General features: G+C 38.7%; 1 protein-coding gene across 1 annotated transcript; it reads left to right on the forward strand.

Moving 5' to 3' along the window:
- The first annotated feature begins 42963 nt into the window (after positions 1-42963).
- MTPN (myotrophin) lies at positions 42964-77659 on the forward strand. Its single transcript, XM_061372025.1, has 4 exons — positions 42964-43166; positions 66477-66590; positions 68616-68699; positions 76883-77659. The coding sequence occupies exons 1-4, from the start codon at positions 43095-43097 to the stop codon at positions 76967-76969; spliced, it is 357 nt and encodes a 118-aa protein (XP_061228009.1). The 5' UTR covers positions 42964-43094; the 3' UTR covers positions 76970-77659.
- Positions 77660-144179: the final 66520 nt, after the last annotated feature.

Consider the following 144179-nt stretch of genomic DNA (forward strand, 5'->3'; position numbering starts at 1 on the left):
TTTGAGAAAGACAATTTTCATTTGTTTTATTTAAATAAACAGACCTGGGGTGGGGGATATCCCTACGTGTGTGGGAATGCACAGATCTGAGAAAACGTGAGAGACTGCAAGGGCTACTTGATTCTAGATTATATGATGTGGAATAAAGGGTGAGGGAAAGAAGAGATGTTCAAATTAAAAAATCTGAAATTAAGCAATGCTTGGCTTTGAGAGTTGGGAGAAGTAGCATATTTTGAGGATGAAAGTAGAAAAGTTATTTACAAATTTATGTCTTTGAGAATTTTAATAAGGTAGCTCTTTTGAAAACACCATGGATCCTCTAGCCACAGAAGAAAAGGACCATAGACTGATTTGCAGGCCTAAAACAGTGCCCCCTACACTCCCAGGTCACACACAGCAGAGTGGATTATTGATCCCTAAAATGGTATTGAATCTAGCACACTTTTCTTGGAGGTTCTTGTCCAAGCCCTGATCCGTGGCTGCTTAACCTTTGAGCCTTGATCGGTTTGCAGCACAGGGCACGACAACTTGCAAGCCATCTTACTAAGTTCTATCACTTTGTTGTGTGTTTTGTTTGTTTGTTTATTGGGTTTTCTTAGTGTGCTTATACAGAAGTCTCTGCTGCTGAAATGAGGTAAAACACAATGTACCTGGGAAGTCCTATGTTCAAACTGACTTACCAAGATGCATGTGCTCAGGGAGGCTGGAGATGTCATCACTCTGGCTTTAAAATGTTAAGCAGTGACTAAGACAAAAATCAGCCATTCAAAACCACAGAAAATTCCTTGGAACCAGTTTATGAATTACACTCACAACCACCTTAAATCCCAAGTCACTACGTTACTAAATGTGAATGATGTTTACTGCAAACAGAGCCTGTGAGAAATCATACTCAGTCTTCCAAAGCAATTTTCCAGCCTCTGGTTTTTGGTATAAAACCATTATGTGTTTCTTCTTCTCATGTATGCAGTAATTTGAATGGAGCTTGGCTGCTGCAGGGAATTAATCAGAGGAGGTAGCTGAACTTCACTTCCAAATCATTAGTCAAGACTGATAGAATTGGTCACAGGGATCAGTGTAGTCAATAAGCCACAGCTGTTAAGACAAAAGGATAGGAATACACCTTCAAATTTTCTGTTCTTTTGTTTTTAAAGGGCTGAAAATAGATTCAGAGGGTTTCAAAATCCTGGCTTGCTGTCTAATACCTACAGGCTCTATTAGCATAAATCTTCCCTGTGCTTTATCACTGACTATATTGCAGATGATCTCAGGAGTAAAGAACTTTCCATCCCCTGCTAATATTAGCCTGGCGGCCTGAACTCTATTTTCTCTGACTCATGCAATATTCAGAGAAAAGATACTTCACCACTCTATCACCTGTCTTACTCCTGCCTCTGAATGATGGGGCTGCAATATACATATGCGCACATGCAGACCTACATCATGGAAGAGCCTGCTAACAAACCATAAGTATTGGAAAAGCTTCTTTTCTGAGCTGCAGCCAAAGGAACTAAACTGAAAATTCAAAAGTAGACTTGAAGATGAAGATTACTTGATTTTTTTTCTATTTCTCCAGTCAAACCACAGTCATTCATATGCCATCTTCTGAACAGCCTCTTTCCCAGAGGCCATGTCATATAACACAAATCAAAGAAGATTATAGTTTTTGAGAACTTTCATCAGCAGCTTTTAAATTTATGTATTGAAATCAGCATACATAGAGCAATTATATCAGTGAAACTGTCAGGTCAATGCTGCAGGAAATCTTGCTGATGAGATGCACTTTAAATACTTGAAACTTCCTAATTTATAAACAAAATAAGATTCTATGTTTGAAGTTTCATCGGAACAAAATTCTTTTTGCCATACTAGAAAAAGTGTTGCAACCTTTTTATCTATTGAACTACTTCATATATTTTCCACAAACTGGCTTTTCTTTTTGAAGTCTTCCATATCTTGCTTGCTTCATTTTGGATATGTTTCTGACGTTACCAAACTCAGGTGTTCCTTGTCCACTACCTTTCAAGTAAAAAGAACACTTGGTAGCATACATCTCCTTTCTGATATATAAGGGTATCTTCAGATGTTAACCAACAGTGCATTTGATGACTGTACTAAATGACCCATTTTAAATGCTACCTATCATTGACCCTGTTTTTAATTTTCTGCTACAATACAATCTATAAAGTGATGATACTTGCAAAATATGTGGAATTGTTCCTCTGCAAGTAGCAGGTATTTAAATATCAAAAGGATTTGTACCTCTGTTTAGCTAAATAATATTAAATAGACATAAAGCAAGTCAAAAGTATCTTTATGCTCTGGATTTGATATATTTTCTATACCTATGGGAAGGAATTTTTTTTTCCTGTTTTCATTTTACTTTGGGGAAGGACAGGGGAAGAATTGTTTTTTTTTTCCAGAGCACGGTGCAGAGAAGTTGCTGCTGTTGAAATTTAGTATACTCTTTCTGCAATACCAGGAAAAGCTGGTTTTGTTTGGGGTTATTTTTTCCCCAATCCTTATGCAACACTGTGGTTCACATATTGTTAGTAAAACTAATCTTAACATTTTTTACAGATCACTGCACAATGACAAATTTAGTCTTACACCCAATCTGGCTTGGTCATTCAGCCCGACCTCTTGAAAATAAACATGTCCTGGTCAGCCATATGGGTTTGTCTTATGTTGCCATTACCAAAAGAAAATGAATTAAGACCTAAGCTTGAAGCCCAAATAAAAGATGGTGGCTTTCATTCAGCCAGCAAAAGAAAGAACCACAAGAAAGAATTATATACACTAGAGTTCAATAACAATAGTTTGAGCCAGAAAATTGAGTTGGAAAAAACAGTAAGGAGAAACAGAATCATACGACAATATGGGTGGAATTCAGTGAATAGTTTTGATTTAAACAGGAAAGAATATACCTTTTATGAACATATTTCTATTCCTAAAGAAAATTCTTATTTTGAAGAAGCCTTTGTTATTTAAAAACCTCAGGCAAATAGGAAAGGGGGAAAAGACTTAGAAACAAATGGGCATTATTCAAGGACTGTTAGCCTGTAGTACATGGAGTAAAATCTTAGTTGGGGTTTTGGTGAAGAAAGTAGTATATGATAGCAATTCTTGTGTGGAAATAAGGTAAGGTAGACAAGTAGGTGTTACTGAGGTCTTTGGAATGCTGTCCACTGTGACAACACTCATGAACGTAATTATGAAATCTCCTTAGAGGGAAAGCTGAACTTGTGTCATTGACTTAGTTATAATTAAGGCAACAGGGAGGGGTTTATCACTTACCTATGTAAATGTAAATGATCACTATGAACTTCCTCATATCTATTTTTCTTATTTTTATAGTTGATATGGTTGGCAGGTAAATGTTGACATCTTTGTAATATAAACATACAATAACACTTTTCTATGCTTCAATGTAAATCTTGTACATTGGCTTATCTGGAAATTTTCTCAGACAACTTTGAAAATGCACTCTAATTGCTGAGGGTCAGCAACAACAGATTGCCAAAGTGGTCTGAAAGTAAAACCAGCACAGATTATAGTGATTTATAGTGTAGCTGCCACTTGTACCTGTCATGAATGAAAATGTAATGCTTCTATCACCAGTCTCTCCTGGGACACACAAAGGCAGTTCAGTGTTAGCTACAGAAGAACAGGTTGCAAAACAGGCAGAGGGAGAAACAGATTGGGGTTCTTCTTATGACCACCTATTCACACATACATTAGTTGATGTGATAAATATCATAGCTCAAGCAACCAAATCTTTACAAGGGAAGCCAGTGTCTTCTTTATTTTTTTGTTTGTTTGTTTGTCTTCATTCCAATGTCCAGTTAAAATGGTAAAAGCTTCTATGGATCTGAGAGCCAATTACAAATTAAATTTCCTAAACTTTTGAGCAAAACAGGCAAATAAGCTTAAAAGGATTGTGAACTGTTCACTTGTTCACCCCAAAAGCTCTCATAAATACCTATTGTTAACAAGACATGAGACAACTTGGCTCTTCCGGGTCATACTACCTTTACTTAGGTACAACTGTTTGATGATGGAAGGTTCTCTGACATTCAAGTAATTTTTTTCAGCTTCATAATGCTCTAAGATCTCCAAACCCTTCCTCTTATTTCCTAATCTTCTTTTGCTTTAGGACATATCACATACTTGAACAGTGCAAATCAGAGAGAAGCCTTATGGAAGGAGCTAAGTGTTCGGGCAATAAGAGGCTCCCCATGCTTGTAGGAACCAAGATGTCTAGTCCTACTTTACAAGGAAAGACCTGACTGCAGCTGGACCTAGTTATTGCAAAAGCTTAGGAAAGAAAAAGCAAAATTTACTGCTGCTAATTATGAAAGCATGTAGAGCATTCTAAAAAGATGTATTCCAGAGATGATGGCTACTCTCTCTTTTCTATATTTTTCCCATTCAATGTATGCGAATGTTTTTTGTATCATGGAGTGGAAACACAAATGTATGGCAAAGAATCAAACTACTGAAGCCTTGACGTTGCTGTGAAGTCATTTCAGGGCTTTATGGAAGACAGCTGAAGCCACTAGGTAGGAAAAAAATATCAGATCCTTCACAGATTAAGGCTATGATTATTTGTTTTCACTTGTTTTTACCTACCTGGTGAAAGCTCTTCGAGAAGAGAACTGGCTTTTTTCCTCAATTAAATTTTTACTCTTACTACATTTATGTGATGCTAGGAAACACTTGGGGAATGTGATTTGCTTTGCAGACCCAAGTACATAATTGTTTTCTCATTGCAAGGAATAATGTTTATTGCCACAAAATAAGTCACATTGACAACTCATGAAAATACAAAAGAAAACATTTTGTGAGTCAGAGCCTCTTCTTGTGTTACTGGGCTCAATGCCCAGTGATGACAGCTTGTACCAGTGGAGGACAGCATCAGTTTCTGGTGAATACCAGACAATTACATTTCTACACAACCAGTAGTCCACCATCCTGCTACCCTCTGCATACACATTTATGCCAGGAAAGATGAATGCACATTGTTTTCCATATTGGTTGTATCTGCTCCTGTTTATTGAAAAGATGACACAGGTTACATAGTCATGGTAAATCTAAATCACTGCCTTTAAAGTTAACTTTTGAGTTCTTAATTTATTCAAGATGGCAAGAAACCAATCCCTAATCACTTTTCAGTTGCTACTCCCAAACCTCCTATTTTATCTTTTATCTAAACCTGAAATTTGGCTTCCTGATAACTAGTAGGTTATGACAAATAAGTTAAAAGCATCATGCTCTTCATGTGCAATATGTCTGAAAAAGGTATTCATACTCTCTTGGGTTATATATTTTAGAATCTCAATTTAAATGCAGATTTTTAAGTCCAGAGTAAAGTATTCATAAGGGATGTAACTCACTTGATTAAAATACCAATAGTGAAAATATTTTGAATTCAACATTTTCTTCCACAGAGTGAACATAGTTAATAGGGAATCCCCAAAAGGATAAAGTTTAATGGATTATTTTTTTCAGGTAATGCAGTGATTCTTCAAGTAAGCTTATTTCAGTATAACAGAATTCCAGTGCACTTACTCAGAAAGGAGCTAATATATCTCAGCTAATGCCAAAGTAATTTTTCCTTTTGTCATTTAAATTAATATTTATCTGTACAATAACTCTTAACTAACAAGAGTTTCTACTGGAGATGAAAAGCCCAAAATTGCAATTGCCATATTGCACCTTGACTATTGGTTCATACAGCCCTGGAGCTAAAGAAGGTGTTTCCATTGTCTAAGTTGAGACATATTATTTGGCTGGCTAAGTATAAATGCTAGGCTTTTGCATTACGACCTAAGCATTTCGGGAACTATAGAAATGCATCTCAGAATAGGAAGGCTTCCTTCCCCTTCCATTTAGTTGTCCTCAGTCTCAGAATAGCTGACTGAAGAAATGCTGCCCTTGTACAGGAAAAAGGAGCAGAAGTGATAGATCCAGATCACTGTGCAAAGCCGGTTATTCAAACAACATGAATTTGCTCCTGGCCCCAAAGAAACAAATATAAGGCAAGATAGGAGAAATGAATGCTGACAGACATGGGTGCATAGCAACATATGAAGAAATGTCATTCAGCATGATGATCAAAAGGGAGGGCATGACAGCAACCAAACATTCCTCTAGTCTTCCTGAGACCAGTAGCATTTCAGTGAGGAGGCTGAGGAAGATAAGGAGCCACTCATATAAAGAGCTCCTCCTGAATTTGATGTTTGGTTCTGCTAGTCCTCTTAGAACATCGCATTAGCTCAGTGCAGTTCCCAAGTTTGGGGGGTTTTGTGTCTTAAGTGAGTGTTGTTTAAATTCTATTGTTTTAGAAAAAATAGAAACCTCCTTAGATGACTCTTCAGCAATGGAAGTCCTCATTGACATTAATTATAAGATGCCCTGGCCATCCTACTTCTATCTCCCACTGTCATTAGCTCTATTTCTGCCCATCTGGAGCAGCTACCTAATACATTCAACCTCTTACCTCTGTGGCAGAAAATGTTTTTTTTGTTTAGGTTTTAACCATGATGAAGTGACCAACAATGTCATAAACATCACATAAATGCAACAGCAGTCAGGTGCAGCCATCCTATCTCATTTCAGCTTCTCCCACTTCTTAAATATCTCTTGATGTAGCATGCACTTTTTTCAGAAGTGTTCTGGAATACTTTTTTTTCCTTCTCATATGGTGATTCATTTCCCTCTACATTGGTCAGGCTTATTCTTTCACACATCCACATTATTTAATCACTAGGCTTGTTGGTATTTTTTCTTGTAAGCTCTAGCCCATTTTTCAAAATTGCTTTCAATTTCCAGATTTAATCTGGCAGCATTGTAGTTTGCCTAAAAAGAAAAAAAAAATCCTGTATTATTCTGCATATCAACTCCTGACACAAAACTTAGAATTATGCTAAAGAGATTTTGTTTTTTTTAATCCTAACTTTACCTAAACTTCACTCTCAAATGTTTCACAGTTTTGCCTCAGTATCATACTACCTGAAAGATGGGGTTGCTTCCCGCACAAGCCATCCTTGTAACATTAGCCTTGTTTCATCTTGTTTGCTGTAGTGTGAACTAATCCTCAGGAGATACCAAGCACATTTGGATTCCACTGCAGTCGCCCACAAATGCAGGTGCCCTGCAGCTACTCTAGTTTTTAGGATCAGATTCTGTTGTAGTATCAATGCTTCCTCAATGCTTGTAGTATCAATGCTTGAGACTGGGGAAAAGGATGTTTCCAAATCCTGCTCTAAAATGTCATGCCTGCTCAGGTGTTTGCCTGTGATTTGTTTATGCCTGTTACCATTAATCTTTCTCTATTTTCCAACTTCATCTGAAACATCTAATGATTTTAATTTAAACCACCTTGTACAGTGGATTTGGATGATTAGAAAGTCTTAATGATGCAGTACTTTAATCTTCTTTGATAATAGCAACTGGGGCTCCATGCAAGTATGAAGTTGTGAAAAACAAATAAGGAAAGAGGAGTTTAATCATACTGCAGAGAAGTATTTTACAGTGCAGCATGTTGTGTTTAAACTACAACATTACAAATGTGTGATAGTGAAGATCAATTTTTTCCCCTCAGTTGTGTCAACTTTATTAGATTTTCTTTATCAATAACTGTGGGTTGTTGGGGGAGGAGCATTCGAGGGCTGGGGAGAAGGTGTGGTTTTTATTCTGAGACTAACAAGAGTCTTCACCTTCTTCTTAGCCCAGAAACTCCACAGAAACCAGCTGACACACACAACTGTATGGCATATGTTTGTGTAGGCATATGTTTGTGTAGGCATAGATAATCAAAACATAAATCTGACCGGATCATGCTCCAAACTCTGTTTTAAAGTCCTTTTTGTATTTTTCTTCAGGGTAGAAGGCTGGATAGCAGAATGAATTCTTCAGATGCTGGGAAAAAATATCAGCAATACTGTATTGACACTGCTTACACATCTTTCAGCTTAGTGCTACTCATCTTGCTAAACCTTTGGTGTGGTCAGCAAGGCCAGGTTAACAACCTTCAGTAGCTAGAGAACAGGGAGAAAAGTAACTCACACCACCTCAGCTCCTTGTTACATCCATTCCCTGAATGATTGATTGAGCAATTTTTAAACAGTTTCATTGCTGTTCTTATGAGACCAAGGGATTATTTTATTGAGGCTATTTTTCTGTGCAAGATCCTCTTTTCAACTACAAGTATTCAAGCTCTTCCAGCTGCCTAAGGTCCACTGAACTCTTTCTTGCTGACTGAAAGGATCTCTACATGGCTTATAGAACTGGACAAGAAGGTAGTCCTTTCTCCTTTTCTTTATTATGACTTTCCTAGTATTTTGTATTACTGTAGCACACAAGTTCTAACACAAACTAGGAGATGTGTACATCTTCTGTGTGGTTTCTGGTATTCCAATGTTACTTTACTCTGTCCTGTCATCCGAGTTACTGGAGCTTGCTGCCAAGGGCAAAGATGAAATGTATGGCAAACACAGTGTTCCCAGAAGCCTTCTGGATTTTCCAGACAGCCTGCCAAGCACAGCTGCTTGTATAAACTGACTTTGTACTGGATTCTAACTACAATAAAAATCTTCAAGTTTCAGAACCCCCTGGAAAGTGGGACTGTAACACTTCTCTGGAATGCTCCCTTCCAAGACTTTTTAAAACAAAAGCCAAGACCTTCATATAATCATAAAAGCCATCTTCATTTCCAGTAAGTCACAAGCCCATCATTTGTCATTGGCTCAGAAAATGGTGAAAGTGCAGGTCCTTATGGTGCCAAAAGGGGAACCGCAAATGTACTCAAGAGATATTTACTTACTAGAAAAGCTCCAGGAGTATGGATACCTTAGATACTTTAATCATTCATAATTTGTAATTGTTCAGGCTGTAAACATGAGATTTCCCCTTCTGGTTCTTTTTACATCAGCCACTCCATCATTGTTCAGTGATTAGGTGACCCAGCTGGAATTCAGGAGAGCTGGTATTACTTTTTTGCTCTCATACATCCATGGTTTCTGAGCAAGCCATTTAGTTTTACATTCAAAAGTATGTAAGCACCTGAATTTGGCATAACTCCTTCTGTCAGTACTCCTTTCCAGCATAAGGATTTCCAAAGCTCCTTCAGCTTCCACCTTAATCAGGAATTATCTAAATCGTTATGCTTTTTACCAGAAAACATACCAGAGGTATCTGAACAGCTTTTTGCATACTTCATGCTTCTTGCTCTTCCCTTAGTTTTCTGAGGCGGTCAAATGCTCAAAATCATAGCCGTGCCCACAGCCCATGCACCGGATTGTCCCCCAAGCAGTACCAACAGCAGGTGGCAGCAGGGAGACGTTCTCTCCCCATCGACAACCTCCCTTCCACCTTCCTTGGCATATGAGTGATTGCTCTGCCGCTCCTAGAGACAGGTCTGCTTTGATCTGTGGACAGTCCACAGGTTCCATGCCATCAACCATCAGGTGACCTGAGGTTGGGCTTTATCCCTTTTGAAAATGTTACAGATGGAAGAACATTGGAACATTTTGCGGCATATGAAAGCAAACCAAAGGCCCTGTAGCCTCCTAAGAGATCCTCAAGTACAGTAAGAAGAGTAGCATGAAGTGACCCTGTGAAAGCATTGAGGCATTACTCAGTAGAATGTTAATGTTCAAAAAAGTCAAAAAGGCAAGCATCATGAGTTTGAGCTGACTTGGATTTCATTTGGGATAAAAAAGAAAAATCACCAAAAATACATGGATGGCTGGGAATTTGCCAGGAACTCAGAGAACTTGGTTCTTAGGACTTCCATAGAAAGCAGTTTTTCTGCATTGCAACACATGCTATAGCTTTGATAAGAAGAATGTCTACTCAAAAAGTGGCTGCTATGCAGAGAGCAGCTGAGGTAGGAAGAGACTGAGATCACCTAGTCTCACCTTGCTACTCCATCAGGCCATCTACAGCATGCTGCCTGGGGTCACATTCAGTCAAATTTTTTAATGCCTGGTTTGCTGAGCTAACAGGGAAAAATCTGGTTTGGTTTGTGTTTTGTTTTCACAGTAGCTTGGGCCCTTCTCTGAATCACAGAAAAACTCTTTACATGATTGATAAGCAGGCTTAAAGAAAACTGCTAGTCTCAGTGGTTTGTGTTAGCCTATGACCACTCACCCCCACCCCCCTCCCAGGCACCTTGCTGGCACTTTGAATCTTGTTCTTGGTCAGCTCTTCTTTGAGACAAACCTGCAACTGAAATGGCATATGGAGTTTAATAAACCTATGTGCGTGTGTATCCTTATTTATATACTGATCAATTTGATAGCAAAAGGCTCATAATGTCATTGGAAAAAAAAAAAAAAAGTAATTATATTTTCTAAGTGTTCCATGAACAAAACACAAAAGATGCTTGATATAAATATATGTCATTACACAGCTGAGAAATCAGAAATAGTAAGAAGTGCTGAAAGAAGGGTATTCTGTTTTATTTTAAGCATCAATATATGCTGGAGCATTATACAACAGATGGCAGATAGCAAGAAATAGAGCAAAGAAAATGTCCTTTAGAGATTGCTAAATCTGTGGCAAAATCAATCACAGTAAGCACAGAATTTGATCCCACAGTTAAAATGAGATTTGGTATTGTGGTCTGCTGGATTGCCTATTGCATGATCCAGAACCACCAACATGCTTTCATTGATTTCAGTTTGATCTCAAAATAAACAGTTCTGTTGAGCAGTCCAGAAGTGAAATAAGCACAAAATATTATCTGAAACTTGTGAAACAGAGAACATAAAAACATGTTCAAAAAGTAAAAAGCAATAGCTTTGTCCATACGGGGCACATTCGCTACTGGAAAGTTGGAAGAGTTATTCAACTATAGTAAAATGACTTCCACTCTCAGTTATAAAGTATAATTTTGAACTAATTGGGCTGGAGCCATCCTTTTGTTATTCATGCATCCAATGCCAGCATCTCCCAATTTCGTTTATAAGTAGACTGCAATTGTGCTATCTGTTGGAGGTGTGGTATGGTCTCTGCTATCGCTCACTGAGTCAGTAAAATAACATGGTTTTACATTTTTACTCTCCAAGTATTTTATGTGGTTTGAAACAGTGTAAATGAATACTTAAAGCCAGAGCTATATTTATTCCTCAGCATACTGTGACTGAATTCCATTACAATTAAAACCTCATGTCAGCATGGGTGTAACTCATGAGACCTTCATTGTGCTTGAGGGTGTAGTCACTAGGAACTGACACTGAAAAGGTTAAGTGACTAATAACAGAGTGAATAGAAAGGCAGGTAGCAGGGATAAAAAGGATAATTGAGTGGCACTATATTTTATTTTTTAACCAGCAGGAAAAATTGCAAATGAAGCAGCTGTGCTGTGAAGTAAACACAAGCTGGAGAACAGCAGAGAAAGAAAAATAATGGATGCGGATCAAAATATTTTGGTTTCATAAAAGAGAAGTTTTGTTGTGTTATCCTGGTGTAATGCCTTTTATGTAGAACATCTATGTATTTTATTTCCAAACTTTTCTTTGGATTAAAAAGCCACAAATATTCCAATAGCATGAAAACAAAAAATTACATTACTAGAGTGTATAATTTGGAAAGAGACGAGGTTCCAATTGAAATGTCAGCAAAACTGACAGTTTCTAGACAAGTTTCAACAACAAAGAAGAAAATCACTTCTGGTATACCCACTAGCAATAAAAGAAAAAAAAAAACAACAAAAAACCTGACAGTGTACAGTTTGGCTTAAGTTTTCCTCTGCATGGGATATTTATTAGTACCAAAGTGTTTAGAACAAAAGCAGAGAAATTCAAAACATCTGAAGTTGAAAAAAGGTCTACACAATTCCACTTGGGTTTTGCATTTAAATTCTTAAAACTGGGCTGAAAGCGTTGCTGTGTGTGTTCTGCATGAGGCAGTAATAAGATTTGATGTTCAGTTATCTCTTCTCATTATGTGCCCTGCCTGGCAGCTGCAGTTCACAAGAATCTATAAACCTGTCAAACTATGATCCAGATTTTTAAAGACATTTCTACATACTACACTCAGGAAATTGGAATGAGGCATCTAAAAGCCTTTGAAATTGATCCCGTATTATTTCATAACTACATAGTCCAGGCTTGCTTCATAAGCCAGTGCTCCATTACAGCTAGAGTGTGTTCAAGTTTTGCCTATGAATAAACACCATGTTTGTCAACATAATCCTACAGGATTCATCAGAAATGCCAGCATTGAACTCATATGTTAGAAACATCTCATACTGATTTAAAAAAGGTAGGGGGAGAGGGAGCCCCTCATGAATGTCAAAGCAACAATACACCTGTGTATGCACAGATTTCTCCAGGGATTTGTAGACCAGAATCCAGAGTTTGATTTCCAACTACACTGCTTTCCCCTCTCACAAATCCTGCCTGCACCAAAAGGGGGAAAGTGTGGCTTATCTACTGAAAGAAACTGCAAAGGTCCCCATCCTTCAAATAGTCAGGCAAGTCTTGGTTTTATTCTCCAGCACACAGACAGAGGCAGCTGAGGGCTGTGTAAGCGTGGGACTGGCAGGAAGAGCCCCCTGAAGGCTGAACCTCTTTCATGTGGCTGAGCAACATTGACCTTTGGAAATGCTAACTAACAAGGAAAACTTTAACAGGAAAATTTTAAAGGCTGTTCTAGAATAGGATGGTAATTGTAATATTAAATAGGTAAAATGGAATAGCAAAATCCTGGCCCAGTGGGAGCAGTGAGCAACACCAAAGTAGTTGTTCGTATAACAGGTAAAAATAGAGTTAGCTTACAGGAGAGTGCCTCCCAGGACACAGGGAAGCAGTGTAGGGCCCCAGCTGCCAGTGCTGCAGCCAAGGATGGAGCTTGCCAGGATGCTTAATCACACAGCCACTGCTGTCAGCTGGAGGCTAAAACCACAGTGAGTCTTTAACATAACAAAGAGTAGGTTAACATAAATGTTAGAGAAGGAGAAAGTTATTTTGGTCTTTTTCAATACCCAGGTCCAACTGGTCTGGAGCAAAATCTTGAGGGGAATTGCATTTTAGGCCAGACCTCACAAAGTTCTGGTTATCCTCTTACTTCAGCAAAAGATAAAGAGGAACCCAGGAAGATGCCGGGTTTATTGTAAAGTTGGGCATTGGACTAGATGACCTTGAATGATCCCTTCAACCTCAAATTATTCTAGGATTCTATGACTGTGGTATTTGTTACCTTCCATAGGTTGGCCTATACGTGCCATGTTCTGTGTACTGTTTCCCTGCACTCACATCCTTTTGGATGATCCGTTACACAGTCACTCCTCTACTTCCCCTTTTCTCCCTATTTTTTTTTTTCTATCTCATTGCTCTACCTCCTATGCCCATGCTTAGGTATCACATGATAAATGTTCTGTTGCTGCCCCCTGACGTATGCTTGCCTTTTCTCCAGCATGGCCAAGAAGCTGTCTTCACTAATACAGAAGTGCTCCCCTTAATGCTTCTCATCACAAGGGCTCTCAGAGTCTGCAAAATATATACAAGCAAGATAGGGAGAGCAATGATGCTTCTCCTAGCCCACCAAGAAAATAATTCAGCCAAGTTTGTGTTCTGTTTTTCTTTAATTATGGCAAAACATGAATTATTTCAGTCCTTGTTCTCATCAAGGCCCAGGTGTGTGGAAAAGGATGTTATTGTGAGAAAATACAGTATTAGGAAAGAATGGGGCACATCCATAGTCACGATTGTAATTAAAGCATACCTCAAGCTGAGTATGTATTTAAGGGCTTTTATAGCATTTGGGACTGAGACGTGATGGTGGATGTGCTTAGATATAAACTCATCATAGAGAAAAGGTCCTCTTTTAATTAAGTGTACCTACTTAAAGCAAACAGCAAATTTTGGTCTGTAGAGTTTATGTCATTTGCTGCACCAAGTCAAAAACAACCAAAGCCTTGCCACACGGACTGTAAAGATCCCAGGTCAGCTGCTCCAACATTCTTCCAGACATATTCAGAATTTGATTTCTGTGTGTACCTAGTAGGGGTCAGGTTTGGAGAGAAATGGGAGTATGTCAAAGTAGGCAACAGGAAAGAGGCATAGTCTATTTCTTTGCAAGGAGCAGACAGTCTGCATTAAACAAAGGGGAAATCAATTCTGCTACAACATGGCTTGTGACATTTCCTTTTCCTGTGGGAAATGAAAAAGTAATAAACGCTGTAGTACCAGTAAAAACTATTTCACCTACTAAACCATGTATCGTGTCTTCAGAGAATTGGACATTTCTCTTATTCTGATGTTACAACATTTTTTTGGGCAACATCTAGAAAGAGAATGAGAAAAGCACTGGCAGAAAGTAAGCACGAGGCTCCAAAAACACTTATAACCTTTCTCCTACTTTTTCAAATCTTTCCAGTATTAGGGAATGTTTTAAACATGCTGGTATCAGGACATTAGGTTATTGAAATAGGAGGTAAGCAGTAGTAGGACTTCTAATGAAGGGCTGTCTAGCACACTTGGGAAGGGCCTTGCTCACTTCATTGCCTTCCACTGCTATTGCACAGGCAACAGCTTGAGAACCACTCTACAGCAGCAGCTATAACCTGAGAAAGCTGTGAAGGAAAAGGCAAGCATATGGGTCTTAAAATACTGTTGCCTACTTTCCATTCCTTCCCACACTCCTTAATGTGCCACGTAACCACCTACATTTGTCCCTTGGGCAACTTATCTCTTGCCTCAGCCTTCAAATATTTCCCTGGTGACAGAAAGGGCTAAGCTGGGGCCTGTGGGCAGCCTGCGGAGGTTGCAAAGAGCAGGTGGAGAAAACCTCCAAGGATAGAAACATGCAGCAAAAGTGCCAAAGAGTGTCATTTCAGCCATCCCTTAGATGAATTAATTACCAAGTGGTTTAACCTCTCCACCTCAGTTCCAGACGCATAAGATGTGCATAATAAATGTTCCTCAACTCTGAGATGTTACACAACCAAATCTATGAAGGAATATAAAGACTTAAGTGAACGGAGTGAGGGCATCATAAAAATGCCCCAAGGAAATGAATAAACCTGTTTACACTGGAGTAAAGAAGGGAACAACTCGAAGTACCCCATGTGCCATCCCACCCATCAGGTAGAGGTGATCTTTTACAACACTGCACCATTCACAGAGAAACCACAGGTCCCCCAGACACTGAAAAATTAAACTATTAATTTCACTGTAAACCTCCCTAAAATTGTCTCAGGAGGAGCAGAAGTCTTGGCAGGCTCTTATTCTCATAAGAGATACCAAGGAGAAAGAAAGAAAGAAAGAAAATAGAAATAGGCTCACCACCCATGGATCTAGCAACACCTTTTCGGTCAGAGAATGGAAATTCTTTCAGTTGTTGTAGCCGTTGTGATCAGTGATCCCACTGTGGTCCACAGCAGAGAAGCACACACTGCGTAACTGAAGGACAGTGTCCTTTTATAGGGTCTGGCTCTCCTGGAAGCCTCTCACCGTGAGATTCATCAGCAGGGGAACCGGTGAGCCCCAGACCCAGTTCACGTTGTGACCCGGTAGGCACCGCAGTGTTTGTCGCTGTCTTCGGGCAGTTTATAGCTTCACAACCCCAGGGCAGACATCAAAGAGAAGCATCCCCACCTTGGTGTAGCAGGACTCCCGCTCTGCCCCCTGCCGTCTGCCCAAGCAATAACGAGCTGTCTTCTGAGCTGTTTTGAGACAAACACAAAAAGGTGTCTTGACCACCAGACCCCACCAGACAAAACCTACAAAAAAGTGAAAACTGAATTAGTATTAGGTGCAGTCACTGCCTAAGCAATTTTCTTCTTCTTTGGGGTTTCCCATGGAAACAAGTCTTACTGCAAGTACTAAAACTGATGAAGCCTTTTTTTCTTCCGGATTTCTCTTTTTTGATTGATTTTTCTAACTGAATTACAGCAATGTTTTCCTTTATCTCCATATATAACTGGATTATAAAGCTGACGTAACCAGTTTTCCCTTTTCTCTCCCACTCCCAATTGTCCTCCAGCAAAGTAGGAACAAAATAACCACCTCTTTGTCTACTCAAGCACCTCAAGTATTAGTCTAAAGTAATCTATTTCCACTACATTATCTCCCACTACCTGTGTGTAAATGAGCAGTGACAGCCATGTGAATGGAAGCATTCAGGACAAGGTTGCAAGTGTTTCTTATCCTCTGCTGTCCATTCTCCAGCAAATCCAGCAGAACATGCTTGCTTTTAAAACCTCTGTATCTGGAAACTGATTGAAATTCATCGCTGGATATGGAAGTTTTTAGGAGATGATGTCACACGGTCCTAGAGCTTTGTTTCCATCGAAATTAGCATAAAAATACTGAATGATTACATAAGAAGGCATGATGTAATAATGCATGTACAAAGGAAAAAACCTCAATCAAGTTCTCTTTGGCATTTAAATATCTAAGTCTTTGCAACCTTAATATTTACTTATTATAATTTTGAATATCTCTTTAAGTATATTTAGGATATATATAACGATTATTTAAGTGTATATTCTTACTGTAAATGTATACTTACAGGCAAGGTAATATGCTCATTTATATTTTTACATGCAGTTATATACCACTGATTTATAATATTTGACTTTATTGTTATTTATGCAGCTGGACTATGATCTATAATATTTCTCCAAGAAAAACTACAGTGGAAAAAAAATGAGGCTTAAGCTTTACTATTGTGGTGTGCTGTAAGAGAAGTCCTGCTAATTGCAAACTGGGGATTCCACTATTAAAATTTCAATAATTATCATATCGCTTGGGAAGTAAGTAATAAATCTGCTTTGTAAAAGTAGCTTAAGTGACAGTTGTTCATCTTTGCATATAGAAAAGATATCTGCATGACATGAAGTACTGTACAATTTCCTTTAAAAAGCCTTCTGCAGAAAGTTTATGGGGTTTTAGCCTAAGAAGAAAGCACCAGTAGGGGACTACAATGATCAACATTCGTTATTTAAGTGGCTTAGGTGCAAGCTGCACTGCTCAGACATTTACAAAAATAAAACTTATTTTGCTGTAGAGAATATACAATAATTAGTCTTAACTGAAAGTGATGAAAAGGTTCTGACGGATACTGGACCAGGATGCATAAGCAGGAAATGGCAGAACTGGGTTAAAAGTTCCATGCAGCTATAAGGATATGCAGCAGCAATTTAACATTGTAAAAGTAGAACTGGACAAAAGCAGAATTTGTCAATGCGAACTAACTTTGTCTTCTTTTCTGCTTAGCTGGCTGGTGACTTTTTTATTGCCTCATTGAAGTGGACAAAAAAAAAAAAAAAACCTGTTTCCAGATATTTGAAACAAAAGCCAAGGAAACAAAACTGCCAGGAGAGCTTATATTTGGATGTCTAAATTTACATACATCTTGCCAATTATATAACAGGGTAGGTAGAATCCTATGCACCACTGAACTCTTGTTCAAATTCTCTTTTGAGGGCTTCACTGTAATTAACACACAGAGGCATTTTGCTTCACTCTCCTCCAAGGAAATTTTCTCAATGGTGATAAAAAGATTAATTTCTTCACAGCAATCTTCTTCTATATCCGTGAAATGTTTGTATTCCTTTCAGGGGTCAAGGGTAGGAAAGGGGGGAAACCCTAATAAAATAAACATAATGGGCCAAATTTCTACAGGTTACTTACTGAATGTAATGCAGATTTTGTCTTGATGGCATGTAATGACTTCTTAGTATTTCCAACAAGAAGGTTAATTCCAAATTTTAGATTTATTTTAATCTTATTACAACATGGGAAAGGTATCATAAGTCAGAATAGTGATTACAATTACAAATTTTAAGAGACATCTCCTATAGCACAATGTAGTTCTGGCTGCACTGGGGGTTCTGGGGACAAAAACAAACCTGTCAACCAGACCAGTTCCAAGCTGGGAGGATAGGTAAGTGTCTCAAAGTCTCTGACATCCCTTTTTCCATGTGTGCTTCTATATGAGAAATGCTGACAGATTTCTTCAGTACAACTTCATACAGACTATCTGCTGTGTAGACACTGGTTATCCTAAATTACATATTTATTTTTAGGCTTCAGTTAAACTTCTCTTTTCAATTAACCAAACATGTGAGATGATTCAGGCTTGCATTTAAAGTAAACCATATTTTTGTTTTCTCCAAATGTACTGTTTAAGAACGACTAATAATTCCTAGGAAAATGGAAGGACTTTCATTCCTTCAAGAGAAATAATATACATTAAGACACTGGAGACCAGATCCAGAGAGGTGTCTATGCAACAAACGAACAGAATAGTTGGGCACTTATAACTTTTCATGAGTCTAGGACTTAAGAGTCTGAGTTATTATCTGCCCCCAAATGAAATTCACCAAACTGAGTATCTTAAGCCACTGTTAAATCAGTATTTTGGGGATAATTGTTGGGCATTTTAAGATTACATGCAGCTAAACCAAAGCTGATAGGCTGAATGATAAACTCGTTTGTTTGTTTTCTTCTAAACACAACAGAAAAGTACATTTAACAAAGCAGGCACATCCATCTTCCATTATTATATATAAAGCTTTTTCTTTCAGCTATAAAGAGTTAAAACGAATTTCTGATTGCCCTTTGTCATTACATTCTTATAAGAACTTACCACTGTGTGCACTATTATTTATACATGAAAGTAAAAAAAGGAAAAGTCATCAGATTAATACAAGGCAGCATTTCTGATGCTGAAGCTAAAGGGATGCTATTCAGTTGATTAGGTCCAAAAATTGATTTACCTTTAAAGATGTTTCATGTTATAGCTCTTTACTTCCAGACTCCCAAACGTGGTTCTTTTGAAAATCAGTCTTCATTGACAAATGTTTATGACAAAGCAATAACAAATGGGGCAGGGAACTGTTCCAAGGGGTATGTTTATTGCTATCTTCTCAGAACACCCAAAGGCACTCTTAACACCTGCTTCATTGTCTTTGCTGAGAGTGAACTCACAAGCTAAAATCCCTACTGCAGTTTGAAAAGCACCTTCTGGAGCACTCGGGACCTATATTTAAAACCATAATAGCTGGTTTAGTGAAGCTTCTGGAAACATAAAATCCTGCCAAGCATTGCTGGTCAGGCCACCCGTGAGGTAACCATTTGCATGGGAAGTTACTGGAGGCTCCTGGAATCTCTTTTTAACAATATGGTAGTTTTGACCAATTTATGAGGACTAGTAACAGCATGAAAGATATTCAAAAGCATGAATAACAACTGTGTATCATCTCACTCCTATTTACTTTCTATAGAAATTAGGCATTTAAATGACATTTGAGGCTTTGAAAAGCTTCACCTGCTAATTTTAAAGCATGGGACGGCAGTATGTTGTAATAAATTGGAAAGTGTCTTATTCTGAACAAAAGACACCTTGAACTACTAATCTGCTGCAGGCTTATCAAATAAAAATGTCACTGGAAATGCATTCATTAAGTTAGTGAATACATTTAATTCCATTGTGGTGTAAAAGCTGTGGTTTCTGCTGATTGTTAAAAAAAAAGAAGAAATAGATCCCCTAAAACTATAGAAAAAAACATTAGACAAGATTTTTTATATGCATAAAAGCATAATTTACAGCTGCAGTGTGAGACATCTGGGCATTTTAGAGTTTCTATAACAGACTATTGCATTTTACAACACAGCAAAGATTTTCCCCATGATCACAGGCTTGCTTACCTCACTCTTCATCCCTATAAAGCAAGGGTGACTTGTTCTAACCATTGTAAAGCCACCTGTGACGGTTAGCATATTGCATCAGAGTGTGTTCTCTCTGCATAATCTGATGTGTGCTGGAAGAATTACAAGACAGTATGATGAATTAGGACCACCTATACTAAGAACTAGAATATATGTACTCATGGAAACCTTCAAATGAAGCTTAAATGGCAGCTGGGATCCTGCTCATATTGACACTTACAAACCCATACTTCACCCATTTTAAAAAGGAAGGCAGCTGTAAAAGCTGAAGCTCTATACACAGTAATACTGAAGGCGAAATTTAAGCTCCAAAGGATAACAAAGCTGAGAGTATAGTCTGGCACATGGCCCTTAGCTCAAAGATGTTATGCTTAGTTTTCAAGGTATTACATGTCAGGGCAATTAGCGTGACATTACACAGGCATGGTTTGATTTTCTTTGGCTGCGTGGAAAGAAGTGAGTATTAGTTGCTGTTGTGCTGAGTTTTCTAGCAATTATGTTAAATCTGAGGCCATGTTTTTGAGGCCCTGCACAAGCCCATAGCCTTGAAAAGACATGACATATGTGTCTTCCCATCTGCTCTTCCATTTCTGCGGCCAGTAAGAAAATGCGGGGTTTATGTGCGACCTGGGAAGACACTTTTTTCTGGTAGAGTCCTGCATGCTGTTTCCAGAGATTCACAAGTGGTCAAATGACATGTCAATAGTGCAGAACTCCTAAAGGACTTCATAAAATAGTGAGGGCATAGAAGAATATTCTGCAGGAGTGCAGATACGTGTTTTGTAACAAACATAAGGCAATGAACCTAGGAAAAGAATAATCTGAATCATGGTTACAAGTTACCAAATTCAGAACTGCCAGACAGAGTTCAGCAAAAAGACCTCAGAGACATCCGAGACCACTGTCATCAAATTAAAAAAAATAAATAAATGCTTGACATCATTTAGAAAGGTACTGAGAACAAGACAGGGGTTTTGGTTTATTGCTGTTTAGAACCTTTGTTTGCCCACATCTTGAGCGCTGTGTGAGGTTCTGGTCCCTGCAGTTCAAGAAGGATGTAGTAGAGTTAGAGAAGGTACAGTGAAGTGAGGCTGAGATGATGAGGGTGATGGAGCAGCTACTTTATGAGAAGACACTAAAAAGTCTAAAAGTCTTCAGAGAATGGCTGATAGAAACTGAGATACAGATCTATGAAATAATTGAAGCAGTGCATAAAGCAAACGAAGAACTGTTATTTACTATGCCACAATATGGGAGCTAGAGGATACTCATCAAAACTATTCAGAAATCAATTTAAAATGGATAAAATAAAGGAATTCTTAACACAAAGGGTAATGAAACTCCAGAATTTATCTTCAAAGGAAGTTGTGGATGTAGATAGTGTATCAGCAGCTTAAAAAATGGTTAGAAAAAGTCATGGACAATAGGTCTCAAAACAGATACCTCTGACAACCCTATTACTAGAATCCTGGGTGGGTGGAGTATAAGGGGAATGTACAGAAGAAAGCATCAAGACTGACATACACTGTCTAAAAAACATCTCCTAGTAAAGCATCAAGACTGACATACACTGTCTAAAAAACATCTCCTAGTGCCACTGTGTGGAACACAACACCAGGCTTTATGGACCATCAGTCTGAGTTAGTAGGGCATTTCTCACATACTTATAGTCTCATATATGGAACTTCTGGGTGACAGTGTGAAGCTGCTTTTTTATAGACATGGCATAAATATTGCAGGTCACAGTAGGAATATTGTCTGGGTGGTTAGTCACTATATACTTACAGTGAGGTTTCACTGTGCCTTACAGGAACTTACTGATTTGGGGTTTTGGGAATGCAAGCAAAAAAGCTATATAATGTATCTAGAGGAGACCAAGGGACACACAGAACACTCTTCAGTGAGAATGTGACGTACAGCCACAGCTTCAAGCAACCTATCTCTGGCAGACAGCTATCACTTTCCTAACAAAGCCAGCAGGCTGCAGATCAGAACTGTAACATCTTTTAAAGCACTTCTGAAGAAGCAAAGGAAGGTCATTTACCAGAACTGCCACCAGGCTAACAGGCAGAGTCTTTGGAGGGAGCATATGGATATTCAGTCTTCTTGGATCCAGGAAACGGTAAGGAAAAGAGCAAGTATACACATATAATTGGGGTTACTGGTTTTGTGATACATTTTTCTTGAACACATTTTATTTTAAGTAAATATTATGTGGCTTTTAGAAGACAGATTGATCACTGTATGAGTTATTGTTACTGCCCCAGATGTGTGCTAAGTGCAAGGATCTCTGCTTGATGAGAAACAGTGTGTAAGGGGGAGGGAAGGCTAGGTCTGATTTGAGGGTAGGAGCTAAACATGATCCCATGCAGAACCAGGTGATGATGAGAAGCCAGAGACAGTAGGGTTGGGAAGCTTGTGCCCTTCTTGAATTGAAGGTGGATAAGGGTGGTTTTCAGCTGGCACTGCTGACAGCCAGGCTTTGAATATAAGGCCTGATGTTTGCCACTAAGTTTTTAACTTTACCCACAACTCTGACTGTTAAAACAATCAGCTTATGCTAGTCATAGTTTCTACCCATGAGGAATGCAGACAAAATAGGCATGACATGATGTAAGAAGGAGATAAATACACAGAACACAAAGAGAAGACAAACATGGGATGATAAAATACTTGCCTAGAACAGCACAGGTGTCTCAGCCAGAACTAGGGACTGAGGCCTAGATTTCTGAATCCTTATTTGAACCTTCAAGCCCAGGACCTCTTTCCTGTTAAGAGTAATGGTGTCATAGTAGTCAGGCACATACCCAGCTGGACAAGTTAATATGTTGCATTGGAATGACTCTATATAATCAATCAGCTGCAAGTGAGCATCTGGCATAATAATCTTCTTACTTTCCTATCCTCCTGCTCCTTTTCTTGTTTTTCTACCTAGTGATTTCTTCTTTTTTGTAGAAAAGCTTCATCATTCTATCTCCAAGGATTAGCTGACACGGAAAACTACAACAGGAGCTTGCTAGCGCTGTGATGGAATATCGTTTTACAGAAAATGCTTTTAATAAGCTAGTATCTTTCTGTGCCTTCCTCAGCTGATGCATTTATACAGCTTTTTTATGTTACCACAAGAACCAAACAAATGAGTGAAAGAAAAGTATACACTAATGTTCATTCACAGTTTTAATGAAATTCAGTTCAGTAGCACTTCTGCCTTTTCTTGTTTTTGTGTTACAGAAGGACTTTAGCCAGCCAGCCTACTGGCGTTGATGATGTGGGAGAGAGGGAATGAGAAGAAAAAGGGGGGAAATGAGAGAGGCTGACAGAAAGAAAAGATATCTTCAAAGCAGGACAATTAAATATAATTTTATATTTAAAATATAGTTAGGTTCATAGAATACCCCAAAACTCAAATAACTTCTCTCAACAATTATCTCACCCATCCCTCTGGTAATTTTCCTGCCCACAATATTTCTCTTCATGCTTTTTCCAGGATTTTGGAGTGGGGTTTTTTCACTATTAGGGAGCAGTACTCACATTTAGTCTATTTAGTTTAAAAAGGCAGAGGATGGAAGAGGAATTGTGGGGGAGAAATCCCAAAGCTCTAGGCACACTGAGTCCCCATCACGTTTAGAATGAGACAATGGAGGCAAAAGAGCATCCCAAAGAGTCAGAAAACACAACAATGTCTGACTTATATGACCAATTACAACAAGTCTGTATTTAAAGCACTTCTGTCAATCACAAACTGGAAAAATTGAAAAATGCACTCATCAAAAGAAAAAATGGGCACATGTAAGGAAGCTACAATTTGCTCATGGATATTTCATGATCTAAGAAAAATGCCAAACTCATCAGATAAATTGTTTCCTGTGAATTATGCACTTGAGTCTAAATTGCTACTCTTTCAGACAAATACAATGGAAACCTGTGACTCCTTTTCATCAGTTTTTTCTCTTCTGGAGCTGCATCACATTCACTCAGCATAAAGGGCTTTGTATGACAGTTATCAATATAATAGTAACAAAAGGATTTTATTACCTTTTCCTCCTGTTTTTATGTTACCTTCCTTCATATTCATCTTAAAACTTTACCTTTCACAGACAGTCCCCGATTCCACACAAGATTTCAACTTCCTTGCCTGCAGTTAAGCAAGGCTGAAGAAAGAACTTAAAATAACAGAAGAAAGAACTCATGGTGAAGGACGTGCTTATTTCCCCTGCTGAACTGACACACTGGCATGTTTTTTAGCAGGTCTGAACTTTACATCCCAAAGGCAAATATTCTTCTCAGTTAATCTAAGCATAGTCAGAGTCTGACATAGTCACCGTTATTGCCGACCTTTAAACTGCAGTAACTCATCAGCCCACTAGAGTGCAGTCCTTTCTCCTTGCATATAAGTAAATATTGCTTAGTGCATAAAGAAATTATTAAGAAGCTTCAAAGGACTATTGCAGGCAAGTAAAACAAAAGACTGAAGAAAATAATATCATTGCTGGAAAGAAAATGTAGAGACGTGGTAAAAAAAAAAATTACATTAAATGCCCACAGTACATTCACTCAAAAAGCTTAGATCCAAAATTTGAATGTTCTTCTCTGCTTGACCCATCCAGAAACAAATGGCTTACTGTTTTCAGTTTAACAAGTCTGGCTTCCTCTCCTTCCTCTTACATCTCCATACACTCACACAAGACAGATTTTTTTCCCTTCCCAGCTTACTCTATTATGGTGAATAATGAACTTATATTTCATCGCCATATCCTTGCCAATCTCCTTCAGCATTTTTGAAAAGGGGTTACTTAAGTTGAAGAGTACTTAGAATAGTACTTGTATTTTTATTTTGTCCTGCTTCCATCCTTTGGCTTGAGATGGATGACTCAAACATAAACAAGTACCATAAAACAGTGTACAGATGATGGGCTATAAATCTGCACATCTAGCTGTGATTAATAAAGATAGGTGTTTTAGCCAGTGATTGTATGAGAGCTGTTGATGAAAAGGAAAGAAGAAAAAGGGATCCAAGAAACCACAGTGAAAAATAAATTCTGCTGACAAAAGTTGCAACATACATATATAAATTTTAATTATCTGCATAAGATAAATGGGGGGTGGATGTTAAAAAATGCCATTTGTAATAGTGAAAAACAGGACAATCTATTCTTACCAGGTAGCAAAAAAACAGTGTCTGGCTGAAGCAGAAGTACAGAAAGTTCCCAAAAGCAGAACTTTTTTGGACTGTTTCCCCAGTAATTGCCTTGCTTTTCCAAGCCCTCTGTCTCCTGCAGGGAGTAGGCTGAAGGAGTAAAAGCACTTAAGAAGCAAGAGTGTTCTCGTATAAATAAATTGACAGATATAAGTCTCTGGATACCTCAAGATGTAGCTAGGGTCATATTCTGCACATGGGATCTACTCAGATTGTTACCTCCCAAGTTGCATGGAAGACTACCACTGATACATGGGCCTTTGGCTCTGGTCATACAGCATGAGTCTGCAGCTGCTGGAGTCCACGGGAAAGTCCTCACTGGGTACAGTGAGGAAGAGTCCCATGGAGAGACTGTCCTTTAGCTGGCTTCCCCTTCCTAGCTCAGCACTGGCCCTGCAACATCTTGTCATCTCTGGTGTAAGTCCTCTGTGGTAGCTGGTTCTCTAATAAATATAAATAAGGAGACTGAAAAACCTTCACTGAATCACTTTATAATATCAGATTCAACAAATTATTCTGCTGAGCTAGTGATCCAGTATAAAGGAACATTTCTTACCTAAGTTAAGAAGATTATTGTTTTTAAAAACCCTGAAGTACACCATGTAATAAGCAAAGCAGCAAGCATGTAAGTTTATCTTTTTTTGAGAAATTCAGCTCAAGACAAAATTGAATGTCATGGATCACCTCAAATTTAAGGAAAAAAAATCAGGGTGGTTTTTAGAGGTCTGGAGAGGGGATTTACATGAGTGACCTCCACATGCCAGTGAAGAGAGTACTAGATTATTTCAATTATTATTGACACAAAGTGAAACAGTTGCTGCCTCTCACATGTCCTCTCAACTATATCCAGAAAAAAGAGAAAGCTGTCACTACCCTAGAGTACCAAAGTATTCCTTCAGAAAGTTATGAAACAACATCTTAGCAAAGCATGCAATGGTAACTTAAAGAAGCTACCATAAAACTAGATAATGTTTCAAATCCATTTATCAAAAGTGGTTATATTTCTCATTTCAAGGCAAGTGGCAGATAATAAATATAGATCAAAGGAAGCTAGTCAGTATATAAAAAGTATAAATTGAAAAATTGGTTCACAAAATAGCATTAAATATTTTATAGCCTTTTCACAGCTCTTCTTATTTATAAACTGATCTTTGTTTTCTATGCTGAACTTCAACAGCTATCATGTCATATAGCTATAGAATCATAGAATAGTTAGGGTTGGAAAGGACCTTAAGATAGATCATCAATTTCCAACCCCCCTGCCATGGGCAGGGACACCTCGCTCTAAACCATATCACTCAAGGCCTCGTCCAACCTGGCCTTGAACGCTGCCAGGGATGGAGCATTCACAGCTTACCTGGGCAACCCATTCCATAATAATAAGATCATTTCGGTTTTGTAATACCCTTACCAGCAATTACAACTGCATCCAACCCCTGGGGATTAAAGATCTGTATAATCCCCACAGATTAAAGGTCTATAGAGACTAGACATGGTTCTAACCACAGTCCAGAAGTGAGATGTGAATCCTTTCAGGTTCTGAGGACATCTGAAATGAGATCCCACCTTGGAAGCACAAACCAATGCTTTTATAAAGCAAATTCATGCTAGAAACCAGGTTTATCAAAAGCCTTCAGCCACTCTGCTGCTGAGCTCATGAAGACCTCTCAGATTTACATTCCTGTGACACCCTGCAGGACAGTGTAACATGTCACATCTGACATCACACTGGCTCTTGGGACAGGATAAACACTGGTGTCTATAACCCTTTATACCCATCCTGCGTGTCAACTCTTTGCAATCCACAAGTGACGGTGACAACACAAAGTCTTATTTTCATCTTCCCAAGCTAGTTTTAGCTAATCTGAAATCTGTTCCCATCACGCACAAAAGTCCTTCTTTTGAACCTGACAGCAGATACGCATTTTTCTAGAGTAGAAGCCTGCATTTTAACAAAACTTTGCCCATTATTGTGGGCTTCATGATGTCTCTTGTCATTGCTGGCTATTTGATCTCTTTCTATTCCTACAGTAAGAATTGAAATGTTACCTTGAAATTGTGGCAACTGTAGGAGGGATGTTGCACCCCGTAACAGCTTGGGGATGCTCAACTGTCAAATTTGCACACAGTGTATTTTATAAACTGGCATTATTTTAATAGACTTTTTTAAATATCAGATGTCACTTTTTCACTTAATTTTTCAGGTTAATTAACTCCTTGGGCATGTGTATATTACAGAGAAAACTTTGAATATTCTATCTTTTCAAAAGCTTATGCCTGAAGTTTTGTTAGAGTTTATTTATAATGCATGGAGTGAAATTCTAGCCTTTGATCTGGAAATGACAAATATCAAAACTGTATACAAAACTGCATGAAAATCCTATAGCTTGTCAGATCTAAAGGGCTTAATGCAAATGCATCATTTCTACAGATCCTGTCACTGTCTCATGAAAAATGACAGAGTTTGCATAGAAAATACTAATAAAGTAAAGCCAGGCAACAGGAGAAAACATGCATTTATTTACATGTGAAGTAAATGGAAATCTGCTTACTGGAACGCCAGGAGAAAAACAGGCAAAGAAAAGAGAATCCTTTGGGAGAACTCAGTCCTTGTTCTAGCAAAACTCTTCATAAAGCCATGTTAATTTGTCTGTTGTTCCTGCAGAGGGGTACAAGTTAGAAGGTATGGTGCCTAGTTATTCAACCTACTTTTTTGCCTTTTTCTGTATTGATCCTGACCAATAAACCACTTCATATTTAGGAGTCAGTGATCCACATGACAGCTAACCTGCACAAGCTCAAGCCTGTGCTGTGCTTCAAGTCCAGTGTGTCCCTCAGGCCTGTGTTGTGCTGCACAGCATCCTTGGCTGCAGGATAATCTCAGTCAGATCATAGCAACTGAGAGGCTGCAGGCAGGTCCCACTTGGTACTGGTGCTGGCACCATCTGCCTGGCCTTGCCTTTATCTAAAAGTGCAGCTAGAAGTTCTCATGAGAACACCCTGTAGGAACAGAGTCGTTTTCTTGTAAGGAAATTATATGTTAGCTTGAATGACCAAAAGAAAGAGCTTTTCTCTACAGGTAGGATTTGCTCTGCCTTGTGCAGTGCGCTGTGGGAAAATCCATCCAGGCTCCATCCAACGCTCTGTGAACACAGTGTGCCTAGCACCTGAAGGGGTGTAAGGTTTACTCACTATCTATATTCTTATTACTATTCTCTTACTAAAGCAATCCTCTTAATAAGCACTTCGTTGTTACATCTTTCTCACTGTGTTTCAGACAGGAGACTGCACAGTCTCTCTCTTCACTTACCCTCCCACCCTCGTGCAGAACAACTTCCAGCTAAACTCAGTATAACATCACCTTATTTAAAAAGGTACTAAATCACTATTTAAGTGATTTAAGATCTCCAAGCATTTCTCCTAGTGGTGGCTCATCCAAAATTAATACTCCAACCTTGCATTAAGCTTGGGAATATGAGCTAACTAGTGCCTCCAACCACTCTGACAGGAAGGCAATACTGACTACCTGTTTGAAGAAGGCACAGGCAGGGTACCAGCACAAACTCTACCATCTACATTCCATTACGGGTTCTATGCTGTCATCTGTAAATTAATTTTGTTTCCTTTAATTGGAATCAGTCTCTTAAGGACAGCAGTAGAAAATATATAACTCTCAAAATGCCCTGAATCTTTCAGATACATAATGAATCACAACAGGGAATATGCAATGTTTTATTTGAAATTCAGTAATAAGGTAAGTAATAATTCCAAAACATCAGTGCAGATTAAATCCAGTTCTTAAGTTTCTTAGAAAGTGAATGTATAGTACCATTCAACTGAACTATACGGACACATCTCACTAGCAAGACTAAAACTGAGTTTACCTTTTTCCTGCATCTAATTATTTTTCTCAGAGGAGCTGTGAATGGTGATTTTAATTAAGGCTGCCTGCTTATCATCCCAGTTCCTCTTAGTTTTGCTAAATTTTAGCCACCGGTTCATAATGGTAAAGTGGACAATAATCAGTCTGGTACATCCTAATTTAAAAGTGCTTGACCTTGCAATCTTAATCTACTTTCATTAATAATGACCTTGAACAGGTAAAGCCTGCTTATCATGGCCAAAACTCTGCACTTATGTTATATACTTAAATTGCATAATTCCCTGATTCAGAAAATCTTGACAGAATGTGTTTAAAATTACTAGCTCAAGGCTATGAAAGTGGATATTACCAAAACTACCAATGGATTAAAGAAGTTTCTTGCTTACAATCTCATGATTAATCCACTAATATTGTTTATTAAATAGAGTTTAAATTCAGATCCTTTTCTGTTGATATTCTATAATACTGACTTGAAATACTAATTATTGATCTTTTTTTTTATGTCAGATGATCACAAAGTAAAATTCCCCTAACCATAAGCGAATGGAACAGCTACTCACTGATGGTAGTGTGGAATATTACACAGGATTTTCAGTTCAGATCCAAAACTGCACTTTATGAAGTTATTGCTTCAAATACCATGTCTGGTTCATTGATCACACAAGGTGCAATAACAGCAAATTTAATTTAAAATTTCATCTATTAAACCAGCAATTAGGTACAACAGTAGCAGGCTCCAGAAGGAATGAAAGAATAAATCTGTTTATCTAAGACTACATTCCCACACTTTCTCCTATTTGCTCTTGCCACTTGCATGGAAAACCTTACTTCCTTTTCAGGTGTTCAGATATCAGTGCACTGAGGTTTTATAGCATTACCCTGTCTAGTGGGTCTTTTAGCCACAAACCCCTCCCAATTACAGGAAGGCTTCTCCTATTAATTTTAGTATCTGTAATGCAGACAGGAAATATCATTATCAGCCAAAAAAAAAATCTATAATGTCAACATTTTGCAGCAGAGCTGCTTATGTTAAAATCATTAACAAGAGAAACTGGTGTATGAACTGACATTAAACATTCTAAAGACACATTCATTCCTCTAGGAGAAAAACTATACATAATGGATCATATTTTAGAAATAGATACACATTTCACAGCAAGATTGTTTTTCTATTAGCATAGAAAATGTAGCCACAGAGATTCTGGATGGAAAAGTGCAGCAGCATCTGGGACTTCGGTGGAGCTGATCTGCTGAGATACAAGTCACTGTAACAGCAGTGTGAACATGTGCTCATTCATTTCTCAGGTAACTGTTGGTTACTTCCATGTCTGTTCTGATGATATGAATTATTTATGTTTCATCCATAGTTTGTTATAGCAATTGTTAAGTAAGCTATGAAATGTTTAAAGGCACAGATAAGAACATGACTAATGCTCAAAGGAAAAACAGGTTTTGGGAGTTCAGACTGATTTGCACCCACTGAAATAGGATTACAGCATACAGAAATCTGCATGGAGATTCAGCATGCAGAAATATGAACACACACATATCTGCATAATCTACATGTACATGCATGCATATAGTCATGCTCTACAATTACCTGCAAAGACGTAAGATATCACAATGATGCCTTTACTTGGTTTTGCAGGCAATAAAGATAACCTTTGAGTATGTAAGTACTGGTATATGATGAATATCAGTGCAGATCAATGCACTGAGAGTACACACACCCTTACACAGATCTCTAAGAAGCTGTTGCTGTTTAATAACAGCATAGCATCTCTTTTGGGCCCTACCTGTTTTCCACTGGTAGATCAAGTCTACCTAAAGACACAGAATCATAGAATGGTTAGGAAGGACCTTAAGTTCATCTAGTTCCAAACCCCTGCCATAGGTAGGGATGCGTTATCCTGGATCATCTCGTCCAAGGCTCTGTCCAGCCTGGGCCTGAACAATGCCAATAAGAGTATTTACCTCTTCTTTGGGCAACCCATTCCAGTGCCTCACCATCCCCACAGTAAAGAACTTTTTCCTTATATCTAACCTGAACTTACCCTGTTTAAGTCTGAACCCATTACTCCTTGTCCTATCACTACAGTCCCTAAGGAAGAGATCCTCTCCAGCATCCTTTAGGCCCTCTTCAGACACTGGAAGGCTGCTATGAGGTCTCTATAGAGCTTTCTCTTCTCCATGCTGAATAACCCAATTTTCTCAGCCTGTCAAAAAAGTAATGCAAAACTTATCCATAGGTCTCAATATAAAGAAAGAAAAATTAAAAAAGGCACTTTATAAAGATGGCTAGGTATTTTTTCAACTCGTGCAGAAGATATTCAATGAGCTTATGGGCTTTAAACACATGCAAGTAATCACACTATTCTTTATCCAACAACCTGATCTGATCCTGAAATGCCATTTAGTTTCTCTTGGTGTTGCACCCTCTCAAACCGGGGGTAGTCTTACACCTGTGCTCATCCTTTTCCTGACTGCTAAAGAAGTTCAAGTTATTCCCTCCGCAGTCAGGAGACTGAATTCACGAAGATAACCACTAGAGGTCAGCCAGGGTGCAATTCATGACCACAAGGAAACGGGAGATTTTATTAAGCTCCGTTGGCAGGAGAAATGAGGGACCAGAGTCACACAGGCATAACAGGATTTAAATACTCGCTACTTTTCATGTCAGAAAGCAAAATTGTGCTCTTGAAAACTGCTATATTCAAGGCAGATCACACGCACTGGTATGATGGCAATGGTGCGGAAATAGTTTTATTAGAAAACAGGTGGACAGTTAAATGTGGACATTATGTATAAATAGAAGATAGTCACAGTAAGCATCTCAGTCAGCAAGTGTGCAAATCTGCACAAAGTTTGCTTGTTTACTGGATCTTCAGTTGCCTCCTGAAGCACTTTTTCTACATTCTTTCATTACACAAAGGTGCGTGAGGAGGAGAACATGAAGTAGAAAAACACTGTAATACTCTATTTTTGTTGGCTGAATAAGAAATGCAGTCCCAGCCTTGGAATGCATGCAGAACATTGTCCTGAAATGTTAAAAATAGTTCAGCAGCTACTTTCCTGAATCACCCACTCAGTTTTGACTATCTTAGTGAGCTTCTCAGGGGCATCTGTTTGTTTGGTGGAAATAGAAGAGTTAAGGGTGCACAAATGACCACTTCTTGTCACAAAACTGGTAGCACCATCCAGTGGGACAGCTGACCTGCGGCTGCGAACCCCTCCTTTGCCTCACAGGCTTTTCCTGTCCACAGAAGTGCTATTTCTGATCATAATGCATCTTCCCTGCAATATACATGCGCATATTCCCTTGCAGCCTATATAAATCTGTAAGCTCAAAGTTTAGGTGCTTTGTACTTCACAGAAAATGTTTTAAAGAATTTTCTCAAACAAACATGTTTCTTTTTCCCATATGCTACCTAAGTACCTGGTGCACTCCTCATACTGCCTGCTCTCGTGAGACCCCACCTGAAGTACTGTGTTTAGCTCGGGGGCTCCCAACAAAAGAGGGATGTGGACATGTTGGACCAAGTCCAGAGGAGGCCACAGAGATGATTCGAGGGCTGGAGCACCTCTTCTATGGAGAAAGAGGGTGAGAGAGTTGAGCTCGTTCATCCTGAAGAAGAGAAGACTCTGGGGAGACTTTAGAGCAGCTTTCCAGATCTAAAGGGGGCTTACAAGAAAGTGGGAGATGTACTTTTTACAAGGGCTTGTAGTGACAGGACAAGGGGAAATGGCTTTAAAGTGAAGGAGCGGAGATTTTGATTGGATATTAGGAAGAAATTATTTCCTGTGAGGGTGGTAAGACACTAGAACAGGTTGTCCAGAGGAGTTGTGGCTGCCCCATACCTGGCAGTGTTCAAGGCCAGGTTGGTCAGGGCTTTGAGCAACCTGATCTACTGGAAGGTGTCCCTGCCTATGGCAGGGGGTTGGCTCTAGATAAACTTAAAGGCTACTTCCAACCAAACCATCCTGTGATTCTATGATTTGCAGCTGAGTGCTAAAACAGTACTTCTATACTTCTTGGAAGTCCATTTTCTTGGAAGCATTTAAAATAATTCCACCAACACTGACATTAAAGTGGCTCAATTATCCAAAAAAGGCTACAGTGGCTTTGGTTTGCTTCCTTGCAAATAGCTATGTTTTATCCAATACCATACCAAGAGTGAAGAAATGATTGAAAATTCAGTAACATTTACTAAGCTTTACATCTAATTGTACCTTCTACATTCCTAATGCATTATATAGATCTGTAAATAAGTACTTAGAGATACTTGTCTCTGATAGCTTTGTTAAAAAAGCACATCCACCAGAAAAATCGCTTTGTTCAAGTTAGCCAAAATCTGTACTTGTAATCTACGGGACTGTGAGATAGCTGTCTTAAGTATGCAAGTCCTTAGTGGTATTAGGCAAAAAGAGATACAAAAAATTTAGACCTATTTGCCACAATATGATAGGAAATAAAAAGGAAAAACGTGCCTAATATGTGTTACTAAGTAAAAGAGAATCTGCTAATCTTTTAATACTTGTTGATTTCTGATAAACCTTGTCCTCCTACAACAGCTTTCCTCCTACAAACATATATTTAAAAATAAGTCCTACATCTCTGCAGCTGCTTCCATGTCAGAACTAGCCTCACACAAAGTGGGTAAGAGTGGGAACCCTTCTGTTCTGGATTTCTATCTATCTGAATAGACAAACAAAAATCACTGTGTAATTGCTACATGTGATAGTGCAAACTTATTTCTGCAATTGTGGCTAATGACTTGCTTTCTTATAGTAGGAGCCCTCTACTTCTGTAGTAGGAGAGATCTACCTCTTACCACTGTGAATAGGGACTACAGAAATAAATTGAAAGGTAGAACAAAAGTCTGTTCTGGTTCCTGTTTTCCCTATACATTTTATATATGTGACAGCATTGTGTTAATGTCTGCACACTTGTGTAGGCGAATATCCATGTATCCCTCCATTTCCTTAGATGCCTAAAAAAAAAAAAAACCCAAAAAAAACAAACAGAGAGGGATAAGCACTCCTTAGTTCCCATGGAGAAGGACAAGAAAATATAGACACAGGAAAATTCACCGTTTGTCCCTCTTTTGTATTTCCACATCCACTGCAGGGCCCTGAATTTCGTGTCACATAGCAGTGAGGAATTGGAGTAACTAGTGGGTGGAGAGAAAAATAATGTCACAGCTCTTTGCTTAGGACAGTACAAACTTTATTGTTAGCATGTACACAATAAAATCTGCATTGGGAATTGTAACAAAACACTCTAAATACTGAATAAGTGTGGTTCCACAAGCCAACAAAGACCATACCAGAAACAGGACAGATATGGAATGAGGCAGTAGTCAGTATGTGCCAATTTATTCAGAGAGGCTATATTGACAGTGCTGCTTCTATACTCCATCCCCTTTGGCAGAAACAGAGTAGGTATCTTCACAGGAATAGTGACAGAGTTCCCAAACATATTGACTGACTGGAGCAAAGCATGGATTAACAAGTGGCTATGCAAATTTATGGTGAATGAGCACAAAACTTTATAAATAGCTGCAGCTGCAGAAATATTCTCGGCATAGGACTCTCCCTCTCCTTTTCTGTATTATTTGCAAATTTATAATCTCAGGAATCTTCTAGGAAAATTAAACTAAGGTTTTCATTAGCACATACAGTTAATTAAAGGTACAAATACACTGGATAGCACAGTACAGAGGCACCTGAGCTGGTTCCATTGCTCCAGCAAAGCATCTCCTAGGATGAGAAAAAGCAATGCAGATGTTTATGTGTAAAGGGTGTATGAGTAACGGAAGAGCTACAGCCTATTAACAGTAATGATGGCTGTATACTATGTCACTGTACCTATAATCACAAGCATTAGCAGCTATGCTTCTGAAGTATGACATATGCAGGACATAAGCAATCCAACAGAATACACAGAGCATTATTTAGCTAACCTGTTGGACTCATTCCAGTATGACTATTGTAAGGCTCCTGCAGTATTTCCACATACAGTGTTGGAATAGTGCATGTTACAGGCTTGCCAGGGCCTTCGGTAACTGCATTATTAAGGTGAAAGATATAATCTTAAACTGCTTACAGTTAGGATGTCGTTTATTCCTCCTATCACCTGATAAGAAAAAAACATGCCTTGGGAGGATGGAGGGGGCAGCATTTCAACACAACACTGCTCCAAACTATACTGTATTATAGATACTCGCCAAATTGAGAGCAAAATGTTTCATAATCCATACTATCCATGTAACAAGAGGAGACATACACCCACTCAAGGAAGCTATTCCCTTTTGCAGAAGGAGAACATAGCCCAAACTGTTACATAAATAGATTATGGTAAGAGTATTACCACAGTTCTGTCTCTGTTAATATGAAGCAATAGTCCATGTATTAAAAAGCAAATGCAGAAGAGAAAGAGAAAAATATGGAAGGAAAAAAAGAAATCAAGAATGAAAAGGACAAAGCAAAAAATAAAAATAAAAAAAATAATTGTTGGTTGTTGCTACAAACTAAGGAAAATGTTGCTGATTAAAACTGAGCACTAAGTCATATGGATATCTGAAAAGCATTGAAAAAAGGTCTCAAGCACTGCATTTTTGGTTTACAGATGTTGTCCATATTTTTCTAAGAAAGACACAAGCAGAGACATGATTGCAATATGGCTAATTATTGTGAAAGGAAAACATTTTTGTTAATATAGAAAACAAAATATTTTCAGTGCCGTACCAGGCACAAGTACATGTAGTGAAGCTAAAGCCTTTTCTACATCTCTTTCCAAGCATATTTATTTTTTACACAGTCTGCAAAAGCTGGATATGCCCCATTTTTGTGGGGGGAAAAAAGAAAAAATCTACTTTTCAACAAAATATCCTAAGGGTTTTTTTTAATTATTCTCCAAAGATTAACAGTAACAATCATCACTGATTCTTTACACTTACCTATCCTGAATCTCAGCATATGATTGTGAATACAACCATGTATTTATAATATCTTTTCATGGATATAGCATCCTTCATCCACGACTCTCAAGGCTCTTCACAATTGTAGAAAAGTATTGGATTATGAATGGGAAAACAAAGGCATAGAAAATGATGGTTTGGACAACAGTGTCTCCCTGTGGCAATGCGACTGTTACTGTTATTGCTTATTGTTTGCTAAACATCACTAGTGAACAATGCAAAACCCAAGAAAATAAGGAAGTTATTGTCTTCGTATATTTGTAAGCAGACACTTGGTTTATCAAACACATTAGAATATACAAAACATTCCTCAAAGTATTAGGGTGTTTAAATAAGCACAAACATACAGAACTGAGATTTACTATATCATTTTGAAGGTCTATTGTTTAACCTTTGATGTTCACAGGACAAGTGTACCTCCAAAGAACCTACACGAAGCCAAAATCATACTGGTCTGAAATGGTACACTCACAGTGGAATTAGTGGTCCTGATTTTATTATGGTACTGAAAAGAATATTAACATATATATTTCATCAGTGTTTTCAAATGTTCAGACACTGAGTTCTCCATGTATAAGTTGTATGATCAATTCTGACAATCTAAACTTGAAAACCTCTTTGAAAAAGATTTATTCCATACTTCATAATCACAACCTATGCACTTCCCAGAACAATGATAGTTTACAGTAAACACACAGACTACATACACAAAAATCTGTGTGCAGTACTCAGGCAGTTGCATCTGCTTCTATTGCTTACGGCTAGATCCATAAATACTCTTCCATAAAACTTTCAAAGACCCTAAATGCAGCATATTTCAGCTTTCTTACGTGGGTATTATAAATGCTCATGTTTAAGTTTCATTTTGCAACTTGGGATGCTGATCTAAGGTTGTTAACTTTGTGTTTGGACAGGAATCGGAGAGTCTCAAACAGCGCTTGAAGCACTTAAAAAAATATAAGACCGCTCCAAAATTAACAAGATTTAGAAGCCAGCAGTCAATGTCATCCCTCGTTGCAAAATCTTGCCACCATAAAAAAAAGGAGTCCCAGGAAATTCTTAGTTTCTAAGTGTGAAGACACCCTAACACATGATGTAGTACAAAATCTATGAGTGGAAAATTGCAGATCTAACAACCGAATCTCCAGAGATGGCTTTCTCTGCATATAAACTCAAAGGTTCAGTAGCATCTTTGTAGGTTTTTCAGTTTGAGCTGTTTTGTACTAGAAGCAGACCTATGCCTCTTATGCAAATAAAAAAAACCTGGAAGATTGCACACAACTGTTTACTGTCTCAAGGCACTAATCTGGATGGAAATGCAAAGGGCAGCAAAGAAAGGTTTAAATATAAAATGTTTTTTTTCTGGCTTACCTTGAAACTCTTAAATATTCTTTTGTTTGTTGTTCTACGCTTATTACTCAACCTCTACAGTAGTTCAGTTACCCAACATGTAAATGACACCAGTTTACACTCACTTAGCAAACTGTGACTTTCACACAGACATCTTCTCTGAATTAAGGTAAAAATGCATGAATAGATGTCATTTTTTTTCTCAATGGTTGTCATTTCTACAAAAGGCAGAATGTTGTGAGCTGCAATTGTTCCCTATAAAGCCAGGAAGTTTCAATTTTTTAACTTTTTCTAAAATCCCAGAATTTCACCCACAGTATTATAATTTAGAATTATCTCTATGCAGCTGAGCAAGTTCAATACCCATTTATTTTCATTTAACTAGAAAATCACATCAGTGTCACTTTTAGTAGTCAGTTGTTTATTGCTGTAACAATGAGTACTGTGAGAAAAATGATGTTGCTTATGTTCCTCTTTGTTAGTATCGGTCTCTAATGTGTCCAACTCATTTGCTTACTAGCAAAAGATTTCACCTTTGTCAGCACTGCAAAGCCCATACTGTTGTGAAAAAGCAAACTGCAACCTATTCAGACTCTTGCACTATCAGCAAAGCTTTGGGCTAAGTTCTCCCAATTGTGATGCTCAGCTGAACAGTCCCTTGATTTGGAACAGACCCTGTTGTCACTCACGCCAGCATGAGCTCCCCAGTGTTTAACCCTTCATCACATCATGGCTCACTTGAAGGCAATTTCAGCCTTCAGAGAAATAATCAGTAATGAGTGTTTGATCCCCTCTAATCACCACTTGTGAGGCTGCAGATGGGAGTACTGTTTCCAGTTTTGGGATCTCCAGAGTAAAAATGACATTGACATACTGGAATGAGTCTGTCAGAAGATGGACAAGGTGATAAGCTGACGTAAGCACACAACAGATGACAAAAAGCTGAGAGAAATTGGCTGTTCAGACCTGAGATGACAGTGTTAAGGGTGAGATAGAGGGATCTTACTGCTGTCATCAAATACCTCATACAAATATAGAGAGAAGACAGAGCCAAACTCTTCTTGAAAAGGTAGGTATAGCATAAGAGATAACAAAGTTACAGGAGGGAAATTTTAATTAGATATGCAAATTATTTATTCATTTCTTTTGCAAAAGCAGTCAAACACTGTAAGAAGTTGACAGGAAAATTTGTGGTTTCATCGCACTTTGAGATATTCAGAACTTGACTGGAAAAAGCCCTGAGCAACCTCATCTAAGTTAGGCCTGCTTTGAGCAAGGATTAGATCAGATTACCTCCAGAGGTTTCTTCCAACCTAAACTATTATATTTTTATAATTTTATTACGTTAATTCAGAGAAATAACTAAGATTATCAAGAGATAATTTTTTGAACTTCAATTTCCTGAAAAGAGAAATACAGAATAAAGGCATCTTCTCTGGGATGAAGCATAAGGATTTTAGCTCATTTTAGTCATGAAGACAGTAATGATGGCTTATACCCATACTCTTGCAAATAAAAGAAGATGCATACTTAAATGTGAAATAAACAAATAAAACTATAAAAACCTACTGGCATCTATTAATGATACTAAAAGAGAGGCCTACAGCCAAAAGGAGATTTGTACTCTGTGTTAAAAAACAAGCCCAGCCTGCTTATTTATGGGTCAGACCTCCAAACTTTATTCACCTTCTGATCTTGATGAGAGTATTTGTCAACACTGATACACTCCTTGCTTCAGTTTTCAGAGCCAGCCCCTTGTTTAGGAATTGCTAAACTGACTGTTAGATCGTGTTTACCAAATAGCATCCAAGAAAAGACATTTCCATTCCACAGGAAGATGCATTTCTACAGAATGACACTCTTTCTCATTATCAAAGGCTGCATTATTTTCCAACATCCAGGCTCACTGAGATTCATGAACAAGTAACACAAAACTGGAGCTATATGTCTGACTTTGCTTCCTCTGCTATTTCAAGTACCACAAAAATTACAGTCAACAATTGTTGGGTTTCCCTGCCTGCAAGCCTTGCTTGACCTTGGGAGAGAAAAAAATAACTCTTATTTCCTTTTCCTTTCCACTCCCTTTTCCTTCAAACACTTCATATCACATACAAACCTGGCCCTGTATATATATTTACTTTTCAAATATTTACACAGATTTTCTGAAGGTTAAGAAGAAGTTTATTTGCAGTAATGTCAGCAAATACTAAACTATTTCACCAAAGATTTACACAACTAAAGAAAGAACTCAGGGGGACAGAAGATACTTGTCTTTCATATCCTGTACAATAAGGTTTAGGATGCATAAACTGAACCCAAAACTTTACTAAAATGAATTAAAAACTGTTGCTGGATTAAAAAAATAAGGAGAAGATATTAGTATTTCTTCTCCAGTAATGACAGCAGACAAACTGCATCAAATAGAATAAGTATGACCAACTAATAAACAGAAAGCACGTCAATTATCAAATTTCTACCTGTCATTGCTGGACCTCATGTATCAAGTCTGTAACTTTATCTAGTCTGCTACCTGTTAGCTTTATTATTTTCTTCTTAATAGAATAAATTTTATATGACAATATTTTGTGCCTCTTGCTAGGGAACTAATAGCTGTGTATGAATTGTTTGGCAAAGGGAATATAGTAAATATGAGATAAAATACACGTTTTTTAAATAAAACCCACAAGGAAACCAGTGTATTCAAGTCTCTTTCTTGGGTTTTTATGTTGTTGTTGTTTGGTTTTTTTTAAATTTGGATACCAAAATTCATTGTATTGTCGTGTATTCTAGACTACTTGTGTTCTGCATTCATCATTTGCACTATACAATAGTAGCATTGTATAATTGAATATAACAATGAATTACAATCTATTTGTTGAAACAGATAAACGCAAAACTACATTAATATGCAAAAGCATATGAGCAAATATATGAAGATGAAGGCAAAAAAAAAGTTTATGTTCTGTGAGATTCACTCAGGGAAGTGAAGCTGTGGTCAGCAAAGCAGGATGAGTCTCTAGGACACTTTAGCAGTTACATAAGCCTTCAAAACAGGGTTTCACCAATAAGCAGATAGATGAATTTCATTTCGGCAGGAATAACTGGGCTAGAGAAGGCACAGATCTTTGATCTAGTGGTTTTCCTACATCTTTAACTCATGCGTAACTCGTGATGCTCCCTGTCTCTTGATGAGGCAATATACCTCCTACTTCCTCTCAAATTTTTGAGAATGCTGAATAGAAATAACAGGTTTTAAGCAGAAAATGAAGCACAAATTCATAGAGAACATACAGAGATCTTTGCTGATCATGATAATGTTTATTCTTGCTTATAATACGTTTAGCTTGTATCTCTATCAAATCACAAATGACACTTTGCTTGGGGGACTCCTTCATAACTCTTCCAGAGGGTGAATTGCATGCTGTGTTGAAACTTGTGCTGATGAGACTAAACTATTGTTTCTAAGAGGGGAATGTCTCCTTGTGAAGACTTATATCTGAAAGGCCAGCATAAATTCTATGACTAACAATTAGGACCCTCTCTCAAAGATGGATTTGTTCTCCAAACATCAAAATGGCAGCCAGCCTACAGCTCTCCTAACATGGTTCAAGACACTACAAAGAGAAGATCCTTTCCACAAATGAGCACTTATAAGACAGACAAGGTAAGCAGAAAGATGTGCAAAAGCAGTTCCTAGTTTAAGGATTATAATCAAGCCCAGGTCTCACAGATTTTGTTTAGTACTGCATTTCTTTTCAAGTATCAGTAACTTTATAGTGCTTTCCAGAGAGAAAAATATGTTTAAGAAATTACTTTGCTAAAAGTTTATTCACTGCATTTCTTTCACATTTTTTTCTGATTAAGAACTGGTCTAAGAACCAAAATTCTTACACACACAGATTTCTAGGAGTTGGAACTAAGCTGGGAAAAAGTAAAAGAGGATTAAGGCAGTGCATGCAGCTTTTAAGGCATGTATGACAGCATTCTATAGTTAGAAAATGGTATCAGGTATGGATTTTTATTTCTGGATGCATGCCTGAGACATCAGTGTTAGTCACTGAGGAGACAAAATCCATGTAGAATTTGGGCTTGAAGATAACTGACAAGTGTACCTCTAGAACAGGGATGTATTAGGTAGAAGGGGAGAAATGTCTGATTCCAACATGTACTTTAGGTAAAAGAACTTGTAGAGAAAGAGAGGAATGTGAAACCTTTTCTGCTTCAGTGATGAGAGAGGAGTAAGGATAACACAGGGAATTTGTTGGTAAAATTACAAGATTGGATTCATGGACTAGTGACTACAAATATAGCAAGAAAATTGTTCAGCTTTTTTTTTTTTTTTTTAATATGGTCACAACTTTGCTCCTTGATGCATATTCAAATATGTAAGTCAGTATTCAGAATTTTAAATATGTTTTCACCAGAGTTATTAACTCAGGATTATTTAGTCTCCCTAAAAAAAGTAAAAAATAATAAAAAAAAAAAAGTATTTAGCTTACTAAAACAATCCAAACTCACTTATCGTTTCTGCAGATTGAAAATTAAGTACTTACAAATTCGTATTTATGCATGTGCTGGGAACATTTACAAAACAATGCAAAGGCACTGCCAGTTGTCTTACAGAGATTTTGGTTTCTTTTATGACATTAGGAAAAGGAACAAGGACAGTATCGCACGTTCCAGAACTTCTATGTTTACAAGTGAAATCAGTAACTAATCCAGCTTGAAAGGTTATAGATTTTTATTTCCTTCCAAGGAACAATGTAGCTATTTCAGTTAAATACCATTTAATCCCTGACAAAAATCTGCAAAGCCCTACATATTTAACATTTCTGTGGTTCAGAACTATAAAGAAAACACTGGAAAATCACGAGTTGTACAGCACCCTCCCACTTAAAATTTTTCTTGTCCTGTGTGATGGGCTGCCCCCTCCTTCTTGCAAGTAAAAGCCCTTAAACAATTTCCATACATTTTCATGCTGTTCCCAGACTGCGTACAGCCATAGCAGAGCCGCTTTCTCTCCAAGGATGTTTGGGGTGCTGCTTGCCAGACAGGGTTAGGAAGAGCGGCTGCCTGCTAGCAGTCAAGCATGACTCACACAACAGGCTGCATGTTCCGTATGCTAAACACGTGGTTTCAAAAGACATATGCAACCACCAAGTTCCAACATACCAATTAATTATCATATACTTCCTTTTATATCTCCCCGCTCATGTTTTGGAAGCATTATGATAATTATTTACAGCATGTTCAGTGCCTTGGGGTTTGCAGAACAGCTATTTAGACGCTCGGTTCCCTCAGTGGGCACAGATACTTAAAACACTTCCTCAACCGGTTTGGAGACAGGAGCCAGCTGCTCTGCCGCACCCCCCCCCCCCCCCGAAGCCGAGCACGGCCCGCTGCTCCCCCGGCATGCCCCAGCGCCCTGGGCAGAGACGCAACGTCTGGCGCAGGGTGCTGGGCACCGGGTGAAGTGAGTGCAGGGCCGGGATCTCCGCACAGCCAGCGGCAAGCTTAGCGGCGCCTCCGCGCCCAGCGTAGGCCGCGTCACCATGGCAATCCCCGCGGCAGGGGGCGGGGCCGCCTGCAAGGCGAGGTCGCCGGAGTGCAGAGTGCATGCGCTATAGCCCCTCTAACCCCGCGGTATCCCCGGGAACACACGGACGCTTGGAGCCGGCTCATGCGTAAAGCGGACTCGACGGCAGCCTGCGAGTCGCGCATGCGCTTCACGTCCCTTTCTCTCGTGCGCGGGTGCTTTGGTGGAGTGGGCAGCGGATCGGTATGGGAACCGGAAGCGGAAGTGTTGCGCTCAAGTAAACCGCTTTTCCCGTCTTGAGGCAGTCGGACCGTTCCCGTGCTTCCCGCCGTGCTCAGTGACGTCCAAGAGCTGGCAGGCAGCGAGTAAGCGGCCGCCGCCCTCGCTCCCTGGAGGTGCCGCCGGACCCTAGCCGCCTCGTCCGTCCCCCCCCCGCCCTCGTCTCTACCTGGCGACCGCGATGTCTGACAAGGAGTTCATGTGGGCCCTCAAAAACGGAGACTTGGATGAGGTGAAGGACTATGTGGCCAAGGTAGGAACAGGCGGCTGAAGGGCTGAGGAACGGCGCTGTGGGCTGAGGAGGGAGGAATGTGTAGGTGGGAGTTCTCAGGGCTCTCCGTCCGGGTCCTGACTGGATGGGGCTGGAGAGTGGTAGCCCCATCCAGCCTGATTGCGGGTAAGCAATCTGTGAGCTTTGCACTGTGGTGAGGGTCCAGGCGGTTGGGTGTGCTTCCTCTCCCCCTCTTTGCGGCCCTCTCAGTTTCTGGGCTTCTTCCTTTTGGACATTTCTAAGGTTGGCCTGGACAGGGTGCTGGGATGCCTACTCTACGTCATGCTTTGCTTAGAAGGGTTGGACCCGGTGATCCTTGAGGTCCTTTCCAACCTGATATTCTGTGACTCCTTTTCTCACTCATTGCCCTGCCCTCCTCCTGCCCCCCCGTCGACCCTTGTTCATGCAGGAGAAGTTGCTGTATGTCAGTATGCGAAATTTTCTGGGTTGACAGCCCTTATCCTAGTCTGCCTCGTTGATCTTATGTGTATATGCATATGTGTGGCCTCGGTTTGGTTATCCTTCCTCTCTGTGCCTCAGGGCTCATCCTTAATAGGGTGATGCTAAGCCACTGGGTGCGTTGAGGCTTAATTCATTAACCTTCTGTGAAGTATTTTGATATCTAGTTAGGTCGAGTGCTACAGGAACAGTAGACACATGTGTAATGGCTAAAAAGTCTTGAGGTACATTGTATGTGGAGGCTGGATTCTGTCCTCATTTGCCTTCAGTTGTTAATGAGATTTCTGGGGAATGTGCATGTACGTAAGGCCAAGGTTCTGCTTCAGTGAACTCTTAGTGTTCAGGAATATTACCTGGAATCTGTTACATCAGAGCAGAGATTTACATGTAATTTAGCTATAATTACTTGGATCTCTGAAAAAGCGAATTATTGTATTTGGGAGCTTGACATGTGCTGACATCTTGCTGTGGTGACTTAAGTTCTTCCTACTCCACTTGTCAACTTTGAAAGTTACCCAAGCTTGTAGCAATCTTGGTAAAAAGAAATATGTGCAAGTACTTCCACTGCTTTAGTACAAAGTCCAACAGCTTGGCTCGATTATTCTTCTCTGACAATTTCAGCTGAACTACTGGACTTTGCATCACAGTGGCTGCGCACTCACATGTTCTGCTCTGTCTCTAAAGTGCTAGAAGTAACAACTGGGAATACTATAATTCAGCAGTTTAAGGATTTTGTACCTCTGTCTAATAAAGTTGAGTGCTGCATTGATGTGTCTTACTTCTTCTCAGCTTTGGGGGCCTCCAGAGTGTTTCAACAGCAGATTTGGATTCTTATTACAGCTTTTACATGAATTCCATATATATCTAGAGAACTCGCTGCACACTACTGATTAATGGAGCCTTGTGTATCTGTTGCTGAGGCAAAAACTTTGGCAGTAACCATCTTGAGTCAATTTATATCTGCAAGATATAAACTGCAATGCTAATCACAAAGTGTTTTTTGTTTTGTTTTGTTTTTTTTTTTAATTTCCAATTTCCCACTCTTTCTGAGTGGTACTGCAACTCGTAGCAAATGGATTTGATCACTCTTCATCTACTTCAGTGCAAAGTCAAATACTTAGTTCCATCTGCTGCTGAAAGAAGCTTGAGCCAGCCTGGATGATGCTATAGTAAAGAGGCTGAAGGTCATCATCTAACTTCACTAATGAGGTAGAAATCCTTAAAAGAGAGACACTGTGGTTAGATAATTGCAGTAAATCAAACATTAGAATCCTTGAACAACATACACATTTGAGAGCTGCTTCTGATGTAGAAAGTGAGTAAACTATAGGAACTTTCTCCTCATCTGTGACCTAGTCTTGTTCATTCTTCCCTCTCCCACTTGCAAATACGCTTTCTATCATCCTACTTGCCAGTAGTGCAAGAACTCTAATATTTTCTTCTCAGACCAGTATGTTTTCTTGGCAGATTGTGGGCTAGTAGACACTTAGCCTGGTTTCCTGTGGAAACAAAGCTTATATGGGCAAGTTTTGACTGACCCTCTTCCTTCCTAATAGTTTGTTAAATTTTTTTTGGCTAATTTTTGTTAGACTTTATGGGGGTGTGGGTAGATTCTGGTGTGTTTTGCGAAAGTACTGAAGTAGAGGGAAGTACCTTAAGCAAAGAAAAGAGTACAAAAGTGAACTCATGTTTTGCTGCACAACAGGAAATATGCATTGAGAAGGGGCAAGAGAACTTTATAAATCCTAACTGTAGGAGAAATCTCAGAACTTGCATTCCTGGTTCCTAAAGTAATAAAGTATGTGAAGGCAAATCATGTTTTGATAGTTACAGGTCTCAGAAAAGTATCTGTTCCATGCTGCATGTTCTTTTTTGACGGTCTTCCTTATCAGTTATATGGCTTCTGCTCCCTGCTGCTTTCCTGTTCTAAGTATGATTTAATGTTCAGGAATTTTACTTATATAAACTTTGCAGTAGTAGAAATTTCCTCTCCCTGTGATGTGGGAGTCTTCATCTTCATAAAATTCTTTCTTGTCTGTCTTCCTGAAACTTTTGGTTTCCAGCTTCTTACTGGTTTTGTGTCTTGTTTCCTTATTAGTTGATAGGACACAATACAGCTTTTAACTATAATCTTGCAATTTTGCTGCCAATTACTAGATAAAGGGTTTGAGCTCTGATTTTTGTTTTGTATCTGAATGGCAGGGCTTGAAATGCTAACTAGATGACCTGAGGCACTTTAAAAATAATAGTTTAAATGGATGTCATCAGTGAGGCTATAAATCAGTCTTTGCTTTTCTTCACTGGTGTGTAATAAGCTGTGGAGGTTCTCTCTTGGAGTCATTATTATTTCTTTTTTTTATCTTGGATTTAGTTAGCAGGTACTAAGAGGAAGGTTCTCTCTTGGAGTCATTATTATTTCCTTTTTTAATCTTTGATTTAGTTAGCAGGTACCAAGAGGAAGGTATCTGTCAGACTTTGATTCAAACAACAGGTGAAACTTAACCTATAATGTGAAAACCATGTCATTGAAAAGAGGGGATTATTGTCCTTAAATAGGGAAAATTTCTGCCACTTCAACAGTTCTTGGACAAAGAAGGAATACAGAGGTAGAAGGAATTGTCTCTATTTGCATTTCATACATTTCTATGTAAAGAGATCCTGCATTCTCTTAAGATGCTTTCTTCAGAAAGAATCTTTCACAGAAACATATTTCTGAGGGGTAGCAATGAAACAGATAAATGACAAATGATACTGCTTTCTTCTTCAGCAAATTTTAGTCCTGCCAGACTGTGTGCATTTGGAAGATATTGTTGGTTTCTACTTGATAAAAGTGTGAAAGATTATCGTATACTTTGAATAGTCCTGTAAAACTTCTTAGGTTTTTGTAAGAAGCATCTTGCTAGACATGATTTTAAGTAGAGAAATGTAAAGACCACTTTTTTTCTGTGTGGTAAATATTAATTTCTACAGAAGTACTGTAGTTAGTGTGTTATGCTACCAGTTATGTATGGTGTCATCTATTTTTATGAAGACTAGATTAAAAAAATAGCTTTTACTGTTTGCCTTTGATGTCTTCCTTTTGAACACATCCAGCATATGTTGATTCAAAGGTACCTTTGCAGGAATTGAAGGAATTCTGCTCTCTTCCCACATACATCCACTCAGATTTTTAAAATTCCCAAAGAAAGGAGAAGCTTTCAAGGGAACAGATGAATCAAATGTGCAGTTAAATGGGTGAGGAGGATCCATGTGGGTTAGAGAAATTTCCTGTACTCAAGGGAGGGGATAGGGGTTGAAATGTACTAGTCGGAAGAAGATCAGGGTATATTAAGCCTAGAACTTCTTAATGCAAATGGTGTTTGCTCTTTTTCCTTTATCCTCCTCCCTCAGTGGAACAAGATAAGCTGTACAGTTGCCTTAAAAGACTTTTCTATCAACATGTACATGTAATGTTTCCAGTCAGCAGTAGATTTCTCAGGCCAAGTATAATTCACATTCAGTCACTGGGTACAAAGTTTTGAGGAAGATAAATGTGGATTTGTAAGGAAAAGGTTACAGTAAATGTTTGTTCTAAAGTAACTTCATCTCCCATAGCTTAACTGGAAATTCCTCACTTAACAAGCTGCTGTATTCTCCTACACCATTGCCTCCTAAACATACTGCTGCTTACAGTGATGTTTGGTAAATCAGCTAGCCTAATACTTTGAGAAGATAGGGCAGTCAACCAAACTGGAAGCACCGGGTTTTTCTTGCTGAGAGGACTGGGGGGTTGGAGTTATGGTAGATTGTAAGACATATGTGTTTTTTATTATATATATGCTGTGCTTGCATAGTAAGCATTTATGCTGTGAAGCCTTGGTTTTTACATAATAAAACAAACAGCTGAAACAAAGCCAAATCCCTAGAGGACCTTCAATAACTTAGCTACAAAACAGCATCTGTACATCCTTCACTCAATTGTAATACTACAGTCTTGCAGTTCTTTGGGATATAATGCTGCTTGAATGCATATCTTGAGAAATACATAAAACATGACTACTGCAAAACTAATTGGAGAGGCTAACACAAGAACATTGTTTAGGAATACCTTTTTGAAACAGAGTTAGCAGTCAGGGGTATAGTGTGAAAAAGAGAAGAATCTTAACTCTGTCTGCAGGAAGAATTGTTAGAATATAGAAACAAATAGCTTTTAACTTTTGAGGGGTAACCTCAGTTCTTTTGAGTGGAATGACTTCTTTAGGAACAAACTAAATGAAAAAAACACTGAAATGGTCATTGTGTATGGGTAGATTACTTGAGTTATAGATTAACCATACCTTGGATACATTGAAATTCACCATGTCTCATTAGATTGAATGCTGAAGTGCATGTCATTATTTTGACTACATTGATATCTGAATTGCCTCTGGTTAGGAAACAGTTTTCTTGCTTTTAAGTGAAAGGAAACCTGAAAGCCTGCGATTACAGTCCAGCGTAAGCATGCCTCAGTAGTTTGTCAAGGGGAGTATCAGGGTTAGCAGTGACCTTGGAGATTCTGGACTGAGTTTTATCCCCTGTGAAGCCCCTTGCATATTTCAGTGTTATACCCGTACTTGTAGCATGTATTTTTTTCCTTATCTGGAGTATTCTAGGCTTTCTGTTATTTTCCTCTTCGTTACTGTTGAGTGTGCTGGAGTGTGACTGCTAAGGACAGTTTTGTTTTACTGCTTAGTTCTACTTAAACTTGGTGTTTGATTTTATATGTATACATTTTGCATATTTCGACATGATGACCTAAGCATTTCTTTTGTGAAATAAAACAGTTGCTTGCTACTGTAACCTGCTGTTAGCACATTCCACATTCATGTTACTCTTAACTAAAAGGCTATGAATGTGCTACAGTAACTTTCAGAAGAACACAGCAGCTACTTTTTAGTAGTGGGTACAAAAAGAAATATTAGGCTAATGGAAAAACAGCATTTCAAGATGGCAAATTAATTCCACCAGTCTGATCTGGAAGAGTCCGAGGATATGTAGCAAATAATTGTTCAAAATATTAATAGTTTGTACATCTTTTTTTAAATTAGTTTATAGCAACAGTGTGGAGTAACAAACTTGCCTCTAATCCTTTGTGGTGGCATTGTGGCGTAATGAATGTCTGGCTGACTGAATGACCAACCCAGAATCCTCAAATCTGACCTTTCTATGAAGGTAGAGATACAACTCCTGAAGCCATTTTCATCTGATATGTAAATAGCCTTCAGGATAAGACTGATCACAAATCTGGAACTGCTAAATGTAGTAGTATCTTTGAGATGTTGATGTCAGGCTTACTACTGGGGTGTTGTGGTTTTTGTTTGTTTGTTTGTGTTGGGTTTTTTTTTGTGTGGGTTTTGGTTTGGTTTGGTGTTTTTTTTTCATTTAGTTGGCTTTTGTGCTCTGAAACTTGTGTCTTTAAGAGATTGCCTAAGTATGTGACTCATGTTTGACTTTTTATGCTTATAAAAAAGTACTTCCTTATTTGTTTCTCTTTGGGCTGTTATTATGCTGACTTGTGCTGTGTCCAATTGGTGTTTGCTGCAAAAAGTAAAGAATAATCAGAATAAAACATTGAATTTATTTTTTTGTTGTTGCAGACAGTCTTACTAGCATATTCCATTCCCTAAATTGAAAGTAAATTTTATCTCTTCTGTGACTATATCCAGTTTTGTCTGAGTTTGTAGTCTTTAGCGGGTGCATTACCAAGTATGACAAGGACAAAGTTAGGAACAGATTATGAATAACAAGCAGATAATTCAATGGTGTGAGGAAAAAACTTACTTCTAGCACTGCTCCTTTTCTTCTCACCTTCCCTTATTCTAACCTCAGTTTTCCCTCTTGTGTAAGTTTTATCTGTACTAAATCCATGTTTTTCACTAGCTCTTGTCTTCCAATTCAGTTAGTTGATTTTTATTTCAATAAGCGGGCATACAGAAGATGAGCTATGCTTTCTAAATATCTAAGAGAAAGTTTGGCAGTGGTCTGTATTGTGGTACTGTGCCTCCATTTGGAATAATATATGGAAAGTACTGTTATTTGTGAAGGTTATGCATTGAATATTGGTGGGTAAATTGGTGAGTCATGCAGGCCACATAAGTAAAAATGCTTAATGAATGGCTCTTGCAGCAGTGTCAAAATTCATAAACAAGAAATTCCCTGAGCAGTTCACAATAGAACAAACAATGCCTGTATGCTTGTTCTGACAGAGCATGTTCTTAGCTGTTAAAATACCAGGACTTGCAGGTCAAATACTGTGTTCAAGTTTAAGGAAAACATAGTGGACTCAAATACAGGGTTCTCAAGTCCAAATATTTTTATGAGGTTGAAAGGCATTTTAAAAGTTCAAATGAAAGGTCAGAAGAGAAAATTTAGGAAAGATACAAAAAGAGAGGGGGTGTATAAAATTGTATTGCTTAAGTCACGTTCTTTTTTTTTTTTATAGGCATCCCTGGCCAAGTGTTCTTAATACTTTTTATTTATTTATTTTTAATGGCTTTGTTCGTGTTTGTTTGGACTTCTGAATATGTGTCTAGAGAAAAGTGTGAATGAAGTTACTTCTTTCTGTGTAATTTGCGCGCTTCTGAGGTTGAAGGTTTGCATTAAGTTATTCTTAATTTCACCCCTTGTCAAAGGTCCACATTGAATGTGGCATTTATGAGGCAATACAGTTCTGTGGAAAGAGGCAGTTGTCATTTGTGTAGACAGATCTTCTATTACTAGGACAAAAGCATTAGCTGGGATTAGTAAGTGCCAATAACTGACCAGTCAGTTATACAACAGTTGTTTTTCTTCCAAGTTGCAGTTTCAGCAGTTTTGAACAATTAGATATTTTTCTGCTTTAGCTTGTTATGAGGAGGGGTAGGTAGAAATCTGCACAACTCATTAAAAAGACTTTGAAATACTTATTAGATGCTGGATATTCTACTGGCTTTTTTTTACTGAAAATTGATGCTGAAGCCTATGTTGATTGAGAACACCGATGGCAAATTCTGCAATCACATGCCATAGTTGGAGAGAGAAACAATAGTTTCATTAAAAGCTTAAAGGACTAGTATCTGTGCTTGGAAAGCAGTCAGTATTAATAAGTGCTATTGAATAAGTTAAAATTCTTGTCTTAATTCTCAGAAATAGGGTCTTGTATACTCATTATGCATATGGCTTTGGAGTAGCTTGAAGGGCTTGGGTTTTGGTGCTTTTCAGCACTTCGCCTGTTTTTATGGTCTGTTTTAGTCTCTTGTATGCAGTGTAATTATATAGTTCAGTACAGATATATAATAAGCCTGGGGTTATTGCATTTCTCAAAAAATAAGAAAAAAAGAATTTATATAACTTCCTTGTTGCAAAAAGAATTAGAGTATGGTGTAGATTTTTGTCCTTGCTTATATATTGTGGTCTTCCCCACTGGTTACAGGCCAAAAGGGAAACAGTGAAATCTTTTTACTTAGCCTTCAGCTAAACAGAGTAATTGCATGAAGTGGCTAATAAGCTGAGCAGACCAAAACACCACTTGAAAGGTATATTCTGGAGATTTGTCTGTCATGCTTCCAGCAAAAGTTCAAAGAATATTCTAAGGTGTATCTAATTATGGAGTCAATATGCTCAAAGTTTCTTATGAGCTAAGGTCAGATCTTGATAATTATTGCTGAATGACTGATGCTTTCTTTCCCCAAATTTCAATAATTCATGTACTTGCTATACACCACAGACTTGTGTATAAATTAGAGACTAGCTTCAAGGAGGAAAGATGAGTTGGAAAGCCATTTGAGACAAAAGATACAGGGCTGTCCATGGAACAGTTACCATCAGCCATACCTCTTCTAAACTGATGTGTTAATGATGCTACAAATGCAAATACCACAGGCAATAAATGTTTAAAAAAGATATTTATTTTTTTTGTTCAAAACACTTCCAATACTTGATTCAGGTAGTGCAATTGGGAGGAGGTGGTTTCAAGTCCTTACATAAAAAGAATGATCAGGAGAGTTCCTGTGCAGTGAGATCTGCACTTTTGTGTATGTCCCTGTATAAAATTTCAAAGGAACCTTTGTATTCACGTGAAACATTTGGGATAATCTGTATTTCTTGGATTGCTGACTCAGTAACTCCAATAACAGTATTATCTATCTATTTAGCCAAAGAAGAGCTACTTAGAATGGTTTAAAAAAACTTGAATTTGGCTTTTCTTGAAGCATTTATTATCCATTGCTTAAACTTATCTTGGAGATAGTAATAGTCTTTAGTTATCTTCTTGTATTAAATTTACATTATAAGTTTATAGTATAAATTTTACATTATATGTATTTACATTATTAAGTTATATTATAAATACATTTTAATACATTAAATGTATTAAATAAAGCATTTTCAAAAGTACTTCCTAGTAAACTCTGGAGAAAATAACATAACTTTTGTAGATTATTTAAGTAATAAAAGTGTAATATCAATATTGGCAAGTTTTATTGGACGTAATACAGTGAAGCTGAATACTGCAAGTGTCTTAAGTAATTAGAAAGCAGCATTTATTTGATTAACTTAAAAATAGCTCTTCTGATCAAGTTGTTTGTTTTTGCATGATTCTAATCATGAACTGCTTCAGCATGTTATCAAAAATCTGTGTTAAGGCACAAAACTTCTGGAACTCATTAATACTGATTTTGATACTTCTTTTTATGCATTGCTATATGAAGGTGATGTAAACTCAATGTGCACTGGAAAATAATGCCTGTTAATCTTATATGAAAACTTATTTAGAAGTTAAGCTTCACTGCTTTGAGTTTGACAGAACACTTACTTTATCTTTCCTAGGACAATATCCTGTGTTCAGATTCTAGAGAAGTCAGTCATGCTTATGATGTTGAGCCTCACTTAAATTTCAGTGGTTTTTTTGTTTAGGTTTTGTTTTTTTTTTTTTTTTTTTGTTGGTTGGTTGGTTTTTGGTTTTTTTTTTAACTATAGCAGTATTTTTTTTTGGAAGATATACTCATCTTCCTGTTTATCCTCTCCTATCTTCATGACAGAGTACAACCTTAACTTTGAGAATAAGTATTTATTATTATGAGGGGTGTTTTCTGTTATCACAGGTCTTTAGATCCTGTGTAGAAGTAAAACTATCAAGCTGGCATCTGTTGGACTGAAATGCAATAGCTGGTGCTTACTGCTCCAGAAGGAAAACAGTTGCTTCCTGCGCATTCTTTGGACAATGTGTCCTGAGGATTTTAATACAAATGTTGGTGTTGGATCTCTTGCAGTAATTGAAAATGCTTTAATTCAGAGATGGTAACTAAGTGCAGATTGGATGGTAATGGTTTTTATTCCTTGCTCAGCTGGTTATCTTCTGGAGCAATGATCTAATGATGGAAATAGCCTGAATCCTATTATTAAACCTTTGGATTGCTTTATCCTTGGACTTAATATTTTACTCTAACACAAACTTAGTGGCACCAACGAAGTGAAGCATGATACAGGGCATTTTTATCTGTCCAAACTTGATGTTGCCTGATTTCTGATTTAAATATGGTTGATAACAGTTCAGCAATCATTTAGCACCTATGTAGGCTGGAATATTTTCTGCTTAGTATGCTCTTAGAATGTATAATCCAAATTGGATCAAAATGCAGCAGTATTAAAACATGGAGTCTGGCCCGTCACTTCTGGAGGAGAAAACCTTTTAGGCTAGCTCAGTGTTGCTTGTGAAAATGGACACTGCTCTGTGTTTAGTGGATACAGTATTCAGCGTAGCTGTCTGGAGTGAATACTAGGTTCATGTCAAATTAAGGTATAAAGGCATTAGATCTGGCTGTGATTCCTTAAGAATTAGTGGTTAACTGGTTTTACTTCTGGTAGTGTCCCCTGTATCATGTCTGATAGGCAAACCCTGGTTCTGTAAAAACATTTTTTCCTTCAATTACAAATCCTAACAATTCTTCTAAGCAAAGGTAGCTTAGAAAGTGTGTCTGATCATTGGCTGTTTCAGTTCATGATCTGGAATATTTAATGCACCAACATAATCAGTTAAAGCAGTACTCTGGACAGAGAGTCTCTTGGTAGAAGTAATAATACCTATGTCTGCAACAGCTTATTCTGTCAGAACTAGTTACTGCTATTAATCTGAGCTGTTACCTAACTAAGAGACAGTGCTTTTGGTCAAAACTTTTAAATAGGTTTAAAAGGTAAGAGAACGTACAAAACTGGTCTCTTAACTCCTGTTTCATCACTTCCTAATACAAGGAGGGACTCTTCATTAGGGACTGTAGTGATAGGACAAGGGGTAATGGGTTCAGACTTAAACAGGGGAAGTTTAGATTGGATATGAGGAAGAAGTTCTTTACTGTAAGAGTGGTGAGGTGTTGGAATGGGTTACCCAAGGAAGTTGTGAATGCTCCATCCCTGGTGGTGTTAAGGATTTAGGGAGGGGAGCAACTGTTTCCAATAATGCACATATTTGACACATCTCTGAAGCTGGGATCATAGCACGTGTTTCCAGAAGCTGTAGGTAGGAAATGGTGTGTTCATTACTGTTCTACAGAGCAACTCATGTGTCAGGTTTGTCTCTAAAAATGCCGATACAGCAACTGAAGCACAGATGGCTCAGTAGTTCATTTTATTTAACAGCTGTTTCTGAAATTGTATTCTTTTGACAAAGGACTTCAGATTACAGTTGATGACGGTGGATAAGATGGATACTATTTTACTGCTAACAAATAAAATATGAGAAGTATGGTTGTTAAGTACTTTTTTGTTGGCTTAAGCCAAAGTAAGTGTAGGAGTGCTTATAAAAGCTTTTCAGCATACTTCAAGTGCCATCTCAAGACAGGCAAAATCCAACATCAGGTTCCTAACTAATCCCCTTAACTTGTGTAAACCAAGTGATAGTGTGAGTTTTTTTTAGTGGGAATGTAACTTTCTGTATTCAAGAAGTTCCCTTCTCAACATCTGTTAACTTGATTTTTCTTTTTTAACATAATCTACAGAATTTCTTGTGGAAGTTTTTGCAATTACTGTTTTTATTTCAGTAAGATGTGATAAAAGGAATGGATGAACATCTTATCCCATATATTCCCCAAAGCATACAGGGTAGAAAGGACAGCAGGGAGAAAATGCCTTTTTGCTCCAGGTTGTGAAACTTCAAGGACAGGAAAAACCCTGGCAGTGTCAAAAAGGTGTATTTTGTTTACCATGAATACAATCAGTGGAAAGGTTTAGCTAATGCAGTTGCTCTCTGCTGTTAAAAAAAAAAAAAAAAAAGCCCAAAATGAAACCCAAAGAACTTCTAGATCTTCTGTGGTTATCTAAGTGGAAAGCAGTTACTGCATCCAATAAATGTAGGGCATTTGCTTCTATTCAGACAACTGTTGTCCACTCGGGCTGCAGTTAGAAAACTACTAGAATGGTCAGAATTTGCTGAACTGCTGAGCAATAGCAGCAGTGGTCTCCCTGTTGCAGGCTGAATGAGACAGGGTTATGTTAATTTATTTAGTCAACTGAAAGTAAGTAATTTTTGAAAATATAGGGGATTCAAGTTCCCACTTGAATCCTGCACAAAACTCTTGCAGTTGCCATGGGAAACTGCCTACTTGCAATTAAGATTAATTGGTTTCTCAGCTTTGGCAGGAGCTTACTGCTGGTTTTTAACTGAAGAAACCTGCTTCAAAATTGTAAACAATTCACAAGGTAAACACTCAGTCTTCTTCCTTCCCTTTCTATTCTTTGGACTTAAACAGCCTTTGAGATGTTAGTTATTTCACTGTGTTTTACTCTTGTTTTTAGGCTTGAATGCTGACCAGGGCAGTAGGGTCAATAACTTTTTGACATCTTGCTTGTGAATCAGAAGATAAGGACAAGAAAACTTGAGACTCAATAATCTTCCTGAGTAGAATATATATATGTATATGTTTCTGCTTCTTAGGCCTCCTGTGTTGTTTGAATAGTTGTTTCAGTGCATCAGGATGAGTGGAAATGTGGAATTTGTTTTTCATTTGCTGGACCAAGTTATTAGTTCTGCAATCCTGGAAGCATTGTATATTGAGGTTTTTTTCTCTTGCAGGAATTAAAAAAATAGAAAAGTTTAAATAATGTGCAGCAAGTTTTGTTACAGGCTGGTCATTTGAACTCTTCTTGTTTCTATTTGATGAAAACACAAAGAACTGTTGTGATTTAAGCCCAGCCAGCAACCCAGAACCACACAGCCACTTGCTCACTCCCCCCCTCACTTTTCTCCCCCCACTCCTGGAGGGATGGGGAGGAGAATTGAAAGAATGTAACTCCCACAGGTTGAGATAAGAACAGTCCAGTAACTAAGGTATAATGCAAGCCACTGTTGCTACCACCAATAATAATAATAAGGGAAATAACAAGGGAAGAGAATACAGCCGCTCACCACCTGGAGACCGATACCCCGCCCGACCCAAGTGGCAATCTCTTGTCACAGTGCAACAGCCCACATCAGCTTACCTCTGCATTGCCAGTTGCTCTGCTTCCATTGCTGCAACCACCACCACAGGGCATTTGCCACCATCCATGAGTCACTATAAAGTACTGGCCAGTTTTCTCATTCAGCAGTGTCCAAGGCCAGCTGGATGGCTTTCACCTTGGCAAACTGACCTGATCAACCCTCTCCTTCAGCAGGTTCTCCAGCTTGTCGTCAGGGACTCCATACAGTTGTCTTCCATCTATGATGCTTTCCCACAATATGGCAGGACCCATCAGTAAACAAGGCATATTGTTTTTCACTTTCTGACAGTTTATTGTATGGTGGGGGCTCTTCAGAATGCATCACCTCCTCCTCTGGGGACATTCCCAAATCTTTGCCCTCTGGCCAGTCCATGATGACTTCTTAAATTCCTGGATGCCTGGGATTTCCTATTCTTGTCTCTATTTAATGAAAATGGACTGCAACGTCAAAATTGCATGTTAGTCTACAGTTATGATAGAATACCTAGAAGCTTACAAAAATGTTTTCCTTGTCTAAAGTACTAGATTAGTGGTTCAGTTATCTTAATATTTGTATTAATATATTGAGGGTAAGCAGGTAACTGAGGATAAGTCTACTGTAGTTTAAGTCAGTTTCAGTAATGGACGCAGATATTTACCCTCTCTGCTCTTCCCAACAAGAACTGCTTCAGGCTAGTGCTCCATTTTTGGTTACCATAACAAAATTTCTAGAGAAGATCGTATAACCAATTTGGGAGAAGAGACTAATTTGTTGTTGCTGCTACTTGAAGGTATTGTGAGTTGTGTTAACACTTGAAAAGTAGAAATAGGTTTTTTACAAAGAGCCATCAGGCCTGAATTACTGATTTTGTTTTAAGGGTGTTTCTATCAGTAGCCTCCAAGGACCTGTGAAAGTGCTAGATTAGTTTATATCTAGGCAGGAATTAAAACTCCTTCTTCAAAGTCAGTGCTGCTTTTTAGATGCTGGGACTATTCTGTAGTGGGGGAAAACTCAACTGAAGTAAACCACTACTTCAGAAGAGTTAGAACATTGTGGGATTGTTGAACTGAAGGCATAAATTTCACACCAGGTGAATACTTTCATACAGTGAGCTCTGTTAAGAAGTGGTGTTCTATAATCCTGTTGATTTTTTCTAACATTTTACAGAAATACATATATTGGAAGAAGACAACTACAAATCCATCTTGGAATTAAAGTTAGCAGTATGTGAATGGGCTCTTTGGCGATCATAAGGTGAGAACTAGGATTATGGAATGGAATACATATGGAACCACTCCAGAAGCAGACTGAGGAGGATGAAAGCACTCTGTCAGGTCACTGTAAGGAGTCTAGGCTCTCAGCACATAAGCGTGAGGAATATTTCAACAGTGGAAAATTTTCAATAGTAAGAAAACTGAGATAGTAGCACTTGAGTTTTCAGTGGTAAACCTCCACTTACTTTTTTTTTTCGTGATGACAGTAGTGAAAAATGAGAGCTTCTTTGTGTTTGAACTCATAGCATGCAATTTTAGTTCTTCTCAAGCCTTCAAAGAAAATTAATTGTAGAACAGGGTATTTGAGACTCCAGTTCTGTGCTTAAGCAGCTGATTAGTGGAAAAAGAATTAAAGGGAGGTGAGCTATAAAATTATGTTTCTATGGTGGAAGATCAGATTATTTTTTTTTTGTTTTTCTTTATTTGAATACAAATGAGGTGATAGCACAGCTCATTTAAAGTGAAGGTTAAGATGCTTTGAGGGCTTTTGCATTCTGGGTCTCATAACAGTGTGAGAAATGTTGAGTTGAGAGTGTTTTTCAAGGCTGTTATTTGGACATAGAACTTTCTTCCCTGGTCACAGATTTTCAGCAATCTGTAATCAATACACAGAGTTACACAGAAGGTGAAAGCAAAATGGTCAACTGAAGAGAATGTAGAAATTGCAGAAATGTTGGGGTGGCAGTATGACAGCTGAAGTTCAGTTGAGGTTCCAAACTAGCAGTTTTCTCACTATTGAAATTTTCTCACTGTTGAAACATTCCTTGGGCTTATGTGCAAAGAGCCCTGGTTTCTCATATGACGTGGTTAGTCACATGGCTAAGCAGGAGCTTTTTAGAAAGGTCTTCAGTGTCCTGGTATAACCATGAAACTGCAGATGAGTCTGCAGCATAGTCTTACATTATTGAAGGCCAGCAGCATATTGGGCTGTGATAGCAAGAAAACAGCTGGCATGTTGAAAGAAATGTTTCCCTTCTTACTACTTCTGAGGCTGCATATGAGTACTGTGACCAGTTCTGGGCTTCCTAGTTCAAGAAAGGCATTGATATACTGGAACATGGTCAGAGTGAAGAGTTTGGGGGCCATCAGGATTGCTGAGGAAGTACAAGTGTTCTCAAGGCTCAGATTATCTATATTCCACCAAAAACCGAAAAGCTTACTCTTTCAGCCTATCAGGTGTAGAAGAATATACTTTAAAGTGAAGTATATTGTGTAAAGTAATATTACGTGTTATCCATCTGATGCAAAGTCCATGCACTGTGATGTGACAATGAAAAAATAAGGTATAATACCCAAATTTTACTTTTCTGTCATCTGCACGTATTTGTCTATTGTTCCTACCCCTGAGGAATATAAATGCTTGAAGCCTGAGATGCTCTTGCTTTCCACGAACTGAATTCTTAACATCTTTTGCTATGGATATGTACAATAAGATTGATTGGAAATGTCTGTGATGAACTATCTCATGTAATCTCTTTTGTTGAAATTTTAAAAATAAATGCAACCAGTATGATCAAAGGCCTGTGTAGAAGATAGTAAAATATGAGGAATTTGGAAGTAGTATCCTCAGTATGCAGTAAGATAGTTGGAATATCTCATCTATAGGACTTAACTTTATAGAAGGAGGATTTTTTTTTCACTCTTCCTCCTTCACACTGACAACAGCAGTAAAGTTACTGCTATATTTAAAATGTCAGTTACCTAATACTCTATAAGAATAGACATCCTTTGTATGTGAAGAGATGGAACTAATGCAACAGAGTGTACAGTGAATTAATCTTTTTCCAGAATAAGAGAGACAGAAATTATCTAGTACCCTGTAGGATGCTTCCCTGCACTTTAAGGACATCTGACTGCACGGGATATGGTGTCCTTCGTTAAAACCGGAATAAAAGGGTTGTGGGAAATTAAGTTATATCTGCATGACAGGATAAGTACATATGGGGATATGAAGTAGTTTCTAAATCTGAAAAAGCATTTTAATGCCACCAGTATTACAGATACTGCTCTACTAATACAGTTAACCTATGCAATAGGATTTAATGAGGTCACAATTTTCAGTTTCTATTCCTGTGTTAGAACTGCAGTGTAAATCCCAGTTACTTATTTCTGGTGTGATCAGGTGCCAAGTGGTAAATAAGATGAAAGGACAGATTGAACTGGAAAGAAGAAAATGATCAATTTATTTCTCTGACTTACTAGTTCCCACATTGGATTCATCATTCAGCCAGTAATTCTGATGCATGGGTACAAAGGATCAAACTGTGGTTAGGAGTACTATTATAAATGGCTTCTAAACTGATTGGTAAGCTGTGACATTAATCACGTCGATAATGTTCTAGAGCAACACTACTGGCAAGCCACGATGCCTGAGTGAATGGATACATGGTTCAGATTTGGTTTCAGTTGGTGTGCTACTGTAAAATAAGCCTGTGATTGAAGCACACAGAGTATGCTGTAGGGATACTAGAGTGACACTAAATGTGTTTAGTTTAGCTCATTTGACTAAATGCTTTTGAAACTGGCAGGAACTGAGGAAGGGGTGAGTTAGCAGATAAAGTCAGACCAAAGGAGGCATGGACTACAGTCTGTGTAATAAGGTCTACAGAAAAGGTAAGGGCTGTTCAAGGACAGGATTGGTTTCGTGTGGTTAAATAATCTGCCTGGAAAATAATGAGCTTGTAATTTATGACTAAACTTATGACTATGTTCATTCAACATTTTCAAAGAGCTGATGTTGTAATGTGCATTAGGGGCAAAGTCGGTGAAATCATTCATTCTTTTAATTAAGGCTACAAAAGAACAAGAAATTAAATTGGGCAGACTTATTCAATGTAGCTGTTAAGGTGCAGAATATTCCAGATAACTCTGGGATACTCCAGCTTTTCTGACAGAAGGGCAGTTTGGCTGTTAGGGAGCTCCTCTCTGAGCTTAGATATAAAGAGGGGGAGCATGATAAGTGAAATTAGGGGTGGGTTTCCAAAAAGAATGTAGATGCTTTCCCAGGGTGTGCAGGAGTAGAACTAAAAAAGACCTTGAGTGGACTTAAACTGAAAAGGTCATGAGATACTACCAGGGGTTTTGTGTAGGTAGGTTTGCAAGAAAAGGTAGAGCAAGGAAAATGTGCGAGATAGAGGGCAATAGAAGAATTAAGTTCAAGAGTAATTTTGACAGTACTCACTGAAGAAATTAGAACAGCTGTTCTTATGGATTGAATCGCTCCGTTACAGAAAGTGGGTGATAGTTGCTTTCAGATGATGCTACAATGAATGCTACTATTAGTTATTTAAAAAGCAGAGAAAATTCTGAAAATGTTTTCACTTTCTTCAATGAAAATTTGGTAGTCCGCTTTCAACTGAAACCAATGCTTAAAGTCCTTTTAATTGAATACTGTACTGTTATCCATGTATGTGACATCTCTAAATAGGACATAACATCTCATGCTGTCATGTTAGTAATTGGAGATTTACACAGGGAGACTTTACCTATAAACAGATTTTGGTAGAGGAGATTAAAGCAGATACCAGCTAACTGCTGTTTCTGATATTTTATGTGTTGAACTGGATTTTAATGTTACATAGCTGGTCTTTGCTCTCCAAAGAAAAACATTACTGATGAGGTTTATGCCAGACTTAGCCTTAAATGTCTAAGTAAACTCAATGTACTCGGGAAGGTCATTAATGAGGTGGTCATGTCTTTCACAGTATCACAGTATCACAGTATGTTAGAGATTGGAAGGGACCTCAAAAGATCATCTAGTCCAATCCCCCTGCCGGAGCAGGAACACCTAGATAAGGTTACACAGGAACGTGTCCAGGAGGGTTTTGAATGTCTCCAAAGAAGGAGATTCCACAACCTCCCTGGGCAGCCTGTTCCAGTGTTCCGTCACCCTCACTGAGAAGAAGTTTCTTCTCAGGTTTAAGTGGAACCTCTTGTGCTCCAATTTGTACCCATTACCCCTTGTCCTTTCATTGTTTGCCACTGAGAAGAGCCTGGCTCCATCCTTGTGACACTCCCCCTCTATATATTTATATACAGTAATAAGGTCACCCCTTAATCTCCTCTTCTCCAAACTATAGAGACCCAGCTCCCTCAGTCTTTCCTCATAAGGGAGATGCTCCACTCCCTTAATCATCTTAGTTGCCTTTTCCTTTTGCAAAGACAAATTATTTTTTGAGGTTTTGCATAAACATTCACACTATTGTTAGTGAATTGGTAGGTCCACTCTGGAAAGTGAAACTAAATTATCTTCTTTCAGAAGAGGTGTAGCCTTTGGCTAAGAGTATGTTTTATTTTGAAGTTAATACGATTCTTTGGTTCTGGTTACAGTATGTCTTCTTGTACCCTCATAACTACTAACCTCGTTGCTGCTGTGTTAGACTCCAGAAGATGGCAAACATCCTATCAAAATTTCTGGGAGAATTATTCTGTCATTTTTTTTTATTTTTTTTTTTTTAAATATATGTAAGATTTTGTTTCTGCAGGTGTAAAAGAAAAATCGTGCTCTTTGGCAGTTCATGTGGGTTTTGACCATATGCCTGAGCTGAGTATGGTCTTTTCTAAAATAAACCTTTAGCAGTGATTTGGTACAGTCTTAGCTTCGGCCTACCAAGATACTGGTTGCTTAGCTGTCTTGGATGTCAGTATGAAGAATCATCATCTGATGAGATTTTTTTAATCGTCCAGTGCTATTTCCTATCTCAGCCTGTTACAGGACTTTAGGTACCACTTTGTTTTGTTCTGTGGACATAATTAGCCACACCTTTACCAGAGCTGCCTTATCTGAGAGGGGACTCAAATTTTGACCTTAGGCTTAGATTTTCTCTTTATCATATGAACTGGCATTTGGTGCTTGTTGCTATAACTACAAAGTATAATTTCTTTGATAATGTGAACTCTTAAATTCTCTAGTGCATAGTCAATCACTTTTTTGATGTCTCATTATAGAGAAGATGCATTTCCTATACAAAATGTTGTCCGTTATGGCTGGTCAGTCTGTCAAAACTGGGTACCCAACTGTCTTAAGTCAACATCTTTCCCTGGCGTAGCTGAACAGAATATTGTGGAAAATCAAGAGAATCCAACTTGGAGTGTTCATCCAGTGAAGACAAAAGTCAACACCCACAGGACTGTACATCCTATGCTTAAAGGAGAGCAGCAGCTTGTTTAGATAATCTTTGACACCCTTACCTAGGATGTTAGATGTATTTCACATCACTGTCTAGCAAACTGAAAGGCTTATTGTTGCAGTTGTAGTAGCTACTGTCTTTGGCACCAGTGTACTGCCAATTTTGATTATGAGGGTTCTAGCAATTTTCTGACTTTCTCATTTTATAGGTGATTTTATATGGAAGTTGTATCTTGGAGACTTATTTAAGCACATAAGTAGCAGCTGATGTAGGCAAAGATTGAAACATTTAGTAGAATTTCAAATAAAGATACAAAGTCAGTATTTTCATGTCTAAAGACACCTTTTCTTTCCAAAGTGGAACTGTAAGGATATTCTTACGAGTTTTATAACAGTTGGTCTTTAATCTGATTAATTTGTGTTTAGAGGTAAGGTTTAGGGTTATTTTTAGTTGACCTATAGAATTCCCACTGAAACTTCTTAGTCTTCCAGAAGGAAACTCTCTCACTTGTTGTTTCTGTAGTTACCAATAGAGCTATAGACAAATGGTCTCTAAATCTTTTTGATCATGCACTCCATCAGGAGGAGAAAAAAAAAAAAAAAAGGCAAAAAAACCCCCGCACAAAAGCCCCAGAAAACAAAACAAACCACTGAGCATGTACTACCCTGCCCTGGGTTCAGCAGTAGCAGTCATTTTCCTCCTCCTTAGTAGCTGCTGCAGTGCTGTGTTTTGACTTTCAGCCTGGGAACAGAGCTGAGAACACCGATGTTTTTAGTTGTTGCTAAGTAATTTTTACACCTGACCCAAACTGACCAAAGAGGTATTCCATACCACAGCACGTCATGCCCAGGATGTAATTGAGAGTTACCCAGAAGGGCTACTGGACCGTGGGGTTGGACGAGGTATCATTTGGTGTTTGGTCGGGCTGGGGGGGGAGAGTTATCAGTCGGCGGGTGGTGAGGTGTTGTATTCTCTTCCCTTGTTATTTCCTTTATCATTATTATTATTGGTGGTAACAGTAGCGATTCGTGTTATACCTTAGTTACTAAACTGTTCTTATCTCAGCCTGTGTGAGTTGCATTCTTTTTGATTCTCTTCTCCGTCCCTCCGGGAGTTCGGGGAAGGCAAGAAGGGGGAGAGTGAGTGAACGAGCTTTCTGGCTGGGTTTAAACCACGACAGATCCATATCTGCATATTTATTTATAAATTACATCCATAGAATCATGAAATGGTTTGAGTTGGAAGGCACCTTTTAAAAAAAAAAAACTAGTTCCAACCCCCCTGCCATGGGCAGAGATGCCTTCTACTACACCAGGTTGCTCAAAGCCTCATCCAACCTGGCTCTGGAAATGTTCAAGGCCAGGTTTGATCCTTGTACATTACATTGATTTATCTCCCTTCCTACTTCTATATGTCTTGGATTAGAAGTAGGAAAGGCCAAATGAAGTTTTAGAATGGTCAGTGGTCTGTTTTACAGTGCCTTTTTCACACCCATGAAACAGCTGAGTATTTGACTTTGTTTATTACAGAGCCTAGGAGGACTTGCTTTATTTTTGTAACTTACAGGATATCTTGTTTCTGTTAATTTAGACTAAGACATTCTTAGATTTGACTTTGAATGCTGCTGGCACATTTTCTCAGTGCTAGTATTCAAATCCATGTGATCTGCACTTAAGACATCTTTCTTTGCAGAGTTTTTGCTAGGTACTCCCCTATAAACAGGCTTTCATCATCTTTAAGGGAAACTTAGGAAATTTGGTGGTTGGGTGTTGTTTTATCCTTCTGAAACTTTGTCTTGTCTAGCTGAAATTTATTCCACGGCCAGTTTAGGAGAGAATGAGGGGATCAATGGTAAGTGTAAGCCAATGAGCCAAATGATGTTTATAAGCTTAAGGAAGGGGGGGCTTTGCAGGACTGTCTCAGTCTTAAGGTAAGAGTCTAAATTTCTTTCTGTGTGTGAACTTCATAGCTTTACAGGGTGCTGTACCAGGGGTTAACTTGCTTGTCCTTCTCCATTACTGCCTTACTTACCGTGTCTTAGCATGGATCAGAGTATTTTAGAGCCCATTTTGGGGTAGTGATTGCATGGCTTCTACATGGTTGGCTTCCTGAGCATATGCAACCCAATCCTTAATGTGTCTCTTAACATCATGCGCTATTTGAATGCCATCTGTGTTAAAATTGATGGGAAGTGTCAAGATGCAAGTAAGAGTATGGATAGAGCTTAACTTTCTAGGTGAGTTAAGTATATGCTGCTTCTTTCTATACTTTTCAATAATGTGGCTATTGGTGTGCTGTTAGTGTTGTGTGATCTGGATGATTTTTTATTTTTTTTTTAATTGGGACACAGTTGTTAACATATTCCCACCAACTTTTTTAGACTGAAATTCAGCAAGAGAAGTTACATCACAGGACTATCTGCAACAACTTTACTAGTAAACAAAGAATTAAACCTTCGGTTGCTCACACTGGAATTTGACATTTTACATTATGAACTGTTGTACGGTGTTGATAATCCATATATCTACAACTGTGGCAGACTTTGTTTAGAAGTATAATTTGTTGCTTTTCTGCAAATCATAGATAAAAATATAACATAGATAAAATAGGGTTTGTATTTTTTTTTTTTTCCCCAACATCCAACATGCATTAGAAGCCATAGCTGTGTTTCAGGGTCACTAACAGTGGTGGCAGAGGTGTTTTTTTTAATTGTGCTACTTGCTGCCACTTCATGCTTTTTTGAAGCCAGAACCTTCAATAGTGTGAATTGCTGACCTCAAATCACAGAATGTACAGTGTTTCGGCTTAACAACTGAAAACAACAGTTAAACACTGTTGTATTGCTTTGACTTTCAGCATGGTATGAGAAGAATTGAATAGCCTATTGATATGAGAAATCTAGAGTCATCTCTTCAGTTGGCTAGTAATACAGAATATCAAATCCAGAATAGGATTTCCTTTTGACAGTATTCCCTTCCATTCTTAGAAGGGAGGTAGGGTCTGATAGATACATATCAAGCCTTCTATTCTGTGCTCTTCCTAGAGATTTGAGGCAGGAATAAGGGAAGTGTAGGGGCTCTGTAGAGAAGCATGAGTGGTGCTGCAACTGAAATTCTTGTTTTTCTGTGGAGGTGCAGGGCTTGATGTATGATGCTAAATTTAGCCACTCCCTAAAATACTAACATTACTTGCAGATACGAACAAGAAGTTGCCACACAGCTTGTCAGTATTTGGTTTCCAGTAACTTCTTGTCATTACAGAAGTGCAGCAAATCAGTTTATCCTAGTTGCACAACCCAAGGTGAGGAAACAAAGCTGCTTAAGCACTCACTAAATTAAATTTTGTTTACGCCTTGCGAGATGTCTCAGTTCACTAGTATGAGTGGCATTATAATTCAACTTCCTGTGTCCTGATTTGTTCAACTGTCTTCAGACTTTGTGTCATGTAGAATTGGCAGGTGCTATTTATAAAACAGTGCCCAGTTTCATGATTGGTTTTGAAGTTATGGATGGACTGTACTTATTTGCCAGTAGTTGTGATGCTGACTTTTCTATGCGTCTGGTTTTTCAGTATGCAAAACATCAATATGTATAGAAGCAGGTAAACTTAGGTAGATTAGCAGGTAACTTAGTCAGATAACTAGAATCCTAGCTGGGGTGAAGGAAAAGCAAAATGAGCCAATGGGAGCATGTTTTGTAGGCTCTAATGATGTTTTAATTTTTCTTTAATCATAAGCTGCCTAGTGCACTTGCATACTTAATACACTTAAGATGCAGTGTGGCAGGATGGACCACAGTTGTATTACAGTCTTAAACGTATAGATGGGGAAAGGAAATTAAGCAACTCAATTTTTGTTTTTCTTGGGCAATGACTTAAATATTTGGGTCATTCTTCAGCATATTTGAAGGTGTTGCATTTTTTCAAGCTGGTCTTGGTGTGTTAGCTCTAAAATTTTGCTTATTAGATTACATTTACATTGAAGGGTGAAGATGTCAACCGGACACTTGAAGGTGGGAGGAAGCCTCTTCACTATGCAGCAGACTGTGGACAGCTTGAGATTCTGGAGTTTCTGCTATTGAAAGGAGCCGATATTAATGTATGTACATCAATTTGCAAACAGATGTTGGAGTGTTAGGGTCTTCCTTCTCCTGCCCCTCCCTCCACCTCCCCAAGGGATTGGTATAAGTACCTAAATGGTTACTGAAAAACTTGAATCCACCTAAGCAATTTGCGGTGTTTAAAAATATTTGACAGGCGGTTTCCTACAGGTTAGAAGCTTAAGATTACATGTATTAAAAGTTTTTATTCTTTTTGGACACACTAGGAAAAGTCGTTTATAGTTATAAAAAGTTTAACTTGACCAGTATTAGAAAAATCAATCCAGGGATCACATCTGAATAAAGTTTGCATGAAATGCATATTAGATTTGTTGGAAGTGACTTCAGAAGACAGTACAATGCATGCTTGTCCAGGGCAGGATCAACTGTGTTTAAATTGGTGTGCTTCGCTCTTTTTTTGAGACATTTTTACTTGGACAAACTTAGTCATTTTACTGTAACTTGATACGCATGGCCTTTTGTCATGAAGAGATTTGGCTGGGCTGGGCTGTGTTGGCACTTCAAAACAGTGAAGTTCTCCATGAAGTGCAGTTTCTAAATGTTTTAACCATGCACCCCAAATGCTGTGCTTTGGAATAATTCGATTGATACGGTGGAGGGGAGGGATGCCATCCAGAGGGACCTTGACATGCTTGTGAGGTGGGATGATGCCAACCTTATGAAGTTTAACCGTGCCAAGTGCAAGATCCTACACCTGGGTTGGAGCATTCCAGGCACAGCTACAGCCTGGGCAGAGAAGAGATTCAGAGCAGCCCTGCGGAGAAGGACTTGGGGGTGCTGGTTGATGAGAGACTTCACATGAACCGGCTTCAGTGTGTGCTCTCAGCCCAGAAAGCCAACCGCATCCTGGGCTGCATCAAAAGGAGCGTGACCAGCAGGTTGAAGGAGGTGATCCTATCCCTCTACTCTTGTGAGACCTCACCCGGAGTATTGTGTGCAGTTCTGCTTTCCTCAACAGAAAAAAGACATGGAACTGTGGGAACAAGTCCAGAGGAGGGCCACGAGGATGATCAGGGGACTGAAGCCCCTCCAGTATGAAGATAGGCTGAGAAAGTTGGGGCTGTTCAGCCCGGAGAAGAGCAGGCTGCGTGGAGACCTCATAGCAGGCTTCCAGTATCTGAAGGGGACCTATAGAGATGCTGGGGAGGGACTCTTCATTAGGGACTGTAGTGTCAGGACAAGGGCTAATGGGTTCAAACTTAAACAGGGGAAGTTTAGATTGGATATAAGGAAGAAATTCTTTACTGTGAGGGTGGTGAGGCACTGGAATGGGTTGCCCAGGGAGGTTGTGAATGCTCCATCCCTGGCAGTCTTCAAGGCTAGGTTGGACGAAGCCTTGGGTGATACGGTTTAGTGTGAGGTGTCCCTGCCCATGGCAGTGGGGTTGGAACTTGATGATCTTAAGGTCCTTTCCAACCCAAACTATTCTATGATTCTATATTTCTCTGAAAGTTAATGTATAGGAGGACATCTTAGCTTTGGTCCTTAATAGCAAAATGGCTTGGATTTTTTCCTTGATGTCTGGAAAGACTGTCTCTTCCTCAGTTCCTCTAATGGGAGAGGAGGTAAAAAAGGAAGGAAAGATACAAGTATTTTGGTTGCTCCATTTCTTATTCTTTCCAGGGCTATAGATTAGAGAGGAGAAGACAGCTTAAACAGTGTTTCAGCTAAAACTGGTTTCCAAATAAGGCTGGCTGGGAAATGGGCGAATTAGGAATAGTGGTTTTAAATTGGGAAAAACTTGTCAGCTGACACCCTGCAATGTCTGTCATTGGCCTAAAAATTTAAGCAAACCTTAGGATACCTTAAAAGTCTTACAGAAGAAATATCTTGCTGTTACCTGTTTTTTAAACAATGGCTATTCTTTTTAAAAGGAGAGTAAAAAATTCTGGATAATATTCTTCATTTTGTTTTACCAACACTAGTGTGAAGGTAGTGATTTAAGTGAAACCTTTTAATGCTGTCTGAAATTGTGTTTCAAATAACCTTGTCTCAATTTACAGGCTCCAGACAAACACAATATCACACCACTCCTATCAGCAGTCTATGAGGGCCATGTTTCCTGTGTGAAATTGCTTCTGTCAAAGGTGAGGCATATGTTTAGAAAAAATTATTCATTAGCAAAGTATGTTGCTGTGATTTTTTTATTATTTTTTTTCCCAGTAAGATTATGATGCTGCAGATAAGGTCAGAAAATCAGACAAATGCTGTTTATGTTGCTAAACCAGAAAGGGTAATCTGCTCATGAAGAAAATAGTTGGAGCAGGAAGTTCCAGGACTTTTGCAGTGTGAAAAAATAGTGACAATTCAGTATTGTAAGCTCCAGCTAGAGAGCAGTTAACTGCAAATCAGGCAAGAAAAATGTGCACTCCTTCAGCAGACAGGGAGGAGTGGGATTTAGCTTTAGCAGCTGCTTAAGTGTTTTATGTGATGGAATCTCCACTGTGAAGCTGCTCAGAGGTGTGGTTTCCCTCTGCTTTTGCCAGATGACTGAAAACCCATGTGGGCTGGCAGAGCGAAGGGAAGTAAAAGTAGGAAGACAAGCTTTCTGTGTTATGGAGCTTGTAAATTTTGTCCTGGGGAGAATAAGCTTGGTCTGTTTCTCTTCTACCTTTGATTCATAGAATGAAGGAGACCCAGTTAAATCAAGCAGTGCTTTGTCTCCATATGTGCTTGTTCTTGTTATATTGTACTTTGAAAAGAGGAGGTTAACAGTATGTTTTCAGAATATGAATCCACTGAAATCATTTCGCCAAAGGATTTCATGCTGTGTAATGTTTTCATATGGCACTTCCAAGGTAAAGCTTTCCTTAAGTTCATGCAGCATTGAGGCAGTTAACTTTTCTTCACTTCTGAGATGCTGTCTTATGTTAGTTATGCCTCCCTGTGAACAAATGCTGTGACTGCTAATTTAGGATTCAGATGGTGCAGCCAAATTGCTTAAATTTGTCATAAGGACTGATCCTTTATTTAGGATCATTATACACATGTCACAAAAAAGGTATCCTTTAACCCATGTTGTATTTCTTTCTTCTTTTGTTTTGAAGTGTTCTGCATTCTAAGTAAGTTGCTCAAATAATAAATACAATGCCTCAAAACTTCATTCATAAGTTGTCTGGCGAATAGTAAAGGTTATATATTAATTGTAGTCTTTGTCAGCAGGGGCATTAACATCCTTCCTGAGCCATCTAGTTTTCATGCAGCTTGTAAGAATGTATTGATCTCTATACTTGGTACAATTTGAATGGCAGCAATTTGTTTCATGGAATTTCAGCTAACTTTCGACAAGGGTTTCCTGTGATAAAGCACAATCTGTTACTTGTTATTGATCAGAAAGGACCATTTTGGAGTTCTTAGCTAATGCTTATCACATGTGGAAGTTGAACTCTGTGGTGACAATGTGTCTAAAATACAAATGACACTTTGGAATCTTGAAGCCTGGTGGTTTATCTGGGAATCACTGGCAGCCTATATACAGCTGAACTGACAGAACTGTAGAATCATTTAGGAAAGACACATAAGGTTATCAAGCCCAGCTGTTAATCTAACACTGCCAAGTCCATCACTAAATCTTGTCTTTCTCACGAACCTCCCTTGGTACAATTTTCCATTGTGCTGGTGTTCAGGTCTCTGAATGTAACCGTACATAGTTTGTCAAGTTGTATCATCACCACTATTATGGAAGTATTACCTGTGGCTACGTTTGGTCAGCTTACGAATAAAATCACTGTTGCAGGGAGAGTTTTTGCAATATGTCTAAATCTTGTGGCTGTCAGGGGCTTGAATGTAAATAAAATTATATAAATAAGTTCCTTTCTGAAAATCCAGGTGGTTTTACTATAACTCTTAACCTTAACTCTTAACTTGAATAGCTTTGTTTTGGGCATTCATAACTGTAGTAGGGAGATAGAATTTAACTTGCTACTTTCTAAAGAAACAAAATAAAGAAGTGTGGATTTTGATCTATAAATGGACCTTTCCTTGGCATTTTTAAATACTCCAGCATTAAAGCAGATTTTGGGGCAGTAGCTTTTGACAAGACAAAACATTCAATGGCCTAAGTAGTCTCAGTTCCCTAAAATGGATTTTGTGTGGCAGCATTTGGAAATGGGTGAGGAATCCAGCAAGGATTTACAAAAAATAGCCTTGTTGGTAGGCTTCTTGGGATTGATAAGGGTCTGTGGATATCGGGAGCGACCTAACTAAGCAGGTTTTGCCACAGGATGCTTTTTAACAAAACACCAGTTATGTTTAAATTTTCCGTGCAGATACTTGAGTTGTCCTTAGAAACTTCATTTGTGGTGTTCTGCAGCAGTTTTAATGTCACGAGTGAGGGAGTGCTTGTACAGAGGCTTTCTTGCCATACTGTTCCTTCAGTGTGAGATAAGCATGCTGTCTAAAAACATCAGACTGCAGTTACAAGTTGCAGCTAAGCCAATGCAAAGGTTAGTTTCACAGGAGATACTGGTCAACCTTTTACTACTCTTACCTGCCTATTACTACTGCTTCCTTGGAATAGGCTTGGCATTTACCCTGTTCATTTGTCCCTACTGCAAGTTAATTTGTCTAGTTAGTTACTTGCCAATCGAGGACTCCAAATTAAAATTTTGTTGCAGATTTTGTTGCAGATTTAGTTGGAATTGAAGAAACACTGCTGCCAAATCAAGAGATGGAACTGAGGTATCTTCAGTTTCACTTCAGCGGCTGCCATGGGAGTTTTTTCAGTCCTTTTGCAGTGTGATGTCCCTGTTCCAAAGTGTGGTCTCCCGGGTTTGATTCATTTTTGTAGATGTGTACAGTAGAACCCGATTTCTCTGTTTTACTGCTTAACCTAGTCTCTGTGGTGTTCTTTGTAAATGGCAGATGGTGTTTGCTTGTTGCCACATACTAAATGCTTGCTCAGCTGCCTCTGTTGTGGCACTGCTTTTGTAGGGATAGATGAACTGTGGAAGAAATTTGGGAATAAGAGACGTGGAACAGATGCAAACAATGAAGCTAAAGTCTTTTTAGCTAGCCCTCTAGTGTCCCTTGTAGCCACACATGCCTTATGTTATTAGTTGCAAAGGCGCAAGTGATCTCTTTTTCTCCATTACCATACTTCATGCTTATTTTTGGAGAACTGTGAGAAAGTATTTTTTTGCAAGCCTATTTATCATCATCATTTTGAAGACCTGGTTTGATGTTTTTTTTTATTAGTTTTGATAAGCTAAAGAAACACCAGCTGTTACCATTTGACAACAGGTACCTGAGGTAAGGATTAATGCATTTTTATGCTTTTCTTGTGCAGCTTCAGGGAATTGGAATGTACTAACTCTGGAAAAGTTCAGGTTTAATAGACCTCATTTTCTGCTTCTACCGTCCCACTGTCCCCCTTAGAATTGCATTGAATTGCCTTAAGTCAACCACAGCTCCAAATTATGACATAGTTAATATTTAATAAGCTACTTGGTGATCCTCTAATATTTGGCTACATAATAATACTGGAGTGATTAAAAAGAAAAAAAAAACAAAAAAAAAAAACCAAACCATCTGCAAGAGAACACCTCCCTTAACACACAGGATTGTAACACTTATTCCAGCTTTTCAAATTGCTGTCTCTGGATGGGTATTCAGAGCTTCATAAATCAAGTGTTTTAGCTCTAAATTTCGTCTTAGAATCCCTGTGAGTGTTTAAAGTGTGACCTTCTTTTAAAGTTATGGAATTACCTGTCTTTAATTTGACCTTGGAAAATACATTGATCAAAAATTGTGAGTTAAGTACTGTGAATAATCACTTGGTGGAATTTCCTGGTGGCTTTTATAGAAAGCATTTTAAACGCGAGTTTAATGTTCGTTAGTGATAGCAAGTGAGCACTCCAGCAGATTTAAGCAGTAATTTTGCAGCTTCAGAAAGCAAACAGTGTTGTGTTTACTCTTTGGTAAGCCCTTTGTTTGGTATTGAAGTTGCTGACAATGTTTTAAGGTTTTTTTTCCCAAGTTTTCATCTATTTTAATGGTTGCATAGATTTAACCCCCAATATTTTGTTATCTATTTTTTCTGCTCATAAAGCATAGCTAAAAACCACTTTGATTCATGGTTTTACAGTAAGAATAAGGTTTTACTTTGAACTGTAGCTTTACATAGAATCATAGAATAGTTAGGGTTGGAAATATTACCATAATTTTTATTGGTATTCAAGTTTAAACATACAACCAGATATAATCAACATAATTATTTTTCAGAAATAAAACAATTTTAATTGTTTGCAACTAAATGAAATATTTATTTGACTTTGCTCTCATAAGTACTGATAGACACCTAACATAACTTAAAGGGTATATATTATGTTCTTCCAATGTAGTTTCTCAAAAGGGCCTTTGATGCACACTTTCTTCCAAATTTAGCATTTTGTTGAGGATTTCCTGATGCGCTGATTGGATGTTTTAGTTTTGGAACTGACAGTGCTCAGTTTGATTTATTGCACTAGAAGAAGCATAAATGCACTTTGAAAACTTCAGAAGTTGAGAATACAGATGCTTGATTTCAAGCACTGTTGCTGTGCTAAAAATAATAGTGATCAGCCATAATCTATTACTAGATGACTATTACTAGTCATGATTTTGCTAGATTAGATTCATTAAATGGCTTTAAACATACTAGAATTGTAGTCTGATGGTCTGCAGACTGCAGTTGGGCAGGTCTGCACCACTCTGGTGCAGGCCTGCCCAATATGAACTTAAAACGTTGATAATGTGGCAATTTAAATTTTCAGATCAAAACCAAAGTTTTTGCTGGCATGTTTAAGATGTTCAAGTAGTGTCATTCCTTCCAGACCTATAGGGATTAAAGCTCAAATGTTAGTCTGAAATTGCCAATTTGTTATAAAACTGTAAAACTTACTTAAGTGGGGAGGAATTAAAATATGAAGTCCTGTATTTGAAACTTTTCTATGCATTAAAAAAGACTTTACCTTCCATTTGGGCGCAAGATTTTGATGTTTAGGTTAACAAACAGCTGCTACATGTATGCCAGATCAGCTTCCAAAAAGCTTCATTAACCTACTCTTGGCAATAGGTATGATATTAATTCTCAAAAATTGAGGCTCTAAGTAATGAAACAGACAATGGATGAAGATGGTTTTTACTGCCCTCAACAAGGGATAGGTGAATTTACCAAAATAGAATGAGTGCAGTCTTAATGTGTTACAGCTACCAGAAGTAGCGCAAACCCTTTGGGTCAGAGCTGAGATGTGCTTTTCTAATAAACACTTTTTGGTCAGGCTAGAGGTCAAAATATTGTATCCTTAAAACAGATCTTCTGAAGAATTCATTTTGCCTGTTCCTACAATACTGCCCTTTTTAAATAATCCTTCCTTTTTAAACTATCTAAGCTTAGTTATACAGTATATAACCTAGAAACAGTTTTGGGATTTCTTAGTTGTCGTGGTTTAACCAATGCCAGACAGCTTTCACTCACTCACTCCCCCCCTTTCTTGCCCTCCCCTATTCTCGGAGTGCTGTCAAAACACAGCACTGCACCAGCTACCAAGAAGGAGAAAAAATGACTGCCACTGCTAAAACCAGGACATTATTATATCTTTCAAGTTTATGAAAATACGTGGAATATCATACTGTAGACATCCCAAAGAGTAGACCTATGGAGGCTTGCAGAGTGATACCTAAAACTGCCGTATCAGCATCTGAGTTTCTGTTGCAAATGTTGTTTTGCTCTGATTTACTGTAATACATGAAAGTAATTAGCTTTGGTCTAAAGAGCACTTCCTGTTTAAAGTTCAAAGGCAGGTCTTCTTGTCTTGCTAGTATGTTAACTATATAGTCCTTTTTATTAATCTTAAAATGTTTTTCTAGGAATTTGTAATTTTAAATAGTAAAGTTGTTTGCAGCATGTTCTGACCTCAGAATGAAACAGAAGTATGTTAATATTCTTCTGCCTTTTCAGTACTCTTATTAATGTTAAGTAACATATTGGGAGATATTCTATTATTATGGGGAAATTAACTTTTAGTAGCTTTTGTCAGAGAACTGAATTGTTTTCTAAAATACCAGAGTTTTATTTTGCTTTGTTATGTACCAGCCTTCTACAAAACAAAGTAACAGATATCTAATGAACAGTGAGCTGGACGGAAGCAACATCAGTTGCTGTATTTCAGTTTGGTTTTATTCTTTTTAGGGATAGTGGACTTAAGAGATACCTATTTGAAAAGCAGAAATATATATTAAGTTCAAATTGTTCCATTTTTTTTTTCCTTTGAGAATGCTATTTGATTTTGTAATGTAAAAAGATACTTGCTTTGGGTGTAATGTAGGAAAAAACAATATAATGTTACAATAGACAACTGAATTGGTTTTGAATGGAGGATGAGGTTGGTAGTGAAAGATGGAACAAATCCATTTGTTCAGCCTTCAAACTAGTTCTGCTTGTTCAAAAATATCCAATGTAATTTGGTCTCTGCTTTCTACAAAAAACGTGTTAGAAGAAATACCCAGTTGTGTTAGGCTATTTAGCACCTTTCTTCTCCTCTGATGGTGGCAGAAAGGATGCCATTGGGGCAGAGTTGTGAGTATGACAGCTTATGCTTACATATTCCCTTTATTCACGTGTACCTCTAAAATCCCCAGTATAGCAACTACATCTGCCCTCTTTAAGAAATGTTTATAGGTTTGTTGTCCATGAACTCATTCACATCTGTTTTGAACAAGCTGACTGTCATCCGCCTCTGTAACTTCATATGCCATACATATGTAACTTGTTCTGGAAGTTTTCTGCTTGATGCTTGAAATCAGTCTTCTGCCAGCTTCAATAAGTGCCCCCCAACACCACTTTCACAGGGCTTTGTGACAGCTTCATTGCTTCCCCGTGCTGCCCCACGCCAGAGCATGTTTAACATTTGTGCTTTGCCCAGTCGCTTGCTTGAGGGAGATGATTCTTCTTTGTTATTACCCTGCCAAAGAAAGAGAGTTTATGTATGTGTTTGTGTGTATTTTAAGAAATAAACATAACACAAACATAAAATTTTAGTAGCTTTTTACTTTGGGGTAGTAGAGAATACTGTGGAATCATTGTACTTTAATAAACTCTTCATTCAACTTGCTCCCAGGTAGCATTGTACTTCTGAAAATTAGTCCTGTTGACCTGAACTTTATTATTTCCTTCTCGTTTTATACAGTGCAGGTAAGAATCTTTCTGCCTAGCTAAGGGGCTGTTCTCCTAATTTATTAACACTGAGTTTATTAAATGGTGTCCTCCTTTAGGCAGTCATGACTCTCATCCTACATTCAGAAAAGCTGTTTCAGAAATTCAAGTATTTATCTTGGAGCTTTTCTGAAAGACAAATGTACATAAGGGTGGAAGGCAGTTCTCATGTAATGTAACTGTTAACTGTAGTAATTTTAAATATTTTACACCCTAAATGCTGATAACAGTGGTGGAGAGTTTTATAAGTTAAAGTTCTTTAAACTGTGATTCAAGATGAATACTGACAAGCCATTTAGTGCATGGTTCCATTTTTCTCCTAATCTAAATTCCTTCAGGTTTTCTGAGTGTAATTTCAAAGAATAGTGTTGAAGCCCTTCTGATTTCCACACAGATTCTCATCTGAGAGTGCTATCTAAACATTAGAGATAATCAACACCTGCAAAATTAAGCCTTTACTACTTTTATTGTTGCCTTTCTTCTCCCAGGATAGCGAAGATTATAACTGTTGAATAGCTGTTAAATAGAGAGGGGGGTGGGTTTTTTTGGTTTTGTGTTTTCAAAATTGGAGAGAAGTACAATCCTACAAGGAGGTAGTCTCTTATGATATAGAAAGAAAATAGTATGCTTTGTTAGTAAGAAAGCTCTTCCAGACATTATTTGTCTAAGCTAGCATGTGAAAAAACATAGATTTCGTAGCAGTGTGTAACACTGAATTCTTTGTAAGAGTAGTTGCTGGAAACAAAGAAAAATCCTTCTATTTCCATCCAAGATTGATAACTTTTTGATCTTGTAATTTGCTGTGTGACAGATTACATGACTTTCTTTTTTAGTTCTATAAATTTTATAGACATATATATTATAAATTCTATAAATTTCTATAAATTTTGAGACTTAGATGAGCTGCATGCTGAATAATTTTGTACATAAATATTGTCTGCTTGGTTTCTAAATGAGAACTGAACTAAAAAGCTGTATGTAATCAATATAATTATCCAAGGTAAGTAGCTATTGTGACACACTTAATACATACAGCCTGGCTTTATGAATTGACAGTCCTTCTTGATGTCTTCACAGGGTGCTGATAAGACTGTGAAAGGCCCAGATGGACTAACTGCCTTTGAAGCCACTGACAACCAGGCAATCAAAACTCTTCTTCAGTGACGGATGGACTGATATCTTAACTGTCTCTCCTGTGGCCTCACACTGCTGCCTGTCTGTCACTCTTTTGCATCTTCAAGCTTCTTCAGCTAAATACTTTGGGGGGAGGGAAATTATTTCTGAATCAGACTAGTTAGGGGCTTGTATTGAAGATAATCTCTTTGGAGAGGGTTAAAAGACTATTACGAACAGTGTCCCTCTAGGACTTCTTTTCAGTGCACAATCTCTTCCTGTTTCTAGTGAAAATGGAAAAAGGAAGACAGACCATGATCTTGAATTTTATGCTTGTAAACCTCCTAGTTAGTATTAAGATTTTTGTTGAAAGATTCCTTTAGATGGAAGTACTGTGCTATGTTCCTAGAACTAATTGTGAAGGAGACAATAGTCCCATACTATTAGTGTCTGCTATAATCTGAAGTGTAGTAATGTAGGTGGCTGGGTTGCTTTTCTCTCTGTGGTTAGCTTTATTATTCTTCTGCCTAAAGCTTATGTTGCAGTTTTGAGGACTTTTGATACTAGTTATTGGACCTGTTCTTTATATTGACTAATTGGATGTCACACTAATATTTTTCTGACCTATTGAATAAACCAGGAAAGATCAGTTGAGGCATGGTGATGTTACACTCCAGAATATTTGCTAAGGTACTTTTTGATGCTTGAATTTGAGGTTTTTCTTTCCCATGTTTATTCTGGTCCAGGTGTTTTAAGTTCAAAGTGTCACTGTAGTTATTTCCAAAAGGATTCTAAGATGGAATTACTTTACTCACCATGTCAGCATAAAATTTATAGACACATGTGAAAGCTACAAGCTCTTTGGTACACATGGATAATCAAGTCAAAAGTGGAAAATAAACAATATCTAGACATTCATACAAGGTGAAATTGTTGCTAAATATTTCTGGTAAACTTAGAATATGTCTAAGCTTTCTAAGTTCAGGTGTTAGGAACAGGAAGACGTACAAGTAGAAGTCTTAACTTGCTCTAACTACTGGAGGACAAAACCCCCCAACTTTTAATTCTGCATATCTTTGAATCAGTATCTCATTGTTGGCTGAATGAAGCTGTTAAATATTTTGTGAAGTTAAGGCGCGGGGCTGAAATGTTCTCAGTGCAACCCGCATTAACCATTGGCTTTTAGATAAGATTTACTATACCAGTAATTATGACAGTACTGTGACAGCCTTGATAATTCATGGGAAGGTATTTAATGATGTTCTAGGTATTCCCATCACATTTTATGGTCCTCAGGAATGTCTGAGCTTCTGGCTTTCATTTTGAAAATTTTCATTACACTGCTAGTTCACACAGAACTGCATAACAGTTTTTGTAACAGAAAAGTGTATACCACAAACTATACATCTTCCTCTTTTTGGAATACAGATTTCAAACTTTCTGATAACAAACAAAATACAGAAACAAGTGTATATAATGTCTCGTGCTGAATTCTTAAACAAAAGTAGCTGATATTATTTTGATATCACTGTTGAAATTGAGAGGATATGTAGAAGTAGGCTGGTGACTACCACTCATATTTAATGGAGACTTAGTTTTACTTGAATAATGTTGCATATTATGATTTAATGTCTCAGCTATAAAAAGCCTTGTGTTGACTGTAAAGTGAGAGCAGAAACTGATTTACATGTCCACATCCCATAAAAGATGGAGGAAACAATCAACTCTGGCCATAAACTGTACAGTGCAATTACTCTTTGCTTCTTTGAGATGGGTGGCAAGGAAGAGCAGAAGGGTTGGAAATCAGTGATAAATCAATTGACGAGCTGCTGATAAGAGAACAAGCATGTTTGGTGAGCAATGCTTTTAGTGCTATTTAAAGAGAACTCTTTAATCTTATCTCTGATCAGTGCTGGATTGTCTTGTTGTTGTAATAGTGTGAACACAGACTATAGATTTAACTCTTTATTCAGCTATGAAAGTAAGCATCTTTGGTATAAATTTGCCTCCATATTATGCTATTAAATACTTAGCTATTAAAGTACTAGTCTAGAAAACTGCAATCTTTTTATGTGGAAAACTTGATTATTCAAGTTTTTTGTGTTGATTAGTGTCAAGCTGTCTGACCATAGAGGTTTTTTTTTTGTTTGTTTGTTTTGGGGGTTTTTTTTGTTTTGTTTTCTTTAGGTCAGGTTTGGGGTTTTTTTGTTTGTTTTCTGGTTTTTTGTTTTTGTTTTTGTTTTTGTTTTTTATCTGTATCCTTTCCTATCCTTCCCTTCAACTCTCACTTACGTGAGCATTTTCATAGTAAAGAAACATCATCTTTCTACTAACTCTTCTACTAACTGGTGATTCACTGAGGCAATTTTGCCTTCCTTTTTCTAGAGTTACGTGGACACCTAATTTTTTCTTACTTCACTTGAAGGGGAGGGAGGGGGGGAGGAAAAGGGGGCAATACAAATAAACTTCAGTGAGACAAGTGTTAATTTGGCTGTAATATATACCCAAGCTGCCTTTCGATATAGTTAAAAGATGGGTTTTAATATTTGGCTCATACAGAAGAAATACTTTTTTTGCATTTTGCACTACATAAGAGGTGATTGATCATTTTGCCCAAGATTAAAAATAATAATAAAAGCTTGTGCTTTTGTCATTGACTAGAAACAGGGCTTTGTTCATTTGTCCCCTTCTTGCTAGCTATATTGAGGAAAAAATAATGGATGGCTGCCTCTGTCTTTGACTAGGTCCTAACTAGATGAAAATACAAAACTGTAGATTATTTTACATTCTATAAACAGAATTTAAATATTTTGTCATACTGGAATAGCATATACTTGGAAGTCCACTCTGTTCTTAAACCTTTTCCTTTTGAAATTTGTGCTGAATAAGTTATAACATTAAGTATACCTTGGATTTCGTACCCTCTGCTGCTTCTTCTTAAGGGAGAGCAAATGGGAAAAGGAGTATGATAGTTAAATAGAACTTTATCCTTGAATATTCACTGAATTATTTGTAGAAGAGGCTGGTAAGAAAGGAGTGTCCTAGGTCAAGCAATTGCAGTGTTGCATGCAAAATTTCAAAACGAACTCGTCATAATTATATTTTGTAAATGGATAAACAATCATCTTTCTGCGCAGTGATGGAAGAAGATTAGTTCTCTGTGCATTTTGATATTCAACTTTCTCTTTTCACTATTGTTAACTGTTTTGACACAGGTTCATCATTATCATGGTTCATAGGCATCAGAATGCTAAATGATACTGTATTTTTCAGTTTGTGTTGCAAGAATGAATGGAATAAACTTGAATTGTGCGATATGAGAATGTAGAGTTTTATTTCCATTTCTGCTCTTGTTTTCATTAGTCTCTGCCTGCAACTTTTTATTTGCCCTGAAGGCATTTAAGATCCAGCTTACATGTACATCGATTAAAATGTTCTCGTACCTATAAGAGTTAAATGTGGAATGAAAGCCAGTATATAAAGTTGTTTTTAAATTGCATCAATTTAAACGAGATTTTGATTCTGTGGGCTTGTGGTCTGCATTTCCTGCTTAAATGGTAATGCATAATGTTGAAGATCTCATATTCATGTTAAATTTTAAAAGACCATCTGTAGATAAAGGGATGTTCCTCCCATTATCTGTGAAGACTAAAGTAATTTATTCTCTCCTTTACTTTTTCAAAGAAATTTAAATGATTATTTATGGAAAGCAGAGTTGATAATAAGTAAAATTGAATAAAAATGTATAATTATTATTCTTGTTGCATCTCTATGGTAACTTTTCCAGACTTTCCCTTTTTAACTTTGCTTGCAAGTATAGATTTAAGTCCAATTGCTTGAGTTGTTTAATATGTCCTTTCCAACCCTAAGTATTGTATGATTTTATTATTTTATATTATTTAAGTATACACTTTTAAAGCAAAAGTACAGTGAGGCATTGTGTAAAAGTGGGGAAACTAGAAATATGGAAAAATATTTCACAAGAAACTTAATTTGTCTTTTGTGCTAAACTGAGAACAGGGACTTCTGCACAACCTTTCAGTGAAATACTGGAGAGAAGGACATGCTCGTTGTAAAGACCAAAGCAGCTCAAATAGTCTGATGGCCAGCAGCAACTGATAAGTGTGCCTCATTCCTGTGTACGTGTTATTGGGTTTTTTATTTGTTTGTTTTATGGACAGTTTTTCCATAGGAGGAAATACTAGGTAAGGTTCAGAGTGCAGATGTCTTTACTGTCTGTGTTCTTATCTAAGAACAGTTGTGTTGAAGGATACTTCCCAACTTTACAAACTGCTATTAAAAGCTAATCCTACATCTGATACCAGTATTTAGATGTAGACAAATCCTGAACAGTAGGCATAAATAGAATATGAAAGAAATGGTTAAGTTTTTTTGAAGCGTTGGATGAAATTGTTAGAACTGGGATCAATACAAAACAACAGTTTTGGTGTTTTTTTTTGTCTATGCACAAACCTTGCTGGATTTCACTTCTCAACAGGAAAACCTAATTACTTTCCTTTTTGTGCACTGATCCTGTGATCTATTTGAAGGATTATTTCTCAGGACCTGACATACCTTAAAGATTTTCTGTGTGTTTTGTAGTCAGTGTCAATAACCTTCCCAAAAGCACAGAAGAGCTTATGTAAAGAGAGAAGTGAAACAGATGGGAAGCACACCAATTTCTAGTGTCAGCGGCTTAAAATGTAAGAACAAGCCCCTAGCTTTTAGAAATTAATGACATTTCTGAAGGTAGTTATAAACTTAAATATTTACAAAGCCATATTAAGCAATAACTTGAAAGAAAAAGACCCAGCCTACAGCAGTAAAGCTTCATAACCTGTATACTTAAGGAGGTGCTTCTAAGGCTGTGTTCTCAGGATAAACAGCTGAATATATATTGTCATTCTTTCTTCTCTGTTCAAAGGGAAAAAAAAAAAAAAGGAAATTGGTACTTCCTTAGCAGATGGTTGCCTTGGGGGAAGAGGTTGAGGGGGAACGGAAATTCCCTTGTTTCCAATTTGCAAAACTCAGAGGTTGGTATTGAAGGGGATTTTTTTGCTGTCAGAGGTGAGATTGAGAGATGCACAGAGAGTGAAATGTACTATAATGTCAAAGTCTCCGTGAGTGGTTTCTAAAGATCACATTCTGTCAACTGCATTTATTCTCCACATGCCAGAACTGACCTGTGATATGTCCTCCAATTCTCTCATCTTGTATCTGCCCTTCCTGAATGCACAGGTTTCCCTTTTTAATAGGTGCCTAGAAAGTAGGCAGAGAACTTGTTTGTAGATGCTGCTAGAAAATACTCCAAGACTGTCTATTGTCTATACCAGGAAAGGATGAATTAAAATCACAGGACAAAAGACTGAAGAAATCCAGTAAATGAAAGACTTCTGTCCTATCTCCCTGCTACTGCAGGCTTGTTCTGCACTTTAAATGTTATATTCCTGTGTGGTAACACAGATTATTTGTGCTACCCTGAAATATCATGGATGTAATGCGACTGTTACAACCATCGTGTTGCATGAGTAGATGCCCTTTTGACTTCTTTCAGTGCTACAGGTCAGTAGGAAGAATGTAAATGACTGTATTATGTGAAACTTTGGAGCAAGGTAATTTCAACCCGCAAGGTATTTAGTTTACCTACTGAACTGTTGATGGTTAGAACATCATACTTTTGGCAGAAATAGAGGATATCATGCAACTCCAGTTTTCTTGTTAGTTGTGATACAGCATAATTCAGAATATACCTGAGTATATTTTGTTGTGATGCAGCATAATTCAAAATATACCTGAGTATATTTTGTTGTGATACAGCATAATTCAAAATATACCTGAGTAAATGCAATCCTCCAAGATTAAGTATTTTAATAGCAGGATGACTTGGCAACAGACATTCTTAATTACCTAGATAAGCTGTTATAGTAAGTGTCAGGATTTAAAAGACCAGCTGTAATGCAGAAGAGTAAAAAGATAGACCTAGCAGCCAGGGAAGAGCTGGAGTAGGCTTTGTAGTATTCTAGAATTTTGCACCAACAAAGAAGTCGGGCAAGTGAAGGCTATAAAAATAAGATCCCATAGTGACTGAGTAGTTTTTCATGGACCGTTTTCTATTTTGACCTCACTTCTTCACAATTTCCATTGGAGACAAGCTGCTTTTCAATAGCAATTATAAGCCAAGTTCATGAACAACTGAGCTTCAGCCTGGTGATCTAGAGTGCAATAGTTGAGGTGATAAGGCAAAAAAAGGTATTACCAGCCTGTTTTCCCAAGCATTTGGTATTTTAATTTATTTGTGTACATGTTTCTGAGATAGAATTTATAATCCCACTGACTGAATCCTGTTGGCTTTTCTTATCAATGATATTTTGACTTACAATGTTAATACTTTTCTGTATTCAGAAATGCTGCTGTATTGAACTGGAGTTTTGCTATGAAGTGGAGGCCCATCTCAATGCAGAGCTACCTGCTGCAAACACAAGCATTTTTGCTGCAGAGAGCAGCTGCGACACATTGTGGACATCCAAGTGCATTTTTCCCCACTGCTGGCTACGAAAACATGTCAATAATTTCATGGCCATCTAGAGCAGAAAACTGTCACCTATTAAAACAGGTTTCAACCAGATTATTGTTCTTCTCCTGTAGTGACAAGGTACCAGAGTGAAGTGATGATTTGGAAAGAGATAATACGAGTTTGACCTGTTTAGTGTCAACCTTATACAGAAAGAAAGTGTATTCTACTGGATCCCATCCCAAGATGATGTTCAAGCAGTTGCCAGGTAGCAAGTAGGTGTGCTAGGATACACCCACCAGTCAGCCATCTAATTTACTGATGATTTAGACTCTGGATGCATACTGAGAGGGTAGCACGTTTCTTTTTAAGTTTTATTTAGTATAAGCAGCAGTGATAAAGGCTATTAGCTTTATTAGGGAGTTGACCTATTAAATAAAAGCATAAGACTTGTCCTACAGAGGTTTTGAAATTACACTAAACTTGTTTTTTGACAGATTAAGAGTAATAAACAAATGCAGGCTGAGTGGAAACTGGATTGAGAGTAGCCCTGTGTTGAAGGACTTTGGGGTGTTGTTTGAAAAGATGGTCAGCATGGCCCAGCAATATGTGCTTGCAGCCCAGGAAACCAACTATATACTGTGCTGCACCAAAAGATGTGTGACCAGCAGGTGACTGGAGATGATACTTCCCCTCTGCTCTGCTCTGCTCTTGTGAGAGCCCACCTCCAGTCCTGTGTTCTGCTCTGGGGTCCTCAGCACAAGGGGGACATGGAACTATTCGACCAAGGCCAGAGGAGGCCACAGAGATGCTCAGTGGGCTGGACTTTCCTATGAAGACAGGCAGAGAGTTTGACTTCTTCAGCCTGGAGAAGAGAAGGCTCTGGTGAGACCTTAGAGCAGCCTTCCAGTAGCTAAAGGGGGCTACAAGAAGTATGGAGAGGGACTTTTTACAAAGGCATGTAGCGATAGGAGAAATGGGAATCAGTTTAAGTCAAAAGAGAGGAGATTTAGATTAGGTATTAGGAAGAAATTCTTCCCTATAAGGGTCTGAGACACTGGCACAGGTTGCCCAGAGAAGCTGTGACTGCCCCATCCATGGCAGTGTTCAAGTCTAGGTTGGAAGGGTCTTTGAATAACCTGGTCTAAGTGGAGGGTGTCCCTGCCCATGGCAGGGGGTTGGAACTGGATGAGCTTCAAAGTCCCTTTCAACCCAAACCATTCTACAATTTTGTAAAACATCGTCATTTTATAAAGTTATTGGCAGTTGGGTTTTCTTCAGGATTTCTTTTGTCAAAATGAGAAATTCAGTCAACTTTTTCCTTGTGTTTACAAATCCTTATATGCCTATAATTATAGATGAATTGATTATTCTCCCTATTCTGTTTTAAAGTTGGGATGTATACTTTGTATGTTCTTAGATTAAAATAGAATAATCCCTTGTAGCCTGGGGGAAACGTCTGTGTGTGTAAATAAGCACAGTAATGGCTAGCATGAAGTTGAATTTTGGTGTTTGGGGTTTTTTTTTGTTAGTTACTTTGCTTTATTTCAGAGAGATAAAGAAAGAGGGTAACTTACTTTACTTGTGGTTCTGTGATTGCCAGGTAATAAGTGGTAAGACTTTCTCTGATTTCTGGATTTTGATACTAATACATAAGAATTTCCTCTTGAAAACTGAAAAATTCAGTGCAGTTTGATCCAAACACTTTCTTTATAACAAGGAGATAAATGAATGTACTTTGGTTTTGAGTTGCAGGTGACAAGGAGGTATGGAAAGAGCCATAGGAATCTTCCACTTCCTTTGCGAAGTTAAAACAAAAATCCACAAACAAAACCACAGGTAACATCCCTCTCCAAGTAAAGCAAAACAAAAAGCCAGCAGCAAAAATGAGCTCTGTGTTCCCACCTAAGACATTTGGGAGATTAATGTCCACCAACTGAGAATTGCAATTTAGCCAACCTCTTTTCTGTGTTTTGGTACAGTAGCATCCAGGTCTCATCTCCAGACCTGTGCCACTACTGGTAGCATCTGAAAACCAATTTCCCCAAAGTTACGTGACTACACCAGAGAAACATGAAATATTAGGTCTCAAAGATGTTTGTGTTAGCAATCTGCTCTCTATTTTGCAGTGTCGTCAGGCAAATGTTTCCATATGGCATTTGTTTCAACTGATGGTCAGGCTGTGTGTCTACAGGAGGCAAGGTCTGCTCAGAAACATTGAGCTTTTCTGTTTCTGGGAGATGTAGTGCTTCCCTTTCTTCAGAAATATTAGGGGGAGTGTTGAATAGTTCCACTGTTTTAACCTGAAGTGTTCCACTTTTGTAAAACCGAAGTTGAGCTTTGAGTGTTGTTCCTACAAGAAGTTATTTTTGCAGTAAAGGAACTCAGGTTGATACAACATAGCTAAGTATATAAAGAAATAGGAATTTTCTTTATTCTTTTTTCATTCTCCAACATATAAATAAATCCCCAGAAAATTTGTGCTTCCTTCATTTTCGTGATTATTTAGTAAATTAGTTGTTGGAAACATTATGATTTCCCTCTGGAAAGAGAAGATCAGAAGTAGGAAATACTCATGCATTTAAGAAGTGTTAACCTGTGTAGTACAGCTGCCCAGGATATTGCTACCAAACTGGAGAATTCTGAATTTCTCCTGCTTGCTTGCCAAGAAATGTTAAACAGTGGACCCAGTGGCAGAGAGGAGTTTTCAGCAAACACAAGCCAAGAAGCCGAAGAAGCGTGCAGGATCGCATGCAGTGTGTGTGACTGTATCATCAAAGCGGATGCACTTTGTAGGTTGTGGTTAGACTGAATATCACTTTTTCATGACTTGTGACCCTTCATCACTGGGAGTAAATGTCCTTCCAGAACTAAGGGTTGTAGTGGGAGTGCAGTCATTCAGCTGTATTCATTGTACGTGCTAATCAAGGAAGGAAAATGTAGGATTGAATGAAACTGAGTCACTCATACCAGTGAGAACTGGGAACACAGAAATAATCATAGTCATCCTGTCTTGGGGAAAGGATCCAAACCATTTATTTTTCTTTGATTATGAATTGGTGATTTTTTTTTTTTTTTTGAGGAAATAACATTGGAAAGTGACAGCTGCAGAGAAGATCTCTAAAGGGGCATGTACATGAGGCGCAAAGCAGGAAATTTTGTGTGTTATTGGGGAATGCAGAAAATTATCAGGCAACACAAAGAGCAAAAATAATGCAAAGCAAGTACCGCAATAGCATTTGGGTGGGGGAAAAAAAATAGAGTGGCAAAATATGACCAGCGTTCAAATCCATAATTCCTACAGCAGAGCATTCTTGATGGCGTGGGCAGCTAATCTATAGGAAGGGAAAGCAATGAGTATCTGTTGCAATGCATTTGCTAATAAACTTCAGGCTTGCACAGCCCAGTATTTTCTGCTCCAGAAAGCGTTAGTTCAGTGTAGTAAGATGAGAGCTGAAAAAGGTTTGAGGGCTTTTTTTTATTCTGTAATTTGGGAGAGAGAAAAACTTGTAAGTCTGGCCTTGAGGGTATTAATTGGAACCTCTTCTCAAACGAATTAATTATTCGATTTAATTTAGTGGTTTTTGTTTTATTTTAGTTGTGATTTTAAATACATGAAAGCCAAAATGTTGCAGCTTTGAAGCTCTTTGGCTTAATATTTGCTTTCTAAATAGTGCTATTATTTAATCTTGAACTGTAAAACCACTATATTCTGCAGGGTTGAAATAGCATTGTGAAATACAGTGTTGCAAAAAGCACAGGAAAACAGTTGTAATGTTTATTCCTGAAATAGACATACACAGCAGCCCTTCTAAAATGCAAAAGGGTGTTTAAAATTGGCAGCTGATAAAGGAACAACAGTTACTAAGCACTACTTTCCACAGGCTTTCTACACTTCAAGGTTTTATTTCTCATCTTACTGGGAATGACCAAGTCCATTTATTTATTTATAGCTGGTTGAAAGTTGTGAAACTTTCTTATGTTTTGATCTAGAGTCCTTATGCAGAAACATTTGAGAACCAGTCACCCAATCCAGTAATCCTTAATACAGAAGTAACAAAGATAAATGTACATTTCAACAAAATAAACAAGTACTAAACTCTTTCCACTTTGCAATAAGCAGTCACAACAGACGTGAAGTGCACATCTATTTGTCTGAAGGTTAGCTAATCTGGTGTGACAAAGCTTTGGGTTTGTCCTGTCCTTGAGGCACCTCCCCGTCTTTTAGCTGGCAGTGGCAGGAATGCCTGTGTAGGTTGGCTGCAGATGACTTCATTTCTCACAGCTGTCACCTCTAGGTTTGCTTTAAGCACTGTTAAACATCTTTTTAGTATATAATCTTGCAGGCTTGGTTAATGAGCTTCTATGAACTGCAGTGGAGGAGGAAGAAAATCTCTGTTCAAAGAGAATGTGTTGGGATCTGGTGTAAAGGATCCTTATGCAACTGATAATGAGAAACAGTGGTGTAAGCTGTCATGGCTTTTACAAGTGTCTTGCTGTCATTGCAGCAGTAGTGGGAGAAGTACAAATACAGTACAGAAAGACACAGTGGACAGCCAGTAGATTATTGGTGTTCATTGCTTTCCCACGCTGAGAAGGACGTTCCAAGTGATTAAGTGGCTGTCTCCAGATTCAGGAGAACTGATTTCATAATGTGACAGGTATTTTTTGGGTCTTTGGACAAATAATTTATGCTGCAGTTTGATGGAACAGTTGAGATATCAGAGGATGCTGAAAAGGCAGATTCTCCCTCCCCATACTACATCCGGGCTGACACCCGGCCTCTTTTCCTGCATTATCACTAATGCTCACCTCATTCTGAATAGAGCTGAAACGGCAGAAAACGTAGCCTAAGAGCAGTAACAAAAATGATAACCCTGAGACAGTATATTAGTTGTTCTTAGGGAGAAGCAAATTTTTCTTTCTTAATTTACAGCAGTGAGAAAAATTGTACATAGCAGTTTGTGAATTCACTGCAACTGACACGTATCCCTGGCTTGCTAAATCCTGCCAAAGTTCATTGTAATACTCACTGGCTACAAGAATCTAAAATAATCAAGGAGATACAGTCACCTTGTTATTCACCTTCCCTTCCAGTTCATTAATACGTGCATTGAATGTCCAGTGCTAAGGCTGCTCCCTAGGTCACTCTAGTATTAACCTCTGTCAACAGTGAGAAATAGCTACTTACGTCTAATTCTTTCTCACTCAGGTTTTAAACTGTGCCATGACTTTTCCCTATGCTGTTTGCTAGCTTTCTCCAATTGCTTCCCATGAAGGAGGCTTAAAAAGTCTCTGGGAAGTTTAGACATTTGCTACCTGTTGGATACTGGGGGGTGTGTGGTGGGGGGAATAGAGAAGATACAATCTGGGCAGGTTTTTTTGAAAGTATAGTCCCTTAACAATCAGTAATTACTTTGTAGTTTTAGTCCTTTGGGGCTCTGGACTCTTAACTTCAAAGGAAACAGAGGCTGCAAGCAACCTAAACATCTAAATAGGCAATTAAAATCCAGCCAGAAGTTCTCTTTTTCCCCAAAGTCCTTGTGAAGCACCCTACTCTATAAACTCTTCTTTACAAGGGTAAACATATGCTTAGGGGTGTAATCGATTCCTTTTCTGAATGAATTAATCAATTCCCTGCCCTTGCCTCTCGTAACAAACAACAAATTACCAGCTACCGTTAAAGCAACTTCAAAGCATCTCCATCTAAACTAAGTTTGGGCAGATCATTAATAATGCAGGTGCAGGAATGGAGTGAACTTGCATCTCTGCAATATTGTTCAGAAATCCTTTGCAACTGAAAATCCAAGGTTTGCCAGCAGCCTGACAGTTCAAACAGCCTATGACAAGCCATCAGCCTGTCTTGTATGTCAGTTACCTATCACCGTTCTGTGGATTTGAACAAATACTTTGACTAATGTACAATCTATTCCAGAGTTCCCAATACAAGGATAGCGTGGGCAAACAGCTGAAAAATATGCCTGGGGTTTATGCACCATTTTGTGAGTGGGAGTTTTTTTACAGAGGAAGTAGACACTTTGAGGCAAAAGCATGGTGGCCAAGGTCAGAAATAGAAGAAAAATTCATGTCTCCAAGTTCTTAGTCTGAAGCTGTCCTGGAACTTGCTGATATCAAACCTATTTAATGCATTATGGAAAAGCCAGAAACCTTGGTTAAAGACAGGCATCTTCTCTGATACAACGCAAACAGGTAAAAATGCTATAGCAAGCTGATGTTTTACATCTACTGCTACTTCAGATAGCTCTGAGAGATCAAAAGTCCTGAATTTCAGTAAGATAAACTGAACATTCTTCACACAGGTGAGAGCAGCGAGAATTATCAAAAGTTGAAAATCCAGGCACAGTAACAAACCTTCCAATATGTAAAACACTCATGCAGAGAATAAGGGAAGCTGTCTTCTTCTATGACTGTGGTGGACAGGATAAAATTGGTGTAAACTGTGGAGAGGAGTCTGAGATCAAGACATAGTGAGGTTCTGAAACTGATTTCAAAGAGAGTCTATGGAGTCTCCATCACAAAATGCTTTAGAAACAGATGTAAAGAAACACTATTTTGTCAGAAATTACCCATCAAAACCTCTAGGACAAGGTGAGGGCTAGATCCCTTTTTCCAAACTCCTCCCAGGCCTGCAGTTTTGTGAAGTTTCATCTGCTCGAGGGGTATAGATGTTTAATAGAGATAGGTATACCTAAAAAAATCCCCACCCCAAAACATTGAAGTACATGTCTAACAAACAGTGCAGACACTATATACTTACGTAATTTACATGAATTTAAAACTATTTAATCATATTGAGAATGATTAGGCTGTCTTTCCAGGTGCTTCAAAGGATGAATTTGGATTTGGTGTCCTCCGAAATAGTCATTCAGTGTACATCAGAGGTGTTTTCATCAGTTATTGTGCTCATTGAAGGCATCTTCTCTGTACAGCTTATTGAAAAATAATGGACTTTGGTAAGAAAAATAAAAAAGGCTTGAAATTCTAAAAAGATAACCATAAAAAATCTTGGATTTTTTTTTTTTTGTTTTATTTTTCTTCAAGGACATATCACTTGCAATTGTTTGTATTAATCCTAATACTGAGTACCTTGCAGAATCCTACTGAGATGCTGTGACAGCTCAGTATATGAAAAAGAGATTGCAAACAGCCTGAAAAATAGAGAAAGAATGGCTCTCGGAGCCATGTTGGAGAGTGTCAAAATCACTAAGCTGTTCAATTGATCAAAGTCTATTCTGATGCCTTACATAGGTAGAGGCTACAGGCTGATGTAATTAATTCAGTTAGAGGTGTAATGCTTCTTTTGTATTTGTCTTTACACTAGCCGTATTAGTACTCTAGTGTGAAAATAGCTTATAGTAGTACAGCTTATCTCTATTCCCACTTATAAATGTCTGCTCTCACTACCCCCTTTGCTGCACTAGTTTCATTTAACTGCATCCACAGTACTAAGGATATGCTTCTGTAATTGTACAGGTCTAGATAGGGCTACTTTTTTTTTTATTATTACTATTGATTTTAGATTTTTCTTCATGATGTAGCATCGCTGATTACTGGATCTTTGTTCCCAGGCAAATGGGATTTATACAAAACAAGCTATGTGTCAACTGGATTTAGAGATTTCCCCCATTCAGTTTAGTTAATTAGAATTATGAAAATTCTTCATCTTCTTAATCAGATTTCTCTGCAAAGTGCCACTTCTGGTGATGCTTTGCAGCTGTATATAACTTCAGCAGATACAAATAAGATGTGCCAAGAAAAGTGTGTTTACAGGCCCCATTAATTTGAAATAACATAGCTTGGGCTATTGACTACACTACCCTCAAACACATTTGGGTTGTAATAGATTTTCTCTCTCTGCTATGAGGCTACTCTTCCTTCACTTCCACAAAATGTAATTTCAGAATAATTTATCTTCTATGATTTGTTTGTGCTTAAGTTCTAAATCCAATATTCCTGTCTTTTTATTTATAACAAATGATAAACAAATAAAAGAAAAAACAACATAATCTGCATGTAAACTTTACATTTTTCGGATGTGACCAGGTGATCATTTCATCTGCAGGACATGTCTGCATTACCAGGACTACTAGTGTGCTATACCAGAAAAATGCTGTAGGTGTGAATACAGCTACAATAAGAAAGCTACCGTTTGTATCAGTACAACAATCACATCCCGCCTGGTTGTAAAGCTGCATCTGCATCAGCTTGTAGTTTGAAGTTCCTCGTGGAGATTAGACTAGACCATCTGAGCTCCCTTTTACCCATAGGGTAATTCAGTTTATATGTTGCATTTTGGGGGCACACTACAATTTCATCTGCTTGTAGTTTGAATTCATGCACACAGAAATGAAATAATTCCTAAGATTCTTCCTGATTGTGCTAGTTTTTCTTCCTGTGTTGTAGGATCGTACGCTTTCCTCTCAGGTCTTCAAGTGAAATCGATGATTATTGAACAATCCTACTGTTACTGCTCAGAAAGCAGCCCTTTGTGAATGGGCTACAGTGTGCAAATCATGCTCAGTGAGTCAGTCAAACGTGTGCTTCTAGTTTTAATCTAGGTTGTCTCTTTTACAATGAGTTTAAACAGCCCTTGGCAACTGCAAGTGGCCAGGACCCTGACCATAGTCTGTTTCTATAGCTCAGCTCTTGAACAGGGCTTTGCAAACCAGTGCTTTGACTGGCTGCAGTCACTTGCCTAATTCAGTAGAGTAAGCAGAGATTTGTCTAAGGGGTTATATGATTTCTTATCAAGGATTATATTCCAAGACCCACATAAAAATGCAAAAGGAGGTGAAAAGGCAGAGGCTTGCAGAAGCATCTATTTAAACTTCTTCAGGAAAACACAGTTAGGTTGGAACAGGCATGCAATAATGTGCACTATTTCTGTAACAAGACCATTGCACTGGTGCATGGGAAGGTACATGTGGCCATTCTATTTCAGTGTTAGCTGTCCAGGTACTCCCCGGAGAAGATCAAATATGCAGTGTACACACTGCAGACTGGGGCTGCAAATTGTTTGCAGAGGTTACAAATAAATATCATACCCTTAAGGGGCTTCAATATGAATATGCACATCAGCCATGAAGGTGGCTTCCTTGAGCTGCTCCTACATTAGTAGGGAGAAAAAGATGAGCTGTGAATAATCAGAAAGGTTATTTATCCTGTACTTGCAACAAAATACCAGTTAATTCTTAAAATTTATTGTGCTGAGAGCAAATCCATGCTTTTTCTTCCATACTTCTTAAGTTACAAAAGAGAAATACAGATAATTATAGCTCTGAACGATGCCTGGAAACATGATACAGCTTTGACTCTGCAAGGCTTTTAACTGTGCTTAATCTTAAGCATCTTCACAACTTGCTTGTCAACTGATAACACATAAAACACTTATTTCAACACTTAACTTTGTAACTGCTATAACATATTCCTTCCCAGAATAATAATCTTCTGTGCTGTACTTGCCTGTGACAACCGTATCTCTTGATGTGATAAACCACAGCTTTTTAGTGTTCATGTTCCATGCCACACATGATACGATCTGAGTTGTCGGCAAATAATCTCAATTGTCTAGCTCTCAGTGTCCTTTTTATTACAGATTTCTTCCATTTGAGGCTGACAAAGGGGATGAGGATCAATGGAAAGATGGGGGGGGGAAAGCAAAATCCATTTCTTATATCATGGGAAAAAGTGTTATGAGACCATAGATATACACATACAGGCTTCAGAGAGCTGAGAGCATTTTGGCCATCAGCAGCAGACTTGTAAATCACTGGTGAACCTGTATAAGAGAGAATGTTTTTTTTTCTTGGTTTGATATCTTTGAGAAGTTATTTAATTATTTATTGAACTGTTCCATAGTTAATGCTGTGATATTAAATGTCTAAAATGGCTCCAAATGGAAGTTCTGATTCAGCTATTATGACATATGCCCTTTTCATTTTAGAGAGCCCTCTTAAAAACACACAAGAAAATCTCAAAGGTACCATTTGTACCTTATTTATCACAGGTTTTGTTTTTTTTTTGCTTCCTGTTGGCTTGGACACATTTAATTTGCTTCTGCAGAGGGCCTCTATGGGGGTATTAAAAGATGTTAAATAAGGCTGAAACTGATGAAGGGACCTTTTATACCTCAAAGGGCAGAAAGCTCACTTGGTTGAAGGGCTTTAGGGGAAGATAAACTGTCCTACCTCCTGAAATGGACATTTTTGATCAAAGTAAGATTAAAAGAGGGGAGGTGGAGAGGGCAAGAGGAAACCTAAAAATACCTCAAAGCTTTAGGATTTCTTGCCTTTAAAAAGACACAATACTGAAGGCATTATTAATAATAATAATAATATTTCTCCAGATGCTCCCATACCTGTAGGTGAACAAAGCTGGATTACTTTCCAAAGTGTCTGTGAGATTTTATACCTATGATTACCAAAGTAAGGAAAACAAAAACTGACTGTAAGATTTTACTTTATTTCTATAACTCTGTTATCTATGTGAAAAACCTTATGGACTTTATTAATAACTTACATTTAAAGTGAGTGGGATTTTGATCTGGAGAGAAATCTCTATATTTGCAGTGTCAGGTATTATTCATATACTATGTCAGGTGGGTTGTCTTTTCGTTAAGTTTCTCCACTGCCATGGTTTTGAATAGAATACCTGACAATGAGTAAACTTTGTCAGGTTTGGAGATTTCATTTGAGTAAGGATCCAGAAAGCTGAATCTGATTTTAATCTTCATCTGAATTTACTGAGAACAGTGTTGCTTGGTAAGCTTTGGTTTCCAGGTATTTTTGGCTTGTCTAGAAATAGCATAGCTTATTTCGTATGTATTTCAGCACTTATTTCATCCAACGCTAGAAATAAACAGCACAGGAGCAAAGAGCTATGGGGAAAAAAAAAGTTATTTAAAATTTAACCAGCTTCATTTTGCTGTCTCCTTGCTTTGCTCTTTGGAATAGTGGATAAAAGTAATAGTGAATAAATGAGTGCAGCCATTGTCATCAGTTACAATACAATATTAGGCTGGTCACACCTAGAAGTGTCAGGATACACCATGAAAGACTGATATGGAAAGAGGCAGAACTTTCTAAGGTAAAACCTTAAAGTAGTCTTGTTTAAGGCTCCACTATTTCTGCTCCTTTTCCTGCCCCACATTGTCCAGTTCTGCTCCTTTCTCTGGTCGAACACTGGTGCTTGTGTGATAGATTGAGGAGAGGACTATGTAGCTGCTGAATATCAGAGCCTGTGAAAACTCTTGACATTTTGGGGAGGATGCCAGGCAATGCTATTGGCTCTTGATGACCCAGAAACCACAACTGTTGCAACAGAATAGGTTATACTGTGTGGCTCTGGGTGACACCTCCAAAATGGATCATGTGAAACCTCCGCACAGGTGAGCAATTAATTATTTAAGTGCTATTATTTAGAGTGGTTGCAGGCTAAGAATGGATTAGAGACAATGCTTGGATTCAGCAAACTGTTGTGACATTTAGATGTGCATTCAGAGCCCCTAAACACAACATCAGCTCCCTATCTCATTATTTTGTAGTTTTGCTTAAAATAATGAGTCTGGAGCGCTAGGAAAACAGCTCTCCAACACAAAATCCTGTACTAAGTCATACAACCACAGCACCACAATCTAGTTCAGGGTTGGGTTTCTTTTTTTTTTTGCTTTTTATGTTTTTTTTTTATCTCATTTTATTTTGCAACACACTCTTACTTGCAAAATGGGACTTAGGGAAGGCTTTCCCTTGGGCAGCATTTTAACACCATTTATTTCTGTAATAAAGATTTTGAGCAAATGGAGAACTTTTTAAAGACACAGACCCTCTGGCAGCCTCCCAGCTCTGCAGCAGCTCTTTTCTAGTCACAGTGTCCACACTTTTCATGCCTCTGAGGGTGACAGTATATACCGTACCCCAAGTGAATCAGTTACGATAAAGGAAAGCAAGAGGGTTATTTGCTGTACACTTCGCATTTGATGTTTAGAATGTATGTGGCTGGGGACCTAATGTTCTGGCTGCTGGAGAGCTCTAGTCATTTCATTGTGACTTACAGACCAGGAAAGTGAATCTTATTAAAGGCCTAACCTGCGGATGAATACAAATCTTTTCTTTCATTATAAAAGACGTCTGTGAAAGGCAGCTTTGCTTCCTAGCAGGAGAAGGAACACTCCAGCTCAATACTAATTCCACAGCTCCATCCTGTCCTGTGATGCACAGTACTCAATTGCTTCTTCTTCTTCTGCTGTGGATGTAACACATCTTTCTCAAGCAGGGAAACACTTTAATGTGTGGAGTTAATTTTCCCATCCTTCTTTCTGCTCTGTGAAATACGTGTCTGAGATATGGCAAAGGATTTAATTTTTTCCAGGAAGCTTTTGGGGGGAATGGTTGAGAAGGAGACAGCTGTAAAGAGCACATAGCATTAATTGCTTCTTGTCCTATTCAAACTGTTCTTTCGGACGTTCTGTGACATGTAAGAATTATTTCATTGTTGTGAAGTCAGGGGCTGGGTGCAACATGAAGCCCATTTTTTCTCCTGATTCAGAGCCTACCTCTGGTGGTGCTGGAAGATTTTATGCACTGACTGGAATTAGTGGGGATTAGCTCAACATATGACTGCTTATTTTCCTGCAGGATAGCTGGTTCCTCCCTAACATAGATTTGGCAAATTGTGAGTCACATTTGCCTGTTACTCTTTCTGCAGAAAGCTTTGATGTTTTTTGGAGAATGCCAGACAAGAGTTTCTCTTCCAAACCTCAGTGATTCAGCTAGATAGGATCATTTAAAGGAAATATCAAATTAGAGGCAAGTCAAAATGCTTAGAAAAGCACAGTGCCACAGGTTGTCTTTTATGAAGACTGGCAAGAACTAGCTTCTAAACTTACGTTTCAGTATTACTCAGAGAGTTTGCACAGGCTTGCAGAGGGCTGCTTGACTTTCTGAAAGCCTGTCAAAATCATCTGTCATAAGGGAGTGGCGCCTTGTACGGAGAAAAGAGTGTCCTCAGCCTTAGAACTGAAGCGTGCAGGTGGGGTTTCCTTTGTGGCCACATATCTTGTTCCATGATCTAAAAATAACAAGGTGACAGCAGATTTTGTTGTAGTTGCCAGCTTATTCTCAAGTTCAAGCAATTTGCTTGTGCTTCAGGAGCAATGGGATATCTTGAACTGGGTCACCCGGCATCTATCTTGCAAACACACTCTCCCTCAGGGCTGGAAAGCTGGGCAGGCACTGAAATCAAGGGTTAATTAGGAAAGAAAGGATAATTATCTGGCTTTGCTTATTTTTTTTTTCTTTCATTCCGTGGCAACCTTCACTGTCCTATAGCTGCTGTTAATTCATTTCCCATTCTGCACCGATACTTCTGGGCATTTCAAGTGGCTTTGCCTGTTGTCTCCCTGCTTAAACAAAACCCTGGGGATTCTTCAGCCTTTAAAGAAAATTGCAAATGCCTTTGCATATTGTGCAATTACCTCTCCCTTTGTTTTCCAAAAAAATGGATTCAGCATCTCCCTTGAAGGACACCAGAATTAGCATGTCAATATCACAACACCTCTCTGTGGGAGTAATGTTGTGTATCTAACACCCTGATCTCAGGTTATGCATTTATAGGCGAAACCACATTAAAATGAGTTGTTTGCACTAGTACATTGAAGGGATGCAAAGAGTGAGTAGGTTATTCATTCCTGTCCTTACTGCAGAATATGTTACAGGCATTAAAACAATTGTGATTTAGGTTGAGAGGTTTTAGAAGAGGCAACCTCTCTGCCTCTCCTTCACCCTACTCACTGCTGCTGCTCCCTGGAGTCCTTTCACCATGGTCTTCTGCACCATGCTAATGGTGTTCTGCATCATTAGCATTAACTGGATGCTGGTATCCCAGCTTGTCTTTAAGCAGTGGAGCACTATCAATGACATCCCCATTTTCTACTCATTTTTTCAGAATTTGCGTCTTCACTAATGAATGCTTTTCCTGGCACATATACAGTGTATAGGTAGTGAACTCCACTCCTTCTAAGAAAAAAAAGTGTGTGTGCTTGTGTGTGTATATACACACATATAACTTCAAAACCAAATGTGATTCTGTAAAATACCTTAGGGTAATGGTAAGACATTGATATGATGGTGTTTTTGAAGGTTAATGTTCTAACAAAAGCCTGTCTCCAGTTCTGATCCAGCCGACTTGCACTAGAAGTCAGAAATCTGTCTGTATTTTTCAGCTTGCATACAGGGGAAAAAATAAAGCCAACACTGTTTTTGAAAGGTCTAATGCTGTTTATACATCTGCATATACTGCCGGAGTAGACAATGCTCTTCTGATGAGAGGCAGGTGAATGAAACCAACTAACCAGTACTATAGAGACCAGCAACATCCAGAATCTGGTGAAAGAAAAGTTTCCACCAAGCAGTCCCACTTCTAAACTCTCTATCTCTAATGTCTAAGCCACAACTCTTTGGGCAGATAGGACAAGCTTGGGACTTCCTATGTTCATAGCATTGATGCTGTGGACAAAACGAAAATTTCTTATGTTCCATTTCTCTTTGGAATTGTTAAATATCATAGCAAGACTGTCTCTTCTCATGATTGTTCTCTGCCCATTCTCAGCTGATGCAGAAGCATTAGTTGCCTGTCTCTGACCTGCTTGGAAATATCTATGTCCCGGTTTTGTTGTTTTGTTCTTTGTTTTTTTTTATCTCCTTCCTTAATGAACTCAGTTGATTTAAAAAACATTTTCCCCACTCCTTCAAAATACGTTACAGAGAAGATTAGCGGTGATGACATTACAGGTTTTGTTGTTGACAAACCAACTAAAGGGAGTTTAGGTTGTGTGTGTCTAGCCCTGAACAGCACTGTTTTCTCCTTTCTTTGCACACGAGAATAGAAGCAGCTTGAACAAGCTTGTAGCTGGATCAAGTTGCATATTTGACCTGGTCATCTCTCCTCCTTGTGCCTCGGTTTCTTCATCTGTGAACTGGCAATAATCTCCTCATTATAGTGACTTAAAGAATTACAGAGAGTTGCTGAACTCCCAGTGGCTGTACAAGAAATCTGGGCACCTAGTTCAAAAGTAAGTCAGCTCTGGGAACAGCACAAAGTTACTTTTTGGTACCCCAGATGTTTCTCTGGGCCTAGATCTGCATGTCCTTGGAGGATCTCAGAACCCCATCTGCTTTGGTTGGTGTTGATCTGCTTGCTCATTCTTCTGCCTTTCTTCTGTACTAAGAACATGTGAAAACGAAAGTTCATTTATCCCTAAATAGTTTTCTCCTCTATTCTGGTATTACTAGCTCCAGAGAATCCTCAGCAACATGACACTGCCACAGCTGCTGGACTTGCTGCTGCTAAGGGAATAACATATGCACAGACTTAGTTACAGTAGTTCCCGGGGGTTCTCATGGAGGCAAGCAGACAGGCCCTGACTGTTGCTAGACGTGGTTCATGAGCAGAATCGCAGACTGGTTTGGGTTGGAAGGGACCTTAAAGATCATCTAATTCCAATCCCCTGCATGGCAGGGACACTTTCCACTAGACCAGGTTGAGCAAGCCCCATTCAATCCTGCTTTGAACACTGCCAGTGATGGGACAGCCACAACTTCTCAGGGGAGCCTGTGCCAGTGCCTCACCACTCTCATACATCATCTCAGTCTCCCCTCTTTCAGTTTAAAGCTACTACCCCTTGTCCTGTCCTGACATGTCCATATCCCTGCACCTAAAATTTTACAGCCTGACCAGGCAAATCAAATCACATGATGAAAGAAGCCAGTGGCCATCTCCAGATAGGAAATGGAGACACAGCAAAATAAAGTGATTTGTCAAGGACAGAAGTGGGAGTTATATCCTTGTACCTCCTGGGAGAGAGCTGGGTATGTACAGATAGACTATGACGTACACTTCAACAGATACTTTGGATTTTGAAGTGGTTTTATTTCTTTCTCCACTCCAGTCTCTTTACCTTCCCTGTTCATTCTTTCTTATCCTTTTTTTCAGGCCTATTCTTTATATCTCTGTATTTGATTAAGTTCTCCAGGGATAACTGTTTCTTCCTCACTATGCTCCTGCCACTTGTTTTTGTGAACAAACGGAGGACAGAAATGAAGCAAGGCCAGAAAAGGGAAGGCAGCCCCCAGAGAGCTACAGCTGAGTACGTGAAGGGGGCTTTGGCAAGAGCACACCTCACAGCTTCCTGGCTTTGCTCTATTGCTTTCACACTGTCTTTGGTGTTCTCTATCTCCAGTCACCAGGTGAAACCTGTCACCAGCTGACCCTGGCCTTCCTCACAGAAGTGCTTGCAGGATGCTGGTGCCAATTTCTTGTCTCTCCAGCAGTAAGGGATTCCCGGTGGTACAGTCTGCCTCAGCTGTAATTTTGTTCTTGCCAGAATAACTAGACACTGCTGGTAGCTGGAAACAAAAGCTACTTGCTCGTGTCTTTGTGTCTCCTCTCTGTGTCTGCTGCTGTTTACAATTCCATCTGCTCTCCTCAGTCTCATGGCTATCTGATCGTTTTGTCAGCTCTCCTACCCTGGGTCCCAGAGGATGCATGTTTACTGGAGAGAAGGAGCCCTGTGTAGAGAAATACAGCACAGGGATTTGGGCAGTGGTATTGAGTAATTTATCAACAGCAGTGTCCCTGCTGGAGACAAGTCATCAGCAATGAGAAAGGTGCGTGATCTTCCCCTCTGAACTCCAGAGCAGCAGTAGGGCCCTGCACTGAATGCTAATGGCTTCATGTAGGGCTTGTTGTCCTCTATGTTTGTCCTGAAGTACAAGACGAAATCTGCTTCTGCATGAAGGCGTTTTCTGCACGGCCTGTAGAGGTGTTTGTACAGCCTCACGAGGGGTCTGTGTAACTCCTTCAGTATTTCTGAGCTACTGAGGGTTTCCACCCAAAGGACTCCAGACTAAAACCAACTCCATGCACAAGCAGGCAGCTGTTGCCGTCTTGCTGAGTTGTTCAGTATTAGTGCTTGCTCTTGCTGTGGCCAGCCACTCTTTGCTGTTGACTGAGGACCACAGCACTCATGCTAGTTAACCACATTTCTGCGTTTACATTTGAATCGCAGCTGACCAGGTTTCTATTTCAGTTACACCAGAAAAAGAGAATTATGTTAAAGCTTTATTCCTGCAAAGAGTATGAGGGGAAGAGCCTGTTCCTATCCTAGTGCTAGAAGTGAATTTCTGGAGAATGCCGTCTTCTGCTGATTAAATGCATAGCAGTTCTCTTACCCCATGCAATTCCTCTCCCGTAAATCCCATACAGATGTGTCAGAGTGCCCCACTCCAATGCAGCATAAGGTATGTATAGCACAGACATCCAGAGACCTTTCCTGTAAGATCTGAGTTTTAATACATTGGCTGAGTTTAATACATTGGTTTTCCATTATGTACCACTTGATATTAAGTCTTTCCACTGATTCCCCAAATCTCTAATAGGCTGGACTTGAGCTGTCCCATAGACTTGTGCTGCTTTGATGACCAAAACCAGTATTGTTGACTAGAAAACAGAATAGCAGTATTTTTTTTCCCTTTATTTTTCAGAATTTGTGGGACCACAAGTCTTCAAAGCCTATGATCAAGGTCCAAGAGCTAAAAGCAGTCACAGTCTTTGCCACCTGGATAAAAAATTACAGCTTAACTTGCTCCTGTTTCTTCTTCAGTAGTAAGAAAAATAGTCACTTCTAGCAGGGTTTATCTATTTAAATTTTCCTTGGCCTCTAACAGGGAAGAAGCTAAAATCCAGGGCGTGATCACAGATTTAGCCTAGCTACCAGATTTACAGTTCTGAGAAAGCTCACATAACTGAGTGATGTATCACTCAAATATGTAAATATGTGTTCCGTGGGGAGCTCTCGGACTCTGCCTCAGAGGGAGAGTTTTGCTTAAATAAGCACAAAACAGCTTTGTTGTTGCAACTTTATGGAGCTTGTCCCTTCAGGCTGCTAGTCCCAGAAAGCTGTTCAAGTCCTGGCCAGGCTTGCTGATGAGCTAGCAAACGTGTTCAACTACAGATACTACCTTTCTAGGCTTGCCAGGGCTCCTCTCCCAGCTCTGTTAGAGGCAGCTGTTGCTTCTGCCCTTTACTAATAATAGAACGCTTGTATTTTTTCATGGAAGGGACATAGGACATCTGCATTGTACACAGTGAGGGTGATTCTCAAGTGCATTTTTTGTGGGACTAGATTATAATAATTTGGCTTCTAGCTTGCTTTGAAGTTAGTGCAGTCATGCTATAACAGTTGTGGTTCCTTTTCTTACCAAAAATACCATGTCAGTTGTCCCTTAAAATGGCAATTCCTACTTCTCTGCAGCAGCCCCCTTCCTGACAGAGAACAGCAGCATTGCTTTGCCATTATTTTTGATGACTAACTTCATTTCTTTAAAACAGAGATTTTTAAGATCTTCTGTCCCAGCACCTAGAACTAGATTCAAAGGTAGGATTAAACATTTTAGATAAATTATTTTCTGAATAAATTATTTTCAGAATATTTTAGAAGCAGATTCAGCTCAAGAGATCCAGAGAAAAGAGTCAGGAAAAACTAATCTTGGATGGAACAAGAAGGAGGAAGAGTTGGAGGAATAAGAACAGCAGACTAGATAGAAGCAGGAGAGAGAGAATAGAAAATTGATTAAATCCGGATACTAAAGCTTATAAAGCTCTTTATTTTAATATATAAAAAAAATACGAAGTCCCAAATTATGGCACTTTCCTGGCAGTGACCACATTCTTAAGAAGTTTGTCTTTTGGGGCACAAGGGGTGGATATGCTGAGATGCATTATTCCAGCTTTATACTTGAGATACCTTCTATGTCCTTTTCAAGCAAGTGCTATTACAAGCTTCACTTAGGCACACACACAAGACAACCAAGAAAATAGAAGTAGGAATTATTTCAGACAATGAAAACAGCAAGTTTTGCATGCAGATGACCTTCTTTGAAATCTGGCTTGCTTTCAACATGTCAGCATGGCTATATATCTTTCTGAGTTACTGTGTCAATAGCTGAGGATGGATGGCTGTTTTACTGCAGTTTTTGATAGCAATTCTTAGAGATTAGGACTGTTTTGGAAAGATAAGTTTTAGAGTCTGCTTTCAGGAAGTGCTTAAGATTAGCAAGTAACTTTAGCCACTCTGATATCTCCTTCAAAGATGGTAGAGGTTGAAGGAAAATCAGTCATAGAGGAGAACTGAATTTGGTTTCTTATCACATCGTGCTTGTTTAGTGAGGCTTTTTTAGTGGTTTGTCAGAGCCAGCTTCATAGCATGCATTACAATGAGAAAGCACTGTGATCAAAAGAATAAACATGCTCCTGAGTGCAATACATCTGCACTAAGGTAGCTTGTGGCCTCTTGCATTGGTTGGAAAGAAATGGGATCAGCAGGCAATAAACCAGGCAAATACTCTTTGATTTTGCTTATACTAATTATTCACCTTTTAACTTCTTTTTTTTCTTCTAAGTTTTTGTTCTCTTTATTGGTTTGCTAGTGTCCTAAGTTTACCTCCTGAGCTCAATCATTAGTCTCCCTGCTTCAGTGGGAGGTCACTTAATTCAGCCAGTGTGGTAAATGTTGTGCAGCTGCTTTCACAGAAGAGTTATAATGACTTCTGTAAGTGTTAATGACTGTATTTTTGAATTAGTTTTATAAGACAATGTCTGGAGAAAGGAATAGAATCGTATTCACATGACAAACTGCCATAACTGACACCCAAAGAGAGGGGCTACTTAGCTTAGCACTGACTGGGGTTTCATTTCATTTACGAATATGTTTCTCTTCTGAAATTCACATCTGATTTGTACAAAGTGAAATTATGCTTTCTGTCAAGCTTGGGTTGCATCCACTGAATCCAGTGGTAGATGAGGGCGTGAATTTATAAAATATGCCTTCCTTAAACACTGCTAAGAAAGGAAAAGTTACAGTGCCCATCAGGAATTATTCTTTTTCTCTTGTGCTATTCCCTAGTGGTACAGGAACTTCTCCAGGCCTCAGTCTTTTGATAATTTGTGTTGTAACTGCTTATGGTACATAAATACAAAACAGCTTTGCACGAAAGCAAGAGCATAAGGAGAGGCAGCCTCTTTTACTAGGCTTGCAGATATTTGGAAAAATCTGATTTGCTGTTGGGTTCTGAGACCCTGCAGGTGACTCTGTGCTTGACAATGTTTTATATCTGTCCTGATGAATGATGTTAGCTCTCTTCCAAGCCTCCCTGTTTCCAGCCATCAAAGCTACACCACTGTTGCTATTAAAAAGTTCAGAGAGAATCATTCTTTCCCTCCAGGCTTCCATAGGCCAGAAAAAAAATGATTATTATATGTTCCTTAAGATGCTGGGAGGGAAGAAGCAATGTTTTCTGTAACAGTGGGCCACACTTTCTCTCTAGCTCTTGTTTGGTGTTGTCCTTTGATCACTCCTGCTTCACATCAGTTGTAATATCTCAGTGCTGAAGCTGGTCACTGAATCCTCCCAGTCCTGGATACCCCTCACAAACTACCATCAAGGCAACAGATTCTGCTCTATTTAGACCAGCAATTCAGACACATATTTCATAACTGTCAACTTCTGGTATCAGCTTTTATAGACATACAAAATAGCTTTCATTCCCTTGGCATCCATATGCTGAACTGCCAGATATACAGATGGCCTTTTTTAAAGTTTTAATTTGCAAGGTCTCATTAAATTGAGAATTAACTGCAAATTAAAAATTAAACCACTTATCTCTCGTAAGCAATGCTATGCTGCTATGTTTACTATTTTCATGGGCTTTGACAAGTCTGTTTAAGGCTTTGTTTACCCTAGGTAGTGCCTGGTTGCGAATTGTGAATCCTTGACCTAAAATTCACTTTTCAGTTACATGGAACTAAATGCCCAAATGGACATCAGAGGAATCTTTCTGCTTATGCACCTTTGATTGGATACCTTACATATTGAACGGAAACAAAAGACAGGGAAGAAAGCAGAGGCTGCAGGAAGGCAGTAGTCTGCCTAAGGCCAAAGAGGATGTGGGAGCCACGGCAGAGCTGCACTGTCTCAGCTCCAGTTGTGTGGTGGTCGTGAGCTGCCTCCCTCCCTTGTATTTTCTAACAGCAATTTACCATGACTCTGCAGGCTGACTGCCTGTGCTTCTGTGAGGTGAGTAATTTGAAAAGGAAAATACAGGATCATGTGTTTTTCTCACTATAAATTACAAGAATAGATTTTGTGCTTGGGTTTGTTTTTATTCATGACAATATTTCCAGGGTGATGTAATATATTAAATTCAAATGTTTATACTAACACCCCTTCATAGTTCCACGTAGATGAGGATGATGAAGACTGTTCGCTGGCTATGGCTGTTGTATCTCTCTAAGGGTTACCACAGTGAATTATAATGTTCATTTAAATATCAGCTTTACTGACATCCTTTTAACACCATCAGTGCATATAGGCCTTGCTATGTTTGCATTTAACCTAAATACAGCTATGCTGCTGGAAGTGTGACGCAACTTAACTTAAAATGGTTTTGGCCAGTGCTATGCTACGCTACATCAGGAAGCACATACATACAGCTTCTTGATATTTTGATCAGTATGGTTATAGCAGTTCCAAAGCAAAAGAATAGTACAAAAAAATCACATATTAGCACAAAGTTACCAAAGCAAATATTTGTATTGTGGGCCAAATTTGAGTTATTTTAAGATGTCTTGATTACCAACAGATGAGCTAACACATCCACTAAATATTTCATTTTGCTTTAGAGAATAAGCAGTCAAAAATCTCAGTGTTGGATATGTTCACATTTCTTGGGCTTTGTTAGCTGTCCTCTGTGTTGGATCCCATCAGTTTTACCATCTGTCATCATAACAGTAATGCAGGATGGTTTAAGCCTAGAAACACTGTTGTTTGAGCAGAGACTCATTATTTCTTGGGCTTTCTTCAGTTAAAACGTTCATGTTTGGGATTCTTTTTTTTTTTTTGCTGTGATTTTATGTCCTGAAGAAGGTAACATCTGGGAATGATACATTCTTTTGCTCTTCTTCCCAAGTTGAGGAGCTTTTTGACTGACTAGTCACCATATTTCCACTTTTGGATTTGACCAATCAAATTAGCCCAGATCAAGCCCAGATCAGAACTGTCTACAGATGGAGTCATCTGTTTTCAGGCTGTTAAATTTCAGAAGTTAAAATGGATTAATCTCTGAGTACTCCTTGGATGCCATTTTGTGGTAGCTTTATAAATGTATGACTTCGAGCATGAAATTAATCCCTAAAGCATTTTATTCTTTGACAAGTTTTTCAACAAATGGGACTTCACAATAAAGATGAAATCATTTTATTTCAAGAGTGTCAGAATGAGTTCAGCTGTAACATTTCTACTGGGGCTATAGCAACGTGTTTTATTTCTGTGCTTAGGAAAAAAAATCAATAAAGATGGATGTATGCCACTTTAAAGCAAGGAGAACTCTGAGATCCAAAAATATCTATGAATATAGATACAGTTCATTATAGACTTCTGTAGTTAAGTTTCCTCATAATTTGTTAAACAGGGAGAAGAGCTGGAAGATCTATTACCTTAATGATTACTTAATGGAGAAGACTACTCAAGTTCTGGGACACTGTTCACAGAATTATCTATGCTGCTTGAAGGTAACTATCCATATTGCTTTCAAAGTCTGATTCACTGGATATAAGAATGTCACTGAAGCATCAGAATAAAGATTAATTTAGGTAATTTGCTATCCAGGGCCAGTAGCAGATACTTAGAAATGAGCACCAGCTTATGGTTTCATAATACGGCTTGAGCCAAGATAACAGCTGGCTGCCAAGAGGCAAAGGCTGGTCTTTCTTTCAGCTTCTGTGCCCCGAGCTCCTGGATTCATAAACCTCAGCTTGCCTGTGCATTGCTGGCACTCATCCAGACACAGGGTAAGCCAATTCTCTGAAACTGCAGAAAAGTCATTAAGATAATAAGAAAAATAAGTGCTTTTGTCTTTGATGATTTGAGCTAGTTTGTCTTACGATCAATCAGGTCACAGAGCCAGATGGAAGGATCATGCAATTGAGACTGGTGGATATGGGAGGAAATAGCAGGGAAGGCTGGATAGGAGGAGGAGTAAAGGAAAGAACTAGGGAGGAAGGAGTGAGGCCTCCCAGTTGTGTCAGCAGTGAGACATTTGTTTGGTTAAGCCATCTATTTTTCCCTATTTCACACCTACTAGAAAAATCATCTGTTTTTTCCCAGAGAAACATTTACAGTAGGTGGAAGAGCTCTTTCCTCAGTGGAAATAACTAATTTACAATTTATCAATAAGTCTATGCAAGGTTGTGGTGGGGTTTTTTGTCTTGTTTTTTTTTGGGGTGGTTTTTTGGTTTGAGTTTTTTGGGTTTTTTTGGGGTTTTGTTTGGTTGATTGGTTGGCTTTTTTGTTTTGTTTTGTTTTGGTTTGGTTTGTTTGTTTGTTTTCCTTGAATTTCATTGGCCATTTTATTGCTTGGTCATTCAACATCATGCAGTGTTTCTGCAGCAGTTCACTGTAGCCAGAGCTTTATGCTGCACCTAGTCCTTGGTATCCAGAAATTGTTGGCATGTCACTGTTTTAGCTTTTTTTTCATGTTAGTTATTTATATGTTGATGAATACATATCCTGCACTGAATCTAGGAGGACCATGACAACTGCTTTTCCATTGTGAAAACTGACTGTACATAGTTCAGTGCTTTCTTTCCTACTTTTTAAGCAGTTATCAGTCCTTAAGGGGATCTTTCCTTCTGAACTGAGAGGACTGAGTGGTATTGATAAGAAGCACTGTTGCCACCTTTTTCAGAAGACAAATTGACTACTTGAGCATCAGTTCTCTCCATATGGTGGGCGACTTCCCTGAACAAAAGTAACGTGGTACATATATTTAATATTCATTCTCTTTGGTGGGGAATTTTGTCTGTGATTTCCACCAGAGGCAGGGAGCTCTTGTTAAAGATTGGGGCCATACTACCACCTTTCATACTTCTGAGCACTTTGTCAGTGCTAAGCTATAGATTGCACATCATGGGAGTTCCATAGCTGACCTGCTTTAAACTCTTGAATAAATATCATTTGATCTGGGTAGTTTTCCACTGTTTGGTTTCTCAGTTTCTTCCAAGTTACCCAGTATTGATTTGTTAAGTTGATACAATACTTTCTGGTATTTTAATTAAGAATGTCTCCATTACAAGAAATTCATGGATATTTTTAGCGCTGTTAGATGCTTCTGAAAATCTCAGGTTCTTTTGAAGATTAGCAGTATGTACAATCAAAAACATTAAATAAATAGTCATTGTGGTAGGAAAAAGAAACCAAACAAAACTGTGAAGGGAGAGAGGGAGTTTTAGGTGGCAGCTAGTGGTGTGTTTGAACACCCCAGCTGAAGGAAGGAAGATCTTGGAAACTGGGGAGACCTACACAAACAAATGATAGGGATGCCTAGGAACCTTGGCTGGTAAGACTGCAGACTGACAACTGCAAGCAGCTGCACAGCAAGAACCAGACTGACTTGCAGCCTGGATTTCCCAAGCCAGGAGACATCTCCTGCCTGGGGAAGGAAGTCAAGACCTAGGGAAGATAGTGCTGGTGGGAGAGTATGAGCATGTGAAGTAATCAGTTGGTAATCAGCTGGTTCTTAAATAGAAGCCAGTATGCAGATCCACAGTGGATTGTTTGCTCTGTCTCACCCATACCAGGCATGCGGCAAGCCTGCTATAACTTTACTTTTTCTTTAATTTACTCTATAAAAACATGTTGAGGCTTCTTAATTTCCTTTGTTTTCCATGTCTTGAAATTCACTTTGATCATGTTTTCAACCATTGCTTCTCAATTACAAATATAAGAAATATAATATTATTTTGAGGAAAAGTTATATGTTTCCCTGTTTACCTGATTTCCATAACTGAAGAATATATGAAAGGCTTCACTGTCATTCGTCTTGCCATAAAAGTGGAATAACTGCCAATCCTGGACAAAGAAAATAGCTATAAATGCAATGAGATTTGGCATTATTTAAGATGAAAGTGATTTCCTCGTGTAAGAGTCATTTAATTGATCTTTATTTTAAATTCATTATGTTTAATTCTGTGCAGTTAATTTTCAACTTGTAAGCCAAACTTATGTTTATTCTACTGCAAAGCTAATCTTTAGAAATATACTACTGTTTTTTCATGACCTAAAATACCTAGCATATAGATAGATATTTAATATAGTGACCTGTCTTTTAATTAAGATTTCACTTCGTGGAATTGTTATAAGAGATAGTTCATGATCTTTTCCAAGTGCTCCCAATTAGATTATCTACTTAATAATTTTTCTTTTTTTAATGTGCCTCTGAAATTTGGATCTTAAATGCTTATTTAGAGGCTACATGACGTAGAAAAGTGATGACTATTAACCAGTTTCTCTTAGATTTCAGCCATTGTTCTGTACCTTGGAGCCCTTTTCTTGTACTTAACAGACAGGCAGTCTCTTGTTTTACCCAGTCCTGAAAACGGAATAGGAACTATTTCATTACTACCTCTAACCTAAGTCAGGTGCTGTCAGTGGTCAGCTATCCAGCTATTCATTTGAAAGGATGTGATGAAGTACAGTAATGTCAGAGCCTGCACTAAACATACCTTCGTTATGTGGTTAGCCCAAGCAACACCTTAATCTTCTTCCCAGTTCTGTCTACTTAGAAAAATCCTGTACCAATGAGCCAATACATCCTCCCCTTCAAGGCAGTAGGGCAAGGGGTGGCTACTTTCTACCTCCAGGTAGAAGCTATCCAGAAACCAGTTAGGAAGCAACAAAGACATAACTCTTCAATGCCCTTCCTACAAGTGCTCCAGAAAGATACCCAATTAATAAGCGGTACATCTGTGCCGTGGGTTGTATGGGCTGCTTTCAGAAACATTCTTCAAAGTAGGGATATGCAGAACATGTTTCTTATCTGTATTCTAATATTGAGGGTACTGGGTACCTGTGTTAATCTCCTGCTTGACATACCAGATGCTTTCTAATTCTTCTTTTCTCTCAAAACTTTTTTTTTTTTTAATTTAGACAATAATTAAGATATTTTTGCAAAGAAAACCTTAAAAATGAAAACCCTCCTACATTTATCACTAAGTAACTGAGACTGAACTGCTAAAAGTATAGCAAAACATAGGAATAATTTGTCTGGTTGTTACGGTGTGCCCCTTGCCAGTAGCTTTTAATAATACATTAGACTTAGATAAACATCTGTCAATACTGCTGCAGTGCAGTAGAACCCGCTTTAGGGCAGATGAATAAACTAGTTATTTAGACTGAGGTCCTTTACTGCCCTAATTTTCCATGGTTGCACACCATCCCAAGAAAAGAGGCTGCTGTGCTTGTCACCCATGCTTACAAACAGTCAAGGTACTTCATGCTGTTCTCTATGTCTGAAGAGGTGCTATGTGGGCATGTAACAAATGGAACAGTGAGGAGGTGAATGTTGCTCCTGACAGGCTAGTTGCAGTGGATGACGCTACTCTCACATTGACAAAACCAGTGTAACCCTTCCCCCAGCAATAGGCTGAGCCTGGGCTGCAGTGTGGAGTGGGAGCCCTTGACAGCTCCTTAACAGGTGAAGGAGCTGGGAAAGCAAGTGTTGTGTGGGACACCTACAGCAATAATTTTGCAGTGTGTTTGTTTTGTGGAAGAGAGACACAAAATTGAAGGAACACATCTGCAGGCCTTGCATCCTGCTGCACTACTTATTTATCCAGCTGGCAACACAGAATTGTTCAGGGATTTAATTTGTGTTTTGAAATCACTTTGAGGGAGTTGCCAGAAGGTCCAAGAAAACCTGCTAATTTCTTGTTTAAAAACTCTATAGCCTGTGGAATGTAAAACCATTTGAGAGAATAAAGAAAAGCTGTAAATAGTTAAAATGGTAAATAAGTTGGGTTTTCATAGGGTGTTATTCTTTTTTCTTCTATTTTAAATTTGACTGATTTTTGTATTCCCTATACATGTTGGATTGCTGTATTAATGGCATCTTAAGCACCAGAAATGTTTTACCAACATAATTTCTGAAATGAAGAATGGATAGATGCTGTTAGCAGTTGACAAAGAAAATCTCACTTAAGGATCATTTGTATTGTTTGTGTCATTCCAACAAATTGCTTGTCATTTACTTTAGAATTTGTATTGGAAGACAAAGTAAGTACAAGTATGGCAATAATGGAGAATCAGATTCTACCATTGCATAAAGCTTTGCATGACAAGGAATCTACAGCTGGCTGGGCTCAAACTAAAAATTTCTTAATGTGATTCTTTCAAATGGAGCTATTTACTGAAAGAAGTGGAATCAAATGAAATTTCACTTTAAAAGTAGAGTGATTTTTTTGTGTTTAAAATAAAAGTGTAGGGTCCAAGATGATTTACGACATAAGTAATCTGGATTAGTAAAGATTATATTAATTCTTTTCATTTACATAGTGCTGTTCATCTGGAAGAACTGTATCCTGTACTGATTTACATCTTATTCATTTTGCATATGTACCAAATTTCTAAGCAGCAGGCTAAAGGCTTCTTATCACCGCAGAAAAGGATTAGAAACCTAAAGAACTGCCAGGAAAATAATTGCAGGTGCATGAAATCTATCAATGCAAATGTTTTCTTTTGTAGTCACTTAGGATCAACTTGTGTCCACTGCTTGGAGAGAGGCTAATTTCTCTTTACCCTTGCTGTTTACTCTTGCTGTTTACCCACCCGGTCAATCTAGGGCTGTCAATAGTGCACAGAGGACCAGGCATGAATCCGGGAAGCGATGCACCTTATCTGTCTGGGCTGCTGTCACAGAATTAAGCAAGCTCTAGGAGAGTTACTTTTCCCTCCCTGCAGATAGTCACTTGTGGCTGAGACCAGGTCATTTAGGTTTTGGAGAGCTAAGATAGTCAAAATGACCCCTATTCTGACTGCTTCACAGATAAAGACTTGTCCATTTCTACACTCTTACAACTCTGTATGCTAGAAAGGCTTTATCAAAGTAGGTTAAATCAGAGTATATAGAGTTTGAATTGGTCAAAGTATCTCCTAGCAGTTCACTCCAGGAGAAAACATCAAAGGTTTGCTAAAAGTGCAGGTATAACTCCCAGTCCAAATGGGCCTTTCAAGAACAGGAAGACTTTAGAATCAAATTTTCCCTCTGTATTTGTTCTGGGTTTGCTCAAAATGTCTCCTACCAGAATGTCAGGAGAATAGTGGGGTTCATTGCTTAATGTGCTCATAATCCCTGCTGATGTCAGTGAACCACTGGAAACAACCACAACCTCCTATACCGATTCCCTTTCTGCTTTACAGAAACAGACACTGAAACCAGTCATTTGCTGGAATATTTAATCAAGGAAATGATTGAGTTTTGAAGTCTATCTGCTCTTCTTCCTTCACACTTTGGCATTCTACTAACTGCACATGGAGCTCTGTGTAGGAGAGTCCATACTACCCACAAAAGAAGTTAGGGAAGTATATTGACAACATTGCTGAGGTGGTATCTCTGGAGGCATGAGGACCAGTGGAGGTGTAGAGTCAACACAAAATGATGATGAAGAAGGCAGGCTTTCTTTCTTTAAATCTTATTTTATTAGGTGCTTTAGCAAATAATGAACTTTAAATATTAAATGTCTCATTGAAACTAATGTAGAATCCTGCAATGGGACCTTTCTCAACAAAGCTATTTGTGTAAGAAAGCTTTCCAGAGAGTGCAAATGAGTTACTGCATGCAGTAAAACAGATGAGCTGGTAGCCTTTGGCTCCCAGAGGGGAGTAATTTACAATCACTGCATGAGTCATAGAGACAGGCAGATACAAATGCTCTTCTTAGCTCGAAGGAAAAAATAAAGTTCTGCTCTCCAAGATCAGCATTCCTGTCAGACCACCACCATGTCACATCTTGTACACGTTCTTAGCTCAAAGCAGATAAATAGGTCATTTGGGAGCAATGGACTCCAAAGAATTACAAAACTGCAGTAAAGGGCAAGCACTATCACACTAGTAATTTTTACATTACTCTCAAAGATACTGTTCGAATATGTGGGTTAGATTTAAATATAGTATGTTTAATTCAAACAGGAAAGTCTAAGGTAATGTGATTGCAACCTAGTGAAGTTTTGCATATTCTTCTTGCACATCTCTACACGAGTGTAGAGAGCCATTCAGGATAAGGATTGCTTTTTCTCTTGTTTTCTGAAAGGAAGTCTTTTTGACATCTAATGAAGTCCGATGTTCCTGCCAGGGTGGAGAGCAGAGAGAAGGAACAAGAAAAGACTGAAGGAGCATTCTTCTGTGAACTTGTCTCATCATTTCTCCAATCTGCATATACCTTTGACTTCCTGAAGCTTCCAGAGGCAAAGATTTCTACAATGCAGTGTGACATTCTTCCTTTTTTGTGCTGCTACACATAAAACCATCCCAAAACAACAAACAAACAAGAAATTTAAAGCCTGTGGAGATGTTTACTCATGGTAATGTTCTCTCCTGTTCCACAGCTATTTTTTACCAATAGATAGATTCAGCCATTTGGACATGGCAAATAAATAGCTGGTTATGGGAGTTATGTATCTGTGAGCATTTAAATAAAGTACTCACAGAAAAGAGAAACTGATATAAGGTGCAGCAGTACAGTCAGAGGTAGGGAAAGAGGAGAAAGAAAGTGGTAAAGCAAAAGGAGTTATTTCTCTGGAGTTTTAGTTCCCAGAATCTTTTGTCAGAATCTGGTTTCAAAACTGCTTAGAGATTGTTCTATTAGTCCTCATTTGGGTCATGCCACTTGTCCATACAGCAGGTGAAGCGGGCTTTGACTGCCAGCAGATGTAGACAGATGCTCCTACCTCTGCTCTGTTTGCAGGTTACAAGGAGCACAAGGAAATGCTATAGCCTAAAATCAGAAACAAGACAACAATAGCTCCAGCACATACTGTTCAGGTGGCTTATATGGGAATCGGTTGCTCATGGATGTGAATAGCACTCAATATTTTTCCTTCCTTCACCACTGCCTTTTCTGCCCTAGAGAACATGCCTACTTTTTTTCTCTCCTAGTGAGAGGGAAGTGCATCAGCAACTCTTCAAAGGTTAGAGATACGGTGTGTACATTGAAATACTCACCATGCTGTCACCAGAGCTACAGGATTGTTTGTAAAGAAGAGTTTAGCTCAGGTCACTGAAATACCTGTTTCTTACATTTTCTACGTAGTATTCACATGAACATATATCAAATGGCTTGTGAGATATTGCAACACTACTTCTAATTTAGGTTAAGAGGTCCTTAAGAAATACTCTAGAGTTGATTCTCTGAGGTTTGGTACTTTGCAATTGCTGTAATTAAAAATGTACAAATAACAGGTTATAACAGTAGCTTGAACTAAGAGGTTGTCTTCCTCAAGTTTCTCTTCTTCGATTGTTCACATTTCTAGAACCTACAGACAGAAAATGAGATCTTTTTCAAGAACAGCAGAATGCTGCCTCTTTTTTCTAATGCCTCTCTTTTTCTAGGGTCGTGAACTGACTCTGCAATCAGCCAGTGCCTAACAAAAGCAAGGTACAGTCACATAACAGAAACAATCTCTTGTGCTGTGCAATTTACTGTGCAATCCCTTGAGTACCATGTAGACTATCTCAGATAAGCTGGCTTCCATTCCCACTCTTCCTGTATATCATATTTGCCCTAGAAATGTTCTGAGTTTTACCGTTATACCACTGATGACGAGAAATGAGCTTTTACAGGCTTGATATTGCTTATATTTGATAGTGGGTTGTGGGTGGTTTTTTTTTGCCTCTTTATACTTTATTTCTTTTAGGGATCTGCTTGACTTCTCACACACCTCAAAAAATGTATGTGTGACACTTTCCTGAATAAAATAATCAGGGCTATGTCACTCGTAATGGCAAAATAAAATTAAATAAAGCAAAGCCTGGACTTCTAGGCATCCTCAATGAAAGCTTTATCTCTACCATTTTCATGTGCTATTCACAGAACGTAGTAGAGAAGTGGAAGTTTCTCCTTAACTTTCTCTGGATCAATAAACTTCTGATCTCATCAACGTTCCTTTGTCTTTGCTGAACTGGCTGTTAGGAGAGGTGTATTTTCAACACTTAACCTCAGCCTAAACGAAGCAGAAGTTACTATCTCTTTGAAATACCTTCTGACAGACATGAATTCCAATAAAGCATAGATGATTTTTCATTCACTGAAGACTTGAACCAGAAAGCAAGAGGTGACAAAGCTCAGTCTTCCAAATCTCCTTTCCTCACTTTGCGGACCTTCATCAGCAGTTGCTGACACTGAACTTTCTTTCCTTGACATCAGGAAAAGGGTGGGCCTCCTAATTTATCCTTTCCAGCCTGATGAGGATGTCTACACTTCCAGTAAAGTGTATGATGCAGATAAGGTCATGTATTCCCTTTGATGATCAAACACAGGTGACCCCACTGACATCATTTGTGAGGTGGACAAAACCCAGCAATTGAAACACTGAAGTAGAAACAAACAGATCACTCCACTTGTACACTTCAGGGCAAGGGGAAAACACTTTGCAGTTGAATACAGACTGAAATTGTATTATAGACATTACGCAACATTTTTTCCTTAGGCACTTTTTCAAGCCAAAATGAAACACGTGCGTTTTTACACATGAAGTAATATAGAAATTGGTCTGGTCATGTGTGGTGTGATGATTCAAGAAGATCCGTGTACACTAACATTTACATGTTAGTGATCTAAAGCTCTGCTGACCTACTGGTGACGGAAGCAAACTTGTAACACATGGTTTGCAAAATTTTTAAGCTTCTAATTGGAATTAGTCTGCCTCTGGGAAAGAAAAAAAAATCATTAAAACAGGATATAAAATCTGGTATTCCAATGTCATCCTCTATTCATAAGAAATTCACTCTCAAATCATAAAGATATCTCATTACCCTTCTCTTGGGTGCTTGGCATTTGGGAAAGAACTAGGGAAAGGAGAGGGCTTTGAAATATATTTGCATTTAAAAGGAATTAAAAAGCCCCTGAAAGACAGAAATGAAGACATCAGTATAGGATCTTGCTTTTTTAATTGGTAACCTGGATAAATGGTATTTTTTTCCATGGGAGTTGAATGTGATTCCAGCACAGCTGCTCTCCCCCTTCTCTCTGTCCCCAAAAGACGTAAAAACAAACTAAATCAAGACTTTAAGCTATATTCTGAGTTTTAGGGGTTTTTTCTCTTTTAAATGTGCCTTTAGCTCTGTGAACAAGAATACTGAGATTCTGACATCATGGTGACAGCAAAGCTAAATAAAGATTTGTTGCAAGCAAATAAATAAACAGATAGAGAAGCTTAGGAAGCCAAGACAGGGTTTTGTTTTTTTTTTTATCCCAGCGATTAAAAAGCATTGCCTATTAAACTCCAACTTGTTTTGGTAGCTGTTGTTACCAGGATCCAAGAAATGTGTTCCTGACAAGTACTACTGTAATTCTTCCACCTAGGATCAGTGGAGACAAGGCTACCAATAGCTGCAGGAGCAATCCTTACTGATGCATCATGTTTCTGTGAGGTACAGACATCTTTTGTGATATTACATTTGTTTACAGCATAGACACTTATGTCTGGGATCTTTATGTAACCTTTCTGTGAGATCGAGAGAGAAAAAAAACACTGACTAATTCATTTAAACTCAAGGGGACATTTAAGCAGATCAAGACTATTTGCCCATTAAAAATGTCAATTTTTTTTTCCATCAAGTATAAAAAGAGTCCACAATGACTACCTGTCAGGCAGCTAGACCTAAGCAAAACGAATTCCACTCTTCACATCAGCAAGTGTTGCATAAATTAAGAAATCAGAGACATTGGAATAACTAGATCATGTCCCACATATACTTCCAAATACACTTGTGTGGCAAAGCAGTGAAAATATTATTCCATGTCTCTCCACATTTGTGCCCTAAATCCCCCATCTGTTGGTGCAACCATAAAGCAGCAGACTGCTGCTGCAGAGGAGAAAGCGAACAGTTGCTAGATGTTTGCTGGCTGCTGTATTCTTTGTAGCAGCAAACCAAATGGAGTACAGAAACCCAACAGACTTTCTTGGCTTTCAGTCAAACTGTGAAATAGTCCTATGAACTGAGCTGTAGCCAACTCTTCTCCTGTCAGTTATCCAGGGAAGCAATCAGTGAGGCCTGCAATTTGTTTTGTCTTGCCTATTCCCACCCTCCCAGACTGAGACAGGTATTTTTCTTTCCTCACTCTTCTGAGCCACCTTTCCTGCCCTGCTAGAATGGGGATTTTTTCACCCCCTTATATAAATATATATATATATGTCTGTTCTCAGACATAGCAATCTAAGTATTACTAGCATAGAAATTTATATCAAGAAGCATATGAAAAAGCCATTTCCTTTACACTTTCCTTGCAATTATGGTTTAACTGCTTCAATAAACAACAAAATCATCCTTTGCACACTTCATTACCATTGAAAGATTAAAACAGTCTGGCTATCAGAAAGAAAGGAAAAAAAGCAGCCCCCACATGAAGGAGCAACTTCTGCATGCACCCATTCAATCGAAACTCCAGCATGTGGCCTCTCCTTGCTAAGAAACGTCTTATGATGCTGCTTGCCTCCTTCTACCCAAGTAGGCCTGGAGTTTATGAAAAAAGAGGAAGGAAAAGCAAAAAGAAATAAATAAAAAACCTGAACAAACAACAGTAGGAAATCTTTCTGCCTGCAACCTGCCAGGAAAATCAAGCAGTCTCTAATCTGATTTCCAGAACAAGAGATGAGGCTGGGAAGAGCAAACATTTTAGTGCCTAAGCCATTTTTCAGTTCAGCTGTTGGTGTATTATTGCACAGAAGAATGTGTTATGATTTGTACTGAGGAGTGCTAATTTATCTTTCCAAAGAATGTATTGGACAGCTTCATTGCACAGACAATAGATACATTTAGCTGGTGTCTAGCTTTTGTAAGGCAAGTTTTAAGAGCAGGCTATTGCTTCCTGTGAATTTGATGAAAATGCATTAAGCTTGTTTTCTCTAAACACAGGTTTATTTGATAGGTTCTATGTCCCAATTATACCATTTCACTGCACGTAAAATCGAACTCAGCGAAGAGCTGTTATCCCTGGATTGTTCAGCAATAGTACAGCTTGGTCACTTTCCTGATCGAGGCATCACTGCTCTATTATGATGCAATTTATTTTAGAATAGCAGTAGAAAGTGTTTCTCATTGACTATGGAGTTTAAGCTATTTAATAAGCAATATATGATAGTTTGCATTGTGTTTATAGAATACAATTGCAATAGTACCTATCTTATGCATAATGCTATACACAAGGCACTCCATTTTTCTTGAGGCTGCTGTGTGTGTGGACATCTCCATTGCATTATAAACACACATTTGCTAAAATAACCCTATATATGTCATCTAGAGGTATGTCCTTGGCAATCTCACATTACTGCTGAAAGCTCTGAGTCTGTTCTGGCAATCTTTGATTTCACCCTGTGAGTTCCCCAGCTTTCATGGTGATTGATGGCTATCTGGTGAATTGGCTGCCGCAGCACCAACCAAAAACCCCAGGATGCACACAAGGGAGTCTTCAGACCTCCACATCTGACCTTTGCTCACCCAGGTGAAAGCCACAGAGGCCTCAGTTGCTGGGAACTCTCTGCCATACCTCATATTCTGTCTGCCTCTTTTTCTGCTCTCCTCTCTCTTTTTCAAGCAGCAACATAGTGCACAGAGATGGAAATTTCCCCGACCTCATTTGGAGATCAAGGCCAGCCCTCATATCCTCAGGGAATAGACAACTATGTGGGCTGAACATGCTGCTTGACACAATTTGTCTTCATGAAAACACTTGACTTGTCAAAAATAAACACTTACAAGAAACTCTTTGTGCCCGCTATAATTCCATCACTCAACATTATTACAAAAAATGAAATTGTATCCCATTACTACACACTGCTTTGGTTTTACAACTTGTCTCTTTCTATGCTGTTGTCCCAGCATAGTCAAAATTCTGAAGTATTAGAAAACCCAACAATTAATGTGTTGGGCTAGGCTAGGCTGGAAGAGAAGTCGCAAGGCTGCTTGAATTAGTTTATAGCTTCTTTGACTTAGAGGTTTGAGGGCTTCTTTTTTCAGCATGTTGGTAACGGACACCTTTTTCTGTATTTAGAATGGCTTTGGGAAATGAAGATGAGCCACAAAACTGAAGTTGGAAGCTTGGTTTCTCTGCTTAACCATCATGACCAGATTTGTTTACTCTCTTGTGATTGCAGAGTCTCTTATTTTGGGTGAGATTGTGTACATCAGAAAAGCTGTGATTTGAATTTTATACCACAGGGTAAAAAGGGATTACTTCAGAGACAGTAACTGCAAAAAGCCATGTTTCCATCACTCTGCAGGTGTAATTGCGTCAGACTGATACGAGAAACAGGCACAAGAACTGGATCACACAGGATTTAAGGTGATTATTTATCACCATAAAATCACGATAAACACCACTGATTAAGATAAAAGAGGTTCAATATTTGGGCTTCCAGAGTAGATAAAAATACTTTCCAAGAAACTCTGTCTTGGGCAATGATATATACCTTCAATAACGCTTTGAATAATACTTCTATACAGTTGCTTGGTTAAAAAGTTGTTTAAATGTCTTACCTTATATTTCTATATGAAAATCGGTTTAACATTTTAAACACAGCTTACACTTTGGATTTCCTGGGTCTGAGGAAAACTACAGCAATAGTAGTGTGATTTATTTCTCGGTTTTTGGGTACCAGCCCACACATTCAGTTCTAAATGAAAAGTTCTTCCTTTACTTTTTTAAAATGAAAATGTTCATATTCGAGTGCTTCAAAAAGCCTGACAAGACACATTTTATTTCTTAAAGATGAAAGTCACCTGCCAGTATTTCTAAGGATTTGCTGATACTTACTTCAACTTCTTAAATTCTTTTAAGCTCCCTTCCAAGAGCAGAAACCCCTGGGTTGGGCAAAGTCAGTGGTACACAATGGCCCGTGCAGGTGTGTTCCCAGCAGTATCACATCATGTGAGGAGCACAAGGCAGCCAGTGATACAGCTGCTGTGTAATTTGCAGTTACCTTTTCGTCTGAGTAGGGTATGTGGTGGGGTGTGATAACACGGTCATTTCAGGAATAGCTTTAGTCGTGTAAGAAGTGATCCCATCTGAGCTCCTTAGCCTCTCAATGTGAAGTTCCCTTCTTCACAAATTAGGCCTGCAAACGTCTCTAATCCAATTCACCACAGTCATTTGTGTTACGACTTGCCCTTGCTACTAATCTACCTTCTATTACTCTGAAGTGGGAGTCTTTCTGTGATCCTTCACACAGTCTCAATCTCCAGCCTGGTAATGTCTTAGATCATTCTGCCTAATCCCAGAAAAACTCCATTACGCTATGGAAAAGAGGTCAAAACAACCCATATGCCAGAGAACTCTGTGCTTTATAAACTTCGCTGTTCCTGCATAGCCCTGACAGTTCGACCTTATGCAACCAAACACCAGTTACATGAAAAACTGTAATAACATTGCAAAAGCTCCCAGGGCTCCCAAATGAGCTTTTGTACCAGTAACAATGAACAACACTGACAGTGAACAACACTTGTTTCTGTTAGGGGAAAAAAAGAACAGGCCAGCACATACAACCTTTAAAGGAACAAACCTCCACTGCGCCTAGCTTGAAGCAACTAAAGGTTCTTATGAGTTCTCTCTGCACTCTGGCCTAAGAGAAACATACATCAAAGTAGTTAATGCTCCTCTCCCACTGTTTTGTTAGCACTCCCCTGGTTTTGTTCCATCTAGAAAACAGAGGGGAGACATGAGTACAGGTGTACTCACATGGTTTCAAAGGTCACCATATAACAGAGTAATGCCCTATAATGATGAAGTTTTCTCATGGAGAAATCCCAATTTATCAACATAACAGCAACCAATTCACTGCTGGATACTCTGTTGTAGCCTTACCTTTACCCTCTGCATGCCTAACACCTGGAGTGGATGCCTATTGCACGGATTTTCTTTTCTCTTTTGTTTTATTCTATGGAATTTGAGTAAAAGCTTTTAAGCTGCTCACAAGTTCTGATAATCTCTTAGTCCCCAGCAGCAATACTTATCTTCAGTCAAAAACACCGCTGTGCGCTTTAACAAAGACTGAGAGACACCAGTAACCACAATAAAAAATATTGCTTCCCTTAGAAGGTCAGATTGCTTACACTTGGCATTCTCAAATGTTAATGTAACACTACTACAAAGCAAAGCTTATATATAACCAGTTACTCAGAGAAGATTATAGCTGGGAAATGTGCCTTCTTTCTCTGCCTCTGACCCTTAAATGGATAAAAGCAACAGGGACAGGTTGCAGCCTCCTGAAAGTGAGATAAACAAAAATCCCAAGGTCTTTTTAAGAAATAGGTGCTGGTACCCATACATGGCTTTAAAGTCAAGTGCTGCTGTCACAACTGGTGACTGACCAGCAGCCCTGGGTCCCATGGTGCTGGCTTGCAATTGGCTCAGGACAGTGACTGGAACAACAAAGTTGGCTGTGGTTCTCACAGTCACTAGGACTCTCTCTTATTTTGCTTAACACTCTGGACCACCATACCCTGTCTTTCTTTGCTGCTTCCTCCAAACCCCCGTATGCCCAGGCCCAGAAACCTGCATCTCCATGAGTGCAAATGTTCTCTCATCCTGGTTTCTGTCCCAGATTCCTTCCCCTGGAGGTCCATCATCATTGAATCTGGCTCCCCCCAGCTGTTCCTCTTCCTATTGGCCCCACATAAGCATTTTGCTTCTGGGAAGTTGGGAACTTTCAGTGTGGAGACAAGAGTGAGTAAAAGCACAGGCAAGTTGTAAGTCTTCTGGAGCTCCACACCTTCCTGCTCTCCAATGCCCAGGATGCATCTTGAGCTGCTCTTCCTTTATATCTCATTTGCCTGCTTGCTGACTTTACCAAATTGATCCAGCCATCCAGCCCCCTAATCAAACACTTCCAATCTCTTTAAAGGTAAACTCCATCAGGAAGCTGTCTCCCTCCAGACTGCCCTCCACCAATGCCCATTAGATAGGTATCCCCTGCCTTTTTGCTATCCCACTCTTCTGACATGCATCTTGATGGACACTGGGTCCTGCTACAAACTTGAAGTGACAAGGGGAAAAGATGAAAAATTCATAGGGTTTTGAACTCCTCTTACAACAGTTTGACATGCAGAGGCCTCCCACTATCTCACAAGATAAATTCTGTGGGAATCCACTCAAGCTGCCTCCCAGCAAAACAACCTAGAGCAGCGCAGTACAGGCTACAGCAGAGAGTACTGCTGCATGCACATGCTTGTCTATGGATTTCTCTGCAGCTGCTTATTCCAGCAGGCTCTAGTTTTGTTTACTTCAGAGCAGGATGATTGGACAGATGTATGACTGAGATATGCATTAACTTATGTAGTGTATACTGATTACTCTTTTCAAGGACCAGGTACTGTATGTAACAGTAAGCTATCACTCTGGTGTGAAAATACACTCATGGTTTTCACCCTTTGTAGAAGAAGGAGCTTCCTTAACCAGGCTTGGAAGTGGCAAGCACAATAAGGCAGTGCTCTTTTGCTCTCCCAAAAGTCAGAATGAGTTATGATTGTGTATCCTTCCCTTCTAATATAAGCCCACTTTATGAAATCACCATGACAACTTGGGTATGTTGGGCTGTGTCAGCTGATTGTTTTCAATCCTTCTATCTTTAGGTAACTGCATTGGTCTGTGGCTCAGCTGTGTGTACATCTATTAAGAAGGCAAGTTGTATATGTTAGAGAGTGATCAAGTCAATGGTTGGTGATAGATGGCCTCCCTGATAGCTGAAACCGCAGTGACTGCTGTTTTACGCACTGCTCCCAGTCACTGTGTTTGCTTCCTGCTCTCTTCCCTTTGCATTGGCTTGCCCAGCACTCTTTTCTGAATGCTGTCAACTCCAACACAGCAAATGTTTTATGCACAGGAGCAGCAGGCTTGTTTCAGGGAAACTGTGTCCATCATGGGAGCAATGACTACACTTAACGATCTTGCCAGTTTAAGGCCAAAATACTCAATACCTTTGAGGTTGTCACTGTCCTCATGTGATCCATGTGGTTGCTGACAAAAAATAAATAAATCAAGGGTCTATTGCAACTACAATAAAGAATCAGATCTCTGATTTTTGCACAAGGAAAGGTAGGAGCTGAACAAAGTGAATTTTTTTAAGTGAATGAAAAAATGTAAAATTATCAAATTTAAAACAATTATCAGAAGCAAAAACCCTCACCAAGACAAACAACCCCCCTCCCATACACTGATAATTTTCCCTCATTTACACCACTGTTATTAATCTTTGACCATATTGGCAGAGAAAACCAAGGGGTAGAAACTCTCATTAAGGAAACAGAACAGGAAAAATACAGCCCTGGAGGCCAAATCTTAACTTTTCAATGAAGATGTCAAAGGCAAACTACAGCAGCTAGTCTCTTTGTTCCAGTGTGTGCTCTGCAAAAGAGCACCATCTTTGACTTCAATTCCATTTCAAAGCAAAATATTTATCATTTCTCATATTTGAAGGACACTAATTTTCCATTGGAAATATCACAATGTATTACATTTTGATATGTAACTTCATATGCTCAGAATTTCAAAATTACTATAGAACATAAATATGGATTATTCTTTTTTTACCATTGTTAGTCATGAAACAAAGGTGCTCATTGACTGACACAGAACTGACCTGAGTTTCAGGAATGAGAAGTATGCAGGCAAGACATTGATGCATCTTGATATTCACCTCACAAGACTAGAGAGAAAAATTGGTACATTATCCTGGATATTTCCAATATTGAAGAAAAGCATAAAAAGCAGCAGTTTCAAAGCATAAAGCAACTTTACCTTCTTCAGCACATGAGATATTCTTCCTTATATAAGGTTTTCACCATAGTTTCTGTATTGCTAAATTTTCCCCACTGGGACAATAGAAGACTGAATTAGCATTTGGGCTGTAGCGTTGAGTACCACATTAGGGATGTTATAATGCAGACTATTTCCTGCTACACCATTTTTTTTTTTTTAGTTTTTTTTTTTTTTCCCTTTTCATTTGGCTTTGTTCTAGAAAGATAATTTGAAAAAACAAAACCAAAACAAAAAACTCAAAAAAAAAACCCAAAAAACCCCAAACCAAAACAACCAAAACAAACAAGCAAAAACCCCACAAAAAAAAGCCCACAAAACCAATCAAACAAAAAATATAAACCTCCCCTCCATGGAATATATTCTTGGATGTAAAACTTAATTTAACTTCACTATAATCCTAGTTAGAGCAGCTCTCAGACTGAGCATCCTATGGGAACAGTAAGAAACTGAATGGCAATGCACATTCCTCAGCTTATAGAGGGAAAGAGAAATCGGAAACACGTACTCTTTAAAGGTAAAATCCACAGAGACAAGTATTAGCATTTACATTATTCCAGTGCCCTTTAGTTGAGATCCAAATGTATCTTACTAAATTACCACCTTTAGGCAATGTATTCTCTCTGCAAGTCTGAAAATGCTGTTTCATATGCCCAATAAAATGTTGCTTAGCCATTAATGTTCACAACAATATCACAGGTATTATTTGACACAATTTTAGTCTTCTTTCCTCTCAAAGTTGGAGCCAAACTGGGAATATCAGGATGACATTTGGGTGTGATCTGTTTCACTTGGTATCCAAATAATAAACTCCATATAATGTCAACCTTATGAGACTTCGAAATGTGGATTTTGAAAAAAAATTTTGAAGGTACATATCAACACACCTTCCTTCCAGATGAACATTGCATTAATAATAGTTAACAACCATCATTGATATGATAGAGTACTCTGAAAGTGGATCAACATTTCAGTGCTCCAATGACTTCTGATTTGCCTCTGAGGTGCTGCCATGACAGTGTGGGTCTGGAGCTCTTCCTTTGGGACAGAGGTGCTTGTGCTGCCAAGTGGCCACTCATCCACTATAGCCATTCATGTTTGCCCAATGTGCCTAAAAATAATTTGCCTGAGGGAATAGTGTTTGCACTTGAAAATTCAAATAAAATGAGATTTAGTGATGTGTCCCCTCTTGTAAAATGAAATAATTTCATTGTTATCTAAAATCACATTTCATACTCCTTTATACCTAAAAAATATTAGTATTTAATTTAGTACTCTGGATGCTCTAACAAGCTGACGCTGCCAATGCATCATTCTTGCTCCAAGAGCTTCACTCAAGACTGCCTTGTTTCTTCAGCTTGTTTCCTCAAGTGCCTCCCAGTGATCAAAACTAGATTTCAGCATGGACCAAACTCTCCTCCCTGCGATATGGCTTGAGGTCAAGGAGCCACTCACTCTCTATATGTTTAAGCATTTCATTTCTAAAAACCCTACCACCAAGAGATTTCCTTCTTGTATTATGTTACTAAAAGCAGCAAAGTGATCTGGAGGCTGGCTTCCCACAGCTGCAGGGAAATTGCTAGATGCAGTGTCATAGATAGAACTGATGGCTGCAAGAACTGAAACCCCTGCTACCCACCCAGCATGTTGGATGAAACCCTAAAACTCTATGTTGGGCATCCCTTAGGGCAGAAGTTACGAGCTGCTCCTTTCTCCCCTGTCCTCCTCTTGAACTTACTGGCTTCTTTAGACCACATTTTTTTCTCCCACATGAGTTGGCATCAGCAATGCACCAGGAAAGCCCCTGTCCCAGTTCTGCTTCTCCGGCCCTGGTGGGAAGTAATCCAACAAAGTGATACAGCTTCTCAGGTGGAATTAAGGGGCTAACACTCTCACAGTCACCTTGGATGGCCAAGGGCTCACTGGAAAGACAGGCTCGTAACCAGGAAGATTGTGCTATGAAAAAGGGCATTTCTTCACAGCACCAAGTGCTGCCTACTGCAAAGGCCAGTCTTGCTGCTGGTCCTCCTGTAGTATCATCTATGTCCTAGACAAGTCTTTCTTTCCTTGGGCTTAGTAGGTATAGTAAGGTATAGGAAAAAAAAATAGGAAGGTGACTGCAGTGCAGCAGAATTGGGAAAAGACAAGGACTAGCAATGTGTGCAGGGCTGGAGTCCAGGTTTTACAGGAACAGAGAGGCTTTCAGTGTGCCTGTCAGGTACCCCATGCAAGAAAATGAAATATCTCCCTATCCTTCCACTCCCTAAAAATAATAACCTTTCTCAGGAGGAAGCTGACTTCTTGTCCTTGAGAAACAGGAGACATGACATTACAATCACATCCATTCTTTTATCTCTCCATGACTTGAATACATTTAAATCCCAAGTGATTAGAATGAAGAAGAGCAGAAAGGAAAGATCATTTAGGGCAACTTTAAAAAAAAAGTCCCCAAAATCTCTCTTAAATTCAGATGCTTTGAAGGAAAGTTAAAAACAGCATTTTATTCTCTCTACAGCCACCATTCTTCTCCAGAGCTTGCTGGGTAGATCATGTAGTAGCAGGAAGTTAACTACCTGTAGTGGGTTGACCCTGGCTGGACACCAGATGTCAACAAAAACCTTTCTATCAGCCCCCCTTGTCAACTGGACAGAAAATATAACAAAAGGCTCATGAGTTGAGATAAGAACAGGGAGAGATCATTCACCAAGAACCATCAAGTACAAAACAAACCTTGCTTGAGTAAATTATTTTAATACCAATCAGAGTAGGGCAATGAGAAATACTACTAAATCTTATAAACACATTCCTGCCCACCCCTTCAGTCTTCCTCAGCTTAACTTCACCCCAGATTTCCCTACCTCCTCCCCCTAGCAGAACAGGGGAACAAGGGGTGCAGTCAGCTCATCACATGCTGTATCTGCTGCTCCTTCCTCCTCTTCCCCTGCTCCAGCATGGGGTCCCTCCCACAAGAGACAGTTCTTCATGAACTTCCACAGCATGGGTACTTCCCACAGGCTGCAGTTCTTCATGACCTACTCCACTGTGGGTCCCTTTCACATGGTGAAACCCTTCAGGAACACACAGCTCCAGTGTGGGTCTCTGCTGGATCACAGGGACAAACAAACCTGCTGCAAAGTGGGTTCCTCTGTCTATGATCCCACAGATCCTGCTGAGAGCCTGCTCCAGCTTGAACATCCCACAGAGTCACAGCCTTCTTCAGATATCCATCTGCTCCAACATAGGAGCCCCCATGTGCTGCAGGCAGTTATCTGCTCCACCACTAACCTCCATGAGCTGCAGGTGTGTACCTCCTCCACTATTAACCTCCATGGGTGCAGAAGCATTTCTTATGGCAGGCTGCAGAGGAATCTCTGCTCTGGCACCTAGAGCACCTCCTCCTACTCTTTCTTCACTGACACTGGTGTCTGCAGAGCCGTTTCTCATGCATTCTCATTCTTCTTTTCAGCTGCAGTTGCACAGTTCTCCCACTCTTCTTAAATATGCTGTTCCAGAGATGCTATCATCATAGCTGATGGGCTTGGCCTTGACCTTGGTCAGCAGTAGGCTTGTCTTAAAGCTGTCTGTCAGTGACTATATTGGATATAGGGAAAGCTTCTAGTAGCTTCTCACTAAGGAATGCTTTTATCACTTTGGACACAGGACTGAAAGCTTACTTTCATACAAGGTCAACATGGACACCGAACAGAGGGGCAGTGTAGACCAAGGTTTGGGAAGCATGCAAATAGCCAGTGTGCTCTAGGGGCTCTGAGCTGCTAGTCTTCAACAGCTTGGGCATAAGCCAGTGCAGTGTTGCTTCAGGGCTGGGGTTGTCCCTATCAATGGAGTGGAGAAGACAGGGCCCAGTCTGGTGAAGTTCCCTTGTTTGTGAAGTTGGCCCAGCTCTCCTGAAGCAAAGTCTTTACTGTTCATATGAGAGAATGCATAAGTCAAAGCCTTCAACAGAAGAAAGGCTGGAACAAAGGCAGACATGGAATAACTCAGTGTTATAGTTACTCAAAGATTTAAGACAAAAACATTAACAGGAAAAACCTATAAAACCCCAAGAAAATGCAAGCAATGAGTCAGAAGATGACAATTTAGCAAGACCAAGAATTGGACTGTTCTATGGAGCAATCAATAAAAGCCAACATTTCCCCATCTCATTGGCTTCTACCTGGCTGGCAGAGTTGTGAGGATGAGGTAGGGATGTTGCATGCATCTCCAAAAAATATTCAGAGGGTTGTATGGTGATGGCTCTTGCCTGTATAAGTGCCAGAGTCTATTAAAACCTGGACTGCTGATGTAATTTTATCATGTGTCATTATGCATAATTAGTTGGTGGCTTTGATACTGTTTTCCATATTTGACCCTCAGTAGTGGAGGGTTTGAACATCAGGGCTTTTTAACATCCCTTGATTTGGCTCAGAAGAACTTTTCCTATCACATTCACACACTACGCTTATAGATAGGCTGTGAATCATAATTTCCATTCTAGAAGAATTGTTGATATATTATCCTTTTTTTTTTTTAATAATATTTTGGATAGTTGACATATTTTGTTTTAACATCTTTGACCGAAATTAATATTGTTGATGTTCCCAAATTAGAGTGTTTGGTTTTCTGGACTCAGCTGAAATTTTATTTGAAGTCAATTCAAAATGAACATACCTCTGCCAATGGTGCTGCAGGCCCTTGGCTTGCTACTTGCTTTGAGATGAAGCTGCAGTGACCTAGGGAAAATACAGGGTGGAATAAGGGACCTTGGCCTGTAATGGAGCATGAGAAATAAGTCATGTGAATTCTGACATAATAGGACTTGAAATGTTCAAGTAGAACATATTTCTGAATAGATAATTATGCCCTATAGTCATTCTGTCTAGGAGACAGCATGCACTAGCATGACAAAGGCAAAGGAATGGGACATTCTCACTCAGAGAGAAGCAGTAGATGTAACAGTGAAACCTGTTGGAGCAGATTGGCATGTGTTTTATTCCAAAGGCATGCACGGCAAATTTTAAGGAAGAAAAGACATGTTCATAATGTGCAAGAAAAAAGAAAACAATGCTACAAATAGCACTGATGGTGAGCCTGGTTTTCAGTATCTGTTATCAGTTCTGAGGGAACAAAAAAGACTGCAAGACAGCAGAAGAGCAGTTGGATAGCTTGTTCTCCTCCTCCTTCTCCAATAAGTACATTGAATGTATTGATTCAACATACTTATGCATAGGGTAGGGTGTTGAAACATTAAATCCCTCTTTCTCTCTTTCGTCTGATTTGGTTACAATAATCCTATGTAACAATTGCATAGATTCATTAGTATGCTTATGATGCTGCAAGGATATGATAAAAAATATTTCCACTAGGTTAATTAGGTAGGCTAGCAGCTTATTTTATGATTATTTCTATTAAATTGATCTCAGTGAGGTCTGTCTTTATTTTCTCTGTACAGCAGAATGAAACTTTAGTGCTATTTGCCGCATATTAAAACCAGAGATATATGTCTGACATATGAGGAGTGTGTAGAGTAGAAGCATGCCTTGCATTATATTTTATTACACAGTATAGAGGCAGAGCTATGCAGGAAAAAAAACACGTTTGAGGTTGGCTACTGGTAACATATAAAAAACCTAAAGAAAGCAACCAAACCAACTCTCCACCTAAAGATTTTAGGACTTTGCTTAAACCTTAAGATAGGCTTTAAGATCCAAGATAGTTCTTCCTCACTCAATGTAATTGACTCTTTTTTTGTCAGGGAAAATTAAGTTTTTCTTGAGACTAAAGGCAGTGAAAAATGGAATAAACTATGCAAATAGAGGGGTTGGGTGATGTAACAGATCCTCTCTTGAATACTGACGCTATTGCAGGGTTCTGAATTTGCAGTAATAGGGCTACTCAATGTGTATGATGTCAGTTAATAACTTGTCCAGAAAAGTGTCAGACACTGTCCTATGGAACATTCATGTTTTTCTCCCATTCCACAGGGAAAAACAGTTTCTAAAAGTTCCTCTTGGCATTTTCCTGTCACCAGCACAATGCTTTTAAAATTTTTTCTTAAAACTAAGCTGACCCAGGGATTTCATTCTGTGAAGTTCCTTCATAGGCCACAACCCGTAGGACATCTAAGTTGTCTAGCACCCAGTCCAAAAAGTCTATTTATGATGATACATTGAAGTTTTATTTATGGGGTGGTTCAGAGTATTAAGCCAGAAAGAAGCAACTCCAATGAATGCTCGATAACAGAAACTAAAAGTAATTTCAAATCTCTTTTTGCTTTGAAGTAGAGCATCCCACATAAAAAACAAACAAAAAAACCCACAACCACCAGCAAACAAACAAACCAACCAACCAACCCCAACCCCCCCCCAAATCTGGTTCCATCAACCAAACTATGCATTGATCATTGGAAAAAATACTGGATGCCAGCACCTTTCTGTGTAGATTGGAACTAGTCTGCCAGTAAGCCTGGAGTATGTCAAATACATTGCCACAGATGGGAAATACTGGTAGCATGTTTTGCACTAAAAGAAAACCCTCTAAAAAACCAAACAAATCAAAACAACAGCAACAAAAAAATCCCTCAGAAACTAATTCCAGATTTTCTAAACATATTTTGATGAAAGACACCCTTTTCTCGTCTCTTCTTCCTGTGTTCATCACGGCACTCAAAGTATTTGCTTCATTGCACACCAGAAATGGTTTGTGCTTTACCTGCAAGATGAAGTAGTCCCCAAGGTAAAGGGCACAGTTCCCAAAATGGGCTCTTCAGTCATCACACAATGAAGTTCAATCCTGCGAGAAGCCTAACTTATGATGGCATGGACACAGGTCCTCTGTGGCCTGAGAGAGGAAGCAATGGGAGGAGAACAGGAAGTAAAGAAGGAAGGCAGGATTCTCTGAGACAACTAGCCAGGGTAAATCAACTAATTATATGAGCAAAATAAAGCAATGGACTTCTATGGAGTAAATGCTCTATTACTGTCATATGCAGACAGCATTACACTTTCAGAGTGCACTGTATAGCTATCATAAGGAAAGTGTGCCATCTTGTGGGAAAATGTGGAAAATAGCAAACCATGTCTTCACATACATTTTGCATACATTATGCAAAATAAAGGACAGGTGTCTCCATGAACAAACATTTGCAGGAATATTCAGGAGGTCACTATCCAAAAGAAAGACCCCAGCCTGAACACTGGTGGACCAAAACCTTCCTAGATAAGTTCAACTTTCTAATCTAAAGAGTTATGTGAGCTTTGTAGTTCTCAGGTTGAGAAAATAAACTCAACCAGGAGATCTATTATTATTTGATAAAAAAAAGCTTCTCCCAGCCAGCTGTGGACTTCGACAGCAGGCTAATACTTACCCAAAATCAGTTAGCGCAACCCAGCTAACTCATACCATACAAATCCGTGAGCTTTTTAAAGAAAAAATATCCAGGTTGATCAAAAGAGATGGAAATGAAAATTAATGGAAAAGAAGAAAATCAGAACTTGCAGAACAAAACTTGTATCACCAGGGCCTCAGTCTATGTGATTCTTGGCAAAGAACAAGCCAGCAAGACTTCACATCCAAGGGAATGCATTTATATTAGCAGTACAAAATGAAAACTAGACAATAGCAACAAATGTTTTGGTCAAAGATCAAATGCTCTACAGCTAATCCTTGGATTATTTATACAGTTCAGAATAGTGATGCTTTTCAAACAGACATTTGGAAGTGAGTATTACCGGGTTGCTATTGCTCAGGGGTCCTGTTGTGAGAGAAATCCTGAGGCAGAGAAAATAAGAGAAGAGTAACATGCATCTGTGGGATCAAGGCATAGAGATGGAGAAGAAAGGTGGGGGAACTTGTCCTTTACCAAAGAAAAGGAGAGGTACAAGAAATCTGATGTGTAAAAAGAAGGTTGTGCTGCATTCTTTTCTTCCCCAGTGGCTGGAGTCAGTGCTTTCTCCTCTGTTGGAGCCTGTCCATGGCCCTGCTGTTGTGGAATGGGTCTCAAAGCCACCTCTTAGCCTCTCTGTTCACACCAGGTTCAATAATTGCCGCACACAGCTTCTAAAGTAGGAGGTTAATCAGTTCTGTACAGCCCAAGCTGCTCAAGCTTCACAGCTGGGCTTACCCTTTGACAGGAAGGAGTGTCAGATGTGTCTCATTAGCAGCTCTGCTTTCCCACAGCCATTTAAATATTGCAAAATGTGAAAGAAAATTCCACTGACTGGAATACAAAACTAAAAACAGAACCAAAACAAAATCCCAAACACAGGTTAGGACAAGATGCATTGCTATAAAATCATATTTAAGGCACACATGCTTTAAATTAAAAATGGCTGAGAAATGCTAGACAGTGGAAGGACAATGGATAGTAAAAAAAATAATAAAAAGACTGTTGGAAGTCTTAATAAGGAACAAAAAGGGAAATCTGAAAACTTTTTATATATGCTGCTTGGAAAGTTTCCTTTGTTACTAACAGTCCCTTCAGATATAACAGTGTCCAATGTAGCGGGGAGATAATTTTTAGTCTGGTTTGTTATTTTTGCTTGAAGAATGTTAGTTACAAAATAAGGAGAAAGTCAAGACTCAAAACAAACAGCATGTTCATGTGATATGTCCATAGTGTTGGCAGAACCTATTTTGAGTGAGAGTAGGTTCGTGGAATAGGGCAAGATTCACACAACTGAATTTAAAGCTCAGATGATGAAGTATGGAGCTTGATTTCATTCTATTCCCTTGAAGTCAATAAGGAGAGAGGGGGTCCAGATTGAGAAGTTAAGGACTTCTGTTAAATGTATGAAATGTGGCAGGTTGAAATAGGATTTTGCTGTGTCCATATTATGTTAGGTATGTTTAGTTTAGTAAACCAGACTTTATCTAGTGCAAAGTAAAATTGTATGCAGGACAGTTAGAGTGCCCACAGCAATGTATTCTTCAACCTATTGACCTGTCCTGATTGTGCCAAACTGTAGCTTGTGTAAACACTCGTGTGTGTTTGCTCATGCAGCACTCAACAAAGTCAGCTTGGACAGAGTGCTGAGTAAACACAGTTATACTGTCCCTATGCTAACTTATGCAGAGATAGCTCAAAAGATATTTTTGCAGAGCATTTCCTTTACCTGCTAGAAAGATCAGGGGATGGCAAACATCAATCACACTATCCCCTCAACTTGGCCAAAGCAGTTGTTCAACACCCTGCCTTGTGCCATGCAGGCTTACATGCACAGAGCTGCAGCCTTAACACTCAGGGCAACCATGAAGGATGCTGTTTTGCTGGTGGAGGAAAATGTCAGCTTCTAGCAGCAGCAAGGCCTCTGCAGCAGAGTACAGCAGGGCTTTGGTAAAGCGGATGGAAGGGAAAACGAGCCACAAAGTTGGGATATGGCCCTGATATTGAAAAGAGAGAGAAAAGTAGCAAGGGGTCAACATCAGTACCATGTTGCAGTAGGCTTTCTTGCATGTAAAGGTGGATTATGTAAACTTATGCTGATCACATCATGCCACCGATAAAATTCACTTGGGAAGGCTCAGACTTTTAGTTTCATTAAGTGGGGCTTCCTTTGGTAACAGCATCAGCTCCAGTGAAGGACTGGAGGACTGTATTTCAATAAAGGCTGTATTTCAATAAAGGCCAAATCAGGCCAGCAGCAACTTCAAGTTACTACTGAATGGACTCTGTCAGTTTAGCACAGGTGTGTGATTGTATCCTGGTTTCTTGGTATCTTTGTATACGCACCCTAACTGCTGTAACAAAAAAAAAAAAAAAAAAAAGCAGCAATAACATTCTTCTTTCATATTTACTCTAAATTCCTCTCAGCTGGTTTTGACCTTCCTAAAAATAGGATAAAATGTGATGTTACATGTGGTTTTTGACTACGGAACATATTTATTTCCTCTAGTCCCTGACTAGAACATGACATTGTGATCACTCACCGAATTTAGGGAGCCCATGAGAAGTTCTAGCAGTGCTGGGTAGCAGACAGAAAGCACTTTGGAGGAAAAAGGGTGTTTACAGGATGGGAACCCATCCTTCCTTCCATTAGCTAAGCAGTCATGGGCCAGAGGTGATATGCACTGGCCGCACCACATACCTCTTGTTCTTTGTTTCTCCTGACCTCTTTCCTGGTCCAAGCTGTTGAATTTGAGATAGTTCCAAACCACCAAATTTGATCCAACTTTGATTTCCCAAAGCCTGGGATAGGGTTTTAGTCCCATATTTTGTTAGAAAGTTCCCTCTTGTAACAAAATAATTTCTTTCAAATACGTAGAATATACGAAATGTTGTTGACAAATCTACATGACACTATTTCAATAATTTTTCTTTGGGTTTTTTGCAGCCTATCCCAGACTCCAAAGAAGACCTGACATATATCTCCACTTATACTTGCATCCTCTGACTTTCAGCTGAATTTATTACTTAATTTCCTCTGGAGCCTTGAAAACTCTCAGCCATATGATTTTGATAGGATCACTTCTGAGGCAGATCATCTCGCCTCCCTACCCCATCTCTCTAGGAAATCTCCCTTTTACTCTTTCTAGTGACAAGTTCTGCCTGCATACCAGAATGCCTAAAAAAAATAAACACAACACAGCAACTGTAGCTGTTTTACATGGGATGGACTGTATCCTCCTTGCACAACCATGCAGTGAGGTGGAGGAGGGAGGATATGAGGCCCTCTTCACAGCCCATGCTCACAATGCAAGAGAGCCAGTTAAGGTCCCAGAGAATCGGTATCGGTGTGTTACTAATCATCCTGGGCCACTATGAACCCAGGTCAGCCACCAGGAGATGAAGGAGTTGTTATTGCATGGTTTAAAACTAGTCCCTGGAGATTTTGGGTTGGAATTCCAAAAACCCTGGATCACAATTTTTCATCATTTTTATTATTTTACAGAAAGAAGCAGTAGGTGACCTTATTTCAGCTCCTAAAAGTTTTCACAAGTTACAGTACATTGTGTAAAAAAGCTTTTCCCTGTTCTGCACTGGTGACGGCATCTGTTTTCTGAAACTGGATCTACTTGGTAGGCTATGTTGTGGTTGAATTGCATAGACAGTTTTATGTCTCTGTCCTTTAAAACACATCATATTCAAGAAGCAGCCCACAGTATTTTTTTTGGCTGGATCTTGCCAGACTCTTTTGAGATTTTAGTCTTGCTAGATATTGCTATCACGATCAGTGAAATTTTTCATTACACTTATTCCCTTCTGTAAATAAAGGAAGCCCTGGGCCTGCACTTTTCTAAAGACTGAAAGTTATGTAGGATTTGTGCTGAAAAATCTATGCTGGATTTATATGTCATATGGACATTTTTATATTGTGTCATATCCACATTTAAACCTTTGTGTTATTTGGTGCTGTTCTATGCCATTCTCCAGACCACAGTTTATAATATTTCCTTGATGTTCTTCTATCAAGACATACACTCCCTGCCAAAATTTTTGCTTGCTGGTTAGACCTTTTTTCCTCTGGATCCCTGTTTCATCGACATGCCGGTTCTTTGAGCCAAGTCCATCGCCCCACAGCAGTGCTGCAACTGTTTCCCTAAGAGGCCCTGAGATGATTAAAGCTAAAAGGAGGGCACTCTCTCTCATTACCTCAGTGCAAGTGAATGCTCTTAACTGTCTCTTTTCCATTACTGTAGCATTTGTCAGAGGCTGAGGTTTGTTCAGGAGCTGGCATGTCAGGTATGGTTGATCTCTGAGGCTTTTGAGGGAGCCAGCAAAAAAAATAATGGAGCAACTAAGAAGAAGCTACTAGTTGCATTGCTCTGAAGTATACATTGTGAAACTTAAAGAAATGGGAACACAAACAGGGGAACTCTGTGACCAGGCTCTTAGTAATGTCACCAGTGGACAACTGTTCTTTAAAACCAGGCCAATCCCATTATAGCCCTTCATTCATTATTCTTCCCATGCTTCATGAGTGTTCGGGTCAGCTTTGCTTTTAAAAATAAATGAATTCAACTGTGTCTTTGATACCACATATGCAGGAAGGCCAGAAGAAGTGGTGTAAAAATCCTCTTGCTAACTAATAACAAGAGTCAGAATGACTGATCCTCAACAGCCAGTTCAGATCAGGAGCTGGGGTAAGAGAAGAATCTGACAGAATGCTGCAAATAAGCTACTGGAACTGCAGTGGGATTCTGCCCCAGGGAAGAGCTTCTGAATTTGGTCCAAGCAATTTAAATAACGCAAGGTGGCTAAGTCAGTTTCTCAGCTTTCAGTTAGACAATCTTCACATTTAACCCAGCTTCATTAAAGAAATTTTCTCAGGAAAGCCTGGTAAATGGGACAGCAATATAAAGCTTTGGAGATGATCAGTGACTGGGATTCTGATTAGCAAATCTCTAACAGACACTAGAAGAAGTGTCCATCCTTGTTTAGACAAGACCTTGAGCCACCTGCCCTTGTAGTTGATACTGCTTTGACCAGGCTGAACTATGCACTCTCAGAAAATCTTCAACCTTAATTTTTCTGCAATTCTGTGAATCTGGTGGTACAAGAAGGCTCTAGCGCAATACTAGTCATTCTTTAAATGTTATTCATGAATTGTAAATGATGGCTACACCATTTCAGACCCTGTTCCAGTATTCAGTATTTCTGTACTGCATTCCAGACTTCAGGAATTTCTGGAGAATTACTGAGTACACTGATGCAGAGTACATGATGTACCAGTTCAAACTTCAGTGGGATGAAAGAATAGGCCAAGTGTGTAAGACTGCAAATACTAGTTTCATATAAGCATTTTTAATTTAACTAACATGGCCACATATAAAGTATGTGGTTTAAAGAATGTGGTCAAATTTTAAAGGCCTTTCTGATGTTTACCTCAGAAAGAGAGGACATTTTACCTTCTCGTATATCTTCTCACCCTAAGACACCTCTGAGCAAGTGTCCTAATCTTATAAACATTCCTTAATATGTTTGCATATGTAATTGCCCAGTTTTAGTTGCAATGACAACATACTGAATGTTCAGTCTGCAGGATCAAAGACTGGACAACCATGAGTTGTGTGACAAATGTGAAAGTGTCAAAACCGTTTACATGACTTCAGGCTGAACTTGCCAAGTTATTTAGATACGTAAACATGCAGAGGAGGCCAAAGACAATTTTGAAAGCCTTTCCAGTGGTTGGAAATGAGAACCCAAGATTTTGAAGGTCCAAGTCACAAAAGAATATTGTCATGTAAAGTGAAATTCAGATACCTAAGTTCAAAACTTACGGTCTCATCATCTGCTACCTGTTTGAAGAAGCTCCAACAGAGGTTTGTTAAAGGGGGCAAAGTGAATTCACTCAGGAAAAAAACAACACATAGTTCCTTCCTAAAAGAGTGGATGCTGAATCCTTTTGGTTACTTTACAGAGGAAAAACTACGTCATCAAATTTGCCTTTGAACTAGTATGGAAGTATAAGCACTCAGCTAGAAGAGATGAGGCTTCAGTTCCTAACTCCAGGATTATTTCTGTTTAACAGGTTAAAATCATGATGCTCACCCCTTGCTTCAGGCTGGGTGAGCCAAGGGAAGGCTTTTCTGCCTGTGTGATGAGGACACATGCCATCAATTTTCCTATATCACTGGACTGCTGTTGTCCCTGGGGCATGATGGGGCTTTGCACTCAGGCCCTGAATAAGTGCCCAGCTCATATGTAACAGACCTGACTCTTCCCAGAAGTGTTGTTCTTTGACATGCATGCAATAAATCAGCAGTCAGCTTTCAGGGTTTATTTATGAGAATGTTGACAAACAGATTTTTATTGGATTTACAGTTAATGATTTATTGATTTTCTGTTTAGCTCATGAGGAGGTGAAGTTTATTTTCTCATGGCTTAGTGTCACTGAGAAACTATAATTGAAATCTTTACTAGAAGTCTTTTCATATCTTTCTGTCTATGTTTATAACAATACAAACTGTGACAGTTAATAAACCCATACCTACTTAATGTTAAGGGCTGCTTTTTATTGTTGCTTTTTAAGCTACAGCCAAGTTAGCAATCCACATTTAATAGCCAGTCTCTACTGTCCTGATCTCAGTAGGTAGGTAGAGTGAGAAACACTTGCCTCCAAAAACTCAGATCTTCACATTCTTTACAGACTTACACAGACTTTGTAATGAGCAATTGTAATAGTGAGGGGAAGCTGGGGGGGGGGGTTGTGATTGTTGGTGGGGTGCTATAAAGAAAGGAGCAAGAGTTAATTATCAGTGAACATGCACAAGGCAGGCTGCTGAGAACTGTGTGTGGGTTGAGGATGCTTTGTTTGTTTGTTTTTAAGAGGAAGCAGATGCAGAGTTCAAATATTAATTTCCAGGCTAATCTGTGCCTGGTAGAGAGCAGGCTCTTGGCCTGGCTTACTGCCCTGCTAGATGAAACCTCACTGTTGCATTCCCCTGGCAGGGTGGTGCTGCCGTCCTGAATGGCTGACAGCATAGTAACTGGCACTGAGTGTGGCAACTTCAGAATGAGAAATTCTAGGGACAGGGTTTACTTGATGTGGCATATTAAACTCTGTTAATGCCACTTTTTGAAGAGCAAAGCTCCCTCATACTGCTGCAGTTTGGACCTGTAATCGTATCCCTCCCCAGGTGGGAGGGATGCTTTTGCAATTGATATGAATACCCAACAGTAGGAAGAGAAAATGTGACCAAGAATAATTCTCTGCTAAGGAGCTTGCAATTTAAATACAAACACATTGTTTCAGGATTTAAAGAGATTAGTGCAATGTAACATGGACACTGGGCTGGCTCACTCCAGCCTTCCCAAGCTCACCCCTCAGCCATCACCTCACTTAAATGCCCACATGTGGAGGTGAGGAACCACAATTTCCTTTTGCTCTCTGACAGGTCTGTGCATTGCACTCCTTGTATTAGCGGTTGCAGTTATCTCAGCAGGTACAGCACAGGCTGAGCAATGCATTTGTCTTCCCTCCAACAGCACTTAAAGGGATTTTCAATAGGCAAATGCCTTCCCCAAACCAAAATGTTCAGGATGTATTCCTTAAAGCTTGTCAGCCTATATGCTTAGCTCACACCTGAGGACTTGCAGTTTCCTGTTTTTCCTTCAGGTTACCCCTGGGTGACACTGCAAATCCAATGCCCTCCTCACCTTTTAGTGAGATTCCTCAGTTTCATGGCCTGTTTGATGACTGATTACAGTACTGGTAGAGCAGATGTCTCACTGTAGTTTGGTACCTGAAAATAGACTATCATCCTGTAATTATACACACACACTTCCTCTGCCAAGCTGCTGAGAACTTTTCAGTAGCATCACATTTTTCCAGTTCATACTTTCTCATCCTCCATTAAGGCAGAACAGCATATTCATACAACTGTCTTTCATTCTTTTATAACTTTATAAACCAAAATTGATGCACAGTATTAAAAATTGTCACACTTGGGTTGCTCCATATTGACTTAATATCTATCATGGTAAAAGCAGCTAGATTTACTTTTATAAATAGATTACATCAGTTTGTTTACTACAAATATTGTCCTATTTAAGGCTTTGCTTAAGTAAGAGCTCTGTCAGTCATACTATCTAAGAGCTATTTTTATGAGAAGCATCAAGTACCATTTCTGTGTGAAGAGTATCAGTATTCTTTTCAGGATGTGAAAATGAGAATATTATGTGTTCAGTTACACTGACTGAACTCTATGGAAAAAATCAAATCTTGCCACAGTCACTCTGTTCTCCATCTCTCTCCTCAATGTACATCCTATTATTTTCTGTCTTTTCAGATGAAGCAGCTATGGGTTATGCTTTCTGTATTGGTTGCTTCAACCAAAATTAATAATCTTATTAAGTTCTTGTTCAAGGGTCTTTCCAGCACTTTTTTTTCCCCAGATGCTGAGCTTTTAGAGTTTCTTTGCTCTGTAACAGGTAGAGTCTGTGTTCTGTAGGTAACTCCCCATATAATTAATTAGTTGAGTTGAAGTGGCCACCCAGGAAAACACAGCAATTTTTGTTAACAGTGCTTCAATTAAAAGAATGTCTAGGTTGACTACTTGATAAGGTTTTGTAACTTAATTACCAGCATGGGTATCAGCAGCACTTGAATGACGGCTCACATCCTCAAGCAGGTGAGCAAGTCATAGGAAAAAGTCCCTCTGAACTGATGTCCCTACCTGAAGTCCAGTACAAATTAATGTTGCGGCAAAGACAAGCTCTCCGTGTGACAATGCAATGATGGTTGTCCAGCCCATTAATTTAAATGTATTTAGCTATGCCAGACTGACTATAACCTAATAAATAAATACTAAATAACTAAGTAATTTAGTATATAGCAGTACGTGCATATGTAGCCACAGATCAATTTATGTAACAATTAATACATTGAATTACTTCTCTGTGTTTAAACAAGTAACATTAAGCACTGAAATGTAACGGAAATCAGGCTTCAGTTCTTCCATGCACAGAATGGAGATATTACAACTAGTTTCATGTAAAAGGCTCATGTTGGACTTCTTAATGTAAAAATAAAAAGGTAATTGCAGAGTAGCACTGTGTGTATGTATAATTACTTGAAATCACGGTGCTGTAAAAAACAGTTATTTCCAGCTTTGTATTACCTTCATTTTCAGTGCTGAGAGGACAGGCACAACATGTAAACATTTTGACAGCTCTTTCAAGATCACAAGAGGGGGTGTCCTATGTTATTATTGTAATGGGTCTTACAGATGCTTGACAGAACATAACAGGTATTATATCTTCTTTCATTTCATTGCTTCATTTACTGAAAAAAGATTTTTATGGGAATTTGATATTGTTGTCATTGACCTTTCCTCCAGAAAACATTTATTACCACATTCTCCATCACTAATCCTCTCAGTGGCACCTATGTATAAGGAAAAATAAGTCTTCTATTTACACTCTTTATCATACCAATCTTTTTTTCCTATTATATTTTGACTTAATAAAAAGCTTTTTTAAATTATTAGTAAGCCATGCTTGTGAAATGTACCATCTAGGAGCAGAAATAGACCTGGAATGAAGATAAGTCTTAAAAGAGAGAAAAAAAGGAAAGTATTTTACATAATGAATCAACAAAATAAAAATAAAAAGATGTTTTTTCATGTTTCTTCATTCTACCGTATCAAATATGAAAACAGCAAGCCTGGGGCAGGGGTAGCTGCTTTCCATTAAATGACAGAAAGAAGGGAGAACTGGAGAAGATACTACACTAGTGAAAGACAAATAGTCACCTCCCTGTCACAGGAATGTAATTTTCAAATCCTTTGCTATACTGCATCTGTGTTTTGTTCTGAATTTGTTGTGCAGTTTGTGCCAACCAAATTTTCGCAGTAAGATACTTCTTTAAGACAGCACTGTCTAACTAGGGACTTGAATCTCTTCAAAAAGCAATCAGATATTTTTCAACTAATGGTTTACAGGCAAAATGAGAGTGGATTTGAGGATAAAATTACATTTAAGGCTTAAGCTGATCTAATGACTTCCTACCACTGAGATTAAAGGTCTCCTTTCCCTTCCCCTGCCTCCTGAGCTGCACCTCTCATCTGCATACTCTCAACTCCATACTGCACCACTGGGGGCTGCATGCCTGCTGGCTATGTAGAGGACCAAAGATCTCTTTTGGCTTACCAAAGGGTCCAGTAGGCACCAGAAGGGCAGAAGAAGGGAAGCGATACCATTCACTCAGAAGCGATACCATTCACTCTCCTTTTTTCAGACTGGAGAGAACAGTTGAATGGACACAGCTACATCTACTGTGTAATTTACGCTCAGAGTTACAATGCAGGAAATACTTAGCTCTGCTGTGATTCAAGGTTCATATAAAAACAAACAAGCCTTCTAATTTAAAAATAAATAAATCACTTTAATCCCAGTTTATAAAGTGTGACAGTGATGGGAACATGCTCTCTTTGTTTCTCCATGTATAATGGGTTTTTTACATCATTATAAAAGAAATGTTAGGCTATCAACAAGACAGTATGTGGCAGGCAACAAAAATAATCTTGGAACACAGGAGGACTATAGGGGAAAAAATGGCCTCACATGAAACTGGCTATTGCATCCTGGATTTCTGTCTAATTCTTCAGCATCTGAGACACCCCTTAAGAGGTATCTCACACTTAATGCTTTGCATAACTTAGTGCTATTACAGTCTGAGAGCTCTGAAAATGCTTTTCACTGTTATACATTCAGCAATTACTGCTATCACTAAAAGGCAGCCATTCCTGACATGAAACACTAAGACCATTTTGTGCCATTAATAAAAGCATCTGTTTAGTTGGAAGGGTTAATAAGGGTTTACTGTCATGGAATAGTTCTGCACAGTGAAGTTAGCCTAGGAATTATTGTAATTAAAAGCAACTAATTGACCCTGTGGATAATTATCAAAAACTTTCATGCTAACCATCAGCCTTAAGGATGCTGTCGTGAACTGCCATGAGAATCATAGAATCAGCTAGGTTGGAAAAGACCTCTAAGTTCATCAAGTCTGACCGTTACCCCAGGACTGCAGAAACCACCACTAAACCATGTCACTGAGGGACTCATCTACATGGTTTTTGAACACTTCCAAGGACAGTGACTCCACCACTGCCCTGGGCAGCCTGTTCCAGTGCCTGGTCACCCTTTTGGTAAATAAATTCTTCCTCATATCCAACCTAAACTTCCCCTGGTGCATCTTGAGGCCATTACCTCTTGTCCTATCACCTGTTAGCTGGGATAAGAAATCAAGCCCCACCTCACTCCATCCTCCTTTCAGGCAGTAAGATCCCCCCTGCCCCAAGCCTTCTCTACTCCAGACTAAAAAGAGTGCCTTTAAATAGGTCATGAGACTTCCTGTGTTTGTGGCTATTTCCCGTGTTTTGGAAGCCCTGTGTCCCATGTTTCAGAAGGATTCTTCTCAGAAATAAAATGTGAATTGTTAGCTATTTGAAGTGTATCTGGATAAAAGGGGAATTTCCCATGCAGGAAGCATTTTTCTAGGACACATAGCAATTTGTTCTCTGTGCTTATGTGATTCCTCTATAATACAAAAGTGTGTGAAATAAAAAGATTTGCCAACTATATCAACAGCTAAAAAGTAAGAAAAAATGGGATGTGTAACCTGACAGTTTAAACACTTTAAGTTGGGTCTCCCCACACCCTTTGCCCAAGAAACTGAGCTCATTAGAATCATAGAAAAAATCAGGCTGGAAGGGACCTTGGGAGAATATCCAGACTGAACAAGTCCATTTTCCTCAGCCTTTCTTCCTGTCTCATGTCCTTCAGGCCCCTTGACCTTCCTCTGAATGCTCTCCAGTTTACTGCTTTCTCTTGTACTGGTGTGCCCTGAAATTGGACACAGATTAGATACGGCTCCACCAGTACTGAGAAGGAAATAACTACTTCCCTTTACTTGCTAACAACTCTTCTGCTAATTCAAACCAATAAATAATTCAGTGTGTATCTCATGTTTTTCTTTCAAACCATCTAAACTGGACATTCCTTATTTGTGTTGAAGGCTGGTATTTCAAGCTTTATATTCCCATGATGACTGCAGAAATGGTGTGAATTGACTTTGTTTTTTTCAGATTAAGGAAAGCTGGATTCTCAGGAGAACATTAGATTCTGTCAGCTTCTGTTTTAGGGCAAGGCATTAAATATCTCAGATATAACTACTGGAACAGACACCAAGACACATCTGCTGCTGTAGACCTCATAATAGGGAAAACCAAAAAGCGCATTGGAAGGAAAGTGAAACTATATATGTGGTTTGAAAGGTACCATTCACCTACTGGGGATGCCATTTGATCTAACATAGTATTCTCTCCTAGAATCCTGGCCAGCCAAGCTGTTCTGTTCAGGAATGGGTCTCTAGATCCTGACACAAACCTTCTTGCTGGGAAACCAAAAACCATAACAAGTCCCTAACTGAAAATTTTTCTTCACCCATTCTTTGGCCCATAAGTGGTGTTTCCTTTACTGGTAACTGCATCAAAATGCCAGCACTCACTAGGTAGAATAAACTAACAAATAGACAGCCTTACATGAGGCTTGGTCTTCAGCCCAGCATAGCAAAGGCTCTTCTCATCATTACAGCGTCCCTTTTTCCTAGCTGAAAAGTGAACTTTTTTTTACACAGACAGGTTTGCTGCTGCTTACAAAGTTTTTTATAGCCTCAAAGGTAGTAGTAATGTAGTTTGATAATGACTCTTATCATGTAAATCAATACTGGAGTATCTGTTCAACTGTGGCACAAAAGGTTTAATCCTTGTCCTCCTCTTACCTACCAGCAATCCACCTTTCCCATGCTCTAGCATACCTGCAAATCTTCATGTCAAGGGGGTTTTCCATTGTGGTTTTATCTCTACTCTATTGCTGTATTTTTCCTGTCTTGCTGAAGAGCCCTGGGATGATGATGTATTAAAGGCAGGGCAACATGTCTGAAGTTATGTCTATGGTCCCGGTTCAGAGCCTTGGTCACCACAAAATTACTATTCCTCCAGCTTGATAGGTAAGCTCAGTATTAGATGTACACCTTCTTCACTGAAAATAGATTGCTTCTAAGTTCCTTAGCAAATTTTTTTGGCTTTCAGTTAAACTTTTTACTTTTTGCTTATTGCAAATCACAGACTAAATTACCACAGATGTCCTAGTATACCAGAAATCCATGGGAAATTATCTCTCTAATTAAATGGTGTAATTACATAGTAAATTAAATAGTAATTACAATACAATAAGTAAATAGAAAATGCGGACTTTTTGTGTGCATGCTACTCAATTATAAGTGCAGTTAATGAATTTGAGAGATTGAACATAAGGCATCAACAAATTAAATAGTGCATGTGGAAGGGAGAAAAACACCAAGTGCAATGCTTGATGCCA

The sequence above is a fragment of the Neopsephotus bourkii genome, unplaced genomic scaffold (assembly GCF_033783945.1).
Source record: "Neopsephotus bourkii isolate Nb327-2 ecotype Australia unplaced genomic scaffold, CSIRO-AGI_Nbou_v1 NB_1589, whole genome shotgun sequence".
NCBI classification, from domain to species: Eukaryota; Metazoa; Chordata; class Aves; order Psittaciformes; family Psittacidae; genus Neopsephotus; species Neopsephotus bourkii.

What these genes read in the sequence shown, in the direction of transcription:
- MTPN (XM_061372025.1), top strand. Translation starts at nt 43,095, where the DNA reads ATGTCTGACAAGGAGTTCATGTGGGCCCTCAAAAACGGAGACTTGGAT. An exon ending in TGAAAGGAGCCGATATTAAT is followed by an intron (nt 66,591 to 68,615) that starts GTATGTACATCA and finishes CTCAATTTACAG; the next exon opens with GCTCCAGACAAACACAATAT. An exon ending in TGAAATTGCTTCTGTCAAAG is followed by an intron (nt 68,700 to 76,882) that starts GTGAGGCATATG and finishes ATGTCTTCACAG; the next exon opens with GGTGCTGATAAGACTGTGAA.